We start from the raw sequence: 144,179 nt of genomic DNA on the forward strand, positions 1-144,179 counted from the left end.
CCTGAAATACACGCGCCCAGGCTATTCGCATGTCGAACTTCCCGCGCACCCCTGAAATACACGTACCCTGCTGAAATCGCGTGTAAAACTACCCGCGCACCACTGAAATACACGCGCCTAGGCTATTCGCGTGTGGAACTTCCTGCGCACCCCTGAAATACACGTACCCTGGCTAATCGCGTGTATAACTTCACACGTACCCCTGATATGCACGTTACGCGCTTTGCGTTCCTTGTTTGGCAGCCCTGTAAACTGGTCCAGGGTTAGCGCAGCCCTTTGCGATGATTTAGCGATTTTGATGGCTTTTCCTTGCGCGAGGGCGTTCTTGGGGGCGTTACTGGCGCTGCTGCAGGGTCGCTGCGATACTCTGCGCCACGGCTGGTTTGGGAGCCTAAAATCCATGAATACGCTGTGCGCGGAAATCGGTTTTAGCGCACGTGTCTGGCACAGACAATCGCACACGGACACTCTGCGCCAGCCGCTTGCGACACTTTTCTGCGAAATTCTATGAATTACCCTGTTTGTCTGTTCATAGTAGAGAAAGAGAATGGTGGCCGCTGGACTGAAGGGTGGCACTCTGCCCTGATTAGAGTTCTAGCAATACAATGAGCAGAATGTATTTGCTAGGTAAAGAAATCAGATGAATGTCCAGAAGCTTTTTTGAAAGATTGTTCTCAATTCTGTGAAATTAAAGGCATTCATGGGAAATAAGTTCCAATATGGTTACAGTATCGCCAGTTTTAGGTTTGGGTCTATGTATATCATGATTTCTGTAGGAGGAGACTAAAGTAGTTTATGTTTTAAGAACATGTATTTTGATAATCCTTCGAGGCTGAGAGCCTACTGACCAAACTCCCAAACTCAGTATGAGGCTACCTTCGATCAAACACGTTCTACCTACCCTCCTCTCCCAATACAAGCAGTTTCCTTTATCCAGCGAGAGGGTGGAAAAAGAGCTAAAGGGCTCCCTACAGCCAGTTTAATAAAAAAAAAAAGAAACAACATGCTCGCCTTGGAAACAAGACGATACGAGCAACACAGGTTCGATCCCCGGGTCCGCACATAGAAAACTCTGGGTATTAAGCGCGTTATAAATAACATATCATTTACTAATATCCCTGTCAGAATTCCAACACATACGTAATAATAAATCTTCTGTTTTAAATAGTGCCACTATCACTGGTAATCCAGCTTCAGAGTGCTTGGTTGTGGATATCACGTATTAACGTCAATATCATCCACAATGAGGTACTCAATTTAGTGATCTGGTGGTGTAAGGTGAATGGCTTAGTTGACTCAATCAGGGTATTTACCCATAGCGGAGGGCATCAACCCAAGAAGAGTGAGTTCCCCTTGAGCTATCATGCTAGAAACATGTGGTTTACATACAGAGTTTTGATAATCTCTTCAGTCCTGGCTATAAGGGATGAAGTTACGTAATTAGCAGATTAAAATGTGTTCTCTTTTTTCAGACAGCTGTAATCTGCCAGTAAAGTAACGGATCAGTATGAAAATTCAAATGCTGACAATCCAATGCCCATGTTTTGTCACATAGTAATTCCTACTGTGGGCACACTTGTTTCTTAAAATATGATGAAAAAGACCATCTATGTCAGTTTTTGTAATTCCTCACATTTTTTGTGCATGACGCTGCATTATTATACAGTGTATGAATTCTTTTTATAACACATTATAAATTCATGAACGAAAGTGCCATAATGCAATTGTTAGGAGATATTTATGAGGCAACCATTAATGCAGGGAATCCTTTCCTTCCCCAATCAAAAATACACACCAATATTCCTTTTAAATTCAGTCTAGCCCTGTCTGTGATTAATATAGTACCACGCAGATCAATCACCCCTTAACAATAGGTAAGCAAAGAACCAGGCAGCATCAAGAAAGAATATAGTTTTATTAATGAATATGAAAACACAAATCACATCACCTCACTCCATGGCCCAAATGATTTTCTTTCCTAATAATTATTTTTCTTTTTACACACATTGAAAACACTAGTTGGTTCAGGATAGCACATATCTCAGACTCTTCAAACCCACAACATGTACAGTCAAATCCCTTTACATTGGGTTCACCTTTAATACAATGTAGCATCTTTAAACATGACACAATTGTAAGCCTGGCACGCTACTTAGTATGAAGTTTCATTTAAATAATATTCAAAAAGTTTCTATAGGCAAAAACAACTTCACACATGCAGCGTTTTGTATTTGTGTTATCTCCCTGTGCATTTGGCAATGCGAGCACTTTTGGAGCACAACAGACTTTTAAGTACAAAACACTTTTGATTTATATGTGGAAATCTTTCTTCCTTCGCCATGGTGCAATTTCCAACCTCTCTTCTATCAGGAGTCACTTTCTCACTCTATGTAGAGCGTGTGCTTTTCAATCAGGGACTTCACTTTATTTAATTGTGCAAGACACTTTTCTGCTCCCGCACAAAACCCTGATATTCAGATTACTTTCAGCAACCCTCTGCTTTAAGGCATAGTCTGAGAAATGATGAACAGTTGAGAATTTTGTTTTCTATCCACTCCATCCTTTAGGGAATTCTGGGGTTGGCAATCAGAAAAAAGAGTCCCCAATTTCTATACAGCCCATAATTTTATTCACACTGGAAGAAATGCTGTTGAGTTCGAATTTAAACAAAATCCCCTGTGTTAGTTGGCTACAGGGGAATTCATCCAATTATTATTTAGTACAGTTGCTAAGGATTTAATTTAGTCTGCCCACCAAATCAATAAAGGGCAAAATTACATCACACAGATCTCCACAGGATTTGGTTTGGTTGAGCAAATTACTCACATGAAATATCTCTGGGTTTCATCTCATAGGGTCATGTCCTCAAGCTGTCTAGGTATTCAGAGGAAACATCAGGACTAGGTTAGAGGCCTCTACAGGTCCAGTCAAGAATGGCCTCCAGCATTAAACCCTTTTTTATTTGCCCCTCTTTTTTTATAGATCCCTGCTTCTGTCTCTGTTCCTGGTTAACTCCAATTCATGTCTCCCATGCAATGTTATTTTTCCAGCAATTTGGCAGTAGTCCCACTCAGATGACATCAGGCAGTCCCCCTGATTCCCATTGTGCGACATCTTATACCCCATGAAGATACGCTCAATTATTAAAATTAAGAATTGTCAGCATATTGGCTCTTACTTGGGATTGAATGACTTAACCCCTTAACCCAGGCTAGCCCCTTCACTTTAGATAGGTCCCTTCAGTTACCAAGCCCAAATGTTGGGAGTGATGAGGCCATCCCCATGAAGTTGCATTTTTATACATTTCAATTTTTCCCTAAAATCTCTAACATGGCAAATATGTTTACTTTACAGTTAAGCGTAACAATATATACATGCCTGAAATGGTCTGCCCAATGCCGGACCTTGAGAAATTAGTCCCATGACTGCACGAGGTTGCACGTTCTTACGATGGTTTTTCATAATTTCCTCAAACATAATAAAAGCTAGGGTCATAATATTGATGTTTTGGCATTTATTAAATATACAATTAAATACTTCACTAAGCTACTATGTTCCACAATCTCTGTTTTGTGACATTTTCTGGGAAGGCGTAATAACATTTCAGGTTGAAACGCCTGTTCCCAAGGTCAAATTGTTATGAAAGTAGAATCAACAGGTAGGCCATTTTATAAGCTTTACCATGATATTTGTCTGATCATTGTGCACATTATGGTTCCTGAGAAAATTAACAAAGTATGACCCCCTAATGTAAATCTATTACAATCTCTAAGAATATGTGCATATTTTGACTTTAATTCCACATTAGGTGTTGTTTCCACACTGTGCATAAGATCTGGACATATGCTTTCTTTGCTGGGTTTGCCTACAATGTATCCATCAATATTATTTAAGGTCTAAATGATCATCTGCAGCTTATCTTTGAGAGCAAGCCCCAACTCCCCATAAAATTCCTCTTGCTCACTACTGTGGCTTCAAAAGATGTTTTAGATAAATAGAAGATAGAGGGAAGTTCACTGTTTGAGTTTTCTGAACAGAAACTGAAGGCATTTCTCCTGAACAGAAACCGATAGCTTTGCATGTTAACATTTCTTTTAGACATAAGGCCTTTTAATACCTGACCTCGAATCATATGCAGATTTATCCTGCACTATGATATCAATGTTCACCGTTAAATTATACTTTATATTAAACTGGCACAGGCACTGGAGTTGCACTGGTAAATAGTTCCTTTCACTCCGGGATACAAATGACTTTATTTTTCCATTGTAAGTGATTTCAATCCGGAACACACCTAAGTCAACACCTAGCATGTAATGCACAACTGAAATCCTTATTTATTTTTGTCTAAAAGTTCTTTTATTCTGAACAATGTACCACGCATATAACGCCCTTCTCCTGGGGGCCCCTCAGTCACACTGAACCAGGAATCAGGCTGGTTTGCAAAGTTAAAATATTTATTTATGTATTTACAATTTAATCACGCTATGTGCTTATGTGTACACAATGATCACCAATGGGGTGATGTAACAATAAATAATCTCTTTAATACACAAGGAGTAATAGTGAGCAAACCAATTCTGCACAGAAATAATACTTTTGTGTGTGTGTGCAGATCAGATAGCACTGTGGTTAAAGGTTCCCCCTGCACAGCCCTCAGCCCCCAATAGGCAATGTAAAAAGATAGGAGGAGAGAGCAGGTATTCAGGAATGGCAGAATTCAAACAAAATAACAATCCCACTTCCCCCAGCAAACACTAGAGAAAACAGAATTGACTGTCTAGCTGTCTGAATGGCTTTTAAAGTTGTCTTGAGAATGGATTGGGCAAAAACACTAAATATGGTTTAAATTGCTGAAATTGTGATAATCCTTAGGGGAGCCGCTTTGGATAGTTGCACACAAACACTATCAATGATTTAATACCAAGAGACAATTTGAAATCTTAAAATTAAGGTCGGGGCAATAAAAAGCTGTTTTACACGTGTCAGAATTTCCCAAAAATGAAATTTGTGGCAAATTTTTCACTGCGCGATAATCGCGATAACAGGAAAACTGTAAGGATTTGGGATGCGGTTTTAGATGCAATTTAAATTTGTGGATGTTAGCTACAAGAAAGGGAAACGGGAACGCGCTTTTAAAATGACAAAAAGGATTTATTGCACTAGAGGATAACTATGAAGACAACAAATACCACACAGGAACACAGCCACTTGATCAGGGTGACTGCCTGCAGTGGTCCCATCTTCTTCAGATGAGAAAAGATCAGCGCAATGATAGTTTTAACAAAACTAGCACAGTAGGAAGATAGGAGGGATTGGATAGAGAGTTCAGGCAATTCAAAGTACTCCTAACAATGCAGATTTTGAAGACAAGATAGGATGGATTTAAGATAGAGATTAACTAGACAAGGTACATATGCTAGTGACACAGTTCTATCTATAGATACTCACTAGATATGTTTTAAACGGGAACCTGGTTCTGGAACAGGCAGCTGTGCACATTCGGCTGGACTGGGTCTGCAATCAGCAGGGCGCTCTGGTCACGGCACCGGACTGGATTGGATCTGCAAGGCACTCTGGTTAAAGCACGGCATAGGATTGGATGGGATCTGCCCTTTTTGGTTGTGATGATAATTATTTCAGCAGGCAAGCAGTACAGCCCAGCCCAGCTGTATTTTAGTTACCCTTAGGTTTGTGGGGTTGGTTCAAGTTCTGGAAATTGAGGCCTAGCTGAAAGTGGTTCAGCTATGCAATGGGTTCTGCTTTACCAAGTTTCTGGAGTCTGGAGCAAGGAAGTTGGAAAGTGCTGCAGCAGGGTGCTCTGCCAGCATTCCGATAGTGGGTGAATCTGTCTGTCTTTTTCTGCCCTCTGCTATCTCTATTTATGCTATGATGAAGGCGGCGTATGTGCTGGTTTATCCTAAACTTGCCCCTTTGACAGGGATTGATCAGAATTTCCTCTCACTCTGAGCAGAACCATTGCTGTACTCCTTTCGCAAATCCCTAAAAACCACTCTATTCAACTAACAGCCTCCCTCCCTCACCTACACTAGCTCGCATATGTCTGATACAAATTTTGTCCTGTAATGAAAATTGCTTTGTAACCATCTTCCTTCCACTGTAACCAGATTATGTCTTCATGTAACAGCGCCACGATGCCCCCGGGCTGATGTGTGCTTTAAATAAATTTGAATAAATAAATAAATAAATAGGAGGAGAAAAACAGGGTGTCACCTTTGTGGTGTGGGTTTATGAGGCTTAGAGTCCACCCCTAGCCTCTTGAACACAAAATCTACTTTTAACACAATACATATTTACATATATGCAACCTCTATAACAACCACATATATATATTACATATTTTGTACAGCAGCTACTCCTCCAAACCCCATAGCTGTGGGATCTTGTGTCTGCTTTTCCCAGAATGTCACCCTTTTCATCAGGAACACAATGTCCCATTTATCAGCAAATTTCTACAAGTGGGTGCGTATAACGTGGGCATAAGTGTATACAGTATCATACTTCTAGCAGAAATAGATTTGGTGTAAATTCACACTTTCTGCCATTTCCCTCCAAATTATATGACACGATTCTGCCGTCTCTTGAAATGTGCAGCCAAAAATTAGATTTACAATTCTGTTATTTTTGTGTTTTTGACAACTAAATGTGGCAAGTTATAGGTATTTAAACAAAATGTTCTTTGTGAATGTTTAGCCACAGATGGTTGTTTGTCTCCGCCTCCTTCTGTCTCCCTGCAGTTCAGGAGCAGTCTCCTCCCTGTTCTCTTGGCAGAGGCAATTTTAAGATGGTCCTCACACCTAGCCTTTCTAGCTTTGCAGCTGTTCATTTTTTCCTTCCCCACTGCAGACCAGGTTCTTCCCACACCCTATAATTATCACTTAGGTGTGATTTCCTGGTGGGGGAGCTGGAGGGGCAGGCATCGCCTCTGTGAGGAAAGCTATTATTCCGGTTTGATAGCTTTAGCCAGCTTTATATTAATTGTTAATTCTGTTGCATTTTCCCTTAGCATACAACAAACCTGTGGGATCAAATCACAGGTAAATACTTCTTCAAGATTTGAAACCATGGAATCAAAACAATTACAAGATGGGTTACTTTCAATAACAGGCCTCTTAGCTTGCAAACATTTGATTTTAGTTTATACATGTTTAAAGTTTTAATTCTGCAGGCACCTGACAGCTGTCATTCAGGCGGCCGAGGGTGCTGCACCCAGATTTTGACAGATCCACTTTGCTGTGGAAATCCCTTGATACTTTCAGCTTTTCAGGACCTTGTATGTTCACAATGATTACTTATACTAAGAAAATTGTAGCACCCAGCAAGAATTCTGGATGTTTGAGGGTGTTTTGTACCGGCATTCTGCAGTTTCAGCAACCAATAAAAAAGGATTCAAAACAAGATTTTGGGTTTCACCTAGCAAAGCACTGCCTTTCCTTCTGTACTCCATTTTCACATATTGTAGAGCCCAGTGACATTTTTCAGGAGTGAGATCTCTGTTCCACCACTGAAAACATGCATGGCAGATTGGGCAGCCATCTTTGTATGTTTTGCAAAGCGCGATTTACAGAGGTTTTGGCGCACACAAGGGTTTTACGGCCATTTTGATGTTTATGGCACCATCAGAACACAGTGATGCTGCATGGCAGAGCAACAAGTGGGTTGAATCATCCCACAGAGCCCCCCTCATGACTCGAGGTTGACCGCCTGTCAAGGGGAAGTCAGGAGACTGGGATGTTCTTTCTTTATTTGGTCCTGGTGGAGAAATTAGGTTTGCTTCTCCCATCAATACTGGATCGACATGCTCTCCTCGCTGGTTCTGGATGGGAGTATGGAGCAATACTCCGGGCCCCCTGGGTCTTTCCTCACGATCCACGAGTGGTCCTCCTTGGTACTTCGAATCCTTGGTTTCAGTGCTATGAGACAGAACAGAGCATGGTTATGCAAATTTTCCCCACTACTATTCATGTAGTGGGGCAGATGCATACATTGAATACAATTTACAATATTCCCTGCCTGTAATTCCTAATGATTTTAACAGGTGGAATAGTTTTAACAGTTGAAATTTTTATAGGGATCCGGAATATCCCCCTCTGTCTACAATTTCAAAAGCACCCCGCCAACTAGGGAGGAATTTGCGCTGTTGGGCTTGGTTCCTTTGCAAATTGTACAAGTAGACCCGGTCTCCTACTTGGTATTCTTTTTTAGTTGTCTTAAGATCATAGTGGGTCTTCATACTGTCTGCAGATATTTCTAGATTCCGCTGAGCATAGGCAAAAGCATGTTGAAGGTATTTTCACAGATTCTCAACATACTTATGAGTTGTGGAGGCATTTATCAAGGTCTGCTCTTGGGTTCTGTAGAGCAGATTCTGGGGTAGCACTATCCTTCGTCCAGTCATCAGCTCAAATGGAGACATTTTTGTTGCAGAAGAAGGGGTAGATCTGATGGCCATCAGGACAAGAAGTAATCGAATGTCCCAACTTGGCCCAGAATCTGCCACAACTTTTTTAATATGCTTACAATAGTCTTGTTGTATCTCTCAATTCCACCACTACAGGCTAGGCGGTAGGCAATGTGTAGTTTCCTTTTGACCCCAAGTATCTCCCACATCTTTGTCATCACTTCACTAGTGAAGTGGCTACCTCGATTGACTCAATCCTTTGGGGTAGTCCAAAACGCGAGACGATGTGTTTGATCATCAGGGCAGTGGCTTTTTCTGCCTTGCAATTTGGGGCCGGGAGACATTCCACCCATTTAGTGAACAAGCATGTCACGGTCAACATGTACTTGTTCCCCCTAGAGGGGTGAATCACAGGTCCGATGAAATTGCTTGTAAATCTGACCAAGGCAGTGTCATTCCCCTCTTTTGGAGGGGAGCATGGTGTTTGAGTGATGTTGGCTGAAATTGTGGACACACAAGACACCCCCTCAAGTATTGGTCGAGGTCCTGCCCCATGTGTGGGCATTATGCAACCTCTCGCAAGATTTCTAATGTTGTATGAAACCCCTGATGGCCAGCTGTGGCAGCATCATGGGCATGACTTAGCATCAGGCTTCGGAATGAGGTTGGGACCACCCACTGGTCATGGCCAACTATGGATCTCCTCACCAACAAACCGTCTTGGATTGGGAACATTTTTGGACATTTCATCAACACTCTGATCTCCTCTTTCACAATGTAATTGGTGTCCGTCAATGTGTTGATAAAACTTACCAATTATTGGATCCCCTTTTTGAGTCATAATCAAATCGCATCTGGGGTCTCCTTACTCCATTGTGCAGTTGAGAGTTCATTGTGAGCATTTGTCTGGGACCTAGTGATAGCAGTGACCAGGATTTCCCCCAACAGGGACCCGATCTCAAGTAGATTCCCATGGATGGCTCTGGTTTTGGCCAGCTGTTCAGCTAGGTCATTTCCAGTTTTGTCTGGTCCCTCTACTTTAGAATGACCCTTGATCTTTTTTCCAGTAGATGGTCATCCCATTCGAGGTGACCAGATCATCAATATTTTGTATTAATTTGCCATGTTTCAATGGTTTGTTATTAGCACATAGCATGCCTCTGGTTTTCCAATTAACCAGGTGCTCCATGACCCCGTTCCGTACATAATCTGAATCAGTGATTATGACCAGTTTGTGGAGTTGGTGTTGGACAGCAGTGAGAATGTTTGATGCACAGACATCAGTTCCGCCGCTTGACTACTTCGGGGACCGATTTGTACCCAGCGGAGGGTTCTGGGGCTTCATTCACCAATGCATTCCCTAAGCTGGCCACAAGTTCGTTTTCCCCGTTGTTGTCAACATGGTAGGAGCACCCATCCACATAGACGGTGGGCATTCCCTCACACTGGTCTTCTTCATAGACTTTGTGTGGGGAATTAAGGTATGGCTCCATGTTGTCCTTGATTTTAAGACTTTCGTCCTCGAGACAGTTTTCTCTGGCACAATCATGCAAGTCAGCCAGACCTTGTGTGAGGGAACTCTTCTTGTTTTGGCCATATCTGACCTCCACAGGAAAGCCTTGCATTGACAGAATCCAGGAAGTAATTTGGGAATTACTCACATTTCCGGCCCGGATTCTGTCACTTTGAAGATATTGCAAAGGTTGGTGGGGAGTCTCCACTATGATGTGTTCCCTCTGGATAAATGGGCGGTAATTCTTCAATGCCCACACAGTCACCCGGAGTGCCTTCTCACAATCGTTGAATATTTCCTCCACAGAGGATAAAGTCTTACTCGCATAAGAGATTAATTTATTGACCTTGTCATGCTTTTGACATAATACTGCAGTCAAGCATGTATTTGAGAACCCTGTCTCCAAGAAGAACTTCTTGTTTTTGACAGGGTAAGCTAGGCAAGGTGCTTGTGAGAGGCTTCTTTCAAGTTGTCTTACTGCCATGGCTTGTTCTGGACCCCACTCCCACTTCACACCCCCCTTCAAGAGATGGATCAGGGGTCTTGTGATCTCTGCGTAATCCTCAATGAACTTTCTGCTGTAATTAGTTAGTCCAAGGAGGCTCCTTAGTTTCCGCAGAGTTGTGGGGTCTTTTATTTTCTGGAGTGCTTCCACTTTCTTTTCCTGGGGACAGAGACCCTGAGGAGTTAGGTCATGCCCCAAGAAATTGACACGGGTTCTGCACCACTGTGCCTTTTGAAAGGAGAGTTTTGCTATGGTAGCCCTGTGATGCTGAAAATGCATTGGAGGGACAGGGCCTCCCTTTCCTTGTCCTGTAGTCCTTTTTCATTGTGTTCTGTATTGTTTTCTGCCCAGGAGTCCATGTGGGACTCCTGGCAGTGCAGCTCTTCCTGTTTTGGATTTGGCTTACAGACCCATGGGAAACCCTATGGCACCCATGGGTGTGGGTACAACTCTGTGCCCCTAGTGTATGTTTTTGTGCACCTGTTGGAGGCCCACAGAGCAGGGTATGGGCTGGTGGCAGCTCCATGCTGAATTTGACAGGTGCTCTGAGAATCTTCCATTTTGGGATAGCCAAGCCCTAGCATTGGAATCAGTTGATTCCTGATAGAAAACAAGATGGGCCCTGTGGTCTCTTGCTTTCTATTGCCTGTTACCATGTTTTCCCAAAGTCCTGGGAAGCCCTGACTCTGTCCCTTCCCCCTGACTGGCTGTTGGGTGGAAGTTCCATATATGGTGTTGTTGTAAAGTCCAGTCCAGACTGCTTGGAGCCTTCCCAGTGACTGCATGTTGTGGGTACACCCTGTGGGTGGGACCTGGGTGAATGGAGTGTGTGACCAATATGCACTTCTTGTTGTGGCTGTCTGGTTTCTGCTATGAGACACAAAGACTGAGACAGCCCTGCCCGAAACTGGCCTGAATGCAGTGTTTAGTGTTGAATGGCTGGGTACTTGTCCCAATCCACATTCCTTGTTGTGAGTGTCTGAGAGGAAGGAGGATGGCCTGAATGCACTGTGTGCCTGATTGGCTGACTGACTGCATGAATGCCCTTCTGTATGATTGGCTGCTGAGTGTGACCCAGCAGTGTGGATGAGAGACAAAATAGTATATCTGGGGACCTCTAACCACTGCAAATTCTTCAGAAGCTGTGTCTACACTTGAAGAGTAACGGGAACTGCTGATCCTCGACGCCCAGCTCGAAGAAGAAGACTTGCTGTTGCATTTGCTTCGACCTGATCTGAAAGCTGCTGAATTCGTCGAAGACTGATCCGAGAGAGGACCTGGTAAAGCGCCCTCTTCCTGTGCTCCGAGGGACCATCGAGCACCACTGACCTTCACCGAAGCTCCCTGGAAGTCAGACCCTCGGAAGGCTGCCGACCAGAGACAGGGACCGCTGAGGAGAACGAATTGAAGCACCCGGACTTCGCCGCTATCGAAGTCCATTGCCGTCGACCAGGGTTCGCAGGTTTGTGTAACCGCTGGAGGCCCGTCAAAGTCGTGTTGCCCCAGAAGAGGGGACCGCTGGACGCTGTGCCGTTGACGACCGGAGACGCCTTTTGCCAAAGAATATTTGAATTGAAGGGCTCCCTTATCTGCAACGTTGACCGATTTGTCCTGCCGGAGAAAGTCAAGGGCGCCGACGCGCCGAGGAGAATCCGCCGGTGGGTTTCCTGCCACCCAGAGACTACAAAGACTTCGACGACTCGATGCCCTTGTCGGGCCACAGTTCTTCAGAAACTCTCTGCGGTCCTGAACAATCAATTGCCGAGGTGACTCGCACACCTCATCCTCGCAGGACGTCGCCGACGAGCACCGCCTGGATCGATGCCGTGGCCTCAGCACCTCTGAACTTTCCCTCGACGCTGTCGACACCAAGTTCATCTTCTTCGACGCCTCTCGATGATACGTGGCTCCGGCTTTAAAGGGAGTCACTCAAGAAGGATCCGTTGACGCTTCTTCGAAGACCTCTACTCCACCAGGTACATTGGGGGGGTAAAAACATTATAGGAGAGACAAGACTATTGAGCAATATATGAACTGGGCTTGTGCTATATATCTTTATTTTACAGGTTGCCCAGGTGGGGGGATCTCCACACAGAACTGTGTCTAGGTAGCTGGGCCAGTAGTCTGCCAATTGTGTCAACCATCTTGCTTTCCTACCTATCTCTATTGCTGGTTTCCTTGTATTGATCTGTGTGACATTCTAACAGTATAGTTGATGCACCTTAATTAAATCTGATAATATTGGTGGTACCACTTTAGAATTGTATATATTTACTATTGTGGATTTCTGAGTACAAAGTGCGTTATTGTGATAGTGTACATACCTTTGAATATTAATTATATAAAGACTGTGTTTTCATTAATACAGTGTGTGGACATTCCTTTGTGGGGGCTTGGGGACTAAACTGTACTTAAGAACCAGCCTGCATCACCTCCTGAGTAGCTAGGCCTTGATTGCTCGTCTATTGCTACCAAAATAGAAAATCTTGGCTGGGGTCCTCTGTGCCTCTCCTCTACCATATAGAGAGCAGGAGTACAGACCCCCCCTCCATTCTTTACACTGGTGGTAGCGGTGGGATGCTTATGGTTTTAAGAATCAGTGTATAAACGTGCCACTTACAAAATATCTGCACTTTATTAAATTAAGGTTTGGTTGTGTACAAAATAACTGCATTACAAGCAATGGAGTCTATTGCAAATGGTAAATTGACTAGGATGAGCTTAGAGGCTCTCCAGAGTGCTTGTGAAGCCAGGGAGTTAGACTTTGTGGATTAGTCTAGGGCTGATCTGATAGCTGCCCTGGTGGACTATCATACTGATGGTGAAACTCTTGATGAGGGGGGAATGCAACCAATGAGGACTCTACCCTGGGGTTTCTGCTGAATCTGCTTCTGGGAATGCCACCATTCCTGCTGCCTCTGTTCCAAACCCCAGCACTGCTCTTCAGGGGGAAGCCCTGAAGATTGAACTTTTAAAATTGGAGCTACAACGGGAACAGTTAGCCTTTCAATACAAAAAGTTGGCAACAAAAGCTGAGTTAAAGAAAGAGGAGTTGGCACAGCAAGTGATACTCAAAGATAGGAACACTCAGCACCAAAGAATCCAGCTAGAGAAAGCTAGTGTGGAGACTTCAGCTAAACCAGTTGAGAGTGGCAGGTCCCCAGCCACCAAGCTTATGAAAGATTTGGTTGGTGTGTTTGTGGAGGGTTCTGATATCCTCCAATGGATTGAAGCATTTGAAATGGCTTTTGCAATTCATGATGTTGACAAAAGAGATTGGGCTAAGTGTTTGTTAAGCAGAGTGCCTCAAACTGGGTATGACTGTATCCTGAAGCTGAGTGTGGAAGACAGGGGTCAGTATGAGTGTATGAAATCTGCTTTGATTGCCAGGTTTGGCAAGACACCTACCCAATACCTTAAAAGGTTCAGGGAATTTAAGAAAAGAGAGAATGTGTCTTGGGTTGACTTTGAGAGTGCTGCGCACATGAACATGATGGGGTGGATTGATGGTTACAAGGTGAAAACATTTGTTGCATTGTCCCACCTGTTGTTTTTTGAGCAATTTTTGGGAAGCCTGTTCACCAGAGCAGCATCAGTATGTTGCTGACCAGAACATTTTGGATCCCTTTAAGCTGGCTAGGTTGGCTGACAAGTGGGTCTCCCACCGGGTGTCCCCTAAGGACTCCAGTGGGAAGGACAAGGACAAAAAAAGGGGGCCTCTCAGAAAGCTGAGGAGTCTCAAAAGCAGTCACAGTCGGGTAAACCTAAACCCTCCTCTCCTAAGACCCAAAAATCTAGTGGAGATAAGACATCTGTGGGTGGGAATAAGAGTAGTGGTCCACCTGCTGCAAAGCAGGCTACCAGTGGTTCCAGTACCGTACCCCGCAATCCAGGCAATTGTTAGGATTGTGGGCTCTGGATCACCAGAGGGGTGACTCCAAGTGTAAAGGTAAGGCACTTGGGGTACAGGCTGTCAGCCTGACCTACCCTTACCCCATGTCTGAGGTGGTGGCCACTGTCCTCCCCTCCTCTACAGGGATCACATTTGGGGCTCCTGTAGGGATTTCCTTAGTGTCCCTTGGGGCCTGGGACCAGTACGCAGAAGTACTGGCGACTATCCCACAGAACAACCGTAGGTTTTTGAGAAGTGTCCTTCTGAATGGCCAGCCTTCTACTGGTTTGAGAGACACTGGGGCAAGCATGACAGTGGTGGACAGGACCCTGCTCAAGCCAGAGGACTATGTAGGTGCTCCTCTGAGAACCACTAGGTTAGCTGATGGGCCTCCCAAATTATCGCCTGTACCCTTAGTCACACTCATAATTGGAGACAAGACAGCAAAGCTTCCTGTCCTGGTTTAGGACAATGTCCCTGCTAACATTCTGTTAGGTAATCATCTAGTAGAGTTGGGGTTGATCTTGGATGGTCTTCCCATGACTGCTGCTGCAGTCACTAGATCACAGGTGACACAGGGTCTGGCTGTAAGTCAGTTACCCGAGCCAAAGGCGAGGCCTAAGGCAAGACGAAGGAAGAACAAGAAGGCCACCTCTGTACAGGGGACTCCTTCTCTTCCTGCTGTTCCTACAGCACCCATTGGGATCCATGCTCCGGACGGGCTGAATCCAGTGGTAAACCCTGTCTCAACTCCTGGGGGAGAAGAGCCAGAAGACTCCACTGTGGGCGAGGTTCGCAACCCGGAGGATCATCCCGATCTTCAATGCTTGTTAGCTGAAGAGGGACCCCCCCGGGCAGACTTCTGTAAGGGGCAGAGAGAGTGCCACTCTCTTGAGGGTCTGAGGAAACGGGCCCTGTCTCAGGCACATGGAGAAGTGCCTAGGACCTTCCGGATATATTGGGAGGCTGAGCTCCTTGTTAGTGAACCCATTAAGCCTGAACCTGGTGCACTCAAGAGGTTGGTGGTACCCCAGGTTTACAGGCCCTTCCTAATGCAGTTGGCACATGAGGTGCCCTTAGCTGGTCATCTTGGTACCAAGAAGACTAAGCAGGGGCTCTCTGTCCATTTCTACTGGCCTCGGATGGGAGTAGAAGTGGAGTCCCACTGCAGGACCTGGCCAACTTGTCAGTTGTCTGGCAAGACTGGAGGCAGTGTCATTGCCCCACTGCAGCCATTGCCAGTGGTTAGCACACCATTTGAGAGGGTGAGCATCGACATTGTCGGTCCCCTGGACCCTCCCAATTCAGGAGGACATCGGTTCATCCTGGTCTTGGAAGATCATGCCACCAGGTACCCTGAGGCTATACCCCTTTGGACTGTAACTGCCAAAGTGGTTGCCAGGGCTCTCCTGGGCATTTTCTCCCATGTTGGATTCCCTACGGAGGTTGTCTCTGACAGAGGATCCAACTTCATGTCTAGTTACATGAAAACCATGTGGAAAGAGTGCGGAGTAACCTACAAGTTCTCCACCTCTTACCATCTCCAGACCAATGGTCTGGTTGAGAGATTTAATAAAACTCTCAAGGGCATGATAGGTGCTTTGGAAGAGCCCCTAAGGAGGAAATGGTATCTCCTCCTGCCATGACTGCTGTTTGCTTACAAAGAGGTACCTCAAGAGGGTGATGGTTTCAGTCCCTTTGAGTTACTCTTTGTACATCCCGTGAGGGGACCCCTTGCCTTGATCAGAGAATGTTTGGAAGCCGACCCTCCAGGTCCCGCCAAGCAAGTGGGGGACTATGTGTTAGGCCTCAGACAGAGGATGGCGCTGATGATGGGTCAAGCAACAGCAAATCTCAAGGCCAGCCAGGAATTGAACAAGTACTGGCATGACCTTAAAGCATCGCAAGTGGATTGGACTCCGGGACAGGAGGTCCTCGTGATGGAGCCCACCAAGCCTCGGGCATTGGCAGATAAATGGACTGGACCCTTCAGGAAAATCTCCAAGATGGGCAAGCTCAATTATCTGGTTGACATAGGAATCCCAGGGGTAGCCCCTCAGGTATTCCATGTTAATAGGCTCAAGCCTTTCCACAGGCGAGCAGAAGTTTCACGTCTCTCGCTAACTTCAGAGCAAGAAGAGGATGAGATTGAGCCCCTTCCTGATTTGCTGCATAGCAACCCTCAGGATGGCTCAGTGGAGGGAGTACATCTCTCTCCAGATTTGACAACAGAGCAGCAAAGGGCCTGCAGGGCTTTGTTCCAGCAGTATGCCTCTCTGTTTTCCCTGACACCAGGCCTTACACCGTGGTGTAGGCACGAAATTGACACTGGTGACAGTGTTCCTGTCAATAGCAGGAGCTACCGTATGTCAGATACTGTTAAGAACCACATCCAGACTGAGGTCGCCAAGATGTTGGATCTGGGTGTTATTGAACCCTCAACCAGTCCCTGGTCCAGTCCAGTGGTCCTTGTCCCCAAAGCAAGTTCCTAGGCAGGTACCAAGGATTGGAGGTTCTGTGCGGACTACAGAGGAGTCAATGCTGTCACCAAAACTGACGTGCACTCATTGCCCAGGGCTGATGAGCTCGTGGACACCATATGTGCTGCCAAATTTGTGAGCACCTTTGACCTTACCTCAGGCTATTGGCAAATAGCTCTGATGGACCATGCCAAGGAAAAGACGGTGTTCTCAACACCTGAGGGACTCTACCAGTTTAGGGCCATGCCTTTTGGGTTGAAGAATGCCCCTGCCACCTTCCAGAGATTGGTCAACCATGCGCTCAGTGGGCTGGAAGCCTTTTGTGTGGCTTATTTAGATGACATTGCTGTCTACAGTTCCACATGGGAAGAGCATCTGATACATCTGGATAAGGTGTTGCAGGCCTTGAAAAGGACTAACCTCACTATCAAGGCCATCAAGTGTCAGATAGCTCAGGGGAAAGTCACATATCTTGGTCATGAGGTAGGAGGGAGTCAAATCCAACCTCTCCCCAGTAAGGTACAGGATGTACAGGACTGGGAGACTCTCACTACTCAAAGCCAGGTGAGAGTCTTTTTGGGCCTCACTGGGTATTATCGCAATTTCATAGCTGCACCGCTGACAGCTCTGACTTCATCCAAACAACCTAGGAAGGTTAATTGGACTGAAGACTGTCAGAGGGCCTTTGATGGCTTGAAAGAAAGTCTGTGTAGGGCACCTGTGTTGTGTGTAACTGACTACAGCTGCCCCTTTATCGTCCAGACGGATGCCTGCAACACCGGAATTGGAGCTGTCTTGACCCAGTTAGATGACAAAGGGAGAGAACATGCTATCATCTTCATCAGTAGACAACTCAAGGGTAGAGAACTTAGGTGGGCTACTGTTGAGAAGGCATGTTTCAGTATAGTTTGGAGCCTTAGGCGTTTTAGGCCCTAGCTTACGGGGTCTACCTTCAAGGTCCAAACAGATCATGAGACCCTGAAGTGGCTTATGCAGATGAAGGGTGAGAACCGAAACTGCTCAGGTGGTCCATTAGCCTGCAAGGGCTAGACTCACCATAGAGCACAGACCAGGCAAGAGTCACGATAATGCAGATGGCCTTTCCAGAAGGTATGTTGACCGTCTGGATGAGGGTATCTATCTCGTAACCTCAGTCTGGGGGGGGGACTGTGATACTGGAAATGCATTTGGAGGGACAGGGCCTCCCTGTCCTTGTCCTGTAGTCCTTGTTCATTGTATTCTGTATTGTTTTCTGCCCAGGAGCCTGGCAGTGCAGCTCTTCCTGTTTTTGGTTTGGTGTACAGAGCCATGGGATACTCTTACGGCACCCATGGGTGGGCGTACAACCCTGTGCCCCTAGTGCATGTTTGTGGGCACCTGTGGGTGGCCCACAGAGCAGGGTATGGGCTGGTGGCAGCTCCATGCTGAATTTGACAGGTGCTCTGAGTATCCTCCATTTTGGGATACCCAGGCTCTGCCATTGGAATCAGTTGATTCCTGATAGAAAACAAGATGGCCCCTGTGGCCCCTTGCTTTCTACTGCCTGTTACCTTGTTTTCCAAAAGTCCTGGGAAGCCCTGACTCTGTCCCTTCCCCCTGGCTGGCTGTTGGGTGGAAGTTCCATATATGGTGTTGTTGTGAAGTCCAGTCCAGACTGGCTGGAGCCTTCCCAATGACTGTATGCTGTGAGTACACCCTGTGGGTGGGACCTGGGTGAATGGAGTGTGTGACCAATATGCACTTTTTGTTGTGGCTGTCTGGTTTCTGGTATGAGAGACAAAGACTGAGACAGCCCTGCCCAAAACTGGCCTGAATGCAGTGTGTAGTGTTGAATGACTGGGTACTTGTCCCAATCCACATTCCTTGTTGTGAGTGTCTGAGAGGGAGGAGGATGGCCTGAATGCACTGTGTGCCTGATTGGCTGACTGACTGCATGAATGCCCTTCTGTATGATTGGCTGCTGAGTGTGACCCAGCAGTGTGGATGAGAGACAGAATAGTATATCTGGGGACCTCTCACCACTGGAAATTGTTCAGAAGCTGTGTCTACACTTGAAGAGTAACTGGAACTGCTGATCCTCGACGCCCAGCTGGAAGAAGAAGACTTGCTGTTGCATTTGCTTCGATCTGATCTGAAAGCTGCCGAATTCGTCGAAGACTGATCCGAGAGAGGACCTGATCCGAGAGAGGGACCATCGAGCACCGCTGACCTTCACCGAAGCTCCCTGGAAGTCAGACTCTCGGAAGGCTGCCGACCGGAGATGGGGACCGCTGAGGAGAACGCGGGACTTCGCCGCTGTTGAAGTCCATTGCCGTCGACCAGGGTTCGCAGGTTTGTGTAACTGCTGAAGGCCCGTCAAAGTCGTGTTGCCCCAGAAGAGGGGACCGCTTGACACCGTGCCGCTGACGACCGGAGCCGCCTGCTCCTTTGCCTAAGAACATTTGAATCGAAGGACTCCCTTGTCTGCAACGTAGACCGCTTTGTACTGCCGGAGAAAGTCAAGGCTGCCGGCGCACCTAGGAGAATCCGCCGATGGGTTTCCGGCCACCCAGAGACCACAAAGACTTCGACGACTCGACGCCCTTGTCGGGCCACAGTTCTTCAGAAACTCTTTGCGGTCCTGAACAATCAATCGCCGAGGTGCCCCGCACACCACATCTTCGCATGACGTCACCAACGAGCACCGCCTGGATCGACGCCGGGGCCTCAGCACCTCCGAACTTTCCCTCGCCGCCGTCAACACCAAATTCATCTTTTTCGACGGCTCTCGACGATCCCTGGCTCCTGCTTTAATGGGAGTCACTCATGAAGGATCCGTTGGCGCTTCTTCGAAGAACTGTACTCCACCAGGTACATTGGGGGGGTAAAAACATTATGGGAGAGAACAAGACTATTGAGCAATATATGGAAAGGGCTTGTGCTATATATCTTTATTTTACAGGTTGCCCAGGTGGGGGGATCTCCACACAGAACTGTGTCTAGGTAGCTGGGCCAGTAGTCTGCCAATTGTGTCAACCATCTTGCTTTCCTTCCTATCTCTATTGCTGGTTTCCTTGTTATTGATCTGTGTGACATTCTAACAGTATAGTTGATGTACTTTAATGAGATCTGATTATATTGTTGGTACCACTTTAGAATTGTATATATTTACCATTGTGGATTTCTGAGTACAAAGTGCGTAATTGTGATAGTGTACATACCTTTGAATATTAATTTTTATAAAGACTGTGATTTCAGTAATACAGTGTGTGGACATTCCTTTGTGGGGGCTTGGGGACTACACTGTACTTAAGAACTAGCCTGCATCACCTCCTGAGAAGCTAGGCCTTGATTGCTCGTCCATTGCTACCACAATAGAGAATCTTGACTGGGGTTCTCTGTGCCTCTCCTCTACCATATAGAGAGCAGGAGTACAGACCCCCCCTCCAGTCTTTACAAGCCCTCAACTGTGTCAGGACATAACGGATCCCCACTATGTGTTCCTCCACAGTTGAGCTTTTGACTAAAACATCATCTACATAGGCCAGGTTACCCCTCTCGCCCAGGTCGGGCATGGCCTTATGTAGAAAGATGTTAAATTCATTACCGGAGTTGATGTATCCGAAGGGAGTCCGGTGTACTGCTGCACCCCGAAGGTAAAGGCCAGCTTGTATTGGTCCTCCCTACTGATAGTTACAGTCCAATACCCATTGGTCAGGTCAATTGCAGTGAATAGTTTAGTCAATGCGGGTATTTGTCAACATTGGGTTTTTCCAATGCTGACTACGTCTCGTGTCTTATGCTCTCCCAACACTAGGGGTCTGAGTTCCAGTTACAAACCTAGCTTATCCATATACACTAACAAAGGACTTTGTTTTATTCCCTGTGGGGACCTCTCCATGATGGCAAAGTAGTTTGTTTCTCTCTCCCGTGGGCTGCTGGGTAAAATCTTTTTTAAAACACACGTGATTCCCTGCAATGGGCTCTAGGGACTGTCTTCACTCCACCTCCGAAGACCAACCATTTCGGAGCTAACTCCCAGCTGATCGCGGGACGTGCCAGACACGCGTTTGATTCACGTGAGTGCAGGTAAGCACTAATACGCGGTACAGTTCTTCTTGGAGACGTTTGTTCATTTTCGTACGGTTCTACTCGGCATGAGCCACTGAAGTTTTGTGAATTAGCTTCCCGTTGTCATTTGGCACACCAGATTGTCCAGTTCTGCCTTTCTAACCCCGTTTTTACTTTTTATTTTTTCTCTGTAGCGGATGGCTCTGTCTATTCCTCTCTAACCCGGATGGAGAGTAGTGAAAAGTACTACGTTCTGAATCCATTTCCTGCCTAGACTATATCGACTTTGCCCTGGTGTCAATTGCCTTACCTGATGGTAAGAGACACTTTTGAGTCTTCTTTTTTTGTGTTCTCTTCACGGCTGCTCTGAGCCTCCATGGTACTAAGGGTTCTGTTTAGTGTGTACAGTCACAATCCTCTGGGAATCTTTTTAACCCCATTCTGGGGGATACTTGTGTGATCCCTTTTTTAATCTAATCCTGATACCATTTGTAAGTTGACATATGTGTGGTCTAGATGTGAACACAGACTCATTTCTGACAGTTAGCTGATGTGGGCTCTAAAAGAGTAGGTTTTGATATGATGTGTATGTATCTCCACAGAATTTGAATCTGCAAAGGGTGCATTTGGAACACTGTCCAGCTTTTCCCCTATCCTACTTCTACCCTAAAGGCTAGGTATAAGATGTATTTGTTTCTCTAACTACCAAGCCCATTCAGATTTATTCTGTCTTCTCTGTATAAAACATGTAGATTTACAGAGTGTTTTTAAATGTTTTTCAGCGGCACCTTTTTTTGGGTTAAGCACTTTAGAATAATGAAGTGCTGCAGTGCATGCTAATAAGAAAGTGACAGATCAAAATACTTCCTCCTGAAGAAAGTTCTCAAGAAATTACATGAACTGAAACATGTCGAGGCATACTACCAGTGATTAGATCTACTGGTCTATGTATTTGGGTCGTCATTGACCGATATTTCTCCTCTCCTGAATATACTAGATTAATGTGTTAATAGGAGCTGTGTACCTAGTCCATTGAACGACTAGAGATGAATTGTTACAATTTAATTGTGAGCATTTAGCTTGGTGTCACTTGCACTTTATTTTTTACTTTGTTTTAATATGTGTATGTTTTTTATGATGTTGTTTTAGTAATAAAATGTGTATTTTGTGATAATATTTAGCTTGCTGCTGATTACTTCTCTACCTTGTGCTTTTGTATTTTGTCAATTGCAGTGAATACCTTTGACCCCTGGATCTGGGCCAGCCCTTGGTCAATGTAGGGAAGAGGCCATCGGGAAGTATGGACCCGTTTGTTGAGCTCCCTTAGGTCAGCACAAAGTCTCCACTGGCCATTAGGTTACAAAATCCCCAGCACCGGATTATTGAAGGTGCTGTGGACTGGACGAATTATCCCACGGGACTCAAGGTTCTTAATTATTTCAGTAAGGGACTCCATTGATGCGAGAGGCAAGCAAGATTGCTTCACAAACACTGGAGTCATGCCAGGGTCCAGGGGAATTGTTGTTGTGTGGATGTCGGTGCGACCACAGTCATATGAGTCCAATGCAAAGAGATCTTGAAAACTAAGAAAACTTGTTTCAATGTCTGCTTTTGCTCCAGAGTCTCGCAGGCATCAGCTAGGTTGACTCTCTCTTCAACCATCTGCCTGAAGCCTGGAAGGACTTCCGGTTTTGCTATCTAGCTGGGTGGAGAAGTCCCTGGTCAAAGTGCTGATTTGGACTGATGGCTTCAGGTGGGGCAGGCAGTCCTTGTGGACTTGAAATATCACCTCATCCCTACTGAAGTCACAGGTCACATTTCCTTACCATAAGTGCAGGAAGAGTACACCAGGAAATTCCCCCAATGCCAGGTGAAGATCCTCTCTGGTGTAGTCTCATCATCACTATCACTGTCAAAACAGTCCTTGGGGATTGGTCCTAACAGTTCATTACCTAAATCTATGGAAAAATGTTGGTCATCAACAGCCATTCCAATAATGGTATCTGCGCCCAGGGTGATACTCTTTAGGTCTCTGTTATCCACCTCCATTGGAATGGTGTTGTGTTCTATGTTGACTAGTGGTGTTGGGTTTACCCCCAACCCTTGCTGTTGGAAATGAGCATTGAGATGGACATAGGCGTCAGGAGTTTTCAGTTTCTGTCCTCTTTTAATTTTTACCTCCAGTGAGAATTGTCGGGTCCGTTCTGGGATGGTGACTTCCTCTCCAATATGAATTTCAACTGCATATGGCAGCAGTTGTGGTGACCGAAATGCTTTCTCTGGGTCATCAAAGTCCATGGGATTACCGGATAATCGGGACCAGACTTTGAAGTTTATTAAATCCAAACTAATGGCAAAGCGATTCAGAATGTCGCTGCCTAAGTAAAATGCAGCAGGGACATCTCGCACGACCCAACAATTATGAACTATGCTCTTGTTGCCTATGGAAATTTTGAGCATACACCTGCTAGGCAGGAGATGTTTAGAATTGGGTGTTTCCAGGTCCATTTCCCATTTGTCTAACAGTTTAAAAGTGGGAATGGCTGGGTCTTTTGGGAGTTGGCGGAACATGGCCTCGCTGATGAAGCTCTTACCGTTGTTCACACATACTCGGGCGAGAACAGAGTCCTTCCCCTCATTTAACTGAATAGGGATGAACAACTCCTCTCCAATTTTCTGAATATCAGCCAAGCTTTGAGCTGATTGCTCATCTTTTTGGACTTTAGGAATGGGATTTTCTGATTGGGAATTTGTGTAGAATTTCAGAGTGTTTCCGTCCAGTGTGGAATGCCACCTTAGACTGGAAGGAAGGTTGATTTTCAGAAAAAGAGAGGACTCCCCATCACCAGTTTGCTGTCCTACTGCAATAACTGTCACGTCTGGGATTTGAATATTCTGGAAGTGAAATTCCAGTTGGGCAGGTTTTTGTTCAAACATGTGGCATGTGCCATTTAAACTAACATAGTTGACACTATGTTTCAATTTTATTGGTCAGCTAGTCTGGGTCCAGTGGACCTTGTTTACACAATCTATGAGTTGAGACAACCTACGCAGGATCTCAGTCCCTAGTAAACAAGATGTGCCCCGTGGAGTCACACTTATGACCGGGAGCTTCACCTTGTGTCGCCCAGTTTTAATGTCCAAATCCCCAGACCCCTCGACAGGAATTTCCTTCCCTTTGAAGTTCTCAAGTTGTACAGGAAGAAGGGTGAGAGGAATTTGGTATTTCTCCCCCTTCCCGAATTCAGTTGGTCAAAGGCCCTTTTTGACAGAAGGGTAGCTTGAGATCCAGTGTCCACCAGTGCCAAAATTGCACATTGACCCTGTATTTGGACCGGGGCGTAAAATCTTCCCTCCTTTTCCTCAAAGGGGCAAAGACAATGCAAATTTTTTGGCCAACTGGTGGGTTACTTTCCTTGCTTTGGATACTGACAGAGAGGTGATTTGGGCTGGGTTTTGTTTGTGATATAGGGAACCTGTAAGAAAGAGGCAACAGCTAGATATGGGGGAAGTTTTGGGCGCTCCTGGTTCTGATTCCGGGCTGCCCCCCCTTTTTGGAGGCAGTCACCAGTATGGGTTTGAACCAGTGGATTTTTGTGCTGGTCATTCTGGGTACTGATGATGGGCGGTTTTAACTTGGTCCCCACATCTACCCAGTCTGAAGATCCTTTTCCCAGAATCCGCTGAGGACCCCTCTCCTTCAAACTGGAAGATTTGCACCTCCTCCACAAAATGGGTCTTCTTAGGCTCTTTATTTCTCCTACCCACCCTCTGCTCCTTGGGTAGCAGACTTTCGGGGCAGGAGATTTAGTTTCCGGTTCCTGGGTTTCCAGGGGTTTTTCACAAGTGGGGAAGGAAGCTTCCTCTAAGGCTTTACACCCTCCCTTCCCCTTGTGCCTCCACCCTGGGAACCGGTGGGTTGTTGGGGTTCTTCCCCCGTCATTGTTCTGGAGCACCAGAGCCTGGATTTGAGGAATTGTGAGCCGCCATGCTCATCTGAGGTTCCTGTTGAGCCCTCAGCATGCGACCCAGATCATGTGCCATGTTCTGGACCTGGCGCTCTAGTTGGGACACCCGCTCTGGCTGGTATGGGGTCCTCAGATCTTCCTGAGGTTGATCCCGGGAAGGGTAACTATCCCTTCTCGCAAAATACCCATGGTTAGGAAAGTTTGAGTACCCCTTAAGCCTTGGCCGCCCCTCTCCCGGTTTGGGCTGTCTGGGCTCAGGAAAGTGGGGAAAGAAGGATGGGTTGTTTTGGGGGTTGAAGTTTGGCGGGTACCGGGGAAAGACATTTTGTCCGGTATTTGGGGAATTACTGCCCTCCTGGGGAAAGTGAGGAGGGAAGTTTCCTGTGTTTCCTGCTCTCTGGTTGGATCCCCCCCTCTTGGGCTGGAGGGGTCCACACATAGCCCAGGATGGGTCTATTTCCCTTGTAGCGTGGGCTGATGTAGTCAGGGGAGTTAGGGGTCCCATTTGTGGGGATACCACCCTGGCTCCCTGTTTGGGATTGGCCTGAGGGCCTTCTGGGTTTGGGGTTGGTCGGGTTCTGTGAAGGAATTTTTTTAGGTCCCCCCATCTCCAGATCTAAAATGGGGGCAACCTTCACCTCCGCCGCCTTAGCAGCAGCAGAGGTGTTGGTTGGTTTGGGGCTCTTGCTCATAGTTTTATTTTCCAACGGCTTCTGTACTTCATAGATAAGCGTGGCTTGTTCAATAACCTAGTCTAGTGATCTTTTCTAATGAAAGTCCCTCACTAGCTGTGTCATAATATACTTAGGGAAAGCATGAAAGAAGTTGTTCACAAATTCCTTACTGTCAGTGTGCACCCTTCTAGTGGTCTGCGCGTTTTAATTCCTGCAATGGTTCTGATCCTCCAGCCCCGCAAAGAAGCTGGATTACTCAGGAGAAAACGTCGTCTTTACATACTGATAATTCAAGGTGCTCTCAAACTGAATATTTGGCATTTTTGTGGTAGGGCGTGATGCCGCTCCTAATAGCTTTTATTTGTTTCAGGGCACTTTGAGTAAAGCCCTCTTAACTTTGTTAGCCTTTTTAGTTCTTGTCACCCTGGTCCACTCATCCTCTGACTCAGAGGCACTGCTACCAGAGGTGGCTGTCTGGTCTTTTAGACGCTCCCGGATTCTGCGAGCTTGGGAATGGCTGGCAGAATGTGGGGGCCTGACTCTTCCTTGCTCCCAGGATTGGTTGAGTACCCCCCACCCCCACTGTCCTAGCTAGGAAGAGGTTTTTAGTATGCTTTTAGTGGGCCTAATCTCATGGAATTCCCCACCAAATTTCACTGCCTGATCTCTTGATGAGTTACATTTCTGAGGATCCATTTCTCTGATTCTCCCCTCACTGGAGTCTCCCTGTTCAGAGAAGATAGCCCTAGCACTTGGGAACCTTTACATAGATGCCCATCCATCCATTTCTGGGAGGCGCTGACCTATTAGCCTCATATTCCCCATTGGGTTGAAGACTACCATCCCAATGGCCCTTGGTTCATGTGAGCCATGGGGGTGGCAGAGTCCATGGAATTTAAGAGATTAAAGTCTCTGGTGGCAGGGTTCCTGAGGTTATGCTCAGGGGTTTCCCTCTCCCATCTGACCTCATCTCTCTCAGCCCCTACTCCCAGATGGTATGCAAGAATAGGACCCTTTTGTTCTTCTATTAAGGCCTTTCTGGTCTCTATTAGATGTTCCTGCATGGCTATTTGTCTATGGAGCCTGTCATTTTTCTTACAGATAGCCTCATTGTCTCTCTGTGCTTCCTGTCTGATTTGGGAGTATTTGGCCAATTTTTGCTGCAGGCGGCTCACCTCCTGAGTCTTGGCCTTACTGGCCTGGTCATTCATGTGGAGCAAGTAACTACAAAAGGAGTCGCTGGGTGGTCGCCTCCTGTTCTTTACCAAAATCGTATCATCACACAAATAACAGGAGGATGATTGTTAACAAATTATTCCTATGGCTAGATCCCTAGCAATAATCTTGTTAGCCCTGTGTTTCTGAACCTCTTGTAGAGTTGGTGCCAGCCCTAGTTTTTGCTGGTGTGCCGACTACAAATGGTATATAGAGGTCTTGGCCCTTTCCTCTATCACTACTTTCCTAATCTTATTAAAAGTGAGCGCACACTACTTGGGGGTCGGTATGTGGCTCCTCTGTTCCCAGGGGTATTGCCAGCCTATGTCTACAGATGTGGTTCTTTGAGTAAATTTACAGACTACGCAATTGCCGCAAGGGGTGTGTCCCTGCGGTCTTGGTGCATTCCATAGTGTAGTTGTCTCATTTGGATTTGTCACATCTTTATATGTGTGTATCAAAGAGTCACTTAGATTTCTTCTCCTTCTTATTGCAAATAAGGGGGCCGGTAAGTGATTCCCTTCTCAGTTTTTCTGCAATGGTTTAGTACGGAGTTGGACAGCACTATAAGAAAATAACGGGCACACTATGATCAGGGATGTCCAGTTAAAGAAATGCTGGATGCATCCTAATGCTTGAAATATTGATTTATTGAAATGGTGCAAATAATAGACTAAACACGCTGAACCCTGTTAGCAACACACACGAAGATGAGCAGAATCCACTGTAGAATAGATCTCGGTGGTTAAATTAGGGCAATACTGTTAATAATGGTGTAGTTTCTCAAAAAACACCAGATTAACTGAATTGTTTAATCCACAGGAACTAACTCCAGGGAAACATGAAGACGAAACATGGAACCAGATTCTGTCCCTCTATTTAAAGAAATGATGAAGAACAAACAGGTGAAAAATCTGTCAATGTGGCCTGAGATGTCCTTTATGTAATTAAGTACAAACACTGGATATTAGTATCCACTACTCATTGAATTATTACTTTATAGACTCCTGCAAGAGAGATCTCCGACTGAATCCTCTTAAGTATCTCTAAGGAAAAAGAAAAAGAGTAGACGGCTCCGCAAAAACACAGGTAATTCAGAATATTTCTGGATTCCATAGAGACTGTCCATCTCAGAAGTACATGAAAGACTGATGCCTGTTCCACTTTGTCTTTCTTGTTTTTACCTTTTAGGTCTCAGGGATTGCACCCATAAGCCCTCTGGATACCTGAAAATATCCTCATAATCTGTAAAGATTTCAAGATCACATATAGAATACCCAAACTAGAAGTATTCGTCCTCAAGAAAGCGGCCATTAAAGGATACCGCTGAAACCGGTTGACTATCATTCAAGTGGTACTGGCATGATAAACCAGACCTCGATACCCCATATATATATATATATAAAGGGGCTCGTAGACAAGAAAAGCCTATCATTGCTACTGACCTCTATCCCCCCACTTGGCGAAGAGAGAACTAGCTAACTTTTAACCATATTCTTTGTTTTTTTAATTATTTGTTTTTTTGTTATAAGACACACAATATGGAGGCGGCAATAATAAAAGAAAACATACCGACCCCCAAGTAGTGTGCACTCACTTTTAATAAGAATAGGAAAGTAGTGAGAGAGGAAAGGGCCAGGACCTCCATATAGCATTCATGTGGAGCTCCTTCACAATTAATTTATTATTTTCCACCTTTATCTCATCAATCTGATTTTCCAGGGCGATTATCTGCCCTGCGCAGGCCCTATTATAATTTAATTGTTGTTCCAGCTTTTGTTGGCTCTGTAGTAGAGAATCCAACCTTTCTTGGCACTCTTTTTGCAGTGTCGGTAATTTGGTGTCTTGCTCTGCCCTCTCTTGCTGCAGGAGATCCAGATCTTCTTTTATTTTTGTCAGGTACTGTCTGGTTTCACTCTCTGATTCTTGGCTCTTTTGTAGTCTTTGCTCTGCAGAGTCCAGATCAGTTTGGGTCTTCTCTAGGTATTGTACTTGCCTTTTTTCCAGGTCTAGGTTTTTGGCATATTTTTCCTGTGTTACTCCAATGTGGAGGTACAGGTACGCCGCTATTTTGGCAATTTTACATTGCTCTTGTTTTACCCTTTGGGCCATATACAGTTCACTAAGTGCCTGGTGTAAGGGACCCTGGTCCTGCCATGAATCTAATTCTTTGGCGGTGATTTGTTGTTTGATTTCCTGCAGCCAAACATTCTCATCCTGCTCAATCCATTCACCCCTGACAAACAATTTGTGCAGTGGGTGTTCTTTTACCATATTAAATGCCACTGGGGTCGCCATTCCGGAAGTATTAATTTCCTTGTGACTTATCTCAGGGTTACTTTTACCTTTGCAAAACAAGCCCAACTCCTTTGAGTATATCTATTGAAGCGAGTTTTTACAGTGTAGCACAGTGTGGTAGCCCAACAGGGTGTATGTACCCCATCAGTTAGCACGCTGTGTTAGACTGTCACAAGTGGTATGTCTAATTCAGGATCTCGTGACGAGCCCTCAAGCTGTAAGTGATTTCAATCCGGCACACACCTAAGTCAACGCCTAACATGTAATGCACAACTGAAATCTTTATTTATTTTTGTCTAAAAGTTCTTTTATTCTGAACGATGTACCACTCATATCAGGCCCTTCTCCTGGAGCCCCCCCGGTCACACTGAACCAGGAATCAGGCTGGTTTGCAAAGTTAAAATATTTATTTATGTATTTACAATTTAATCACGCTATGTTTTAATGTGTACACAATGATCACCAACGGGATGATGTAACAATAAACAATCTCTTTAATACACAAGGAATAATAGTGAGCAAAACAATTCCACACAGAAATAATACTTCTGTGTGTGTGTGCAGAACAGATAGCACTGTGGTTAAAGGTTCCCCCTGCACACCCTCCAACCCCCCAATAGGCAATGTAAAAAGATAGGAGGAGAGAGCAGGTATTAGGGAATGGCAGAATTCAAACAAAATAACAATCCCACTTTCCCCCAGCAAACACAAGCGAAAACAGAATTGACTGTCAAGCTGTCTGAATGGCTTTTAAAGTTGTCTTAAGAATGGATTGGTCAAAAACACTAAATATGGTTTAAATTGCTGAAATTGTTGAAGTTCTTATGGGAGCCCCTTTGGATAGTTGCACACAAACACTAGCAATGATTTAATACCAAGAAACAATTTAAAATCTTAAAATTAAGGTTGGGAGCAATCAAAAGCTGTTTTACACGTGTCAGAATTTCCCAAAAAGAAATTTGCGGCAAACTTTTTACTACGCGATAATCGCGATACCAGGTAAACTGTAAGGATTTGGGATGTGGTTTTAGATGTGGTTTAAAGCTGCGGATGTTAGCTACAAGCAGAAGTTGGAATGTTGTTTCTAGCATGAAAACCGAGGAAGTTAGGGACGTTTTATTGGAGGTCGTTTTTTCGAGATAGGTGCAAGAATGGGAAAATGGGAATGCACTTTTAAAATGACAAAAAGGATTACTTACACTAGAGGATAACTATGAAGACAACGAATACCACACAGGAACACAGCCACTTGATCAGGGCGACTGCCTGCAGTGGTCCCGCCTTCTTCAGATGAGAAAAGATCAGCGCAGAGATAGTTTTAACAAAACTAGCACAGGAGGAAGATAGGAGGGATTGGATAGAGAGTTCAGGCAATTCAAACATACTCCTAACAATGCAGGTTCTGAAGACAAGATAGGATGGATTTAAGATAGGGTTTACCTATGCTAACCTATGCTAGTGACCTATGCTAGTGACACAGTTCTATCCATAGTAATTCACTAGATATATTTTAAACGGAACCGTCAGGATTCTGGCACATTAAGATGCTGGTCATGGAAGGGAACCTGGTTCTGGGACAGACAGCTGGGCACATCGGACTGGACTGGGTTTGCAATCAGCAGGGAACTCTGGTCACCGCACGGCACCGGACTGGATTGGATCTTCAAGGCACTCTGCTCACAGCATGGCACAGGATTGGATGGGATCTGCCCTTTTTGGTTCTGATGATAATTATTTCAGCAGGCAAGCAGTACAGCGCAGCCCGGCTGTATTTTAGTTCGCCTTAGGTTTGTGTGGTTGGTTCTGGTTCTGGAAATTGAGGCCTAGCTGAAAGTGGTTTGGCTATGCAATGGGTTCTGCTTTGCCAAGTTTCTGGAGTCTGGAGCAAGTAAGATGAAAAGTTCTGCAGCAGGGTGCTCCGCCAGCATTCAGATAGTGGGTGAATCTGTTTGTCTTTTTCTGCCCTCTGCTGCATCTATTTATGCTATGATGAAGGGGGTGTGTGTGCTGGTTTATCCTAAGCTCGCACCTTTGACAGGGATTGGTCAGAATCTCCTCTCTGCCTTGATAGGAGGAGAAAAACAGGGCATCACCTTTATGGTGTGGGTTTATGAGGCTTAGAGTCCACCCCTAGCCTCTTGAACACAAAATCTACTTTTGACACAATACATATTTACACATATGCAACCTCTATAACAACCACATATATAGATCACATTGTTGTAACGCTCACCTGGCTCCCACAGAGGCGCTGACCTGGTCTGGATTGCTGTGACCTCTTCAAGATTGATGCGCAGGATTCGAAACATCGACTGAACTGGACCTCCAAATCTGGCTTGTCTGGCCTGTAGGAAAATCTTTCTGTAGGTGGAGAAAGGGGATTAACTGACGGCAGAGTATTGTGATTGCTTCCCACCTCCCCTTTGCTCTTCTCTGACCACCACCGAAATCCCCAATCAAGGCTCACCTTAATGTTTGAATGGATGAGCTCTCCATCCTGCTTCTGGTGCAGGGGCGCGTATTTGACCAGTTACTTCACTGGTTTCGGAAGGCGAAATGCCGTAAGTATGCAGTTTAAAAAGTTCCAGAGTAGAGTCTTCTATTTGTTTGCTTTTCTTAACCTGCGATCTGTCCTTATTTTCAGGTGCAGAGTGGAAGTGATGCTTCGAGAGATATTGCCGGAGATAAACTCAGGTGAGTTTGTGATAAAATGATCCCTTTAAATATCTTTGAATCCCTCTAGTAATGTCTTTCTTTTTTCCCCTTAGGGGCCGGGGTGCGGTACCAGGCCAAGAAGTGGCACTGACCCGAAATGAGGAGTGGTTCCGTCAAATATGGTCAGGTAAGTCTTGTGACGGAAAATCAGGCTTTCCTCATTTGTTCCTCCTGCTCACCTTTTGTCTCTTCTTCTCCCCTGCAGGTGCAGAGATGTGGCGGAATGCCCAGAATGTCGCGGTGGATAGTGAAGAGCCCACGAGGCAGGTGAGTGATGCGCGGCGCTGCAACAAGTAGCGCAATGCTTTTAAAGAATGTCTATCTTCAGGATCGCTGGCGTGATGGTTCCGGACACAGGTAGGAAATTAGATTAAGTTCTTGGTTTTCACCTTTTCTCTTCCCTTCCTTCCTTTCAGGTATCCCAAGATCGAGGCGGGCGTGGCTGGAGGCAAGATGCAGGAGCAGGCACGGTGAGCGTTCAGCTGCTAGATGCAGAGCAACGCGAAGCACGTGTGGCAGTCCGGGCGTGGTTTAAACAGCCTTGGAAGAAGTTCCAGGTAAGTATTCTTCCACGGTCCCCACCCAAGTAAAATAGTTCCTTTGATAAAATAGTGCCTCCTAAGCCTCATTTGGCTTGAGGCTTCATGCAGCATGGTCTGCGTCAGGTAAGTGCACCAAACACCCTCTTTTAGGAGCCTGGCGCCTATGGCGCCAGGACTGATATCCAACATGAAACTGGCGCCAAAGGCGCCAGTACAAAGTCCAAAGAGCCCCTATTAGGGGCCGCTGAGCTTTTACCCGAGGGCATGATGCCTGCTCCCGGTGGTGCTGGGCCTGTCCTGGTGCTCCGGGGGTAGGCATCATGACAATCGTTTTTTACAGCAGCTACTCCTCCAAACCCCGTAGCTGTGGGATATTGTGTCTGCTTTTCCCAGAATTTCGCCCTTTTCATCAGGAACACAATATCCCATTTATCAGCAAATTTCTACAAGTGTGCGCATATAACGTGGGCATAAGTGTATACAGTTTCATACTTCTAGCAGAAATACATTTGGTGTAAAATCACATTTTCTGCCGTTTCCCTCCAAATTATATGACATGATTTTGCCCCCTCTTGAAATGTGCAGCCAAAAATTAGATTTACTATTCTGTTTTTTGTGTGTTTTTGACAATTTGAAGTAGCAAGTTTTCTCCCTGCAGTTCAGGAGCAGTCTCCTCCCTGTTCTCTTGGCAGAGGCCATTTTATGACGGTCCTCACACCTAGCCTTTCCTGCTTTGCAGCTGTTCATTGTTTCCTTCCACAGTGCAGACCAGGTTCTTCCCACACCCTATAATTATCACTTAGATGTGATTTCCTGGTGGAAGGAGGGGGAGGCCTTGCCTCTGTGAGGAAAACTGTAATTTCAGTTTGGTAGCTTTAGCCAACTTATTTTAATTGTTAATTCTCTTGCATTTTTCCTTAGCTCTTACTGTGATGTCATCTTTGATGTCCTGGTGTTAGTGTTGGCAGTGCACGGTGGTAGCGCAAGTTATGGTTGCTTAGCTTACCATAACTGGCGAATTTCAGGGGTTTTTAGATTTTACTTGTAACCATAACGTCCTTTTAACAATGTTTTTTTACTTGCTCCAGACTCCAAGTTTCTGGAGTCTGGAGCAAGTAAGATGAAAAGTTCTGCAGCAGGGTGCTCCGCCAGCATTCAGATAGTGGGTGAATCTGTTTGTCTTTTTCTGCCCTCTGCTGCATCTATTTATGCTATGATGAAGGGGGTGTGTGTGCTTTTTTATCCTAAGCTCGCCCCTATGACAGGGATTGGTCAGAATCTCCTCTCTGCCTTGATAGGAGGAGAAAAACAGGGCATCATCTTTATGGTGTGGGTTTATGAGGCTTAGAGTCCACCCCTAGCCTCTTGAACACAAAATCTACTTTTGACACAATACATATTTACACATATGCAACCTCTATAACAACCACATATATAGATCACATCGTTTTGTACAGCAGCTACTCCTCCAAACCCCGTAGCTGTGGGATATTGTGTCTGCTTTTCCCAGAATTTCACCCTTTTCATCAGGAACACAATGTCCCATTTGTTTGTTTGTTTGTTTGTTTATTTATTTGGTAATGCGCTCCGAGCCCGTGGGCATCTAGGCGCAGCAGTACAAGAGGACTCGAAACTTAGTTACAAAGCCTGACACAGGCTAACACAGCAAAACAGTGGTCACTTACAGTGGGTGATACAATGCATATAAAATAACAAGGGTTAGGCGCATAAGAGTAACATATTAGCAGGTTGTATTGTTTCCGCTAGGGTGAGGGTCGTTGCATATCATTGTTGTGCAGCCATTTGAGAGCGTAGGATCTGAATCTTGTGTAGGGTAAAGGGCATCTAAGGTCAGATGGGAGTGTGTTCCATGATTGTGCGGCTCTAACTGGGAAGCTAGCACCGCCCGCTGTGGTAAGTTTGAATCTGGGGACTTCCAGTAGGAAGGTGTTGGCAGATCTCGTCGGTCGATTAGAGGGTCTCCAGTTGATTCTTTCCGCTAGGTAGGGGGGTGCTTGATTGTTGAGGCATTTAGAAGTGAGGGAAATAGTTTTAAGTAGGATTCTGTCCTTTATCTTTAGCCAATGGGCTTCTGTCCGGTGTTTGGAGATATGTTCTCTGCGTGGGATGTTCAGAGCTGCTCTAAGAGCGTTATTTTGTAATCTCTGGAGTTTGTCAGTGACCGACTTGTTGGCACCTGAGTATAAGGCGTTACAGTAGTCCAGTCTGGACATGACAAGGGCATTGGCCAAGGTGAGGCAACTGGCACTGGACAGGAAGGGTCTGGCGGCCCGGATGAGTTTGCACGTGTAGGTGGTTGAGGAGGCAAGGGAGTTTACTTGCTTTTTGAGGGTAAGAGCTGAGTCAAGGTAAAAACCCAGCGTTTTAACCTCGCGCATAACCTTGATAGTGTTGTTATCAATGTTAAATGAGGTATAGTCCGGGGTGAGTTTGGATAGTTTGTGGTCTGAACCGAGGAGCAGGATTTCAGTTTTATCGTTGTTCAGGCAGAGGCCATCCTCATCCATGCTTGAATGAGGATGTAAATTTTGTTCACCAGAGCCAAGTCCAATTCATAGTTGCCCGAAAGGGGTATGAGGATCTGGGTGTCATCTGCGTAATTAGTGTAGGTGACGCCCAGTCTGTCCAACTTGTCGAACAATGGCTTGGTGAAGATATTGTACATAGTGGGTGAGACACAGGAGCCCTGTGGGACTCCACATGTGATTTGGATAGGGTCAGCACAAGTGGAGGGGGAGAACACTCTCATAGTCCGGTTGGCTAGAAAGGATTGGACCCATGCTATGGCGTCACCTGTGAAGTTGGCAGCCAGCTTGAGGTGGTTGCATAAGACTGCATGGTCCACCAGATCAAAAGCTGCTGACAAGTCCAATAAGAGTAGCAACGCTGTTTTCCCATTGTCCTTGAATTCCTCCATTTTGGTTTTAAGATCTAGCAGGGCTGTTTCCGTGCCATGGAGGGGGCGGAAGCCCGATTGGCGCGAGCCTAGTAGATGATTAGCTTCTAGGTACTCTTGAATTTGGAGATAGGCTACTCTGTCGATAATTTTTAGTAGGAAGGGTACCGTGGTGATAGGCCTATAGTTAGTCGGGATAGATGGATCGAGGGTTTGTTTTTTGAGAAGGGGGAGGACCCATGATTCTTTTAAGTTAGCTGGCACTGTGTTGGATTTGAAGGATGAGTTGATAAGCTTCGAGATGAAAGGGGCTAAGTCTCTGGCAGCGTCCTTTATTATTTGAGCTGGGCAGCTGTCGCCCTTACAGTTAGAAGGCTTCAGTGAGAGGATAACCTTTTCAGTGTCTATGATGGAGATGTGTTTAAAGCTGAAAGGGGGGATAGTGATAGGTTCAGTTACTGGAGGCACTTGTTGATCAGTAGGAGAGAGGGTGTCTTTTTTATTCATTATTTTAAGTTGGAGGGTGGAGATTTTGTTAGATAGGGCATTCTGTATATTAGTGCACCATATCTTGTCCTTAGGGACCGTGTCAGATGGTTGGATAGGGGATTCCATTTCCCGGAGGATGGCAAATAGTTCCTTAGTATTCGATTTGGCATTGGTAATTCTGTCATTGAATACGTTTTTTTTGGTGTTGATAATTTCAGACTTGTAATGTTTTGTAGCTTGGGTTAGCTTGGCTTTGTTGTCGTTGGTGGGCGAATTGCGCCAGATAGTTTGGAGTTTTCGTTTCTGCTTTCTAAGGTCCTTAAGCTGGGGGGTGAACCAGGCGTTAAGGTGGGCTTCTTGCTTAGCTTTGCGTGGTTTTGCAGGTGCAATGGTGTCTAGTGCGTGAGACATAGCTTTGTTAAAGGTGTCTACTAGTGTGTCTGTGTCGGTGTTGTCCTTCAGACCGTTAATAGTGGGCAGGAGGAGGGGGATAAGTTTTTCTGTAGTAATATCTTTTTTACTTCTGGTAGGGAGTGGTGGTGCCATTTTGATAGTTTTGGGGCTGGGGAGGTCAAGTGTGGCAGTGAAGTTTATTAGAAAGTGGTCGGTCCATAGTTGAGGTGTGATGGCAGTGATGACTATGTTGCAGTTGAGTTCTGAGACCCAATCAAGGGTTCTGCCTTTAGCATGTGTTGGGGAGAGAACTTTATGGGTAAGGCCTTGGTCATTTAAGATAGATGTTATAGAAAGGGCATTTTTATTGCCTGGCTCATTGAAACCGATGTTGAAGTCGCCCATCAGCAGCGTTTGTGAGTGTTTTTGGGTATTGTTCGCTATGAGGGTAGTGAGGTCATCTTCAAAGCTTCCCAGGGGACCTGGGGGCCTGTAGATCAGGTGAATGGCTAGCGTGCGGTTGTTGGAGAGTTGCATTTTTGCTGAGAGTACTTCGCAGGAAGCACAGGGGTGTGAGGTGGTAAGTCGGATAGGCAAGGTGGTTTTTGCGATGATCGCTAGGCCACCGCCTTTGGCATTGGGTCTGTCTACTCTGTGGATCTGGTAGTTGTCAGGTATGGCTAGCATCAATGAGGGTCCTGCTGCCTCATGGAGCCAGGTTTCAGTTACGGCAAGGAAGTCAATGCTACTGTTGTTTAGTATGTCAGCAATTTCAATTGCATGAGCTACCATGGATCTGGCATTGATAAGGGATCCAGTGAGAGTTAGGGTGTTATTGGGAATCGGATGACTTGCAGGTGTATCTGTATGCTTATTTTGACTCCGGCGTTTCTTTTGGTGGAAGTAAGTAGGAGTTGGGGTTGGAGTTAAAGGTGTCGTAGCTAAGGTTTGCTTTTTCATGTGTATCTGTATGGATGGGAATCTAGCAGTATTGTTGGTGCTGTTTCTTTTAGGTTCGTATATGCAGGGTAGCCTTGCCCTGAGTCTCTGGTTTCTATCTATGGGTGGGCGAGAGCTGAGGGAAGCAAGCAAGGTCATAATTGTAGCTAGGAGGGTCAGGGAGGTCAGGTTTCTGCACATGGTAGTAGGAGTGGTCCGCTAATGCGATTTGCTTCCCTTGTTTCACTAAGATGTCTGGCTAGGGTGACGCAAATTGTAGTGCAGGTGGCTAGTTGAAGCTAGGGCTGCGCCTAACGATAAAGGGCATGATATTCACGAGACACAGTATGGGCTAGAGTGCATGGTCTGTTGATGAAGAAAGGGCACTACAAATCAAGGTAGCCCGTTGACGACCATAAGGCACAACACAGTTAAAGTGGTCCGTTAGCGACCATAGGGCACAACACAGTTAAAGTGGTCCGTTAGCGACCATAGGGCACAACACAGTTAAAGTGGTCCGTTAGCGACCATAGAGCACAACACAGTTAAAGTGGTCCGTTAGCGACCATAAGGCACAACACGGTTAAAGTGGTCCGTAGCGACCATAAGGCACAACACAGTTAAAGTAGTCCGTTAGCGACTACAAGGCACAACACACTGAGGTGAGCCATGAACACCTGGGTATGAGTAGCAACCAAAAAACTAGGCTCTAAGTAAGTATGCACAGGTATAGTAGTTATCGTGGGTGTAGATCAGGCAAGCATGAATCGATACATTAACAATGCAATGGGACGCTAATTAAATGCATAGGTTCAGGGGTACCCAGATTCGAATTTAGCAAGAGGGTAGGCGTAGTGCAAGGACATCTAAATGCGAACTGGCACAGTTAGGCAGCTAGCAACAGAGCAACACAGTTTACTAGGCACAGTATAAGGTCATCTAGATACAAGATGGCATTAGTCAGATATTACAGTTTGAGTCAGGGAATGAAATGCAAGGTATCCGAGTGGCACGTTATAGGCAGGGACAGCATAGGCATGTGCAGCCGTGTAGGGTGGCAGCGTTAATTAGAGAGGTGCGTAAGTAGTGCACTGTGAATTAGATGCTTCAAGTCAACAGAAGGTGGTATGTGTGTGGCAGCGCTAGCTTACCTGGAGCAGAACAGGCAGAAGTTCCTGGCCCCCGGCTCCAAACAGGCACACAACAGGCCTTAGTATGGCCTTCGATTGGCCGTCGATCCGCCTGCCGGCGGTTCCTACAGGTGAAATCGAGATGCAGCCTCGATTTCGTGCCGCGATGCGCCCAGCATGGGCAAGTCAGGCACTTTGTGGGGACAGGGTCAGGCAGGCCCTGTTCCGATGGCACGCTCGCTCCGTGCCTGGATCCTCGTTCCTCGTCTGGGTCCTCTGCTGGGCTGGGGGGCTGGGAGGGCTCCTGCCCTCACCCTCTAGGTGGTTGTTGGGAGTGGGGGACCTGGGGCACACAACAGGCCTTAGTATGGCCTTCGATTGGCCGTCGATCCGCCTGCCGGCGGTTCCTACAGGTGATATCGAGATGCAGCCTCGATTTCGTGCCGCGATGCGCCCGGCATGGGCAAGTCAGGCACTTTGTGGGGACAGGGTCAGGCAGGCCCTGTTCCGATGGCACGCTCGCTCCGTACCTGGATCCTCGTTCCTCGTCTGGGTCCTCTGCTGGGCTGGGGGGCTGGGAGGGCTCCTGCCCTCACCCTCTAGGTGGTTGTTGGGAGTGGGGGACCTGGGGCACACAACAGGCCTTAGTATGGCCTTCGATTGGCCGTCGATCCGCCTGCCGGCGGTTCCTACAGGTGAAATCGAGATGCAGCCTCGATTTCGTGCCGCGATGCGCCCGGCATGGGCAAGTCAGGCACTTTGTGGGGACAGGATCAGGCAGGCCCTGTTCCGATGGCACGCTCGCTCCGTGCCTGGATCCTCGTTCCTCGTCTGGGTCCTCTGCTGGGCTGGGGGGCTGGGAGGGCTCCTGCCCTCACCCTCTGGGTGGTTGTTGCATTTATCAGCAAATTTCTACAAGTGTGCGCATATAACGTGGGCATAAGTGTATACAGTATCATACTTCTAGCAGAAATACATTTGGTGTAAAATCACATTTCCTGCCGTTTCGCTCCAAATTATAAGACACGATTTTGCCCCCTCTTGAAATGTGCAGCCAAAAATTAGATTTACAATTCTGTTTTTTGTGTGTTGTTGACAATTTGAAGTGGCAAGTTATAGGTATTTAAACAAAATGTTCTTTGTGAATGTTTAGCCACAGATGGTTGTTTGTATCCACCTCCTTCTGTCTCCCTGCAGTTCAGGAGCAGTCTCCTCCCTGTTCTCTTGGCAGAGGCCATTTTACGACGGTCCTCACACCTAGCCTTTCCTGCTTTGCAGCTGTTCATTGCTTCCTTGCACAGTGGAGACCAGGTTCTTCCCACACCCTATAATTATCACTTAGATGTGATTTCCTGGTGGAAGGAGGGGGAGGGCTTGCCTCTGTGAGGAAAGCTGTAATTTCAGTTTGGTAGCTTTAGCCAACTTATTTTAATTGTTAATTCTCTTGCATTTTTCCTTAGCTCTTACTGTGATGTCATCTTTGATGTCCTGGTGTTAGTGTTGGCAGTGCACGGTGGTAGCGTGAATTATGGTTGCTTAGCTTACCATAACTGGAAAATTTCAGGGGTTTTTCGATTTTACTTGTAACCATAACGTCCTTTTAACAAAGTTTTTTCATTGAATTTCATAGGTTTGTATTAGTGCAACTTAACCATAACATCTCTTTAACAAAGTTTTTTCATTGAATTTCAAAGGTTTTTATTAGTGCAAATTAACCATAACATCCTCTTAACCAAGTTTTTTCATTGAATTTCATAGGTTTTCATGAGTGCAACTTAACCATAACGTAACAAAGTTTTTTCATTGAATTTCATGGGGTTTTACTAGTGCATGCTATTTTCCTACAACTAAAATCATGCTTAACCAATATAGCGATATTTGTGTCCAATTTACAAAGTGTCACCTTAAAGCTCTGACATTTCCCACCTTCTAGAATAATTTTTAACACTTCTATACACTTTTTGCAACTATTTCAGCTAGTTTTGCATCCGTAGACATCTACGAACATCTGACTTCATAGTGGACCTTCCGGACAATGCCACATGACCATACGCTGGCGCGCAGTATGATAACATGTCCGAGAGCCCAATCCACACTTCACGATAAGATCTCTGCTTCGCGGACAGTTCAGAACTGCATTTTATACTGATCTAGGAACTTTCAAGTTCAGAATTTCCATTGCACAGCTCCAACACCTATTCCTACTCATTATCCATTAACAATCTAGTACACAGTACATACTTTTAGCAAAACTGCTGTTTATCTTAAAATGGCATCAGCTAACGTCATCCCTCTTCCCCAAGAGCCAGCATCACTGCTGTAATCAAGGAGCATGCGAAACACTGCCCCCTACCTTAGAAATAACACACATGCAACATTTTCCCTTGTCCACCTACCCCTCGATATTAGTGTTTGGTTCCTTTTCCCTCATTTCCCTCCCCACCTTTCATTCTCAGATCTCCTGCCAAAAAAAATACATCCAAAAACAACAAAAGACATATTCCTTTAGGAACCACCTTTCACAGTAAAAGAATTAGAACTGAAAAAACATGTATAGACTCCATCTACTTTATAATTCTCAGTAAAGTACATAGACTCAATAAGATTTTCCAACATTTCCATTTGCATTTTGTGTTATGCTAATGGGAATATTGTGGCGTTCATCCTCCGTTCCAGGGACTGAAACGGTGGATACTGGCCAAGCAGCCCAAGTTATCAGCCCAAGCAAAGCGAATGTGGATAACGAGGTCGCTGGACCATTATCCCCAAATTCCAGCCCCTGAAATGGGGGATGAAGGCCATTAGCACCGTAGGTTCCCAAAGCGGGAACCCGAGGTGCTAAAAAAGAGGATTTTTCTTCCTACACCTGGACGTCTGCTGCATCCCTGTGTAGGAAGGAAAATCCTTTTCCAAGATGGCCACCATGGAAAGGGAAGGTGAGGGTTCCATACAGAGCCCCTCTATGCAAAAAGAGAACCCTATGACCATATTACCACGAGCATATTTTTCTTCCCTTTCAGATCTATCCTAATTTCGAATAACTTTTCCACAAAGCCAGTCCCAGGTGGCCATGGCCACTTTAATCCCATGTTTTGTCCATTGTGATCATGGCCAGTAGCCAGATTGTCCGGATCATGACCTTATTTCATGACCCGGACAATCTGGCAACTGCCCATGGCCACAAGCTACCCCTCAGTCACTAAAGGTATACCGCTATTTTTTGTAGCTACATTATGACACTTGTGAAATAATAAAACACTGGCACATTTGCAAAACCATGCTTGTAGGTCCTTGCCAATGATCCTTACGCAAGTTTGCTGGAAATCCACCCATGTTTAATTTTTTCAAAAGTGTCAAATGTATGCACATACAATTGTCATATAACCTAGCCCCCACTTGACAAAATCCATTCAGACTTTACGAAAACATCTAAATCTAGATCTATAATCTTTTTGCAAACCTTTATGTATATTTGTCAAATGGCACCACATTTATAAGCCTATACAATATTTTGAGACCCCCCTTCTCATTTTGCTCCTTCTTGACAGAATCCCACCAAATGTCGCAAAAACATGTATATCTTGATCTATTATCAGTTTGCCAAACGAAGTGTAGATTCCTCAAATGGCACCTCATTTATAAGACTTTATATTATTTTGGGACCCCCCTCTAATTTTGTCCCCTCTTCACAAAATCCCACCAAACTTTGGAAAAATATTAAAATCTAAATGTATTATCAGTTTCCCAGATTAAGTGTAGATTCGTCAAATGGCACCTCATTTATAAGCCTATACATTATTTTGGGACCCCCCTCTAATTTTACCCCCTCATGACAGAATCCCACCAAACATTACATACTCACTCAGAATCAGTTCAGAAATATACATGCAATATTTCATGCAGTTCCATTAACTGGTGCCAAAGTTATAAGCCATCCAAGAACTTAATTTCACCAACCATGTAATGCTGAGGTGTTTGCGAACTTCTCAGGACTGTTCGTGAACATCCGAACGGTTCGCAGACTTTTGCGGCAAAAAACACCTGTTTTTTTGCTTCTTGTAGCCAAATCCCGTCCCATCCTCATCACCCCTCACCTCCCCAGAGATTATTTGATAAGTTTGACAAGTGCAATGTTGTGTTTTTTAACATGTTTTTACCGCGATGTTCCCGGACACCGCCATATGTCCACGAATCCAAGATGGCAGGTGTTTCCAAAAATCTGACGCACTTCCCGCTCTTCACCATCCAATCAGCGAACACGTCGCATGTCCACAGACATGACGCAAGCCGATTAGTCAATATGGACACTGTCCGTGTACCGAACAGTGAAGTCTGTCCGCGGAGCGGACATAGATATCACTAATTTTGTGTGACCTAAATTTTGGTCATTTTTTTAAAAACTACCGGATTTTCACTAAATTTACAAAAGCATGCTTTCGGGACTAAGCCGCTGCTCCTGCCGCAAATTTGGTGAAAATCTGTCCAGCCGTTTGGGCTGTAGGCATGAGCAAAGTTTTTTCCCCATTCAGTCTATGGCAAAAAAAGACATTTTGGGTCCCCCCCTATAACTTTGACCTCCCTGGACCAAAGCTCACCAAACTTTGCAAACAAATTCAGAGTGGGCCATATACTTTTTTTGCAAGGTTTGGTGAGGATTAGTCCAGGTTAGAGCGAAGTTATAAGCCGGCCAAAAAGTGCTCTTCCTATCAGATTAGCAACTTAACCATAACTACACAGCCACTACCGTGGCTCTGTAATATACCTCTATCCATCCTGTCGCTATATATATATATATATATGTATATATATATATATATATATATGTATGTCACTATGTACGTCCTCACTGTCCTGCTTACGTGCCTGGTCTCAGGCGCTTATACTGATAGCCACCATATCACACCACTACGCCTATTCTCTACTATACACCATCATTCAACCAGCACACAGCTATACCCCTCATAATTCGGCCTACCTGTTCACATTCGAACACGACTCCATGATCACCTCATCACCCGAATAAAAATACAGCTAGCTGAAGCACATTCCGGCTTAGGCATTCCCCAGGCCTAACGCAGCCAGAACCCAGTCTGGGTGTCCACCCACCAGACTGAGCACATCCAACTGATTTTGTCATGCTTGCGCCATGGGCGCATCCATTTACGCTCTATATGGACTATTTGCTTATCATTTATTAACAACAGACTTCAACAAACTACGTATACCACAATGCACCTGGCTACAAATATCGATTCCTGGCTGTTCCTATCTGTCATCAAAGGAACTACACCCCCCAGAAGCCTTAGGGACTTGCCCTGCTTCCACCAGCCTAGGAACAGAAAGGGAGGTGGCCGATTGCCTGCAGGTGCGCTTAGCCAGGTGCTACCAATTAGCCTGCCTCTGTGCCTGGCTAGGCACTATATAAGGCTGCTGTCTGCAGTGGCTCAGCCTCTTGCATTGAGAGTCCTTCCTCCACCTTTCGCGTCTGTCTTCGGATCCTTGTATGCTGTTTACCCTCACTCCTGCTTGGACCCTGCCTTGCAGCTTGTTACACCCCGCTGCCTACAGCCCTAGCCTTTTGGGCTCCCTGCCTTGTTGCTTGCTCCACCCTGCTGCCTCCAGCCATAGCCTTCCAGGCTCCCTGCCTCTCAGCCCTGCTCCTCTGGGCTCTCCACACTGCAGCTGATCACGCTCTGCTTCCTTCCAGTCTCCGCCCTTGCCCTGCCGGGCTCTTCACATTGCAGCGGATCTCGCTCTGCTGCCTTCCAGCCTTCGCCCTTGCCCTGCCGGGCTCTTCACATTGCAGAGGATCTCGCTCTGCTGCCTTCCAGACTTCGCCCTTGCCCTGCCGGGCTCTCCACATTGCAGCGGATCACGCTCTGCTGCCTTCCAGCCTTCGCCCTTGCCCTGCCGGGCTCTCCACATTGCAGCCGATCACGTTCTGCTGCCTTCCAGCCTCCGCCCTTGCCCTGCCGGGCTCTCCACATTGCAGCTGATAACGCTCTGCTGCTTTCCAGCCTCAGCCCTTGTCTTCTGGGCTCCCTGCTCTGCAGCCTGCCTCACTCCGGCTGCCTTAGCCCTTGTCCTCTGGGCTCCCTGCTCTACAGCCTGCCTCTCTCCGGCTGCCTTTGCCCTTGTCCTCTGGGCTCCCTGCTCTACAGCCTACCTTTCTCCAGCTGCCTACAGCCCTTGTCCTCTGGGCTTCCTACTTGCAGCTTATCACGCTCCGCTGCCTACCCCCTACCTTTTTCCCGCTGGGTCCTCGGCCTAGCAGCCCTCTACAGTCCTCTGCAACCTTCTACGTTCAGCGGCCCTGCCCCACAGGGTTCACTCCTTACTGCCCGGCCCTTCTGGGATCCTTGCCGTGCAGTCTGCTTTACTCTGTTGCCCTAAGCCCTTTTCCTCTGGGATTTCTACCTTACAGTCCCACTCCTGTGGGCTTACTCATTGCCTTCCTGCTCCTCTGAGCTCTCTTCCTACCCTTCTGTCCTCTGCCATCCTATCCTGTTACTCGACTTTCCCTTCATATCCTTCTGCTAGTTTGCTATCATCTCCTTTCCTGGATTTGTCTGTTGTATCTTCTCTTGTACTATTTGTAGACCCTTTTGTACAGAGCTTGTCTGCTGGTTCCCATTAGTCAACCTCTGCCCCTTCCCTTGTCTCGTTTCTACATCACAGACACCCATAGCTGCTGTTCCAAGTCATGAGCAAATAGCGTGGGCCTCTGTTATAGCAAACTGTGCAGAAGGCTAGAGTATTTCCAAGGTTCGTGGAATACTCTTTTCCTATATCTGCATACACCCCAAGAGGGTATTCATTCTGTATCCTTTCCCTTGCTACTCTTGCCTACTCTTCGCTCCCTTTCCTTTCCGCTGTGTGTGTTCCTATCTGTCCACTTTATTTGGCACAACCACCCAAACCTTTTCTGGGTGTCCTGTGCCGCTCTTAATAGAGTGCCATCTTTGACAGAATGCAAGAGCCAAAAATTTCTTATTCCATTGGCCGGAAGGGCACACACAGACCAAAGATGCTTTCCTTTCGAGTTAAGAAACCTTTGCATAAACCTATGGTTTCCCTAAGGACAGCAAACAAGAAACTTAGTCTAAAGGACAGTCTCGCCTTAGAAAACAAAGATTTACAAGCACGGTACTATGCTCACTGGCTAGCTGACCCTTCTTCCATGTACAATTATTATGACATTTGTGACTATGATCCGCAGTCCTTATCTGTTGCAGAGCTACAGCAAGATAATGAATTCTTACAGATCTTGTTAGACCAAACAGTGGAAAACTCTCCTGCGTCTTCTGACAAGCCTTCTAACACCGCAACAGCTAAGGACATATCACTCATTGTGAGAGAATCTAAACCAGAATACGCTGTTGCCAGTGTGATATGCGCAAGATCAGCTTGGCAAGCTCCCCAGAATGCTGGAAAACCTTATTCGACAGGACAAGGCAGTCATTATCCTGAGGTTTGTGCATCTGGTTCTGGGTACAAAAGACCTATACTTCCACAGTATCTACTAACCACAATAACCCTAAGGTCAGTCTTCCAATTGCTACAACCAAATATTCTGCCACACCAGCTTCTGAAGCTTTACATCAAACTAATGATACTTACCTGCTACACAAACAACTCCTACGACTTAAACGAAAGACCGAAGACCTCTATGATGACTTTGTTTATTTGTATCATAAGAATCTTATGAAGGGACACAAGTCACCAGACCTTCTGACACTATGTCCAACACCTGACATCTTATCTTTTGAGATCGACATGATAAGGCCTGGAATTGCCATACAGAAAAGTATACAGACTTTTACCAAGCAGATGGAAGACCTACATATAGCATATGTATCCCTTCTAGAGATTGACACAGCTCTTTCACCTTCCAGTCGCAGAAACTCAGGTTGTTGTACTGACAGAAAAGAATTAACTCCTCCGGTGGGTCAAATCACGCACACAGCCATTACACCACAAAACAAGGATGGTTCCACCCTCACTCTTGCCTTTCGTCCAGTACTCACACTTACAACTTCTTCTGAAATGACAATGGCAGCTGAAGAGACTGGCACAGTTCACACCGAGCATACTGAAGTGGCAAGCGGGGCTTGCCCAAGTGTGGCGGTGCTATCAGACAACACTCTCGAGCAATTAACATCTTCCGTTTCTTCGATACCCCTTGAATCGCCAGTGGTTGTGGTACCCGATCTACCAGTAGTTGCAACACCTGAACTGTCTGTAGCTGCTACAGCACCCGAACCTCCAACTGCAATTCATGATCTTCCTGCTGCGGTGGTTCTTAAACTCCCTGTCACATTTGAAACTCCTGAAGTCCCTGCTGCAAATCTTGAGGTTGCTATAGCCACTGTGACTCCTGAACTCTCTGCGGCTAACCCTAACGTTGTCATTGCGGCTCCGGATGTCTTGGAAATCCTTTCTAAAGCTACCAGCTCTGCTGTACCTATGGCTCCACTTTCCAGCATCATACTGTTGCCCGTCAGAGTGGAGCCTGCAGCAGTTTTTCGCAGTCCCTCTCTTCATGCACACACAGTTGGCGTTTGTGATCCAAGGACTTCGTCTTTTCTGATTTCAACATCTAAAGTTCAGAACATCGGTACTGTCTCCGTCATTCAAGACTCTCACCTTGTAACCCGTTTCTGGTGCTTGATGATGTGCTTTTTCGGATTAAGACTCTGGTACGATGGGACAGACATTCTTCCTCTAGGTCGGTCTTCAGGGAGCCTGGAGAGGGGCCTGGAGAGGGGCATACTGTCATGCTTGCGCCATGGGCGCATCCATTTACGCTCTATATGGACTATTTGCTTATCATTTATTAACAACAGACTCCAACACACTACGTATACCACAATGCACCTGGCTACAAATATCGATTCCTGGCTGTTCCTATCTGTCATCAAAGGAACTACACCCCCCAGAAGCCTTAGGGACTTGCCCTGCTTCCACCAGCCTAGGAACAGAAAGGGAGGTGGCCGATTGCCTGCAGGTGCGCTTAGCCAGGTGCTACCAATTAGCCTGCCTCTGTGCTGGGCTAGGCAGTATATAAGGCTGCTGTCTGCAGTGGCTCAGCCTCTTGCATTGAGAGTCCTTCCTCCACCTTTCGCGTCTGTCTTCGGATCCTTGTATGCTGTTTACCCTCACTCCTGCTTGGACCCTGCCTTGCAGCTTGTTACACCCCGCTGCCTACAGCCCTAGCCTTTTGGGCTCCCTGCCTTGTTGCTTGCTCCACCCTGCTGCCTCCAGCCATAGCCTTCCAGGCTCCCTGCCTCTCAGCCCTGCTCCTCTGGGCTCTCCACACTGCAGCTGATCACGCTCTGCTGCCTTCCAGTCTCCGCCCTTGCCCTGCCGGGCTCTTCACATTGCAGCGGATCTCGCTCTGCTGCCTTCCAGCCTTCGCCCTTGCCCTGCCGGGCTCTTCACATTGCAGCGGATCTCGCTCTGCTGCCTTCCAGCCTTCGCCCTTGCCCTGCCGGGCTCTCCACATTGCAGCGGATCACGCTCTGCTGCCTTCCAGCCTTCGCCCTTGCCCTGCCGGGCTCTCCACATTGCAGCCGATCACGTTCTGCTGCCTTCCAGCCTCCGCCCTTGCCCTGCCGGGCTCTCCACATTGCAGCTGATGACGCTCTGCTGCTTTCCAGCCTCAGCCCTTGTCTTCTGGGCTCCCTGCTCTACAGCCTGCCTCTCTCCGGCTGCCTTTGCCCTTGTCCTCTGGGCTCCCTGCTCTACAGCCTACCTTTCTCCAGCTGCCTACAGCCCTTGTCCTCTGGGCTTCCTACTTGCAGCTTATCACGCTCCGCTGCCTACCCCCTACCTTTTTCCCGCTGGGTCCTCGGCCTATGCAGCCCTCTACAGTCCTCTGCAACCTTCTACGTTCAGCGGCCCTGCCCCACAGGGTTCACTCCTTACTGCCCGGCCCTTCTGGGATCCTTGCCATGCAGTCTGCTTTACTCTGTTGCCCTAAGCCCTTTTCCTCTGGGATTTCTACCTTACAGTCCCACTCCTGTGGGCTTACTCATTGCCTTCCTGCTCCTCTGAGCTCTCTTCCTACCCTTCTGTCCTCTGCCATCCTTTCCTGTTACTCGACTTTCCCTTCATATCCTTCTGCTAGTTTGCTATCATCTCCTTTCCTGGATTTGTCTGTTGTATCTTCTCTTGTACTGTTTGTAGACCCTTTTGTACAGAGCTTGTCTGCTGGTTCCCATCAGTCAACCTCTGCCCCTTCCCTTGTCTCGTTTCTACATCACAGACACCCATAGCTGCTGTTCCAAGTCATGAGCAAATAGCGTGGGCCTCTGTTATAGCAAACTGTGCAGAAGGCTAGAGTATTTCCAAGGTTCGTGGAATACTCTTTTCCTATATCTGCATACACCCCAAAGGGTATTCATTCTGTATCCTTTCCCTTGCTACTCTTGCCTACTCTTCGCTCCCTTTCCTTTCCGCTGTGTGTGTTCCTATCTGTCCATTTTATTTGGCACAACCACCCAAACCTTTTCTGGGTGTCCTGTGCCGCTCTTAATAGAGTGCCATCTTTGACAGATTTCCTCAGCACCACACCCATCGCAAAGAAGCAGCTATCATCCAACAAACTACACCAGCTGCACACATATCTGGTGCTCCAACGCACCATAAGACTCTCTGTCTCTCTCTCTCTAGTGACTAGAACTACAGTCCCCGAGGGTGTTCAACCTACCAGCGCTTTGAGATCATACCAATGATACATAAGGCGCTATATCAATGCCAAGTAACATAACATAACATATCGTGATTACTGCACATTGGGAAATTGCAAATCCAAAAATATCCAATCACAAATCCTGCTGCGCAGTGATCACATAGATCCCGCTCGTTGCCATCCCGCATACCGTCCCTTACCCCTGCCCCCTACTTACCTACTTTTTTGGCAGCACACACAAACATGTGCCACCTGTGGGATGTATTTACCCATGCATCCGAGCCCTACCTCAAAACTGTGCAGTACTGACATGGAAAACATCATGATGGCCAGAGCTTCCCAGAAAATGCACAGGGAAATGCATGAAGAATAGGCTGCCACTCATTTTTGCCGATGTTGTGGGCACAGAAGGACACTGCCTAAAACCACCATTGGACTACCCACACAGTAGTCTGAAACCATTGGGAATGGCAATGCTGATTGCCAAAAGCAAACCCATAACTGTGGAGAATTCATTTTCTTAAATCCCAAAAAGGGGTGCAGTACCAGTACTCACCACTATCCAAAAGCCGGCGTTTTAAAACCACCAGATTTTGTAGAAAACTGAATAAATGAACCCAAAGCAAGCCAAAGAAAGACTTACTGAGAGGTGGATCCAATGTAAAGTTATATTCTGAAGTGACTTGAAGGTTTATAACAAGACTGGCTGAGCTGTGGATTTCAGCAGTTTAAGTAAATTTGGACTGAAAGACACTAAAAAAATCTAAATGTTTAAATTGACTGAGTGACCTACTTTTGAGTGTCACATAGGTTGCAATTGTTTAAATGTCATAGTTTTAAACTTAGAATCAGCCTTCTAGCTGCATATGTGAAAATGTTTAGTTTTATTTGAATGCAGAAACTGGGGAACAGAAATGACATGTAGCTAAAAACTGGCTTACAGAGATTCCAATTTGCCTGGCAAATACCCCCATCAGGAGTGAAACTTGAGTCACAGCTGTGTTCCCAGGCCTAGCTGCCCTTTTGCTGCTCACACCAAAAGGGATATGACACTTCCCTGATTGAATTACCTGTGCTCTGCAGGAAATTGAACAAAGCCCTATCTTGACTCAGGCAAATGTTTTATGGCGGGAGTCGTGAATGGAGATTTCTCCTGGAAGCACAGGGGAGGGGCACTGCCTGTGAGAGCAAGCTGGCTTGGCAGAACTGGAAAAACCAGAAATTCAACCTTGTGCTGGAGGAAAACCACACCCCTTTGGGGCCAGAACATAACTCTAAAAAGATGAATAACTCATAGAGCGGACATGTGAAAATTGTATAAATGACACCATAATTCTTGTGATTTTTCTGCCCACATTTTAAGAGGTTTTTAGAACCGGTGGCATGTTCAGGGGGGTTTTAGCGGAAAAGAGGATATTACTCAAAATGTGTGCATGTGAAAAATCTGACACTTCATCAACTAATGTCCATACTCCTTGCGCACATGTGAGTAAATTTGGGTTAATGTCCGAAATTGCGAAACCAGTTAAAAAGTGAAATATGTGCCATTTTTGAATGCAAACCCCCAGGAAGAGCAGATTTGGACAGGGTATACCTCCTGTGATATGTGAAGGGTGCATGTAATTTTAAACAAATGTGTACCTGTGCAAATATGTTTTTTTGAGCAAATATAGATTGTGTGTAAAGTTGACAGGGGAGTTTTTTCAAGAGATCATAAATGGCTGACATCACTCTGACACAACTTAGCTCCCCCAATCAGGGGAGAAATGAAAGCTTGGCCAATGATAAGTGGAGAGGGGCTGGCTAGTGATGCTGCTCACACACACCCATTTTAAAAACACATAAAAGCAGAGAGACAGGACAGATAGGGACCTTCAAATCCATTTGCTGCGGGACGCTCTGCTGGAAAATCCATACTTTACCTCCATCAACTTCAGAGACCCAGACCAGACCAGCAGAGTAGAGCTGACCTGTTAGCAGAACCAGAGAGAGCTGACTCAGATCACTGTGAAGTGCAGAGACCAGAGTCCAAAACCTGACCAGATCCGTGGGAAGGCATATTTCTAAATATATTGTGAGTACATAGCAAGACTGTGCAGAACCAATCTCTTAGTTAACATAATATAATCCAAGCTATTTTAATCTAAGTAGAACTGCCTCCTAACTGTCACCTGTCATTTGTAAAGCTGTCACTTGTCATTTTCTATTTGCAAGCTGCACTTGTCTTTTTGAACTTTAAAATTTCAAATCTGAAAAACGACCTTTATTTAATCGCTCATATCTCCGTGACCGTTTGTGCTAGAGACTTGCAGTAACTTTCATCTGAAAGCTTAGTATCTTAGCTTATATTCGCACCAAGAACCACATTCCTACCCCTTATAGTTTTACCGCAATCGCGGAACACGCATTCGCGAATTTTGCCGCGATTTGCAAATTTCTTCATGTGTAAAAATCTGCTGCTGCTTGCCTTCCATTTGCCAGAAATTCGTTTAACCTGCTAATCATCCCTGAATTATTGCTAGTGTGAGCCTGGACTAATATTAACTTGATTTCACTCACCCTGAACCTCTAGAGGGAATTAAAAGCATTTTAGCATATTTTTTTTTCTTCATTTCCAGCACATTTAAAAGCATTTGGGCCTGTGTTTTCAACTTCCGTAGTCTAAGTTGCTGGGGTGAACTGAATTACATTTGAATTGCATTTCTGAGAATTGTGTGCCTTCCTTCCACTTCCTTGCATTGCATAAAAGGGGGGGGTGAATTGTCCAAGAAAGTGATTACATTGTCTTTTGCTGAAATCCTATCAAGTTATTTTCTGTACTGCATTTCATTCCACATTGCATCCATTGGAAACCATAAAAGTATTGTTGCTATCTTATCCATTTCATGTCAACTCCTTAGTGATTATCAAGAAGTGTGCTAGTGCCAGATTCTCCGTTGTTAATCTTTATCATATCAGATTAAGTGTGATATTCAATTATTAATTTATTATAAAGTGTGATAGATATATATTGCTTTACTTCTCAAATAAACCTTTTAATTTGCAAACTACTTCTTGGCTCAGTGGGGTCAGGGGGATTCTGAGAGAGGGGTGTTATATAGGGGTAGTCATCCAGAACGCATGAACTGGACATAAAGATATATCAATAAGGGTTTTCATTCAGTATTCTAGACTAGGCGTTGACTTAGCTGTAGTGTTGAATTGAATCCTCTTACAAATTGGGGGCTCGTAGCCGGGATTCTGGGTTAGAATACCACTTGTGCAGCTTAATACAGTGTGCTAACTGACGGGATACATACATCCAGTCGGATCACCACGCTGCATTACGCTGTGAAGCATTCCTCAAAAGGGACACTCCAAGAAAAGTTCTGTTCTGCAAAAATAAAATACTAACTTCTGTAAGTCAGGACAGAGACCAATCTCTAGAATGACGACCTTAGTAGACATGAAAATAGCCAGAGAGCACCTCTTACATAAACTATTTGTGAGAGGTGAATGGACTGAACAGGGCCAGGATGCCTGGTTGCAGGCCATCACGCAACAGGTCACGGAAACAGGGTCAGACCTATGGAGAGATCAGGGTCCATTACATGTGGCCCTGAGTGAACTATATATGGCTCCTAAAGCCAAAGATGAACACGATAAGATTGCCAGGATAGCAGCATACCTGTACCTATATATGAGAGACATGCAGGATAAATGCACTGAAAGCCAAGATCTGGCAAATAGGCAACAGATGGCAGTAGAGAAGGCCCAATCTGATCTGGACTCTTCTGAGCAAAGGCTGCACAGAAGCCAGGAGTCAGAAAATAAGACCAGACAGTACATCACTAAAATAAAGGAGGATATGGATGTGCTGCAAAAGGAAAAGTCAGAACAGGATACCAGATTTCTGGCCTTGCAGAAGGAACACCAAGAAGGTTTGGACTCCCTACTGCAAAGCCAGAAAAAGCTGGAGCAACAACTGGACTTCAACAGGGTATGTGCTGAGCAGGTAGTCACCCTGCAAGGCCACCTAGATAGGGAAAAGGCAGAAAGCAATAAACTGATTCTGAAAGACCTGGATACCCAGGCAGAGTTTGATGAAGAGCGCCGGAAAGCTGGTGCCCTTCAAAGGCAGAGGGACGACCTGGCAGCACAGATGCAGGCTCTCAGTCAGGAAAGAGACACTTTAGGCCAGGAAGTCTGCCACTTAAAAAAGGAAATTGAAGAAAATCACCTGGCCCTCCAGGGGCTGGGTGACCTCCAAAAAGAAAACCAGAACTTGGTAGAGCACACCAGAAGGGTGGAAGATGCTCTGGCAAGAAAGGAGCAGGCCGGTAGGGATGGGACTCAGGAGGTAAACCTCCTGCAGCAAAGACTGGCCCAGTTCTCCAGGACCAACCAGGAAGCACAGAGGGAAAATGAGGCCCTCTGTCAACACAATGATAGGCTCCAACAACAGGTAGCGATGCAGGAGAGACTGATAGAGTCTAGTAAGGCCTTGACTGAGGAACTGAAAGCACAAATGCAGGCTCTTGCATTGCAACAGGGAGCAGGGGCGGATAGAGATGAGGTCCGCTGGGAAAGAGAGACTCCTGACCATAACCTCAGGAGCCCTAACACCAGGGGCCTTCATCTCTCCCAGTCCCTGGACTCTACCACCCCCATGTCCCCTGGCGCACATGAGCACAGGGCCACAGGGATGGCAGATTACTATCCAGCTAAAAGTATGGGGCTCATAGGCCAGTACCACTCAGGAATGGAGGGGTGGGCATCCGGGTATGGGCACCCAAGTACAGTACAGTTCAGTGGGGAACCCCAGGAGAGTAGGCCCATTAAGGGCATCCTGAAAACCTCTGCCCAGTTAGGTCAGTGGAGGGGGTACCCATCAAATCCTGGCAGCAAGGAGGAATCTGAAGACTCCTCTGAACTGCGCAGGACACAGGAGACCAGGTCCCCACATTCTGCCAGCCATTCCCAGGCTTGCAGAATCCGGGAAAACCTGGAAGAGCAGACAGGAACCTCTGGGAGCAGTGCCTCTGAGTCAGAGGATGAATGGACAAGGGTTACCCGAACCAAAAAGGCCAATAAGGCAAAAAGGGCCTTGCTTAAGGACCCCTTAAAGCAGATTAAGGCGATCAGGAGCGTCATCACGCCTTACCATAAGAACGCTAAGTATTCTGTTTGGGAGCACTTAGAGTTGTTTGAGCAAATGATGGAGACTTTCCATTTGAAGGACAGCCAAAGCTGTATTCAATATGTAAAGTGGACCTTCTCCCCGGAATACTCCAGTTTCTTTGCGGGGCTGGTGGACCAAAATCATTTAAGATGGTCCACCTATAAGGCGGCCATCTTGAAACATTTTTCCATTCATAGAAATCCTCAAGAGGCTCGCAAGGCAGCCTACAATTTGCAATGTGGGGAGGATCAGGCCCCACAAGAATTTGTGCAAGAACTGAAACGTGCTTTTGCGCAGACCACCAGAAGGGTGCGCACAGACAGTAGAGAATTCATAAATAAATTTTTTCATGCCTTGCCCAAATACATAATGACCCAGCTCGTGAGGGATTTTCACGAGAAAAGATCTTTAGACTGGGTCCTTGAACAGGCTACCCGGATCTATGAGGTGCAGAAACCGGTAGATAGCAAAAATAATGCTCAGAAAAACCCCAAAGCCAACAGCACCCCTGCTGCTGCCAAGGTGGCAGAGGTAAAGGTCACCCCCGTTTTAGAGTTGGAGATGGGGGGGCCTAAAAACCTACCTGCACCTAATAATGCTAGGCCCAGAAGGTCCTTGGGCCAGTCACAGACAGGGAGCCAGGGAGGCAGCCCCACAAATGGGGTCCCTCGCTCTCCTGATTATGTAAGTCCCCGTTACAAGGGAAATCGACCCATCCTGGGTTATGTGTGGACTCCTCCAGCCCAAGGGGGGGGGTCCAGCCAAGCACCTAACCCAGGGAACTTCCCTCCCAACTTCCCACAGGAGGGCAGAAATTCTCCAAATCCTGGGCAGAACTTTTTCCCCAGGTATCCACCCAATTTCCAACCCCAAAATCATCCATCCTTCTTTCCCCAATTCCCTGAGCCCAGACAACCTAATCCGGGAGAGGGGAGGCCAAGGGTGGAGGGGTACCCAAATCTTCCCAATCCGGGGTATTACCAGAGAAGGGACAGCTACCCTTCCCGGGATCAGCCCAGGGGAGAAAACAGGGCCCCGTATCAGCCTGAGCGGGTGTCCCAGTTAGAGCGCCAGGTTCAAAACATGGCGCGGGATCTGGGTCACATACTGAGGGCTCAGCAGAACCCTCAGATGGGCGTGCCGGCGCAGAACGCACCCAACTCTGGACCTGGTGCTCCAGAACAATGACGGGGGCAGCACCCCGATAACTCACCGGTTCCCAGGGAGGAGGCACAAAGGGAAGGGGGGTGTAAAGCCTTGGAGGAAGCTTCCTTCCTCACTTGTAAACAGCCCCTGGAAACCCAGGAACCGGAAACAAAATCTCCTGCCCCTGAAAGTCTGTCTCCTAAGGAGCAGAGGGGGGGTAGGAGAAACAAAAGACCCAAACAGACTCAGTTTGAGGAGGAGGTACAGATCTTCCAATTTGAGGGATAGGGATCCTCAGAGGATCCTGGGAAAAGGATCTTCTCCTTCAGAGAGGGGGGAACTCCTCCCAAAGAAAAATGGGTCACTAGGGATGCAAATCCAGACTGGGGAGATGTGGAGACTGAGCTACCGCCGCCCACCATCTCATCCCAGAACCAACAGCAAGAAAATCCCCTGGTTCAAACCCATCCTGGTGACTGCCTCCAAAAAGGGGGGGGCGGCCCAGAACCGGAGCCAGGGGAACCCACAATGGTTCTGATCTCCAGTTGCCAACTTTTTCTTTCAGATTCCCAAGGCTCTCCACAGAATTCTGCCCAAATCTCTTCGCTAGCGATGTCCAAACCAGAAAGTTAGCCCACCAGTTGTCCAAAAATGTGCATTATCTGTGCCCCCTTGAGGAGAAGGAGGGAAGATACTATGCCCCGGTACAAGTACAGGGGCAGGGTACAATTTCAGCGCTGGTGGACACGGGATCTCAAGCTACCCTTCTGTCCAGAAGGGCCTTTGACGAACTGAATGCAGGAAGGGGAGAGAATTACCAAATTCCTCTCACCTCTCTTCCTGGACAACTGCAGAACTTTGACGGGAAGGAAATTCCCGTTGAGGGGACTGCAGACTTGGACATTAAGATCGGGCGACACAAGTTGAAACACCCGGTCATAATTGTGACTCCAGAGGGCACCCCTTGTTTACTAGGGAATGACCTCCTGGAAAGGTTGTCACCCCTAATAGATTGTGTAAACAAGGTCCTCTGGACCCAGACTAGCCGACCCATAAAATTAAAATAGAGTGTCAACCATGTTAGTTTAAACGGCACCTGCCACATGGTTGAACAAAAATCTGACCAAGTAGAATTTCACTTCCAGAATAGCCAAATTCCAGACGTGACAGTAATAGCAGTAGGACAACAGACCGGTGATGGGGGGTCCTCTCTATTTCTGAAAATCAACCTTCCTTCCAGTCTAAAGTGGTACTCCATGCTGGAAGGAAACACTCTGAGATTCTATACTAATCCACAATCAGAAACTCCCACTCCTATAGTCCAGAAAGATGTGAAATCAGCTCAGAGCCTGGCTGAGATTCAGCAAATTGGAGAGCAGTTGTTCATCCCTGTCCAGTTAAATGATGGGAAGGACTCTGTTCTCGCTCGAGTGTGTGTGAACAACGGTAAGAGCTTCATCAGCGAAGCCATGTTCCGCCAACTCCCAAAAGATCCAGCCATTCCCACATTCAAACTGATAGATAAATGGGAAATGGACCTGGAAGCACCCAATTCCAAACATCTCCTGCCAAGCAGGTGTATGCTCAAAATCTCCATTGGCAACAAGAGCATAGTCCATAATTGTTGGGTCGTGCGAGACGTCACTGCCGCCTTTTACTTAGGCAGTGACATTCTCAATCGCTTTGCCATTAGTTTGGACCTAATAAACTTCAAAGCTTGGTCCCGATTAGCGGATAATCCCATGGGCTTTGATGATCCAGAAAAAGCATTTAGGTCAGCTCAATTGCTACCTTATGCAGTTGAAATTCAGATCAAAGAGGAAGTCACCATCCCAGAAAGGACCCGACAATTCTCCCTGGAAGTGAAAGTTAAAAGAGGACAATACTTGCAAAACCCTGATGCTTATATACATCTAAATGCTTCTCTCCAACAGCAAGGGTTGGGGGTAAACCCAACTCCATTAGTCAACATAGAACATGACACCATTCCAATAGAGGTGGATAACAGCGACTTAAAGAGTATTACTCTAGCCGCAGGCACCATTATTGGAATGGCGGTTGATGACCGACATTTTTCCATCGACTTAGTAAATGAACTGTTAGGACCAATCCCCAAGGACTGTTTTGACAGTGACAGTGAGGACAATGCAACACCAGACAGGATTTTTACCCGGCATGGGGGGAACTTCCTGGTGTACACTTCCTGCCCCTATGGTAAGGAAGATGTGACTTGTGACTTCAGGAGGGATGAGGTGATTTTCCAGGTCCATGAGGGCTGCCTTTCCCACCTGAAGCCTCCGGTCCAAATCAGCACTCTGACCAGGGACTTCTCCACCCAGCTGGAGGAGGCCGCTGAAATAGCCAAACCAGAAGTCTTTCCAGGCTTCAGGCAGTTGGTGGAAGAGAGAGTCAACCTAGCTGATGCCTGTGTGACTCTGGAACAAAAGCAAAAGTTGAAACAAGTTTTCTTGGATTTCCAAGATCTCTTTGCGGTAGACTCATATGACTGTGGCCGCACCGACATACACACAACAACAATCCCCACGGACCCTGGCATGACTCCTGTGTTTGTGAAGCAATATCGCTTGCCTCTCGCATCAATGGAGTCGCTTACTGAAATAATTAAGAACCTTGAGTCCCGGGGAATAATCCGTCCAGTCCACAGCACTTTCAATAATCCGGTGCTGGGAATATTGAAGCCGAACGGCCAGTGGAGACTCTGTGCTGACCTTAGGGAGCTCAACAAACGGGTCCATACTTCCCGATGGCCTCTGCCCTACATTGACCAAGGGCTGGCCCAGATCCAGGGGTCACAGGTATTCACTGCAATAGACCTGACCAATGGGTACTGGACCGTGCCTGTCAGTAGGGAGGACCAATACAAACTGGCTTTTACCTTTGGGGGCCAGCAGTACACATGGACCCGGACTCCTTTCGGATACCTCAACTCCGGCAATGAATTCAACATTTTCCTACATAAGGCCACGCCCGACCTGGGTGCGAGGGGTAACCTGGCTTATGTAGATGATGTCCTCATCCAAAGTTCATCTGTGGAGGAACACATAGCGGAGATCCGTTATGTTCTGACACAGTTGAGGGCCGCCGGAGCAAAACTTTCCTTTCAGAAAGCACAGTGGTGTAGAACCCGTGTTAATTTCTTGGGGCATGAGATTACTCCTCAGGGTCTCTGTCCCCAGGAAAAGAAAGTGGAAGCACTTCAGAAACTGAAAGACCCCACAACTCTGCGGGAACTAAGGAGCCTCCTTGGACTGACTAATTACAGCAGAAAGTTAATTGAGGGCTACGCAGAGATCACCAGACCCCTGATTCATCTCCTGAAAGGGGGGGTCAAGTGGGAATGGGGTCCAGAACAAGCCGAGGCAGTAAGACAACTCAAGAGAAGCCTCTCACGAGCGCCTTGCCTAGCATACCCTGTCAGAAACAAGGAGTTCTTCCTGGAGACAGGGTTCTCTAATACGTGCTTGACGGCAGTATTATACCAAAAGCATGACAAGGTCACTAAAGTAATCTCCTATGCGAGCAAAACTTTATCCTCTGTGGAGGAAAAATTCAACGATTGTGAGAAGGCACTCCTGGCAACGGTGTGGGCATTGAAGAATTACCGCCCGTTTATCCAGGGGGAACACATCATAGTGGAGACTCCACACCAGCCTCTGCAATATCTCCAAAGTGACAGAATCCGGGCCGGAAATGTGAGTAATTCCCGAATTACTTCCTGGATTCTGTCAATGCAAGGCTTTCCTGTGGAGGTCAGATATGGCCAAAACAAGAAGAGTCCCCTCGCGCAAGGTCTGGCTGACTTGCATGATTGTGCCAGAGAAAACTGTCTCGAGGACGAAAGTCTAAAAATCAAGGACAACACGGAGGCATACCTTAATTCCCCACACAAAGTCTTTGAAGAAGACAAGTGTGAGGGAATGCCCACTGTCTATGTGGATGGATGCTCGTACCATGTTGACAACAACGGGGAGAAAGAACTGGTGGCCGGCGTAGGGAATGCATGGGTGAATGAGTCCCCAGAACCCTCCGCTGGATACAAAATTGGTCCCCGAAGTAGTCAGGTGGCAGAATTGATGGCTGTGCATCAGGCCATCCTCACTGCTGTCCAGCATCAACTCCACGAACTGGTCATAATCACAGATTCGGATTATGTACGGAACGGGTTCGTGGAGCACCTGGTTAATTGGAAAACCAGAGGCATGTTATGTGCTAACAACAAACCCTTGAAAAATGGGAAGTTGATCCAAAACATTGATGATCTGGTCACCTCGAATGAGATGACCATCTATTGGAAAAAGATCAAGGGTCATTCCAAAGTAGAGGGACCAGACAAAACTGGAAATGACTTAGCTGATCAGCTGGCCAAAACCGGGGCCATCCAAGGGGATCTAATTGAGATTGAGTCCCTGTTGGGGGAAATCCAGGTCACTGCTATCACTAGGTCCCAGACAAATGCTCACAACGACCTTTCAATTGCACAATGGAGTAAGGAGACCCCTGATGCTGATTTGATTACAGCTCAGAAGGGGGATCCAGTTATTGGTAAGTTTTACCAACACCTTGAGGACCCTGAGAACTTTCCCCTGACGGATACCGATTACATTGGGAAAGAGGACCTAAGAGTGTTGATGAAATGTCCAAAAATGTTCCGAATCCAAGACGGTTTGTTGGTAAGGAAATCCAAAGCTGGCCACGATCAGTGGGTGGTTCCTACCTCATTCCGAAGCCTGATGTTAAGTCACGCCCATGATGCGGCCACCGCCGGTCATAGGGGGTTTCACACAACATTGGAAATCTTAAGAGAGGTTGCATACTGGCCACACATGGGGCAGGACCTTGACCAATACTTGAAGGGGTGTCTTGTGTGTGCACAATTTCAGCCATCATCCCTCACGCACCGCGCGCCTCTCCAAAAGCGGGGGATGACACTGCCATGGTCAGATTTACAAATCGACTTTGTAGGCCCCGTGATTCGCTCTGCTAGGGGGAATAAGTACATGTTGACTGTCACATGCTTGTTCACCAAGTGGGTGGAATGTCTCCCAGCCCCAAATTGCAAGGCAGAAACCGCAGCTGCCTTGATGATTAACCACATCTTTTCCCGTTTTGGTCTACCTCAAAGGATTGAGTCAGACAGAGGTAGCCACTTCACCAGTGAAGTAATGACAAAGATGTGGGAGATACTGGGGGGTCAAGAGAAATCTGCATATTGCTTATAGACCAGCTTCTTCTGGGGCAGTAGAGAGATATAACCGGACAATTGTGAGCATATTAAAGAAGTTTGTGGCAGATTCTGGGCCAAGTTGGGATATCCGATTACCTCTGGTCCTAATGGCCATCAGATCTACCCCTTCATCTGCAACCAAAATGTCACCATTTGAGTTGATGACTGGACGCAAGATGGTGCTTCCTCAGCATTTGCTCTACAGGACCCAAGAGCAGACACTAATAAATGCCTCCAAAACTCATGAGTATGTGGAGAATTTAAGGAAACACCTTCAACATGCTTTTGCTTACGCTCAGCGGAATCTAGAAAGATCGGCTGATAGCATGAAGACCCATTATGACCTGAAAACTTCCAGGAAGGAATATCAGGTGGGAGACCGGGTCTATCTATACAACTTCCAAAGAAACCAGGCAAAACAGCGGAAATTCTTGCCTACATGGAAGGGACCCTTTGAGATCATCGACAAAATCTCCCCTGTGGCCTACAAAATCCACATCCCCAAAGGTCCTTTGGCAGCGGGGGAAGACAAGTGGGTCCACATAAACCAGTTGAAATGTTGCCATCCCAGGCACACTTTGCAACAACTGGAGGAATCCTCTGGAATCCTAGCGGGTACTGTCTCAGACTAATTCAGTTCCAATCCTAAAACATACCACATCTAGTCTCTAAAATATTGTGATTTGCATGAAACTTTCGCTTAGTTATACTGTTTTTTTTTTTCAAAATAAGAATGTAATGTTTCATTATGATGAAATGCATATGCTGCCCCACTATCTCAACAGTGGTAGAAAAAAACGTCTATGAATAGGTATTGCCGCTCTTCCTTTGTCGTCCTAGGAGAAAGAAAACCTGGAGACAGGACAAGGACGACGATCCGGAGACCGGGAGCAGAGACGCAATGGGCCGGGGTACCGCCCAATATTCCCATCAGGGCCGGCGAGGAGAACCGATCGACCAGTACCGGATGGAGGAAAAGATGCTGAACTGTGCCATCTATTGGAAGAAGATGAGGAAACATCCCAGATCTTGCGGGTTCCCACCAGTGAAGGATCAGATGGCCACCGCAAGAAGGGGGGCTTGTGGGATGTATTTACCCATGCATCCGAGCCCTACCTCAAAACTGTGCAGTACTGACATGGAAAACATCATGATGGCCAGAGCTTCCCAGAAAATGCACAGGGAAATGCATGAAGAATAGGCTGCCACTCATTTTTGCCGATGTTGTGGGCACAGAAGGACACTGCCTAAAACCACCATTGGACTACCCACACAGTAGTCTGAAACCATTGGGAATGGCAATGCTGATTGCCAAAAGCAAACCCATAACTGTGGAGAATTCATTTTCTTAAATCCCAAAAAGGGGTGCAGTACCAGTACTCACCACTATCCAAAAGCCGGCGTTTTAAAACCACCAGATTTTGTAGAAAACTGAATAAATGAACCCAAAGCAAGCCAAAGAAAGACTTACTGAGAGGTGGAGCCAATGTAAAGTTATATTCTGAAGTGACTTGAAGGTTTATAACAAGACTGACTGAGCTGTGGATTTCAGCAGTTTAAGTAAATTTGGACTGAAAGACACTAAAAAAATCTAAATGTTTAAATTGACTGAGTGACCTACTTTTGAGTGTCACATAGGTTGCAATTGTTTAAATGTCATAGTTTTAAACTTAGAATCAGTCTTCTAGCTGCATATGTGAAAATGTTTAGTTTTATTTGAATGCAGAAACTGGGGAACAGAAATGACATGTAGCTAAAAACTGGCTTACAGAGATTCCAATTTGCCTGGCAACTACCCCCATCAGGAGTGAAACTTGAGTCACAGCTGTGTTCCCAGGCCTAGCTGCCCTTTTGCGGCTCACACCAAAAGGGATATGACACTTCCCTGATTGAATTACCTGGGCTCTGCAGGAAATTGAACAAAGCCCTGTCTTGACTCAGGCAAATGTTTTATGGCGGGAGTCGTGAATGGAGATTTCTCCTGGAAGCACAGGGGAGGGGCACTGCCTGTGAGAGCAAGCTGGCTTGGCAGAACTGGAAAAACCAGAAATTCAACCTTGTGCTAGAGGAAAACCACACCCCTTTGGGGCCAGAACATAACTCTAAAAAGATGAATAACTCATAGAGCGGACATGTGAAAATTGTATAAATGACACCATAATTCTTGTGATTTTTCTGCCCACATTTTAAGAGGTTTTTAGAACCGGTGGCATGTTCAGGGGGGTTTTAGCGGAAAAGAGGATATTACTCAAAATGTGTGCATGTGAAAAATCTGACACTTCATCAACTAATGTCCATACTCCTTGCGCACATGTGAGTAAATTTGGGTTAATGTCCGAAATTGCGAAACCAGTTAAAAAGTGAAATATGTGCCATTTTTGAATGCAAGCCCCCAGGAAGAGCAGATTTGGACAGGGTATACCTACTGTGATATGTGAAGGGTGCATGTAATTTTAAACAAATGTGTACCTGTGCAAATATGTTTTTTTGAGCAAATATAGATTGTGTGTAAAGTTGACAGGGGAGTTTTTTCAAGAGATCATAAATGGCTGACATCACTCTGACACAACTTAGCTCCCCCAATCAGGGGAGAAATGAAAGCTTGGCCAATGATAAGTGGAGAGGGGCTGGCTAGTGATGCTGCTCACACACACCCATTTTAAAAACACATAAAAGCAGAGAGACAGGACAGATAGGGACCTTCAAATCCATTTGCTGCGGGACGCTCTGCTGGAAAATCCATACTTTACCTCCATCAACTTCAGAGACCCAGACCAGACCAGCAGAGTAGAGCTGACCTGTTAGCAGAACCAGAGAGAGCTGACCCAGATCACTGTGAAGTGCAGAGACCAGAGTCCAAAACCTGACCAGATCCGTGGGAAGGCATATTTCTAAATATATTGTGAGTACATAGCAAGACTGTGCAGAACCAATCTCTTAGTTAACATAATATAATCCAAGCTATTTTAATCTAAGTAGAACTGCCTCCTAACTGTCACCTGTCATTTGTAAAGCTGTCACTTGTCATTTTCTATTTGCAAGCTGCACTTGTCTTTTTGAACTTTAAAATTTCAAATCTGAAAAACGACCTTTATTTAATCGCTCATATCTCCGTGACCGTTTGTGCTAGAGACTTGCAGTAACTTTCATCTGAAAGCTTAGTATCTTAGCTTATATTCGCACCAAGAACCACATTCCTACCCCTTATAGTTTTACCGCAATCGCGGAACACGCATTCGCGAATTTTGCCGCGATTTGCAAATTTCTTCATGTGTAAAAATCTGCTGCTGCTTGCCTTCCATTTGCCAGAAATTCGTTTAACCTGCTAATCATCCCTGAATCATTGCTAGTGTGAGCCTGGACTAATATTAACTTGATTTCACTCACCCTGAACCTCTAGAGGGAATTAAAAGCATTTTAGCATATTTTTTTTTCTTCATTTCCAGCACATTTAAAAGCATTTGGGCCTGTGTTTTCAACTTCCGTAGTCTAAGTTGCTGGGGTGAACTGAATTACATTTGAATTGCATTTCTGAGAATTGTGTGCCTTCCTTCCACTTCCTTGCATTGCATAAAAGGGGGGGGGTGAATTGTCCAAGAAAGTGATTACATTGTCTTTTGCTGAAATCCTATCAAGTTATTTTCTGTACTGCATTTCATTCCACATTGCATCCATTGGAAACCATAAAAGTATTGTTGCTATCTTATCCATTTCATGTCAACTCCTTAGTGATTATCAAGAAGTGTGCTAGTGCCAGATTCTCCGTTGTTAATCTTTATCATATCAGATTAAGTGTGATATTCAATTATTAATTTATTATAAAGTGTGATAGATATATATTGCTTTACTTCTCAAATAAACCTTTTAATTTGCAAACTACTTCTTGGCTCAGTGGGGTCAGGGGGATTCTGAGAGAGGGGTGTTATATAGGGGTAGTCATCCAGAACGCATGAACTGGACATAAAGATATATCAATAAGGGTTTTCATTCAGTATTCTAGACTAGGCGTTGACTTAGCTGTAGTGTTGAATTGAATCCTCTTACACACCGAAACTCCTCTGTCCCTGCGGCATCAGTAATGTGGGTTGGAGCTGATGTTGCAGGATCCGCTTTACTCTTCTCTTCATTTATTTTTCTTTCCATATTGTCCCTCGCTTCCAATGGCATGGAAGCGGAGGACATCCTCTTAACCCTCGAAGCACATTATCACGAACATGGGGAATAGGGGACACCCCCGCAACGCCTGCTCCCTATGTTCGTCATTATGGACTTCGGTTTTCTGTTGCAAGCCGAATGCACAGTAATTGCAAATTCAGCTTTTTTTCTCCATATTTTCGGGGAACACCGTATTTTTTCAAAACCTGCAGCTCGGAATTTATAATGGGGAATCCATTGCATATATTCACTTATGAACTACAAACCCCCGAATTAAACAAATAATACTGGACTAAACTAGCATCAAAGAAAAGAGAAAAGCACCTCGCAACTCCATTCCATCTTTATTAGAGTGTCTGCTGCAGCACTCTAATACAAGAATATCATTTAAAGTAAATAAAAAGAGACTGAGTGAAATCAATTACACTTAGACAAGCGTGACACCCTGCTGGGGTACTGGTTAAACAGAATTTCATCAACATTTTGAAGTGGGGACTTCAGGCTCCATAAGTATTTAATTGGCTAAGCCACTGGGGTGGACCTCAAACGTACACATATCTCTCCCATGGATTATAGACACTCAGAGGAGTGGGTTATCAGAAAGTCCTGAGACCCTTGGGCAAAGTGGACACACTTCCCAACCCCTACTTAGTGTCCGCCTGGTTATCTGGCCGGGTTTAGGAGAATTGGCTAGGAACAGAGCAGAATTGTTTTTAACATGGCCCTTGTTCGTATCTATCATGAGCTGTGGATACTGTTTTGGTCATTTTATACAGTGTATTTTCATGCTGATCACAGAGGTTTTCATTCTAAGGTTTATATTCGAGTTGTTGCTATAATTTATATAAGATGTGCGTCCTCCCCATAATTAAGGATATAAGCTACAATTAGCTAATAGTTATTTACCCACTCTGTTATTAGTGTTAATTGCAGTATTCCTTGGATTCGAATGGTCTCTCTTAGCACAGACCCACTATTAAAAACAAGGAATTGTAGAAACATACAATTGCTATACTCTTTGCTCTCCCTTCACTGTGAAGTCGACAGGGTCCCAGGTTTTGCCCAAGCTTCTACCTGGACAGTGGTTTCATTTTGCTGCTGGCAAGGACAGCTTTGTAATGTTTTATTAGCACATGGAGATCGTTATTGACCTCTTAGTGAATCAGAAAGCTCATATTGAAGTCAATAACTACTGACATTGACTGCCTTCTGAACATTCTGACAACAAAAGCAGGCATGGAAACAACAATGCAATTTCCTAGCAAAACTTTGTTTCAGCAAGGTACTTCCTCTCTTCGAGGAACCTTGTTTGTTGCAACATCCTGTTTAACACACCAAAGAGAAAGCTAAAACATTGCAAAGACATTCACTTGCTTATAGAGAAAATCTATACTTTTATATTATACTTAATGCAGGCTCATGTTAAACTTGAGCCAGTTTAACCAAGCTTGCAATTAAATTGCTTGCCTTATGAAGATAACCTTGCCATTTACATATTGCAAAATAAAACATTGAATTGACTTTGTTTATTTACTTTACTCACTAACAAACTAACGTTTTTTATTCCACCACGAAAACTCCAACACATACTTTGCAAATACCATCATCTGCTGATTGCCTCATAGACCTCGTGGGAGGGGGGTGTTCATTATCGCTTGGGATAGTGACCCTTCTCCAACTTATGGTCCTCGACTTGACTTCAGGCCATAACTTTTGTGACAGGTCATTATCCAGCGATAATGACCCCTGCCTCCGTCTTTAAGCTGTACTATGTTTTGTTACACAATATTTTCACTGCACCCATCACTACCCTAGTGGTCATATGGTGCCTGAGCCTTGCCCCGAAGGTAGAGTATTGTGGCCTTGTCAGGGTATCGCCATACATCAGTATGTGGATAGTAGGAAGAGAGTTAGGGGCTAAGCGATAGGAAATGCAAGAGTAGCCAATAGATTTACAAACTACAGGTAACAGGTAGGATGCAGGGGAGGTAGCATGGCTGAGGTAGTCGAGATGTATGTTTCTTAACCGTGATTAATTATCAGTAATCATGAGAGAATATGGCAGGAATTTTAAGCTCTGCTTAACTCAAATGCTTTTATTGTCTTGGCAGTATCTAGACTTAATGTAGTTGGTCTATGGTCGCGTGATGGGCTGAAGTTGGCCCTTGTAGTGTCTTTCCATTTATGGAAAATCTTGTAATCAGGCAATTTTTGGTTTACATTTATTTTTTAAAACAGCTTTGCTCAGGGACGTCATTTAGGGGTCACCAGGTTACCCTTTCTACCCGTGTTCTCCCTTGCTACCCCTAAAAAAAGAAAGTTACACTTTTTTTTATTATTAAATTGAGGCTCCTGGGCTGTGGCCAGCAGCATGTGGCTCTTTGTTTCTGGAGTGGCTAGTTTTCTGATAGCTATAGCTGTTAAGATAGCTCAGTGGGTTGAGCGATTGCTGCTGCAATGTGTGTGTGATCTGCAGGTTGCAGGTTTGACTCCCGGCAAGATCAACACAGTCTTTCATCCTGCTGAGGTTGATAAAGGAGTAGCAACACAGGTTGGTTAATATTGTATGTATATTTGTTCTATATGAAGCACTTAAGCGTAAGTGCTATATAATAACACATCATTATCGTTTGGCCTCGATCGTCTACTTGCATTCACAGTAATTGGTAATATGGGCCTATCCGCACTGATAGTAATGATACATATGGTGATCCACTCTTGTATAAATGCATATCACTTTACAGTGATATAGTAACCATATTTTTGTAGTGTACTTAGAAATAATTCTATGTGATGCCACTTCCTGTTTTGTCAAGAGCTGAAAGGTCGTGTTCCACCCCTTCCCGTGATGTCACTTTGGGGTGGGGTCAAATTACATCACTTCCTGAGATGTCATCAGAGGTCAAGGGCCTTGTGATGTCACTTCCGCTACCACTGGCATTTTGGTGAAATGACGTCCTTGGCTCTGCTTTTAAATGGACGTTTTCTGTAAATTCTCCCAGTAATGTTTGAGAATATCCAATATGGATTACATTTGAATTCACATTAGAGTAACTTAATATGCACAGCAGGATATTAGAATGCATTCTTTCGTGGCTAGCATACTGGGAGTTGAGACACTTCTAGTTTTATCGTTGGCAGTCACCAGACTTGCATATCTGCCTTTAATTAGGAACACACACGGCTCGATTAATCCCATGATTAAACTGCAGGAGGAGGAGAAACGGTGCAATGGCCCAGACTGTGGATGCAGCCTGTGGATCTGTTCATAGTGTTAATGCGATTGGAATTCTGATGACCTTTGAGTTTAGGAGGCTGCAGACTGCACCGTTCTCAGATTGCTAATGAAACTGCTCTTTATGAGGCCAGAGCGCTCCCGGAGAGCAGAGCAGAGAGCGGGCCTTGTAAGTCCTTGCATCAAGTAACCTGGTGTCTACATGTTGGTGAGAGCATGTGAATGCTCGCCGGATGGTTAGTAGCAGAATAGGTTGCCTTCGTGTGCTTGCTCAATGCCACCGTGCTGACACCCAATGCAAGGTTCTATGCTGAGGGGTTTCCAGTGTAGGATAGTGGGGGTGGGCTGGGGTGGGGCTTGAGGGGGGCTAAATGCGTATCTGGGAAATCGGATTCTCCCAATGAGTGGTCAAAGAAAGTAGAAAGACCTAACTACTCATGTTAATGGGCTTCCATTCACGCTGCAAAACACCCACTACATCTACATGTAGAGCACTTGCGGATCATGAATTTGTACAATGAAGGGGTACCAATGATTTTCATGAACTCCACCGAGTGCATGTCAACTAAACCTGTAAGGTTTTGGCCAGTGGTTCCCCGTACATATTTATTGAAATAATGCAATCATGCATTTCACAGCAAACATTTTAGAAAAAATATGGGTTACAACGTAGAATTTGCACAGCAGGGGACAGATGACACAGTCCAATAGATGCCCGCCAGGTCACCAACAGTGCAAAGGCAGGGACGTCTTCATGGGAGGGCAAAAGGGGTACGTGCCCTGTGCCGCCATCCTGGGGGAGCCCACATGGCTGTCTGATTGAAGGCAATGTCAATTTGTTTTGCAAAACTAAAATAACACATACCAGGATGTGTTATGTTGTGTTGCTGGGATACCAAACCTGCTGCCAGGCTGTTGCTGACACGTACACTTTGCTTGGATCAATTATTCCTATAATGCTTTTTGTGTTCACTCTAGTACACACAGTGTGGGGGATATATATAGATCACGTGCATACCGACATTTGAAATGTATATAGATACATTTGAGTGCTATGAAGTCTCAGAAGATAGCTCAGTTTGGTAAGTACTCGTTACAGAGATTTGTGTTCATATTCCAGTTCACACTACGAAATTTCAGCAAGGTAGACTCAGCCTTTCCGATTTCTGTGGTTGCTAGTAACATTTACTGTGTGCTGCACAGCAACGTAACTGTGATTTGTGTACTTTCCAAGTAATTTCTTAAAACAAAAAGTTATTTAGTTCATGAAATTGAAACATTCACAAATCATTGCACCTGGCTCTATGATGAAAACTGGGAAACAATGTGGTCAAGTGTAGACATTGCAGATTGGGCTCAAATCTGAGCTTCACCTCTCAACCAACATGTGCCTTCCAGGGCAACACATTTAATCTGAAAATTGTCAGTCCCTAAGGGTCATTTAGTTCTGAGGGCATGCTCTTAAAAAACATTTCCCTCATGTCTTAACTGGCTACAGTGTTGCATTGTACATAAGAATCATGACCACTGGTATATTGCACATCACAAAGTAATTTTGTTTTTTCGCTGACAAATGGCAATGCCACTTGAAAACCATAGCTTCTGATTTATAACGACAATCTATGCAATCGGTCTACATGCTTGAGCACTTTTACATTTAGTGAGACTGCTAATCTGAGTCATCTCTCTATGCTGGGTAATGGGTGCCGTTTTCATTCGGCTACCTTTTCGTGCACTGCATCTGAACTCTACGTCTCTTGTGACTGCTATTGCTAAATTGTGTCCTGTACCTATGCTTAAATACATGTACCCTCGCTGTGGACTGAACAGGTTGCCCTTCATATGCTCCTTGTTCATTTTTCTGATTCCAACAAGTCTGAAGAGGTTAATGGGACTGGTAGGGAGCACCCATGCATATTTTCATTGTGGCATGACAGAATATTAAGCTCTAGGTTGTGTTCACAAACAGGGGCACGAGGGGGCGCAACCAGAGATGAAGGATCCCACACTTAATTTGGATCGAATGGGGGTCTCAAAGGATTCTGTGCAGCAGACCCCAACATTTCTTAAGATGGCCCTGTAAACAGGAACATTTTGTAACGTGTGTTGATTCCGTCTGTCCCCAATATAAAATCAGGAGGCCTCGCCCCCAATACATGCCAGCATTCCACCACTTGCAAGCATGTTATCCCCTAACCAGACCTATCCTGGTCTCATGCCTTTTGTGTCCAGAGAAAGTATTGAGGCTGGCATTCACAATACATGGCAGCATCTCCCCAGAAAAAAAACATTTTACTGTTGCCAGTGCCCAAATAAGAGCTGTTCTCAACAATATGTGCTTGTGTTGCCCACCTTCAGTACTGGTCTTATTTACCCTTCCTAGTGTTCTTCTGCAGACTATCCCAGAAATCTGCTGCATGCATGAACAGGTCTCCCCTGTTTGCAGCCACATGCTCGAGCACTTGTCAAGATTCCAAGGTTTAAAATATTAACACTGGAGGGCGACTCCTCTGCCTACTGAAGCCCCTGCGAATGGAAACAAAATACCCCTTCAAAATAAGGGTGCTCAGGCTCTACTGTGGAGTGCCTAACAACTACTTCCCAAAACATGTACTAGGTAGATGTGGCAGGTAAAACATGTATTAAGAGCAAGCAAATCACCAGCTGGCACCAGTTTCAAGGAATTACTTCTTTCAAGTATCCCAGACGCCTCCCACTCGCATTCCCTTTGAAGTGCAGCCTCTTCATCTTCTGTTGTCACTAGTGTATTGTCCACTAGGTATTACCAAATTGACCTTTTACAATTGACCTTTTGCAAAATTGACCTAATTATCGTGGTCCTAATTGACCTTCTGCACAATTGAGCTTTATATTATTTTAGTTATTTTATATAATATTGTGTTGGTTTTGGATTATAAATAATATAAGGGGATTGGGCGGGTGGTTGTAGGGTTTTTTGGATTGGGTGCGGGATGCGGGGGGATTCCCCCCCACATACATGACCTAATTGACCTTCTAAATTAGCTCAATTCTTCCGAGGTCAATTGTGAAAAGGTCAATTAGTATACAACCGTCCATTATTGTGTACCTGAAGGCCTGGTGTTTATCACCGGTGTGTGCTCAGACTGATGTTGGTCTTTGTGCCACTTGAATTCCCCAATAGTATTTTTAATTGATCGATAATGTGTCCCACTGCACAGGTTCATATAGCATAACAGGTGTATTTGTAGAGCGCAAGTTCACACTCAGCAGGGCATCTTGGTGCTATTGACAGATAACAGATGTTTATTGTTAGCCAACTTAATTTATCGACCTCAGAAGTATGAGGCCCGAGTGGAACTGCTGGGATTTGAACCTGTGACCATGTGACACAGGCCCCTGTAGTGGATGAATTAGTGCACTAAACCACAGACCACGCTTAGCTATATATGTAGCTTGCAGTTTTCCAAACACCTCTTATAGATCCAAGATGAAGTATCCTATCATCCGTGCGGGGTGACGTGTTGCAGAAAAGGCCATGGCAGACATGATTTATGTTGATGTCACAAATATACGGGACCTCACAAGGACCTGTACTCAATATTTATGGCAGAAACAGTTACTTTCCTGCTCACAGGGAAGCACAAATAGGATAAATATGTGAACCTAAACAATATAAATGCCTGTGACTAAATGATGCCTTCCCCGCAGGAGTACAAGGATGAGTAGTGGCTAAACTGCCTACTCAGTCCTTACACTTCTACAACACAAGAGCGATCCCAATCATGAAGGTGTGGTAATGTGGGCCGAGAGCAGGCTGCACTCTTAAGAGGGGTGTGCCTGTGAAACGGTACCCATGCAAACAGCAAAGTACAACAGTCCAAAATAAAGCACTGTTGAATCAAGGTTCTGAAAATATACACATATATATTACACAGCCCGCAGTAGCAGGCGTGTACTTATGGTTAAGTTGCTAAACTCATAGGAAGATCACTTTTTCGGCAGCTTACAACTTCGCTTCCCCTGGAGGAATCCTCACCAAAATTTGCAAAAAAAAAAGCATATGGCTGGCTTTGAATGTTTTCCCCAAGTTGGGTGAGGTTTCGTGCAAGGGGGAAAAGTTATAGGGGGGTCCCAAAATTATTTTATTTCCCATAGACTGAATGGGGAAAAACTTTGCGTACGGCTACAGCCCGAACGGCTGGACGAAATGTCGCCAAATTTGCGGCTGGAGCGGGAGCTTGGGTCAGAAAGAGTGCTTTTGTGTGTTTGGTACAAATCCGACCAGTACTATTGTTGCAAATTACTGAAATGTATGTCCCAAAAAATTAGTGATATCTAGGTCCGCTCTGCGGACCCATTTCCCTGTTCTCTCCGCGGACCAAAGTGTCATTGGCCTGCAGTATGCTGTGATGTCGGCGAACTTTGGACACGCCAGAGATTGGCTGGAGGGAAGCGTGCTGTGCGTCAACGTTTTTGGGAAACGCTGCCATGGTGTATCGGAGGGCAGTGCGACGGCGGAAGGGTCTGGAAAATGTACCGTACACCATGTGTTGGTGGCAGGAAGGGAGGGCACGTTTGGGGCAGTGAGAAGTGGTTCATGTGACATATGTAGGTAGTTGGAAGAAGACGGAGCAGTGCCTGCAGTTTTTGCGTGTACTGCGTCACATTTCAGGTACCTAGACAGGCAAATACTTTGTGTGGTGATTGGAGGCAGGTGTTATAAACTGTTTGCGGCAACCTCTTTCCATGGTGAGTGGTTGTAGAGCAGTTGTACAAGGGCAATGAAGTGCACATGACATAGGTTGGATGGGAGCACCGGTGGCTGTGCTATGCAGATGGAATGCAGTATTTGGGCACATGGTGGCATGCATGGGTGCAGGAAGTTGCATTGAGTCTGTTGAAGGATTAGACTATTGGGTGCATGGGCGAAGGCCGTAGAGCATAGGGCATGCACTAAAGAGCGTATGGCTTTAGCTTACCCACCGCAGTACCGCAAGTATGGGTCTGCATCCAGTACAGGGGGATGCTTGCATAGTGCAGTGTGTGCACATTAGTCGCAGTAGGGCAGTGTTGCAAACTGATTGTGGGTAGTTTGGCAGTGACACGATAGTTTGGGAATGGAAGTGGAGATGGCCATAGTATGTGAATAAAGGTGCAGCGTGGTGCAGGAGAGAGTGTTTTCAATCTACATTATGGTAACTGGTGCAATTTGTTGCTGCATAGTTACATGGCGGTGCGCAGGTTTGGTAGGAGTGCTGGTGGTAGTGCTGTGTATGTGGATAGTCGTAGTTGTTGACATGGTGAAATGGATGGTGCCATTATGTAGCAGGGAGAGTATTGTAGGCCTAGACTGTTGGATGCATGGCTGGAGTCCGTAGGCCTTAGGCCATGCAGTCAAGAAGCTAGGACTTTAGTACACACACAGCAGTACTGCATTTTGGATTCTGTAGCACTTACAGGGTGGTGACCTGTAAATAATGGGTGTGTAGCAAATTTCAGACGCAATAGAGCAGGAGAAGTTAGCTGCCATGCGTGCATGTTTGGTTCTGCAGATGATGACACAGTTACCACATGGTAAAGTTTTGGATGTGTACTTGGCGATGGTGCTGTGAAAAGTAATGCAGTGTGGGCGCTGGGTGCTGGGTTTGCATACTCTTAGTATGGAAGAGGATATGGTAGAAGTGCACCTTGATTGTGCTCGGTTAATATGGTGTGTGCTGAATGGTTGAAGTAGGGTCATTGTTGCGAAACAGTTGTGGTTAGGTTGGTAGTGACAAATTACTTTGTGAATGGGTGTGGATAGCGGTAGTGGAGGCTGTGGTATGTTTGCGGATTCTGTTCACAGGGACCTGTTTTTGTGAATGGGTGCAATGCACAGGTTCAGTATGTGATTGGTGGATGCGTATGTAGGTTGGATAGGAGTGCTGTTGGCATCAGAGTGTATGTGGATTGGCGTAGATGGTGATATGGTGAAATGCATGGTGCCATAACGTTGCAGTGTGTGTGTTCAAGGGCCAGCCTATTGGGTGCAATAGAAAAGCAGAAGTGAGCTGCCAAGCGTGCATGTTTGGTTTCGCAGGTGAGGACACAGTTACCACATGGTAAAGTTTTGGATGTGTACTTGGCGATGGTGCTGTGAAAAGTAATGCAGTGTGGGCACTGGGTGCTGGGTTTGCATACTGTTAGTATGGAAGAGGATATGGTAGAAGTGCACCTTGATTGTGCTTGGTTACTATGGTGTGTGCTGAATTGTTGAAGTAGGGTCATTGTTGTGAAACAGTTGCAGTTAGGTTGGTAGTGACACAGTACTTTGTGAATGAGTGTGGGTAGGGGTGGTGGAGTCTGTGGTATGTTTGTGGATTCTGTTCATAAGGACCTGTTTTTGTGAATGGGTGCAATGCACAGGTTCAGTATGTGATTGGTGGATGCGTGTGCAGGTTGGGTAGGAGTGCTGGTGGCAGCGGAGTGTATGTGGATTGGCGTAGATGGTGATATGGTGAAATGCTTGGTGCCATAACGTTGCAGTGCATGTGTTCAATGCCTAGTCTATTGGGTGCAATAGAAAAGCAGAAGTGACCTGCCATGCGTGCATGTTTTGTTTCGGAGGTGAGGGCACTGTTACAAGATGGTACCATTTTTGAGGTGTACGCAGGTGCGGACAATGTTACACGATGGTAATGTTTTTTATGTGTACTTGGCGATGGTGAGATGAAAAGTCACAGAGTGTGGGCACTGGGTGCTGGGTTTACATACTGTCAGTATGCAAGAGGATATGGTGGAAGTGCACCTTAAATGTGCTTGGTTACTATGCTGTATGCTGATTTGTTGAAGTAGGGCCAATGTTGTGAAAAGGTTGTGGGTAGGTTGGTAGTGACACAATACTTTGTGAAAAGGTTGTGGGTAGGGGACGTAGGGGTGGTGGAGGCTCTGGTATGTTTGTGGATTGTCCTGATAGCGTCCTGTTTTTGTGAATGGGTGCAATGCAGAGGTTCAGTATGTGATTGGTGGATGCTTGTGCAGGGTGGGTAGGAGTGCCGGTGGCAGTGGTGTGTATGTGGATTGGCGTAGTTGGTGATATGTTCACATGCATGGTGGCATTAGGTTGCCATGCCTGTGTTTACGGCCTAGCCTATTGGGTGCATGGCCGAAGGCCGTAGGCCATAGGCCATGCATTGAAGAGGCTAGGACTTGAGAAAACCCACACCACTAATGCAATTTTGACTGTGTATCTGGTACAGGGTGGTGACCTGTAAAGAATGGTTGTGGAGTGCATTTCAGATGCCATAGAGCAGCAGAAGTGAGCTGACAGGTGTTTATGTTTGGTTCCACAAGTTTGGTCGCTGGTAGAACATGGAAAAGTTTTGGATGTGTGATTGGAGATGGTGCAATGAAAAGCCACGCAGTGTTGGCACTGGGTGCAGTGTGTGCATACTGGCAGTATGGCAGAAGGTATGGTTGAAGTGTACCTTGTATGGGTTCTTTAATATGCTGTGTGCAGATTTGTTGAAGTAGGGCCAATGTTTTGGAAATGTTGTGCTGAGGTTGGTAGTGACATACAACTTTGTGAATGGCAGTGGTTAGGGTTGGTGCAGGCTGTGGTATGTTTGTGGATACTGCTAATTGCAACCTGTTTTCATGAATGGGTATTCTATGTTGTGAGGGAGTTGGGTTGAAGTGCTGCTACGTATGTTACATTTGTGCACAATGTTAACTGCCCACATGGTCGCATGCATGGAATCATAGTGTTGTGGTGGGTGTGGGCAAGGGTGGAATGCTGTGTGCATGGTGAAAGGTGTGCTGGGTGTGCCGCAGGATCATTATGGATGCTGAAATAGGGCATCCTGTTGGAAAGGTTTCTGGTGCAGGGGCTTTGGGAGTAAAGGGAATGTGCTCTCAGATTCTTTAGCTGGAAATATGGAGTTGTGTACAGAAATGATAGCGTGCAATGGCGAGTTTTAGTATGTGATTGGTGCAGGCGTTTTTTTAATTTTATAGTCGCCAATAGGCGGCACTAAGGGAGTGTTGGAAAATTTGAGTGCAAAGGGAAGAAGTGTTGTGTCTGTTTTACTGGGGCGTGGCCCTAGCTGTAGCTGGGAAAGCGCACATGCCACCTCATGGCCTTCTGAGCATGGTTCCTTCGCAAATGGCAGTGTGGGGATTCTCCAATGAGGATTCGAGAGTGTGGTTCATCGGAAGGGGCAGTGACATATTTAACCAAAGTTGGATGCAGTGAGTTTGGCAGAGATGGAGAGACAGCGAATGCTTATAGTCGGTGATACCTTTGTGCACGATCTGCACAGGTATGCCGTGGAAGGAGGCTTTGATACCGACTTTCAGTTGGAAGGAGTGCAGGCTTTTTGGGCCACAGTTTATGAGTGGGGATTCGGGAGCATGGATATCCTTTGCAAAACTGTGGCTTCTGTCGGTACTGTAGATGTGGTGGTCGTGCATTTTGCAGGACTGCATGTGGCTCACATGTCATGCTCACGTTTGCTCGCTTACTTAAAGAAGTTGATGAGAGCTGTGATGCAGATATTTCCTACTGCAAAGGTGATTTTCTCATCGATGACACCAAGAGGGCAATGGGAGAATGCCGGTGTAATTTTTCCACAAGCAGAGGTCGGGAGATGTTGGATAAAGAGAAGCATGTGCGACTTTATGTGCAGTGCTGGGATGTCTGAACCGACTATGAAAGTATTAATAAACAGACAGATTTCCAGTGGTTTCAAGGGAATGGCATTTTTTTTACCTCCATTGGCAATGCTGTTGTGTTTGCCACTCTGCACGAAGCGCTGCAAATAATTCTGTAGAAATGTCAGATAAGCATTCATCTTACGTCAAGAAAAATGTCAGGAGGAGAAGCAAACAGACAGTGAGCAAAAGAGAGAAAAATACAAGAAAAATAAATGTATGAATGCAAGTACATAACAAAAACACGACAAAAAGAAATATAAGTGTTTTTAGAGACAATCCTAAAGACACCATCCCGACCCCTGTTTCACATTCCTCCCCCACATCCTCCCCCACACCCTCTGAACCTCCTCCCGCTCCAGTTTCTTGCACGGTAATACAGCGGATTCCGCGGGACTTTGAGGATTAGACGTGGCACATGCAGCTCTTTTTAGGATGGTAGCTATGGCATTTGTCATGTGGAGGCCAAGCGATTGGGCAATGTGGTTGCTTGTTGTGGTGTGTACATAAACACTGTGAAAGCAGGTCTGTTTTTACCGATAACTGTAGGAGGCTATGGTGAAAGCGTGCCAGGTAAGGGGCATGTATCCTGTTTGTATGCATGCACTGGATGCACTAGCTTAACGTTGCTAATATACATTCCCTGCTGCTTTTGTGGGAACACTTTTCCAAAATTTGTAGGATATGTATTACAGTGGAAAGACCATATTGTGAAGTATACAAGGTACATTGCAGGCATCATGTTGTTATGAATGCAGTGTGTGCATCATATGATATGATGTCTTATGGTATTTTGTGACATTTGTTTCGCGCCTACATACAAGTGTGTGTAGGTCCGCTGAAGAAAGGGAGGTGGAACGGAGGCCACACAGAGACGTTGATTCCTCTAGGCCAGCTGCCATTGAGAGTCCGCAAGTGAATGGGAAGGGGGAGGCCAAAGTGCAGTACATGGGAACAATAAAAAATAGAAACACAGGCAACTACGGCTGGTGCTGGCAAGTGCGAGGATAAGTGTAGACATGAAGTGGTGGCTGGACTGTTAGGGTTATAGAAAACAGTCCCCAAGTGCGGGAGTTGGTAGAAAGCCAGTGCAGGGGTAGAACTGTAGGAAGGGAGGTGGCCTGGGGCACAGATTATAGGGTGGGTGGGAAAGTAGTGCACAATACTTTTTAGCCAAGAAGTGAGTAGGGGGGGAGGAAGGGAAAAAGAAGAAGCACATGGAAAGCTTTTCAGGTGTTTTCAGAACCTACAATGCTTCTCCTCAAGGTCCAGGGAGACAGAGAACGTGTTCCACAGGGAGGCCCCAGCAGAAGAAACACAACTACCACCATCTGGTTGCATGTAGAAGCAACTGACCCTGAGGGAGAATGAGGCGGATGAGGGAAGAGCTGGAGCAAGCAGATATTTAGGAAGTGACAGTGTAAGGTATTGTGGTCCCAGGGACCAGAAGGCCTTCTGCATAATGCACAGGGCTTTTATTTTATTGTTCGCAGCCACTGTGAGCTATTGCAGACATTTTAATGCAGCACAGATACGACCCCTGCTGTTCCGGCCAAGGACAAGTTGCACCCTCTTCTTATGGATGAATTGTTGAGTGCACATAGTGGAAGGTGGCAGATTTAAAATGAGCCTATGGCAACAGTGCAGCGTACAAAGCACCACACACGTGCAGACACTGACCTTTTAGAAAGTGACTGTAGGTTGCTAAGACACATGTAGTGGTGACTTTAGCGCCTTTTTTTTTTACGAGTTACGTAATAAGTGGGTTAGTGGGGAACAATTTTTGTAGCATTGTCGGAAGGAAAGGACAGAGTTCCTGTTTTGCTAATAAAGTGTATGCTATGGGTAAACGTTCCAAGCACATACCAACAAAATGCTACTTTATGGTAGGAGATGGGAGGAACATCAGTATGATTTTTAAACACGTTGTGGACACATAGAGGCAGATATCGTATGTGGAAGCACTTACAACAGAGTTGTGAACATACTGCAAAAACACTGTTCATGCCTTTCTTTGTGGTGATGGGTGTTTAAGTAGATGAATGTGCACTTTCACTGAAGTTTCCACTGCTCATGATTTTCCAATAGCAGCACACATGCAGCTGATTTTGGTAATGGTACACATGAAGTCTTGTGAAGAACTGACATTGTAAGATGCTGAAGTCGTGGAGGGCATTGGTGGATGCGTGTGTGAGTACTTAGCAATACCTAATAAGGGCATGGTGGGAAGAGGATAGTGGAAAGGGAAGAATGACTGTTCATGATTTACTGGGCACAGCCCTTACGATACTTTGCATGGCGCACATGCTACATTATGCGCTTTTGAACAAGCTTTTGAACAAGCTGGCCAAGCTGGCCAATGGAAATACGATTGTTGGAATTGTCCAATCAGGTTGTTAGAGTGTGCATCACAGGAAAGGGCGGCCATATTTTCTTTCTTTACTCTGCATGGTGAGGCTGGCAGAGATGGCCAGACGCACAGTTTTCATAGTGGGTGATTGCTGTGTGCTAGATCTGCTCCAGTATGCCTTAAGAGGCCTTAATGGCAATTTGAATTTGGAGGAAGTGTAGGCTTTGTGGTGCGGTCTCCGTGTCCGTACTTTCGACCATTTGCTTGCAGAAGGTCGATGTGTGGCCACTTTAGGTACTGTACACGTTGTGGTATTGCACTATGGAGCATATCTTGTGCAAGTGTGTACCGGCAACTCAAAAAAGATGATGAAGTTACCAATAGAACAAAGTGAACAAAGTTTGAAAACAACAAGGAAAAATAACCCGTATTATTCCTTCTTTTGAGTGCTTAATGATAAATACAGACATGAATAGAAAAAATTTAAAGAAATTGAAAAAATGTGGAGAACTTGTAAAAATGTTGTTTTGATGTCAACAACCAAAATAATCATATCTTTTGGCGTATGTTAATTTCTTTGATAATATCCCTATGGTATTCAACCAGTACCGATGGTGTGATTTATTGAGCACCTTCTTCAGGACTTGCTACTTCCAAAATTGGGAGAGCAGGATGATTCTGATAATGGTCAGGTGTCTCATTATTGGGTCATTTTCTGTATGGACCGATTTCAGCTGATTTAATTTATTAAGTAGCCCTTTTCAGAACCAGCTACTTCCAAGATAGAGAGAGCAAAGTGATTTGAATGAGGGTTTGGTGACTCCTGACTGGATCACTCTCAGAGTGACATCTTTATGTCTATAGGGGAGGCAAGAAAGAGAAGAAACCTTTTCTCTCTTAGTAATAATGTTTAGAAAGAGTTATTTAGCTGACATGAATTCAAACTTGTGAAATAATTTTTTGTCTGCACCCCTATCCACGTAATATCACTGATCATGTTTGCTTTTACTGTGCATCAAGGGTAAAGCAAAAATGATGTGTTATTAAGGGGTTAGACTGGTCTATATTCAATGTAGCCAGCCTAGCCACGAAATACCATGTATCATGTTTGCTTTACCATTGGAATCTGCCCATCAGGGTAAAACAAACATGTTTGTTCCGGTTAGTTCTGGTATAAATATCCTTCTTCATGCCTTCTCTCTCCTCTTGATACTTGGTTACTAGCTATCATTTAAACAGGAACGTAGCCTATCATTGCTGCTATCCGCCTTTTTGCACATGTATTGAAACTTGACATGTATATGTTTTAAACTGGCACGTTTTATTTATATTTTAATTTTGTTCCCTATTCATATCCTTTTAAACTGTGCTCCGCCTTATTTTAGTAATTGAGCGATTTGAATCAGCATTTTTATTTTGCTCCACGCTCGTCTAGGACTTCATATCCCATCAGTATTGTAGTTCCCCTGCAGTTCATAGTCCGCCTCCAGGTGCAACTGTGCCGGCGCGACTAAACTGGTTGGTTCCAGTTTGTGTCTGGTGTGTCGTGTGTGCCGGTCTCTTTTCCCTGACTCCAAGATTGCAGTTACTCTCCCCCGGTAAGCCCTGGTGGTGGTGTTCTATATCCAGCTTTTCAATGTCTTGTGCTGAGCAAATTATGAATAAAAAAATGAAAACAGGAAAGTTAGATTGTGTAATGATAACCTACAGTCCTCCTACCAGTATGTACCACAGCCCCCTATTGCTACCGTACCTGATTGTCGTTTTTTAAGTTTACAATCTGACTGTAGTACTGAGGTTTTGGACAAAGTTCATCCCTGTTCCACTGACCAGCTTCCCATGATGGATACTACTGTTAGCCCTTTACACACCTCATGCATCAAGCGGGTGAAACTCCGTAATTCCATCAATGCTGAGGTAGATGAGTGTTCTCAATTTCTGCCAATTACTACTCCACCCACGGATCCTGTTGTGCTGCTCCTTTAATTCATGCTGCACTTCTCAATATCCGCTCTCTTCAACTCCATGGAGTGAAGATTGCTGAGCTCCTTTTGCCCACCAGTCCTGTTTTTCTTGCAATCACAGAGTCTTGGCTGGATGAAGCCATACAATCGGAAGCTCTACTTGCTGTCCCCAACAACGATTCCCTTCTTCGTGCTGACCGTATCAGCTGCCGAGGTGTTGGAGGAGCCTGTTTTTAAAAAAACTCTCTTTAGTTTCACTTAATTTCTCACGAATCACCTGCTGATTGTGAATCCCTTTTGGTGAAAATAAAAATATCACACAATACGTCACTCACCTTTATTGTCATGTATAGACCCCTCAGGGCCCTCCGCTTTTTCAAGGAGCAGTTTCCAAACCTACTAAACAATGTCACTAAGTCCCAGACACCTGTACTGGTGGTGGGTGATTTTGATAATTGGTTTGACGCTCCCCCCGACGCTGCCACTGTATCACTAATTTGTGCTTTGGATACTATAGGCTTCTCCCAAATGGTGTCTACCCCAACTCATGTTGCTGGGCATACCATTGACTGGCTTTTGGTACATCATTTTACGCTTACTAATCTGATTGTATCTCCTTGTATATTGTCTGACCACTCATTGTTGTCATTCCATATTATTCACAAGCTAGCACATCACATTACAAATATCCCTGAGGTGGTTACTAATCAGATAGCACCTTTAAAAGATCGGTCCATAAATAGTGAATCCATTAATAAAGGCTGATTTGATGACACTATAATTCAACTCAGGTTAAAGAAATGTTGCTGGCTCAAGAACCCCTCCTCCTCTAATCTGGCCAATTTTAAAATGTTGGTCAAGCAATACAAGGAAGTTATTATCACTGATAAATCCTCCTTGTACAATGACAGGATTATGCATACATAATCTAGTTTTAAGGAACTTTTTGCTATGCTAAATGAATTCTTCAAGGGTAAATCATGCTCTGTGCAGGTCCCAGTGAAAGATCAAGATTGCTTTCAAACCATTCATGACTTCTTTTTTAATAAGGTTAATTTGCATCAAATTAGTATTCAGTCCACCAGGGACGTATGTTCTTGTAGGGACATGTCTAATTCTGGCAGTGTGGAACCGAATTCCTCTACAACTACCACTTCCATTTTTTCTTTTGTCCCTTGTTCTGAATCAACTATCCTGCAAGCGATCTCCTGCATGAAGCCTACTTCGTACCAGGGCGATATCTGCCCCTCCAGTCTCTTTATTTAGTGCATGGATGTTCTTGGTCCCTAGGATATGAAATTCATTAACGTCGGTTTTGCTGAGGGGTTGGTTCCATCATTTTTTAAGGTGGCATTTGTCACTCCTCTCTTGAAATAGGAGAATCTTGATCCTTTCTCTGTGGATAACTATCATTCCGTCGCAAATGTCCCCTTTCTTTTAAAGGTTTTGGATAAGGTGGCCTATACCCAGTTTCAGAATTTTGACGAAGGGAATGCTATTTTCTTGGCTCACAAGTCAGGTTTCAGAATGGGGCCTAGTACTGAAACTGCTATGTTAGACCTCAAGGCAAATCTACTAAACAGTATTGATCTGGGGCAATCAGCAGTACTGATGTTGTTGGATCTGTGCTCTGCTTTTTATCTTGTAGATCACGCATTATTAGAGGATAGACTTCGCATCATAGTAGGATGCTCTTCCAAGGTGCCTCAATGGATCTCCTCTTTTATTGGCCCACGTAATGCCAGAGTGAGTGTTGGTGAGATTTTCTCGAAGCCCACTCTGATCATGTGTGGTGTCCCGCAGGGGTCATGTCTCTCCCCCTCCTTGTTTAACATTTATATCATTCCCTTTTTGAGACTTCTAGATAGCATGTGTGTCCAGTATGCTAATTATGCTGATGACACCGAGGTCCTCGTAAAACTGTCTGGTTCTTACCCACAGGACTTGGTGTATCTTAACTCCATCTATGCTGCAATCAATGCCTGGATCGCTATCAAGTCCCTTGCATTGAATACCAACAAGACAGAGCTCTTGATTGCTGCCTCTAGTTCAAAATTGTGGCTGTTCACAGTATAACGTGTCATCTTTCCAGGTTTCACAGAACTGAGCAGTGCGCGCCATCTCAGGTCTGTCAAAACGAGCTCATATCACTGCGTCGAGTCAGGACCGTCATTGGCTGCCCGTGAAGCTTAGAATAACTCATGAAATCCTCATGCTGACTCATAAATGTCTTCTTAATCTTTCTCACAAATAACTTGTGGATCGTCTCCTGCCTTATGCTCCATCTCACACTCTCAGTTCACTGAACCAAGTCAGAATCGTACAGCCTAGATTTAAATTTGCTAAGGCTGGTGGGTGTAGCTTTAATGTTCAGAGCCCAATTGCCTGGAATCTACTCCCATATAGCCTTAGAGCTATCTCGACAACAGTGGAGTTAAAAAAAAAGATTGAAGACATATCTCTTCAACCTACCCCTTGATTAATCGGCTCTGCCCCCCTCGTTTTAGCGATTGGTTTCCGGAACTCTTGTTCCACTTGAATTGTCTCTGTTTTTGTCTGTTTTGTTGTGTGTGTGCACTCTGAGGCCTCCAGACATGTGGCACAGTTTATATGATTGTTTTATTAATAAATAATAAATAAATAGGTGTTATTATGTAACTAGACTGGTCTACATTGGATTTAAAGTATCTTTATTCTGCATCAATTGTAAAGCAAAAAAGAATACTATGCTCAGCAGCCTCGAATGTATGGGGGCTGCTGGGGCTGGCAGGGACCCTCCACCTGTGCATTCATACATCAAACAAATCCTTGCATGCACACATGCATACAAACAAACAAACATACATAAATGCATACATACATCAAAAGACACCTTGCTTGCAGCCTCATCATATGCTATGCTGCCAGGGAGGACTGTATGGCCCTCCCCACCTTTTCCCAAATGTCAACACTGACTGACAGGTGAGGACTTCTCACTTGTCAGTGAGCGTGGCTGCACTTTTAGGGCAATGATGAGAGTTGGCGGGGCCAGACTTCTAATGCCTCACTGCCTCTCATGATTATGTGCCATGTTTGCTGGGGTGCCGAAAGGGCTCCACATATAAAATAAATTAATGCGCAGTGGGGGGAGGAACCCCTGCTCAGAGATAGACAGAACATTCCCTCATGCAAATACATCACACAGGTAGACTGTGCTGGCTGCCACTCATTCAAGATGGTGTTGCCGCCCCAACCATAGTCTCCAAATGCCACTGGCTGTGACCCAAGTTTGTCCATGTCCAATCCCTATAGCAATATGGCTCAATGAAACAGCTTGGGATTCTCTCCTTGAATGGCCATTAGCCACCTAAGAGGCCTCTGTTTGGATAGTAAGTGAAACCCAAACATTTTGGTTTTCAGCTTGTGTACTGCCAAAACTACAACAAAAGCCTCATTCTCAATTGTGGTCGTGTGAGCTCTTGCTTGGTCAAGTACCTACACAGATACCCTGATGGTTTTTCACCCACTCAGATTGCAGCTGCACTAACGCTGCACCAATTCCAAATTCACAGGCATCTGTCCGAAAGCTAAATTCCTGCCCATAATCCAGGATCTTTAGAACTGGGGCCTTGCACCATTCATCCACAATTGAGAGGTGACTCTCTTATGCAAACTATGAGGAGACATCATCGAAGGGAAGGAAATGTGTCCCATACCCTTTGATGAAAGGCTTGTAGAGACGAGTGAGATCCATGAATGCTCTAACCTGTGTCTGGTAGTGGGGATATCTAAAGCCACTGCTACCTAGACTGTGGACTGGTGAAACTGTTTCTTACTACCACCTACTTGGTGTCTTTAATCTGAAAAAGGGACGAGGCAGAGATGTCCTAAAGTGCTGTGACAAAGCAAAAACAAAAAGGTGATGGTAGGAAAGTTTTGAATGAATCCTAACCTCTGTCATTGCTCTGGGAAACCCTCCAGACCATCGTTCTTCACCTGACAAGCCATTACAGAAGGAGAAAGACCATATGCAAATCAGGCTTGGTCCCACCCCAAAAAGGGCAGTCCAGCTCGAACTGCTAGGTTGCATCCCTTCTGCACGAGACCACAAGCATCCCCAAATATGTTTCAGCCTTGTTGGGCCTTATCACTGAGGAGTAGCTTTGGGTCTCTAGGCCCAGCAGACACAGGTCCCACGTCTGTGCATATCCATCCCACTCGGGGTGACAAAGCAAAATCAAAGAGGTGATGGCTGGAAGGCTTAAAAAGGAATCTTAACCTCTGGCATTGCTCTGGGAAACCCTCCAGACCATCGTTCTTCACCTGCCAAGCCATTACAAAAGGGGAAATATCATATGCAAATCAGGCTTGGTTCCACCCCAAAAGGGGAAGTCCAGCCCAAACTGCTAGGTTGCTTCCCTTCTGCATGAGACCACAAGCATCCCCAAACATGTTTCGGCCTTGTTGGGCCTCATCATTGAGGAGTAGCTTTTGTTTCTAGGCCCAGCAGGCACGGGACACACGTCTGGCCATACCCGTCCCACTCGGGGTAACACAGCAAAAACAAAGTGGTGATGGCTGGAAGGTTTAGTATGCATCCCAACCTCTGGCATTGCTCTGGGCAAGCCTCCAGAGCATTGTTCTTCACCTGCCAAGCCATTACACAAGGGGAAAGACCATATGCATATCAGGATTGGTCCCACCCCAAAAGGGGCAGTCCAGCCCAAACTGCTAGGTCATATCCCTTCTGCACGAGACCACACGCATCCCCAAACATGTTTCAGCCTTGTTGGGCCTCATCAATGAGGAGTATCTTGGGTTGTTAGGCCCATCAGGCAAGGGACCATCATCTGGTCATACCCGTCCCACTCGGGGTGACAAAGCAAACACAAAGAGGTGATGGCTGCAAGGTTAAGAATGAATACTAACCTCTGGCATTGCTCTGGGCAACCTCCCAGACCATCGTTCTTCACCTGCCATGCCATTACAGAAGGGGAAGGACCAAATGCAAATCAGGCTTGTTCCCACCCCAAAAGGGGCAGACCAGCCCAAACCGTTAGGTCACATTCCTTCTGCACGAGGCCACAAGCATCCCCAAACATGTTTTGGCCTTATTGGGCTCATCAGTGAGGAGCAGCTTGGGTCTCTAGGCCCAGCAGGCATGGGACCCACGTCTGGGCATACCCGTCCCACTCGGGGTGACATAGCAAAAACAAAAAGGTGATGTTGTTAACAATCAAGTGGCATAAGAAACAAATAACCCATTGTTACCTGAAGCTGAGAGAGTGGCACAGAAGCTTCTGGGTAATTACTTGGGCTGATACCTGGTGGAAAAGTGGGAGCAAAGCTGGGTAAGGGGGAACAAATGCTTGTGAAGAAGACCTGTGATGTGAAAGACTGCTAAAGAAAGAACGGAGGTAGTCTGATGGGCAGTAGCAGGTTGTTCTATTGGAAGTTAAACAGACTGAAGAGGCAAAGAGGCTGTCCCTTTTAAGAAAGCTAGTAAAAGGACGAATGCCTACCTGAAGATGTTGAATGTCTGGTTAAAATGAACCTAATCATTCAACAGTACTGGAGTAGTGGTAGTAACACCTGAACTGTGCTGGCATATAAAGTTGTCAGCAGAGGTAACAATGAATTGGTTGAAGCAGTAATGTACTGTGGGACAAAGGTGACTGTGTTCATAGTACCAACAGTCGAAGCATGGTTGTTGACCAGCACAGAGAAAGCATCCTGACAAATATATCAAATATAAAGTTGTAACTGTTAGAAGTTATAAAGAATCGTGCATTGTCAACATTTGAGGAATATCACACTTTCTTTTCAACTGTGGCAAATTATCTTGCAGAAGAGACAATAATCACAACCAGGATTCCTATTGGCGCTCTTTGCTTTCTAGAAGTTGAAAGGGGATCTCTTCACCCAGGTACAAGGAATTGTTTCCAGGGGATTTTTCGTTGGTGATCTTTTGAATTTGAACTTTCAAGAGCTACTTCAAAAACTTTCTTTTCTTGTGTTGAGCATTTTGAAGTGACGTTGAACCCTTGGGAAGTGACAATACCCAGGACAGGATAGGGCCATTTAGATATTGGGCCTCATTAGGACCTTGGCGGAATTGGTTTAACGGCGCTGGTAAAGGTGCCGGCGCCGTTAAACCCATTCCGCCCTATTACGAGCTCCCCTTGCGGGACCCGCTGTGGACGTCTGGTCAGACCAGACGTCCTTTGCGGGTCCCGCTAGGAGACCAGGGAGCAAACAACGGGCCCGTTATCGACGGGCCCGTTGTTAGCTCCCTCCCCATTCCCATTGAGCACTATGGGAGCCCAAATGGGAATGGGGATGGCCCGGGTCCGGGTTCCCTGAATGGGGAAATACCGGGCCCTCCGAAGTCGGAATGGCCCGGTATTTCCCCATTCAGGGACCACAGACCCGAACCCGAGTTTGGAGGCAGCCATGCCCTTAAGAGCATGGCTGCCTCCAAACTCCTAATGAGGCCCATTGTGTTAATATTGTTTATTATATTGGGTTGCTATATAATTTCGTTTGTATATTGGTTGTTTAGTGTAAGGAACAGTTTACCCATGGGAGAGAATCCTCCCTTGGTCTTTAGACTAGATAGGGAATTCCTATATAGAGTAGGGCAAGCAAGGTATTTTCTCACTATATTTTCTTTAATAAAATGACATAGTTTGAGTAATCGACAATCAGCTGTCCACCCACATTACTGACCCCTCACAGTAGGCCACTACTCAACCCTCTATTCCTACAGAGAAGTAGTAATTTTGTCAAAGTAGCGTAGCAAACCAAAGTAGGGCAGAGCATAGACAAGATAGCATGGCACAACCACATAGAAAAACATGCCATAGATTAGCATAATAACCAAATAATACTGTAAACCAGCAAAACAGCAACACAAAAGTGCATTTCCCAAATAAGAGATTGGGGTGGTGGCTGCCCCCTCTGAAGACACACACACACATTGCTCAAGACTCCCCACTTCTACATGTAGTCTGCTGCTGCTTGGGGTGGGTGGGTCTATAAACAAATCCAAAAATTCAAGTCACCAACAGTACACAAGAATCTTTTGCAACATTGTTCATGTGCCCTTTTTCCACAATATATGCCAGCATTGCCTTTGATACCACTTTCATGAAGCTGCATTCACAATATAATGCCTAGCAACCACTCAACAGCCCATTGGCCCGCCGCCAATACTTCTTCGGAGAGGCACCTATCTACATACCAACACCTCGGACACACGGTTAAAGCCTGCCCTCGCTCTGTGACACCTCCACCTCCTACCCCCACCCACTCTCAGGCCGGTATCCCTGCTCCCTCTGCGCACACCCCCACTGAACCTGCAAGCAGCTCTACCCACTCACTGCACTACTTCTATACTCCACGCTCATGCAAACACCCACCATGCAACACCCTCAATCAACCAATATTCTAGCTGCCCTCCACCCCTTCCCCTCTGACATTCCCCCCACCTACTTCCTACCCTCTTTATTCCCCAATTGCAAAATCTCAGAAACCTGCTTTACACCCACCACAACATCACACCCAAGACCCACCAGCATCAGGAACTAACTCCTGGGCCTCTGCTCTAGGTACCCCAGCACCGCCAACAAGGCCCCACTGAATTCATCCAAGCCTTTCGACCCGCCTACAAACACATCCAAGCCAGCTTCACCCACACCAGATATGCCACACCCTAAGCTTGCCATACTTGAACCACATGGCACCACCCTAACTATAACTCAGACCCCCCACAACCTACAATGTGCCCTTATCAACGCCAGATCCATCCCTGCACATGCCACTGAAATTCACAAACTCCTAATCAACCTGGACCTCGATATCCTAGCTATCACCGAAACATAGCAACATAGCAACATAGCGCTGCAGGGCCTGATCTCACCCTTGCCATCCCACAGGGTTACTCCACTATCAGACAAGACCGCCCCACCTCGGTAGGAGGTGGTGTAGCACTCATCATGAAGGATCACCTAGAGGCCAGACAAATCACATCGAACCTTGGTGATAACACGGACTCCCTTTCAATAAAAATCGCCCTCTCCCCCAATTCCACCATCTCCACCAACCTTGTCTACCGCCCACCTGACCCACTACTGGAGTTCCAGGAGAACCTCTCACACCTCCTTGCAGACAACCTAAAAAACACCTCTAAAAACATCCTTTTAGATGATCTCAACCTTGGTTTCAACGATAAAAAGGACAAACCAGCTAAATCTCTTACACTGGCCCTAAAGGAATTAGGCTTTGACCAAAAAATAATCTCACCCACGTACAACAAAGGCTGCATCCTTGACTGGATAGCCGACCATAACTGTGAGGTCGACATCAGCTCAATCACCCCCACTCCCTGGTCAGACCATCATCTCATTCATTTCCTCATCCCCACCGCCACCTCCAAAGCCAAAAAGCCTAACCCTATTCCCTCAGCCTTGGCAAGATGTGGTAAAAACCTTACCAAAGATAAGATCACACCACACCTCAGCATCCTCATGACAGATCTCAAGTCCTCTAACCCATCAGTGCTAGCAGACATTTACAAACGCACCATAAGCTCCGCAATAGATATTATTGTCCCTCTACAGAACACAAAAGCTAAAACAGTGAAACACTCCAACACCTGGTTCTCCACTGAACTAAAAGAGCTCCGTTCCCAGAAACGAAAAGTGCTGAACATCTGGCAAAAGCTACCCTCCCCAGCCACGTTATCCTCCTACAAAAAAATCACCTCACAATACAAAAAAGCTATAGTTACAGCCAAGTCAGCGTCCTATAATGAAAGAATCACTAATGCTAGCTCCGAATCCAAAGAACTCTTCGCATTTTTCAAAGAACTCATCACACCAGCTGCCAAATCCCAAGATATTGTTGAAGACTAAACCTGGTGCAACACTATACGATCTGCCCTATTGAATAAAATAGAACTCCTACAAGAAAAAATAAAGGAGCATCGCAAGAACCTGTCACAGCACATTAAATCAACCACTAGCACAAACCACATGCCCACCACCAGCATTATGCCCCCATCTGCCAAAGCCCTCATAACGCCATTCAATTTCAGGGAAGTAACTGAACGGGAAGTCATTGAGACAATGAACAGGATTAAAGCATCCAACTGCAAAGGTGACCCCTGCCCAGCTAGTCTAATTAAAGACTGCACTGAAACACTTGCCCCATTTCTCAAGACCTTCATTAACGCCTCCTTCAACTCCAACACAGTTCCAGACAGCCAAAAAGAAGCCTGGGAACGCCCCTTCTAAAAAGAACCTACTCTCGACCCAGAAATTGCTAATAACTATAGGCCCATCACCACCGTGCCATTCTTGCTCAATATCCTGGACATGGTTGCCAACACGCAATTTCAGGAATATCTAGAAGCCAACCATATCCTAGGACACGGGACTGAGTCAGCCCTACTCGACCTAAAAATACAACTTGGGGACATCATGGACAAAGGCAAACCGGCACTTCTCCTCCTACTGGATTTGTCTGCAACCTTTGACCTTGTCATCCATGATATGTTAGGCATGCACCTAAAAAATGAAGCTCACTTCTCCCCAGAAGCCATCGCCTGGGTCGCCTTCTTTCTAAATGGAAGACTCATGAAAGTCTTCTCAGGTAGAGCATCTGCATCCCCTACCATCATTCACTGCAGCGTCCCTCAGGACTCTTGCACCGCCCCCACCCTCTACAATATATTCACTCTCCCGCTCTTCAATGATCTCGACTGTCGCAACATAGCGTACACCAATTACGCTGATGACACACAGGTACTACTCCCACTAACTGGTACCTATGAAGAAGATGCGACAGCCCTAACCAAAATCTACACAGCAATCCAAACACGGATGGCTGCCAATGGCCTCTGCCTAAACGGGGACAAAACAGAGATCCTCCTAGTAGGTACTAGCGAAACTCTCAATAAACTCCACCCGCAATATAAAACCTTCAACATCGACAACTCCACCATCGCAGTTTCCAAGACTGTCAAAACTTTAGGTGTTTACCTAGATGCCTCACTATCTATGTCCCACTATGTCAACGCCATAGCCTCCTCTGCAGCCCCCACCACCAAGGTGATCAACGCAGTCAAGCCCTTTCTCTCCACCAAAAACTGCCTATCCATCGCCAGAGCTACAGTAGGCACCAAATTGGATTACTGCAATGCCCTCTTCCTAGGTACCTCTGCCAAATATCTAAAAAAAACTCCAAGTCACGCAAAATAACGAATTACGAGCTGCACTGACCATCCCCAGAAGGGAACATATCTCTCTAGCTAGGAAAGAAGCCCATTGGCTACCGGTAAAGGAACGTATACTCTTTAAAGCCATGGCCATCGCACACAGATGTCTCTCCTCAGATGCTCCACCCTTCCTTTCTGAAAGAATCACCCTTAATTCCTCTAACAGACCCATCAGATCCCACCTCGCCAATCAGATCTTTGTACCAACATTCAAAAGAACCAAAGCGGGAGGATCCAGCTTCCAACACCTTGCACCCAAAAATTGGAATGCCTTGCCAACTACACTAAGGAACGAGAAATCATACACCACCTTCTGCAAAACCCTAAAAACCTTACTGTTCTGCTAATGTACAAAACTAGCCTGCATAGTCATGCTCTAGCACTGTAACCATAGCAAAAGCGCAATACTCTTATCTTTCTGTGACAACATTTCATTCTTGTCTCTACTACTGTATTCAAAGTATGTAACACTGTATATATTATGTTACTCTATCTGATACTTTATCATATTACCTATGTAAGTTCAAGCTTGCTGTAACAGCGCCACCATGCCCCAGGGCCACGTGTGCGCTTTACAAATGCAAATAAATAGAAAATATAAAATATATAGGTCAGCATTGCCACTATATACCATGTTCATGATGATGTGCCCAAAATGCATGCCTGCATTGCCACTGGATTTCACTTTTTCATGATACTCACACACAAGATATGCTAGCATTGCCACTGTACATTCCATTCATGGAGCTGTACCAATCTATGCCAACATTACCTCAGTAAAATACTTATATGAAGCTGAGCCTACACTATTTGCCAGCATTGCCCGATAGATGACATTCATGAAGGTGCACCAATATTTGCTATCAGTATCACAGTATGTCACTATCATGAAGCTGCATCCACAACAGATATGAGCATTGTCTCTGCATTGCACATATGTGATGTTGTGCCCACAATATATGCAACATTGCCACATTATGTCACTTTTATGATACCCGGCACACAATATTGGCTTCTGCTGCCACTGTAAATAGCTTTCTTACTGCTGCCCTCCCTCCATGCCAAACAAACACATGCACACATTGCATTTGAACACACAAACACACATAAACTGACACTAACAAACACATACATATAAGCATGCGCACAGATTCACTAATTTAAATTGACGTGCATGCGCGCAAACACTCTGCATGCATTACATACAAACACACATGCATGCAAACAAATATTCTTATTTTAAACCCACCACTAGGTCTTCTGCTGCTTGAGTTTTCTCTCAAGGTGAGACAGTGGAAATGGATATACCAGCAGGCATCACCCTGGAATGACTTGAACATGTGGGTTGATTGTCATGGGGATGCCAGGAATTTCAATTTGGTTGCAGAGCAATTTGGGTTCCAGAGCACAGTGAAAAGTAAATGCAGGAGGCAGTTGGCCACACTGGGCAATGAGGAGAGACCAAAGGGAGCATTCTCCCTACCTCGACATTCCCCACTGCTTCAGCCACTTTAACCCTCAGGCCCAGGTCAGGGTGGTACCCAAAACAAATGACTTGATGTGGGTCTGAAGGTAGGCACACTGGCTCACAGAGATCCTTCTGCTCTTGCAGATTTCTTGGTGGTCTTCTTGCCGGCAGAGCCAATGTAGGACAACAATCCTCTGAGGCTCAGGCTCAGCCTTCCAGAGAGCTCAACAACCGTCACAACTCCTGCTCCAGATCCAGGAATCCATCCGCTGATGGCCCATTGAATCCAGACTCTACACCAGTTTTTGATTTTGAGCACCCTCATCTTGCTGAAGTCCAACTTAATTAACCACAGCTTACCTTCAAGCTCTCCCAAAATAAGGCACAACCCAAGCGCTCCATGTTGGGCCCCCAATTCAGTCACAGACATTATCAATTTCATTTGTCAGCAGTAGCCAATGCATGAAAATAATTCACAAATGTCACCAACCACATCTTTACCAAGATCGTAACTATTATGTAATGGACATGCACATTGAATCAAGCAGCACATGGGCGCTGTGATCAAGAAACTCATGAACATTGAGGGAACCCAAGGGCATTGCAGACTACAAAAATCAAAGCATGTCGAATAGCTTTGCTGAACTGCCCTGCAAAAGCTTCCTTCAAGTCTCCAAAAACCACATTCAAGTCTCCAAAAACAGGTATAGAGACAGAGGCGTAGACAGGGTAGGGCCTGAGCGAGCAAGGCCCACCCAAAACCTGTAAATGCCCACTCAGCAGATCTTAATGTCACTGTGGTGGGTCCAACTGTATTAGCCTCAGGCCCTACTTGTTTGACAATCGTGGTTACGCCTCTGTATAGCGAAACTAATATATTGCCGTGTTACAGCACTCCTGACTGAGAACATGAGGGCAGTTGTTGGGGCCCACCTGAGGCTCGAGGCCCTTTTCATTTGAAAAGGTTAAAAGGCCCGGACACTGTCCCTGGTTACAAAAGCCTTTAGAAAAGTACCGATATTTAAATAGTATTACAAGTCTTTGATTCTCATCGATATGTGCCACTATGGACTTAGCTGTGCTGTGCTTGAAAACAGTTGCCCACATCGTTATTTCTGCCTTGCGCTGTGAGGTCTATAGCGTAAACTGAAACACCTCTTCTTAAAAATCCATCATGGTGCCAACATGGCACACCCATAGAGTGGCGCAACAACCATTGGGCAGACCAGGTTTTATCCCTCCCTCAAAATGTTTAGGCTATGTTGACTTGACCAGGCTGTCCTACAGAGCCATAGCCCAACAGAACATGATAGAGATAATAACCACAGTCTTTCCCAGCAATTACCAATGTTAAACATCTCATTGTTAGCACCTACATTTGTGTGCATGCATTTTTAGGCAATTGAAATCATGATGGCGTGTTAGTACTTTCATTACTTTCATGTGAGGAGAGTGAGTGCAGGGGTAATTGGGAGAGGGCACAGCTCATTCTCACAGCAGTCCTTCAGTGTCTGGTTTCAGGCGTGATGGAGAGAGGTAACTGCTTGTAACATTACCCATGTAGCAGAACAGTCTCATTAGAATGCGTAGAGACGTTAGATACCCCCACACAAGTAAATTTGCCAATCCCCCACAGTCTCTGAAGTTAGTGGCTCTCCCAACATTTGAAGGGTCAGCCTCCCACCCCTGAATTTGTATCCAAGGGGCACCACTCTACCCACAGAAACTCCAGCTCTCTCCTTGACATCTCTCTCCAAAATGCATCAAATATGTCCCTTCAAAAAGCAAAATAAATCAGGCGGTATCACAGCAATGAATAATTTGTTAGGCTAACTCTATATTTGTATCTGCTCGCTTCAGCACCACAGAGGTCGCTTCCGCAGGAAGCTGACTCCAAAGTCTGAGGAAGAGTCCGATGTGGGGCTAGCAGACGGAAATAGGAGGTAGCCTAATAAAGGTATCGCTAGCTGCCATGGCATTGCTGCATCTCTTCACAATGTGGTCAGCACTCCCTGTGTTTCCCCAGCATGTGATGATGTGGGCAGTGCTGGCTGGAAGACAAGCGTAGAGTGTTTGATCTGAAATCCCTTGTGATCCCTTTTGCTTGACATCAGTGAGAATAATCAGTGCAATTTCAGATATTTACAATTACATTTTTGACGTGTACAGGAGGGTGTGCATTTGTGTTTTTGCTGTGTGCTTGAAACGGAAGCGTGGATTTTCTGTGCGCAAACATTTGAACAGTGGCATGTGAGAAAAATGTAGTCAAGCCAAGCAGCAGTACGGATCATATCTCACACGAACATACAATATTTGCAGCTGTGGAGTGAGAAGAGGAATTTGTTTAAGCAGCAATTTTCGCATCATAATGTGATATTTCTAATGTTCCAGGTAAATTGAGTAAGCTAGAAAACTTCCCGACCGATGGAAGGGATTTCAATATCCTGATGAAAGTAAAAAGCCCAGCTCGCTCTATGGATCTCTGTGGATTGTGCTTGCCTATTGCAGGAAGAAACACCCTTTGTGAACCTGTGACACATTTCCATCTGCAAGGGGGAATATCCCAAAGATTTTGAAATTTTATGAGCTCTAGTAAATGGATTCTGACATGAAATTAACATCTGCCATATAGTGTCACTTGGAGACATTGTTCTGTGTTTAACAATCTAGCCTAGGTGGATGTGTACCCATTTTGGCCATTGGGTACATCATTGAACTTACCAGCATCCTTCTACAGGACACCCACTTTAATATGCTCCTTGACATGTGTAACTGGCATGTCAGCAGAATGTTTAGTTGCACTGGCCTGTATAGAAGTCAGGTTAGATTTTTGTGCAGTATAGTGGAAATACCTTTACAAAGTTTAAACACAGTTTTAAATTAAATAAATGTATGAACCCAGCTTCCTGTGGCAGTTTATACAAAATAAACATAAGCCTGCTCTAGGTTTCGACCTGGTGACTGTTGGGAGTACACAAATATATAGCCACAGGCAATGTATGTCATGTTATTGTCAGCTTTGTAGACAAAGACTCATTAATCATGGGGCCTGGGTGTATTACGCTGTCACTGTCTGGGCTTAATGTAACCCAAACAGCTGTGTTGTGACAAGGAAAGGAGGGCCTTGTTGATAGCACAAGGAAGGGTTTCATTTTCCTCCAGGGAACAGGTACACACCCTGGAATGGCCAGTGCAGTACAGAGGGCCATGCTGAGAAGTAAGAGGCGAGGTGGAGACTGCAGATGGATTGGCTAGTTCCTTGCAGATTTTGAAGAGTTCAGTCGGGTTGTTAAAGGCTCCAGAGATAGGAGCCTGGATGTGGGTCCTCTTCTTGGAGCGGATAGAGAGACGGTCTAGCCTTTGGAGTAGGAAGCAGGCCAGTTTGTCAGAGGATGAGCCTGAGGTCTGCCACTCCATTCAGCAACTGTGAACTTACATTTCAGAGCGGCTAAATTGAAGTCGAGCCAACTGTTATTCTTGGAGGCAGGTTTCATGTGGATCCTCATGACAGGGGCAAGAATGCCAAGAGTGTTGGTGATAGCAAGATACAGGTTTGCAAGGACAGAGTCGGTTTGAGAATCAAGAGGAGGGGAAGGAGGAGGTGTGAAGGTGGGGTTAAACGCAACAGCTGACACTCATTTCATTGGACGGATGACCATGAAGGAGGCTGTCAGCGCTGGTGGAGGTTTGGTCAGGGGGCCGAGAGGTCCCAGATGAGAGGAGAGTAGAGAGTGATCATTCCAGGGGATAGTCAGAGGGTTGGGGAGAGGGAGATCAGCAGGGATGAAGGTATCAAGAGTGTGTCCGGCAGAGTGGGTAGGGACGGAGGGGAGACTAGTGAGGGAGAGAGAGGTACAGAGATCATGGAATGGAGAAGGGGCAGAAACAGTGGAGTCAGGGTGGATGTTTAAGTCACCAAGAAGGAGGAGTGTAGAGGTCGAGGTCAGAAGAGAGAAGGTGAAGTCAGTCCATTCCGAAAGGAAGACAGACATAGCACTAGGGGGCATGTAGATAGTGGCAAGGGTGAGAGAGAGAGTCGGCGAGACACCAAGCCTGCAGACAAGACTATCAAAGGAGGAGTACGGCTAGGAGGGTATGTGAGAGGTAACCCCACTCATTTCACCACTAAAATTCAGGACATTCTGACCTCTCTCTCTTTTCCCCCTTCTCCCTTCCTCCCCCTGAACCCCTACCTCTCTTGGCCTCTCTTCTACTCCCTCCCACTCTCTCTGCCTTCTCACCTATCACAACGGGTGAGATCTCTAGAGTCGTCCGTTCTATGAAGGACTCATCCAAACTGGTGTCTCCCTGTTCTTCTAGAATCATTACGGACAACATCTCCTCCCTCGCTCTGACTCTTGCTGAATTCTGCAACAACATGCCTAGCATCTGGCTGTTTCCCCTCTTCTCACAAGCACTCCCTTGCACACCCCGTCCTAAAAAATCCTTCAGACGACTCCTCTTGCCTGGCCAACTACCACCCTGTCTCTACTACACCCTTCCTTGGGAAACTCTTGGAGAAGTTTGTCATCCCCCAACTGACCCAACACAGCTTGTTGGTTGTTTACATTACCATCAATTGGGATTCCAAGCATCCAGAGGCATGGAAACTGCTCTCCTGAACACCCGTAATGAGCTGCTTGGAAATCTTGACTCTAACTCGCCTGATGTTCTCATTCTCCTTGACCTCTTTTCCGCCTTTGATACTGTAAACCATTCTATCCTCATAAAGTGGCTCCAAGATACTCTTAAAATCTCAGATCAGGCACTGGTTTGGTGACCTCTTTCCCCACTGACTACCCTTCACCGGTGCTTGTGTGCTCGTTCTCCTGCTCCACCACTCTCTTTCTATGTGGTGTTTCCCAGGGCTCTATCCTCTCGCCTTGGCTTTTCAACATTTACCTTGAAGCTCTTGCTCACCTGATCTCTGTCTTCTCTCCTCTTCCCAGTGTTATGCAGATGACACACAACTCTTTTTCAACCTCCCCTTTTCCTCCTTCTCTTCTTCCGCTATCATCCCTGACTGCTTGTCTGCTATTCAGTCTTGGTGCACCTCCAATGATCTCTGTCTTAATGCCAGCAAGACGAGATCCTTCCTATCGGGGCACATGCTCCCCATTTCCGCCCTGCACTCTGGCCATCCTCTATGGGCTCACCACCATCTCCTTCCACTGAGGCCAGAAACCTTGGGGTCATTTTCGACTCCTCCCTTTCCTTTACTCCTCACATCTAGCACCTTGCCAAGAAGGCACACTTTCAACTTCACCTCCTTAGGGGCATTCTCCCTTTCCTCGCCTTCCCCCAGAAGTGCAATGCATCTAGAGCTCTGGTCCTCTCAAGGTTAGACTACTGTAACATCCTCTTCCTCAATCTGCCTCTTTCTTCACTCCTTACTCTTCAACTAATTCAGAATAGGGTTGCAAGACTTATCCATGGCCTTAAGCCCTGGGATCATATCTCTCCAGCCCTAAAATCCCTCCACTGGCTCCCGGTTGGTGCAAGGATCACATTTTAGACCATTTGCATCATCCACAAGGCTGTCTGGGGCCAGGCACCAAGCTACCTGCAACTCTAATACTATGCATCCAGATTCCTTCAATTTCTTTTTTGTTTTATTTGTTATAGCTGTGATTAATCAGCCTTTCATATGTTATATCTTACATCTTACAAAAGGAAAAATAGAAACAAAACATATAATTTTGCAGATCGTATGTACATCAGATTCATTATGTTTACATATCTGTTGATTAAAATGCATAAAACTACCAAAAGGGTGAAACATATTGCAATTGTGTTTTATCACTATCATAACAGCTTGCACACTGTGTTAATCAACCATTAATTTTGACTTCATTTTGGGTTTTATGGCAATGCTTCTGATAGGTGTAAGCATAGCATACATTTCACCATAGCTATATTCACCGAAATTCGGTGACAATCTAAAAGAGCTCTCCACAAATTTTCTGATGTTATTATACAGTAGTCCTGAAACATCTGATATAAAAATGTGGTCCTTAAAATACTTAAAAAGGACATACAGCAATCAAGTGTTTTATAGTCTCAGGCTGAGATGTGTTAAGACAAATTCTGCATACATTGGGCCTCATTCCGAGGTTGGTGCTAGTCATGGCGCTAGTCATGGCGCTATTAGCGCCATGACTAGCACCATTACCGGTACCGTGTCCGCCCTGGTTCAATGGGGACTTACTGGTCTAGTCCAACTTTTGCGGGACCGGTAAGTCCCCATTGAAAATGTCAATCCCCATTCCCATTTGAGCCCCCAGAGGGCTCAATGGGAATGGGGAGAGTGCTAATAACGGTACCATAAATTACGGTACCGTTATTAGCTCTGAAGTCCCTTTGTGGGTCCGGTCCTTGACGCCTGCTAAAACCAGGCATTAAGGAAGGACCCGCAAAGGGACCTCGGAATAGGGCCCAAAGGGATTACCGGCACCGGTGTCATTACCGGTGCCCGTTATCCCTTTGCGCCCGGGTCGTAATGAGGCCCATTGTTTTGGATACATTTGCGTGTATAAAGCACATCATTGGTATACCAAAGATTCATCCTTAAGCTTATATACAGGAACCTTATCTTAGGATCAGGGAATTTTATCATGTAGGGCTCTGGTCTATGGAACCTTTTTGACATGAAAGCATGATCTACAAACAGATGAAGTTTAGAATAATTTTCCAGTCTCCTACACAGTTTTTTTTTTCACTCTGTCCAGGTCAGTATTTAATAAGATGACAGAGATCCCCTTGGCTTCAAGGGATTCTTGGATTTTCTTTCCCCAATATTGCATCTTTTTGTGTTTAGTTGTCATTACATATTTTGACAAGGAGCTCATGATACAATGGAGTTTTTTTTAGACATGAGATATTTCCTATATAGTGAGAAGAGTTCCCATGTATAGATTTCATAGAGGGAAACGGTTCCAAGTTAATGTCGTATGACAGACATGGAAGTAGACTGAGGTAAGGATAGTACTGATCTCCAGTACAAACCCTCCATCCTTTGCCAATATATCTCTGTTTGTCAGGTTCTAGTTTCTGCCCTGTATGTAAGAATTGGTGCAACATTTTGTTTTAAGAAGGTAATAGCAGGCGAAATTGAACATTTCCCATATCTCACTGGAATAATGCAGGCGTGAGAATGGCAGTTTTCGTTTTGTGCTGTAAATCAAGATGATAAGGTTTGTCAGACAAATGATCACTGATGGGAAGACCTAGATACATATATTCTTGAACCACCTGTAATTGGATGTCTTGTAATAGTCACAACAAAGTTTTCTGTCCTTCTTTCTATTTGTATCAATAAACATAATCTTATATTTGGACTGGTTGATCTTAAGTAAGTTGGTTGTCACATATTTGCCCAACCGAGAGAGAAGGGCGCACAATCCCCTGGGAGTCTTGGCCAACAACAGAAGGTCGTCGGCATAAAACAACCAGAGGATTGCTTTTCCTCATAATTTTGGCGAGTCAGAAGTAATTTCAGCAAATTCATGACGCATATCTCCAATACAAAAATTAAAGAGCTTGGATGTTAGTAGTAGACATGTGTGCTTAAGACACCTAAATGTTTTAATAGGCTCTGACAAGTTACAATCAAGGGACAGCCTTATTTGTATAGTCCTCTGGGAACATAATTGATCAATCCAAAATAATAAATGGTCAGGGCACTAGATAGTTTTTTCATGAGGCGTTCTCTGCATACGGAGTCAAAAGCCGCCTGAAAGTCAATAAACAGCATATAAAAAAAAATGTTGTTGTTGCTGTTATTGTAATTTTATCGACTGTAAGATATGGAGATTAATTGCTGTTCCGAAGGCAAGGCATAAACCCTGTCTGGTTAGGATCTTGTAACTCAGTAGTAGCAATCCACTGGTTACATTCTGTGAGGATCAGTTTGGCAAATAGTTTACCAGGAACATCAAGTAGGGTAATCGGCCTAGAGTGCCAGGATCAGTCCGATCACCCTTCTTATAATTCAGGATCATGATGGACTTTCTCCACGAAAATGGTAACTGGTGATTTCTAATGGCCTGTGTAAAAATCACCATTAGTATTTTTGCCCATGCTATTGGATGTTGTTTAAGCATTTGGTTAGACAGGCCATCGTGGTTTTGGGGCCCTGGATGCACTAAGTTTAGGGATATGGTATAGTATATCATCGGTATCAAAATGGAGATGATTGTGACTTGTAAAGTAACAGTCAATGGCTTTACCGATAGCCGGGTAGTGGCATAAAGAGTCTTATAAAATTTGAGCCACTCTTCCTAAGGAACTGCATTTATTTGGGAAGTCAGTTACGAAAAAACATATGCTGTATTGAGCAGTTCCCATATCCTGGCATCATTTTTGGAGGCTAATGATTCTAACATATGTTCAGCATCTTGTTGGTAAGTTCTTGCCTAGTTTTTATCCAATTTTTATACTGGCATTTAAGAGATCGTACTCTTCCTATGTTAACAGTATCAGGTAATATTATCCCGATACATAATGTCGCCGGGAAAAGGTTGTGGCAACATTATATATGGTGGCCATATATATGGGGTCAAAGGGGGCAGGGGTTGCGGGGGTGTCCCCCACCGCCCTTGAGAAAAAAAAATGGCTAAAGGTTTTCAGGGTTCCAGGGGTGTCCCCCGCAGGTTCAATGTCATAATTTCCCTACAAAAAACAGGCACTTTTGGCAACTTTTCTTCCAGGCAACATTTTTGCATGGACATTATTACATGGAACCTATTTTACAGGTGCTAGGAAGGAAAAGGATTTTTCTTTTCTCAGATCGGTAGGCATCTTTCTTATCACCTACCTTTGGCTCAAAGGTATGTATTCTATTGCTACTAATTTTAGAGGTTATTTGTTTTCTAGTTTTGAAAATCTGCATAGCAGTGACATAGGAGTCTGCATCTGGGTTGGGGATTCATCGTTGAGTATTTGATGATTCATCAAGATCTTATTAAAGTTATCTAAAGAGTCAGATGTCCATCGAAATCTGTTTTCACCATTAGAAAGTATCATGTCGCGAGCAACAGATGGTAACAGAATTCTTCGTAGATTGAGCCATCACCATGAAAATGAGAGAAGTTCATGATCACTAGCAGTTTGAACTATCACTTGGAACTGGCATATGAGATCAAACAAGCTTCTGTCTGTATATGCATAATCAATCAAAGCAGCTTGTCACCCTCTATGCCAGGTGTTGGCTGGGGGAGTATCATTGCAAATGCACCCATTTAACATATAGAGCTGACGTTCTTTCATGAGTACATTCCAGAGTATAGCTACAGGTGAAAGTAGTTTTGGAGATTTTTAATGCACGTGATGTTAAGGTCTCCGACCAGGATAGAATGCTTGCAGGAGGGATCAGCAACTGTTAACAAACTCAAGTAGATATTCCAGATCCTTGATGAAATCATAGTCCTTGATTCCAGCATTGTCCCAGTGGCGTTTATCAGAGCGATGGAATGGTTACTGGCTTTCAATTTTACCAATTGTAACAAACTATTGGGGGACGCCCGAGCTTCTAATATTAAATTCGAGCTCATTTTGATCATGACCATTAGGCCTGTCTCTGGACATTCTCTGACCGGGACCATGGCTGGTATCAAGGATATAACATGCTAATCCCACACAGGCGATGTGGTATACCAGATCTCTTGTAAGGCTATAATGTCATATTCATCTAGAGAATTGGATCTTATATTGGTAAGATGTTTATATCCTCTGGTGTTCCAGAAAGCCAAAGAACAAGAACATGGTTTTATGGGTTGTTAATATGAATCTGAATTGTTCTTCTAATGATGATTGGGCATGTTTTATGTTTTTCTTGTTCATATTTTGCAATCGTCAGTTTTTATTTTGATAGTTATCCTCATTAGGTGTGTATTGTTTCGCAAAGTTTGCTATGTGTTGGTGGTCAAAGGGGGATTGATTGATCAGAAGAAAGCCCTTATTTTAAAACTCTGCATAGGCTTCCCACAATGCATTTCTTACTACGCCTGATTTCATCCATAATTTGACAACCGATAGATAGATCATGGTCGTGTAGAAATTCTATTTGATCAATATCATTAGAACAGAGTTCTTCTATATTCATAACAGATTGCCTGTTTAGATCATATACTGGGAATGGATGAGAATGACATTGGCATTGCAAAATTAGGTGAAACAGGTTTGAACTCTTATTTGACGGCCGGATATTTAGTTTTATATCTTTGCTTCTGGATGGTGAAGACAAAGGTAGTTGTTTTTTTATTATCTGGTTATATCTGTGCTCTGTTGATTACTTGCTTATCACTACAGAGAGAAGTCGTCTCATGTTGTGTTGGTTTAGAGTGAGAAAAAATAGCTGATGGGATTTCACAGTCTGCTCTTGCCTGTCTTCAAGTGTCAAAGATGTGTCAAGATTAGGATCTCTATGGTCAGTAGATTCTATTTTAATGTCATGATGTTCAAGTATAGAATCCATTGTTGCAGTCAAGGAAAATTTAGTTAACCCAGGTTTGTTTACTCAGATCAGAACAGCAGATCCCCTCTCCTGGGGGGCCTCACATGCAATGGTAATTATAATAGTCTTGGCTTGGTTGCTAGGAGAGTCTTGTATGTGTTTAAATGTGTTCTTTTTGTTTTCTTTAAACAGGGTTGGCGTGGCTGGCAACCTAATTTGGAAGTATCAATAATCTTATTGGATGAACAATTTTATAATTTTTCCATTTCCGCAGGGGCGGTATTTGATATTATTGCTATACTTTCTCTGATGGGTTGTATAGGGTTTGGTGGATGGTAGGGGATACCATCTGTGAGTAGCGGTTCCTCTACTCGGATATCTTCTGATGTTTCTGAACGAACTTCATCTAGCTAGTCAGACCTCTGGTGGCTGGCGGAAATAGTGGCATCTGTATGTTTCCCGTGCACCAATTGCAGTATTAGCCTATGTTGTATATTAAGTTTATTATCCATTGTCTCATACAGTTTAGTAAGCGAGAATAGGACCATGTTCATTGATCGTAAAGCCATATCCAGCCCTACTCTATAATCCATAGCTGCGGTGCTAGGAATGGCAGTGGAAGACAAAACTTCCGATGAGTTCTGCGCTGAAGCTGAGTACTTGGCTGGCGATTGGGATAAATCTCTTGTCAAAGGTTTGGGTCGAGATTTTGTGAGGGATTGGTTTGTATACCTTTGTATATATCTGAGAGCATTTGATATGTGGTTTTTGCAATTGTGAGATCAGCACCCGTTGTAATGGGAGTATCTGCATTAATTGCTCCACACTCTAGATTGGGGTTGTTATCATTGAGTGGTAAAAGTACAAATAGTATTTGAAGTGAAATCGCAGATTGGCCCGGGAAAGACGAGCTACCATGATGTCAATGCTACAGTAATAAAGCGCTGCTAGGGAGTCAGACGGCATATACGTCAAATCGACTCTCTCGTCATTTGAATCATTTGCCTGCGATCTATCCGAAGTCACGAGAGAGGACGACGGTGGCACAGGCACACTCAAGGATTCGACAGGTTTATGGTCGAAGTCCCAGAACTTTCGCATGTCAGATGTGATTGAACTTGAACGCACATTCAATGCAGCGTTACTGCTGCGTGAGAGATGAACAGTGCGTGACAAAGATTTGGGCCTAATTAGGCGTAAAGCATCAGAAGTTCGAGCAGTGATTTCCTTGACTGAGGGCATGTCGGATGTAAGGGTGTACAGCCTGGCATACAGAAATATTATTAAAGAAAAAGTCGGCCAACAGACAGAAATTCACTATGACTGGCTCACAGTCACACCGCAACAAAATACATAAACAAATGAAAACGAAAATGAAAACAGTACAAAACATGTGTATTATATATATAAGTGGTCACGCTCCTGCACCCAGCGTCCAGCTGACAGCCAACAGCACTCACCAAAAGCACTTTCCCAAAATGCATGCGTGCATGCGTGCAAAATGCGCGCTCCGGCTGGTAATATGGGATGACGGGAAGGGCGGCGGAAATCAGAGTTTGTAAATAGAGTCTGTGAAAGTCCTTGAAAAGTGTCCGTACCAAGCAGGTATTTCCTTCACAGATTTGAGCAACCAGGCACCATCAGCCCACAGCCCTTGCCAAAAGCACTTTCCAAAAAAATGCGTGCAAGCAAAATGCGCGCGTCTTCTGGTAATATGGGATTATGGAAAGGGGGTCAGAGCTTGCACGTAATTAGGTCAATTAGGTCAATTAGGTATTTCCTTCACAGATTGGAGCAGCACCTTATAAATATCCTATAAAGAAAATATGAACAGGGGCTTCAAAGACTACCCTATCATGTCCCTCAAATGATAGCTCCCACCATGTGCTGATTACTGCAGTCCATTTGAAGTAGGCAGACCTAGGTTGGGCATATTTAGAATTGCCCAAGCATGAGCTTCATTCCAGAGATGGTTCCCACCATCTTGGATTATGCTAGAGCTTGGAAATCTCCACCCCCCCTGCCCACTCCCTAAACTGAAGACAAGGCACTCTGGGTGTGACATCTCTGGGCAAAGGACACGTATTACATGATCCAGGATTGAACCATCAACAACTGGCATGCTGTGGTCCAATCTGCCATAGCATTTTTCCTATAAAAGGGGAGGCTTCCCCCTTAGTTGATTTACCTGCAACCAGGTTGGGAGTACACTCTGCTTCAATGTCCTCTGGCAGAGAGGTGAAGACCAGAGACTTCCAAGCAAGGGGCAAGCTCTTGTCCCTAACCATTGCACAGCACATTTCCTTTGAGAAATTGCTGCGCTGAACACTTCTTTACCTGCTGCCTGACCACTGGAAGTATCTGTTCTTGAAGAAGCTCTCTGGTGCCTTCCTGCCATAGAAGTGCAGAGCCGGGACTACCCTCTAACGTGAAGACCCTGGAGAGGGCTGTCCCGCACTCCAGAAGTAAAGGAATAGTACTGAGCCCTATTTCCCACCTAGAAACTCTTGGGAAATACATTGACAAGGACATCACCTGCCTGTTCCACGCAGTTAAGTGCAATGCGCCACTGCTGCTTGGACAAAGTTGACCAGCTCACCAACACAATGATAAATCACTGCCTCAGGAAGCTCCTAGAAGGCTGACCCCACAATGTTGACCCCAGAACAAGAACTAAAGGTGTTTGAAGTGGTCCTATCTTACTAGCCTGCCATAAAGATCCCATTTGACTTGTGGGACCCCACTATCTACCTTTTAAAAACAACTTCATTGAACACACCCAGAGAGCTCCTATATTATAAAGGTTGCATTACCTCTGTTTTACTTGACAGGAGTAGGTTATTAACGTTGTAATTTGTTGTGTGCACATTTCATTTTACAGAACTTTGAGAGTGCACTCATTTTATTTTGACCTTATTGAACTATTGTTGTTTGGAGTTCCTGCTCTGCCAGCAAGCACCCCTTCTGCAGAGTATAGCCTGCCCTTAGCCCACATCACCAAAAGAGGCAAAGGAGGTATAGCATTTCTGCTGTGCCCTGTTTCTTCTTTATGAGTGGGATCACTGCCTGCTGCGTAGTAGTGTGGGGTTGATTTGGCGGTATTGTCACTAATCATCCTTTAATTCTGGCAGCACACTAGTCATTTAATCAAAGAACCCCTTTCTGTTTTTTGTATGTTGACGCCCTTTGTCTTCACTATCGTCTTTTCACCACAAAATGCCAAAGAATTGAAAACCCTTTCTGAGGGCCCATTCTGATTCTATGTTTCTTTTAATCCCTTCACCTTAACTTTCCTCCTTTCAACCTATGAAAAAATAATCCCTCTGGAAAGAAACCAGTTGTAAGCTCTTGGTGATTGTTATTTTTCTGACTCCCTTTTTTTCCCACACTCAAAAAATAGAAAAAGAGTAATCCGCTGCGATACATTTATACTGGATATTCTTAAGAGAAATTCTTAGGGCACCATACAACTCTATGGACCAAGTGGGTCTCTTTCTGAGCATGTCATTTTGGGTGAGGATGAGGATCAGCAGTAGGAGATAGAACACAAGGTGGCAGAGATAGAGTTTCAGTAGGCAGCAGCAGGTGGAACAGGTGAAGGCGATAGACGGCCAGCGAACATGAGGGTGCTCTGATATGATATGATAGGTTATTTATAACGTGTTTAATACCCAGGGGTTTCTAAATGCAGACCCCCGGGATCAAACCTATGTTGCTCCATGTCGTCTAGCTTCCAAGGCGAGCACATTGCCGCTGAGCTATCCTCCCGAGACAAGCACAACTATCTATCTATACATTTCTTGTATATCACTACTCGCCCAAGGCCCTCAGGATGCTCACAAGACATAACAACAAGAAACAGAAATAAGAAAGGCAGATGCAGGAAGCCTATAAGGTGAACATTTAACATATGCCCTTATCGAACGGGAGTGTTCTTAGGAGTTTCTTGAATTTTGCAGTTGAAGAACATCTTCTAAGTTCAGGAGGGAGAGCGTTCCAAAGAGCAGGAGCCCACACTTCAAAACTAGAGCCACCTATTTTCTTAAGAAAAACATGTGGTTGTGGGGTGCATGTAAAGACCCCAAACAGAAGTCCCTTTCACATGAATAGCAAGATTTTAAACACTGAAACCAAAACGGCCTAGAATGTGTTTTTGTTTTTCAAGTAACATTAAAGAGCCATGTGGAAAGGTGCCTATCTGTCATTCGCAATGTATAAGCAGCATTGCAATTTACAAAAGAATTTCAAATCAAAGATCCCTGTCACATAGAAAACTGGATTTTTAAACCTTGAACAAAAAATAAAAACAGCATGCGCATGGGTGTGCAAATAAAAATAAAATTTAAAAAGTAAAACGGAAAAAAATATCACTGCTCACAGAAAAATTTCAGGAAAAAAAACATGATGTGTGGGTTGACAAAGAGCAATGTATATCATGTTTCACCCACAAAACTCCAGTGACATTTGAAGAGCCACTTTGCCTTCATGAAAAAATGGCAGCCCATGTAGACCCTTTTGCTGGCTGTGGGTAAAACTTCACAAGGGCATCTCCCACTTCCAGTCTTGATGTCACATCTCACATCTAATGACCAACCACAGTAAAAATGTCCTGCTAAAGGCGTCAAAATTCAGTGTTCTCCAGACCTGCTGGCTATGAAAGCAGGGACTTCAAGAAAAGTCACCCTTGGCTGGAGCACAACTGATAAGTGTGAGAATGGGGGAACCCACTTCAAAGAGCAAGCTTCCAACACAAAGGAGACTGATAAAGGTTCAGGCTGAACCAGTTAAACAAATGGCCGCAAGCAGGAGCAGGACCATTTTTCCCACATGAACATTGACAATTTATTTAAAAGGACTTCATTTAGGCCTTTTCTCATCCATCATTAGGTGGATGGATTTCATCTATGTACCATCTTTTAATGTAATTTCCATGCAAATTTGGGGATATAAAATTCATCTTCCTGTGACTCTGGGAACTGCAAGGGCCAGTTAAACTGGGTTTCTGACTGATCTGAACATATTCCAAATGTGAGAGTTGGTGAGCAGGGTTAAATTGAAATTAAGGATGTGCTTAATAATTTACAAATTCATAACTGTTGTGCTTGTTATGGAAATGTCAGAAAGGTGCAACATGGCCATGCTTCATGATACAGATTTAGTGCTTGGCTTATCTAATGCCCCATGATTAGCGGAGACTGAAAATATGTTAAGTATGGCAGTTGCTAGTAAAATTATGAAGTTGTGATACATAATTCATTTTTGGCAAAAAGTAGAAAGGAGAAGAAAGGGTGATGACGAATAAGAATTGACATATGTTGCTCCAATCCTGATTTGGAGGCTGGGTTTTGGGAGGATAGAGAAGGTTGACTGCCCAATTCTAGTGGTCTTGATTATTGCAGGATTACATCCCCAAAATTGTAAAATTGGTGGTGTCATCGCTGCTATATAAGGGGGACTGCACAAGGACAGACATACAGAAAAAGGAGAAAGACAGGAGGACAGAGAGAAGAGACAGACCATCAGCAAGGTTGCTGAAACTTACCATCCTACAGCTGTAAGGAGACAGCAGAGGAGATTGTTCATAGTGCATCTGGGTGGAGCTGTCTCTTTCTCGGAAGGCTTCAAAGCTGACTGGGTTCTATGGTGGAGAGCAGGAGGCCATCTTTTAGAGAGGAGTGACCAGACCCCTGCCCTATGTTATCAGAGTATCGAGCGATGCAACTGGCTTTCTTGAACCTTAAATAGAGGCTTTCTATGTATGTAGAACTGAGCCCTGGCAAACCAAAAGGTGGGGAGTCTGCTTTCCTCGAATCCCTTCCCTTTATAGTGGGCAGGAGGGCAAAACTGTGTAGAATCTTAGCCAAAAATACTAATTTAAATAATTCCCCATTTGGCAGAACACTGTGGGGTGAAATATGTTAACATTTGAAATTAACAGAGCTCACATTCCAGTGTGTGCTGAAAACTATAGCCTATAATTTAATTGGGAAATCATTGTTGTCAGCTTATATAAATCAAACCTTTTTAACCATCTTCCTCAACACAGGCCTTTCTGTAAGGGGAATCTGAAATCCAGAATTCCCCAAAGCATTCCATTTTTTCTGTCTGACTTCTCAACATAGACCAAAGCAAGGGGGGGTCTGAAAAACAAAGCAATACACCGCCTTGTGTTTATTTTAAACCAAAAGTGTGAGCAAAATTGTAATTGCTATATATATTTTTACCAATCTTGAAATCCTACTGCCACCCTTTTAAGCCTGCAGGAAAATCAAAATTGCACATTACATGAGTGTCTTTGTTATTGATCAGTGTAATTATTGTATGCAGTGAAATTTGAAGAAAGTAAGAATTGTGTCTGTGTTCTTTTTAACTCACTTTTGGGATTTATTTATGCTGAGAGATGTTGATTGTGTTGTGCCACAAATAAAGTGTTGTTTTTGACATTTTTGTGCTAATTCCTGTTACTACATTTCCGGTGCACCATCCTGGTTCTAGGCTCATTGTTAGCTCACGAGAGAGGGATCCAAGGGGCATGATATCTGTTTGAGATAGGGCTAAAGGGAAGAATCTTTTAAACTGTTTGTTGTGTCACCACTTCAGTGGGGAGGGAAGGAACTCCCCATGTTGAGGGTGGCTTCTCAATAAACCGTTACATGGTTGATATAATGAAACATTTTTGTTAGAGTGTAAAGTACGTCTAAAGGGAATTTTTCTTAACCCGCGAAGAGAGATATACTGGGGCTTCATCCGTCAGACATTTGTACACCATGACAGTACCTTTAAATTGAATTCTTTAACTAACCGGAAGCCAATGCAGTTTCCGGCGAGCCTCAGGCACTCAGGACTGATGTCCAATCTTGGATACTGCAGGTACTGCTCCATGTTGTGTTACCTGCAGTCTGTTTATGTTGGTTTGGGAGGTACCGACAAGAAGACTATTACAATAGTCTAACTTGGTATTTATAATAGCAGCTGCTATCAAGGCCCCATTGGTCTCTGGTATATAGGGACGAATCTGCCATAACATGTGAATAGGATAAGAGCAGCTGGAGGTAAGATGGGTGGGAGGGAAGCAGGAGGTGAAACATGAGGAGGTAGAATGTGAGGTGCAACAGCAGGGGGAAAATAAAGGCAGAGATGAAGCGCAGCAGGGTGGGTGGGGCATTGGGAGGCAGATGCAATGTGGAATGAGGTAAACATGTGGAAATAGGAGGTGGCTGAGAGGCAGCAGGATGTGAAACAGGAATGAGATACAGATTTGGAGGCGAAGTGGATATAGGGCAAGAAGAAGAGTGGCAAGAGGAGGCTGATGTGGGTGGCGCCCCCGATCTGTGATGGATGATGCAAGGATGCTAAAAAAAGGACCAATCACAGTGTACTTCCCCAAGGGTTTCTAGTCAGTGCTCCACTGAGTGTTACAGTAGGTCCCTCTGCTTGAGGGGATTTTACTGGCAATGTTGTGCGCTGATGCAAGCTCTTCTCTAAGGAAGAGCAGCATAGAAGAAAACGGAGTATTACAGATTGGAAACCATTGGAATACCTTATCACAATTGCTACTGGGACAACATTTAATAATCATGTTCTATCCTTTGCCAACATGGTAACCCCTCCCATTGGTGCCAACGAAGAATCTGCCAGCTTCTCATGTAATGCAGGTGATTTCCCAGCATGTTGTAGAGTACAGCAGTATGAAAAAGAAGCCCAACCACAGGCTGCGGCAAGGTTTGCAGGTAGTAGTCCTTGGGTGCCTCAGGTGGCTACTTGACCCTCTACTGTGGAAAGGTCATTGCCCGTTCAGGGAGACTGATGAATACATGTTACGTCTGGGCTTTATATTGAAGAACAGTGAGAACATTAATAGTTCTCATGTTTCTGGCTTTCTGGCTGGTGGCACTGCGGTAGAGGTGAGAACCCAAATAATGTTCACATTGGCACCTTGCCACCTTGTTAATAGGCAGTTCTCCCCTCTGCTACTGCGGTTCTAAAAAAGCAGGAACTAGGTGCTGGCGGATGAAAGAACACAACATAGTAGCAAAAACGCTAATGGTATCTATTTATGATAAAACAGTCACAATTCACCCAGAATAGCAGCCAGTTACTGGATCTATTTGTTTCACAACCACAAGCTCCTCCCAACAACCATGCCCTACTTTTCGGACTGTGCCTTCAAGCAGACAACAAGTCTTAATCATCAAAGCTGGAGTATTATCTATGGTTAGGAGAGGTTAATAGTTTAACGTGGGCCACTGCCTGACTTCCCAGTTAGATACAATAGTGTAGGAAGTACTGCCATCTCGCTTAGACTGTTCACTGGCAGGGTGACAGCTTATGTGTTTTATGGTATCTTTCACAAGTAGTACTGGCCAGCTGGACAACTTACTGAACTGGTAGTGTAGTGGAAAATCAACCCAACTCATGTGAGATGGGTCATGTAGATATGCACTCACCATCAGAGTTCCTGAATGACTGATGCATGTTCATTACCACCTATCTGAATTGAGAATTCTAATTTAGTGACAAGTGTATCCCATAAGCTTTTTGTTTCCAGGTTCTCACTATAGTCAGTATGTTCACAGAAGATGGTTCAGGACGAATAGACAACAAGAACAATCTACTCCCGTTAAGGAAGAAAATAATTGTTCTCTGATGGTGGTGTGTTAAGCACTGGGGTTATTACATGTTCTGCTCTTTGTGCAATTTCATTTCCACTCACTTAATCAGTGCAATTCTTAACCTCTGCCATCCTCATCCACCTCCTCCTTCTGCCCGTCTACTGGGTTCTCTTGGTTTTCCTGCATCTGACCCTGAAATCTGTGTATCTTCCATCAGCTATGTTGTATCCAACTGTATCTCATACACCAAGTTTCAGGGCCTCATTACGACTCTGGCGGTAGGGGGTTAACAGGGCCGGTAGAGCTGCCGGCCTCATTAACCCTCTACTGCCTAATTACGAGGTCTGCTCGCGGGACCCGCTAAGGACGCCTGGTAAAAGTTATAGAGTTATAGAGGGAACTTCAGTTACAGCACCTCACTGAGTGGTTCTGCTTCCTTGTTAACATTATTGGCGGCATCCTCAAACGTTTGTAGCACATAACAAACAACCAATGTCACTATCTTAACTTAAAGGATTAAAGGATTACCCTTCAAAAACTATGATGTGACTGTTAGATTAATCAGTGATGGCATACCATTGTTCACTTAGCTGAGAGAGTCAATTGCAGTCTCTCAGTGGTGTTATAGCAACTTGTGGTGAGCCTGTAATTGGTGCAGCACATTTCTTGCACTGTACACCCATCTGAAGTGTGAACTGACCCAAGGGCCACATCAACAATGTCCTTCTTGGCCTGGCAATTGATGAGGAAACATATCACAACAGGGTGAAGGGCATGCTCAAAATAAAGAACATGCCTGGTCTTCGATTCATTGGACAGCAAGTCAATTTGACCCACTGTTAACAGCAGCAATGTCCAGCTTTTGGTGTCATGGTCATATCCACTGCAGAACTATTTCCTCCACCTCCTCCCAAATGTCAACTCCACTGTGGCTTCTACCTTCACATCTTTGCATACACAAAGGGGCCTGGTGCTTGCCTATAGAATTACCTAGCAAACCAGACTCCTTTTGGCAGGCAGGAAAATGGAAGCTCGTTTAGTGTACAATCACCACCATGGTTAGAACTGTCTACTGGTTCATATAGCCATGCTGAAGAGGGCTTCCTGGCCCTCAGACTGATATAATGCCTGCCCAATTGCATAATGTGCTCCATGATACACTATGCTACTCCCTTTGACAAGAAAAGTAATGTAAATCATGAATTACCAGAAATCAGTGTTGTTTCGCAAAATAATAGGCCAAGTGGTCAATAGATAACATGATCAACAGGTTAGCGGTGAACAGACATACTCTGTCATGCTACCTTTAATATTCTTATCCATTCTGAAATGCTTCCATGATAAGTACTTACCAATAAACTGTAGTGTGACTGTGGGAAGCAGAGCTCGGGCTCAGCATCTGCAACAGTGGTGCATCAGCTTTGTATTCTGGGGTGGCAGCATGAGGAGGGCTGCTTTTGAGGTAGTGTCTGTTCAGCCCTCTCTTGAGCATTGAGCTGAATCATGTGTTACCAAAGTGTGCCTTAGGCTTCCCCTGCTAAACAATCTTCTTGCAGAGGGGACAGGTAGAGAGATGATATAGATCGTTCTCCTGGTTGAAAAAATACCATGCTTTGGAATAGTGTGGTGGGTAAAACAGGGCCTGCTATGTCCATCTGTCTGTGAAGGTGGTAGAAGGGTGGGGCTGTGGTCTTTGTACAACACACAGGTGTTCTGTAATTACTTGATCTTACAGACTGTGTTTGAAAGACACTGTAAACAGGTGGAGGAGCAACTTTTTCTTTTCCCGCCCTCAGTGGTTTCCAGAATTCCAGAATAATGTGTTGCTGCTGCTTGCCCTCAGATCAGCCCTAATCTAGTGCATTACCATCATCAGCATTGTCAGATTCATATTATGTGAGGTGTGGAGGAAACCATAACCTGCTCATATTCATCGTGCACTGTTTTTCCTGGTTCATCATGCTCCGCTCCACTGTGCACTGTTTCTCCTGGTTGAGCATGCACCTCTAGACCTGTGTGTTGCTTGTCTTATCTCATCATGCTCCTCTCCACTGCACGTTGTTTCACCTGGTTGAGCTTTCTTCTCTAGACCTGTGTGCTGCTTGTCTTATCTCATCATGCTCCTCTCCACTGCACATTGTTTCACCTGGTTGAGCATGTTCCTCTAGACCAGTGTGCTGCTTGTCTTATCTTATCATGCTCCTCTCAACTGCACGTTGTTTCACCTGGTTGAGCATTCTGCTCTAGACCTGTGTGCTGCTTGTCTTATCTCATCATGCTCCTCTCTGCTGTGCTTTGTTTCACCTGGTTGAGCATGCTCCTCTAGACCTGCGTGCTGCTTGTCTTATCTCATCATGCTCCTCTCTGCTGTGCTTTGTTTCACCTGGTTGAGCCTGCTCCTCTAGACCTGCATGCTGCTTGTCTTATCTCATCATGCTCCTCTCTGCTGTGCTCTGTTTCTCCTGGTTGAGCATGCTCCTCTAGACCTGCGTGCTGCTTGTCTTATCTCATCATGCTCCTCTCCACTGTGCTCTGTTTCTCCTGGTTGAGGATGCTCCCCTAGACCTGTGTGCTGCTTGTCTTATCTCATCATGCTCCTCTCCACTGTGCGCTGTTTCTCCTGGTTGAGCATGTTCCCCTAGACCTGTGTGCTGCTTGTTTTATCTCATCATGCTCTTCTCCACTGCACGTTGTTTCACCTGGTTGAGCATTCTGCTCTAGACCTGCGTGTTGCTTGTCTTATCTCATCATGCTCCTCTCCACTGTGCTCTGTTTCACCTGGTTGAGCATGTTCCTCTTGACCTGTGTGCTGCTTGTTTTATCTCATCATGCTCCTCTCCACTGCACGTTGTTTCACCTGGTTGAGCATTCTGCTCTAGACCTGTGTGCTGCTTGTCTTATCTCATCATGCTCCTGACCACTGCACGTTGTTTCACCTGGTTGAGCATGCTCATCTAGACTATGTGCTGCTTGTCTTCTCATCATGCTCCTCTCCACTGCACGTTGTTTCACCTGGTTAAGCATGCTCCTCTAGACCTGTGTGCTGCTTGTCTTATCTCATCATGCTCCTCTTCACTGCACGTTGTTTCACCTGGTTGAGCATGCTCCTCTAGACCTGTGTGCTGCTTGTATAATCTCATCATGCTCCTCTCTGCTGTGCTTTGTTTCACCTGGTTGAGCCTGCTCCTCTAGACCTGCGTGCTGCTTGTCTTATCTCATCATGCTCCTCTCCACTGTGCTCTGTTTCTCCTGGTTGAGCATGCTCCTCTAGACCTGTGTGCTGCTTGTCTTATCTCATCATGCTCCTCTCCACTGTGCGCTGTTTCTCCTGGTTAAGCATGCTCATCTAGTCTATGTGCTGCTTGTCATATCTCATCATGCTCCTCTCTGCTGTGCTTTGTTTCACGTGTTTGAGCATGCTCATCTAGACTATGTGCTGCTTGTCTTATCTCATCATGCTCCTCTCCACTGTGCACTGTTTCTCCTGGTTGAGCATGCTCCTCTAGACCTGTGTGCTGCTTGTCTTATCTCATCATGCTCCTCTCCACTGTGCGTTGTTTCTCCTGGTTGAGCATGCTCCTCTAGACCATGTGCTGCTTGTCATATCTCATCATGCTCCTCTCTGCTGTGCTTTGTTTCACCTTGTTGAGCATGCTCATCTAGACTATGTGCTGCTTGTCTTATCTCATCATGCTCCCCTCCACTGTGCACTGTTTCTCCTGGTTGAGCATTCTCCTCTAGACCTGTGTGCTGCTTGTCTTATCTCATCATGCTCCTCTCCACTGTGCGTTGTTTCTCCTGGTTGAGCATGCTCCTCTAGACCATGTGCTGCTTGTCATATCTCATCATGCTCCTCTCTGCTGTGCTTTGTTTCACCTGGTTGAGCATGCTCCTCTAGACCATGTGCTGCTTGTCTTATCTCATCATGCTCCTCTCTGCTGTGCTTTGTTTCAGCTGGTTGAGCATGCTCCTCTAGACCATGTGCTGCTTGTCATATCTCATCATGCTCCTCTCTGCTGTGCTTTGTTTCACCTGGTTGAGCATGCTTATCTAGACTATGTGCTGCTTGTCTTATCTCATCATGCTCCTCTCCACTGTGCACTGTTTCTCCTGGTTGAGCATGCTCCTCTAGACCTGTGTGCTGCTTGTCTTATCTCATCATGCTCCTCGCCACTGTGCGTTGTTTCACCTGGTTGAGCATGCTCCTCTAGACCATGTGCTGCTTGTCATATCTCATCATGCTCCTCTCTGCTGTGCTTTGTTTCACCTGGTTGAGCATGCTTATCTAGACTATGTGCTGCTTGTCTTATCTCATCATGCTCCTCTCCACTGTGCACTGTTTCTCCTGGTTGAGCATGCTCATCTAGAACATGTGCTGCTTGTCATTTCCCATCATGCTCCGCTTCAAACAACCTCCTAGCTCTGCCATCATAAGAGTATTTCCAAAAGTGAACCACGTACAATTTAATTATTCTATTTCACTCCAAATTACCCGACACATCAGCCTGCACCACCCACAAAGTTTGGGTATCCACCAAGGGCACAAAGGAGGGTATAAATCCAGTCTAACCCTGTGATGGATTTTGAAAATTACTCTAGAAAGGGACCACAAATGTCATTACATTTATCTTATCAGTGGTTCACTCTATTGGTTGTTCTCTCCCATGTTCCCAAATCTGACATTTCCACATGGCACCCAAAGACATTTTGTGAATTCACCACCAGCATAAGTGCCAACTGGGGCATTTCCCGCTACGAATATTGGATCACAACATGCGTGCAGGGACATTAAGATAAACCTCATCATCTCCTTCCTGTTATTTCCTCTTGAAAGGAGAGCCTCTCTTCACGACTGGGGCCGGGGTCTAAGCTGATGGTCTTCGTGCTCATCCAGTCACTGGCTTCAGTGGTTGTCCAATTCCTTTTGTCCTAGATCTCCTCTGCATCGAGAGATTGCCTCTTTGTTTTATGGGGCCATCTGTCCCATACCCATTCAGACCTATCAGCCTCTCTATGGAAGGAGCATCTGTAAGAGTGAAGGCAATTTCAATATTTATGCACATCCAGGGCTTCTTCAGCGCCGGGACGATAGCTCAGGGACAATGAGCTCGCCTTGGAAGCAAAACGACGTGAGCAACACAGGTTCGATCGCTGCGTCTGCGCTTAGAAACCGCTGGGTATTAATTGCGTTATAATAAACGATCATTATTTTATCATTATTCAATCCTTAGCATTTACGAGGGGGGAGGAGGATCATCTCTGTGGGACTGGGTGCATTAGCATCACCACGCCCATTCATACCTTTGAAATAAGTGTTAACAATCCATTCTATCAAAGAAATGTGTCTGCAATTTAAAATACCCTACAGTAAATGTATTGTTTCTGTGTCTCCCACATTCCATGGCCCCTTTAGGAAAGCAATGCATCTGCAGAATGGGAGTTGATTTTCCCCCCATTACTTTTCAATCATTCCCATTTAACAAGAGTATGCTTTCTAGTCAGCATGCATGTTTGATGATGTTTGATGTGAGTGTAGGTCGGAGCAGGAGGACCGGAGATTGTGGGGAGGTGGTAGAGACAGAGGATGAAGGTGTGTTGCAGAGGTGCCGGCAGAAATAATTTTTAGGAAAATGCTCATGTTAGGGAGGAATGCTTTCATATAGTGGCACAGCTGACATGAAAGGGCAAACAATATTATTGGGCACTGAAATTCCTGTGTGTTTTTAAAATGTGCAATACTGGCCTAATAGGGGCACAATGAACATGGTTGTGTTTTGACTGTGCATTTTTGGCATTATTGGACAGAATGAACATGGGTATGTTCTTGCAGTGGTACTACTACTTCGTTTCTATGTTCATTGATCCTCTTTTATTTATTTTTTTCACAGCATTTTTTCCACAAATGTTGACCTGAAAAAATGCATTGATTTAAAAAAATGTATTTGGTGCGTCCCAAACCCTCTATCTCCTAGTATTTATTCTCTAATCATCACCCCACCCTACCCTTTATATGCCATATCCCCCATATTTTCTGATGATTTTTTGGGGCAAACCATGTTCAGTGAAAAATGCAGCAACAAGGAATGTTCGATGAATGAACGTCGTACCTACTAATTCATATATTGGCACATTCTTCACTCTATATGACATTCTATGCCACGTTCAACATGCATCTCCGGCACCAATAAATCCTTCAGCCAGACCCTCTGTGGCAAAGCCCGTGCAGGCCAAGGGCGCAGTGTTGTGTGCCGCAGCTCCGCAGATCACGCTGCCAGATTTTGCTCTACACGACATTCTATGCCACATTCGGTGTGCATTTCCGCCACCAATAAAACCTTTGCACAAGACCCTCTGCAGCAAAGCCCGCACAGGCCAAGCATGCAGTGTTGTGCGCAACAGGTGTTAGGCGCCACACAAATGGAGCAGCAGAACTCTCCCGCTATTCCTTTCACCTCTCTAACTCAGCAGAACCCCATCACGGCGGACCAGTAACGCCTCTGTACAGACTAGAGGACCAGTTCCACACCTGAAACGCCCGCCCAACGATCCCCAAGGACGACCGCCCCTGATTCACATTTAAGCGCCCCTGGTGTCTCACCCCTCAGCACCTTGATGCTCCTCCCATGATCCATAGGCCACCATCACCATGCTCCCCTCGATCCGTATGAGGAACAGCCTCCTCAGGTTGCGCTCTAGACTCTTTGCATGTGGGGCTCACCTGGCATCGCAATCACTCGGCACAATGCAAAAACTCAGTCCAGGCCCTTCACAACCCAAATTCCCTGACTCGGCCACTGTTACGCACCCCCCGATCTATATGAGGAACAGCCTCCTCAGACTGCGCACCAGACTCTTTGCATGCAAAACTCGCCTTGCATTGCAATTACTCGGCCTAACGCAAACACTCAGTCCAGGCCCTTCTCAACCGGAATTCCATGACTCGGCAACTGTTACACACACCCCGATCTCTATGAGGAACATCCTCCTGAGGCTGCGCACCAGACTCTTTACATGCGCACAACTCCCCGCATTGCAGTCAATCGGCCCACTGCAAATCCACAGACCAGATCCCACGCTACCGGAAACCCCTATCACAACCATCGCCTCGCCCCCTCCGACTTTCACGAGGAAAGAATTCCTCAGATTTCACACCCAATTCATCCCACACTTGCCCCTCCACGCTGCCCATCCACTGTGAAATCCACAAACATGCAAGCCCGCCAGTCCCGACTGCAAAGCCATCAACTGCGCGCTCATTAATGCAAGATCAGTCCCAGGCCATGCAGTAGATATCCTTGACCTCATAACATTTAACAACCTTGACCTGCTTGCCATCACAGAAACGTGGCTCCATCCCGCTGCTTGCCCAGCCCTCTCCATTGCCACCCCCCCTGGTTTCACCACATTAAGATGTGATAGATCTGCAAGAATAGGAAGTGGAGTCGCCCTCGTCTTTAAAAACACCCTCACTATCTGAGTCACGCAAACTAATGTCATCCCCAATTGTGAATCCCTACTGACCAAGATCTCCATGTCCCCTACCGACTCCGTCACACTCCTCCTTATCTATCGCCAACCTGGCCCCATCCCCACCTTCAAGACAACCTAATGCAGAGTATATTTGCCTCCATTAAATCCAAGTCCAAAATCATAATCCTTGGGGTCCTCAACCTAGGCCTCAACGACCCAGCTGACACCTTGGCCTCCAGCGTATCCTTGGCACTTAACCAGGCCGGCTTTGCAAAACGCTCTCTCGAGCCCACCCATAACCAAGGTAGCACCTTATTTTGGTTAAGCGGCCTCAACTGTAACATCCCCACCTCCGTCACCTGTCCCTGCCCGTGGTCGGACCACTGCATCATAGCTTTCGAAATTCCCATTCAGAACGCCCCAGACCAGCTCACCCTGCCAAACCTGAAAGCATGGCCCGGTGCACCAAAAACCTCTACCCAACTAACCTTGCACTGCTACTTGCCACCCTGGTGCATCCACCACCATCATTAACAGACCATGCAGCGCGTGTTGACCTCTACATACTCACTGTCACAAAAGCAGTCAAAATGTTTGCCCCCCTAAAACTCAGAAAAGCCAAACCGTCTCTAAAATAAAATGTCTGGTTCACTCCTGAGCTCCTTGAAATCCATACCAATAAGTGTGCCGCCCAGGTAGCCTGGATAAAAGAACCCTCCACTGCCTCCAAAGCCCTTTTCTCCTCCCTTGCCAAAAACGACAAAAAGGAAATTCATGCTGCCAAACCAACAGTTACAATTCTAGAATTAGCAATGCTTCATCAAACTCCCGAGAACTGTTCGCCATTCCCCGAGAACTAGAATCTCCCTCTCTCCCAAGCCTGGTTGATCATGCTCATCTAGACTATGTGCTGCTTATCTTATCTCATCATGCTAGGTAGTAGACAGTACCTGGTGTGAAAAAGTCCAAGACACCCTAACTGCTAAAATCAACACCATGAAAGAATAAATTGCTGCCAAACAATTTACCATGCTCACCAAACTACCAACCCCCACAGTACTGATCCCATCATGATCTGACTCCAGCACCCCATTCAGCTTGCACCTCATCTCAGACATGTACGCCTCCAGGATCCTCAAGAGACTCAAACCATCATGCTGTAAATGCGACTCCTGTCCAGCGCCTATCATCAAAGACTGTACCGAGGCACTCATACCCCTCTTCACAGCCATTATCAATGCATCCTTCTCCACCAACTCAGTGCCAACTTCCCTGAAGGAAGCATGGGTCCTACCACTACTCAAAAAACCTTCCGTAGACCCATCCATCCTGACAAACTACTGCACCATTAGCACAGTTCCTTACCTCCTGAAGATCCTGGATTGTGTCACCTACACCTAGGACCAATAACATCTGGAGGAAAACCATATTCTGGGCACTCGCCAATCAGTTTCCGCCCAAGCATGGAACTGAAACTGCCCTACTAGATCTGAAAATACAAATCGTTGCCATCAAAGACACTGGCAAACTGGCCCTCCTGATGATTATAGACCTCTCTGCAGCATTAAATTTGGTCGACCATCAAATCCTATGCTCTCAACTCACTGCAACAGCTAACTTCTCGACATCAGCCTCCGACTGGGTGAGATCCTTTTTAGCCGACAGATCCTCCTGTGTCTTCATGAACGACTTCTCTGCCAAAGTCACTCCTGTCACTTGTGGAGTCCCCAAAGGTTCATGTCTCTCCCCCACTCTCTATAACATGCACACTAAACCCCTCTTTGACCACCTTGACCTTCTAGGCATCTCATACACAAACTATGGTGATGATTTGCAGCTCCTTATCCCACTCTCTGGATACTACGCCCAGTACTCAGCAACCATGAACACCATCTATGAGCTCATTCAAAACTGGATGGCCACCCACCAACTTTGTCTCAACAACGAAAAAACTGAAATCCTCATTGTTGGCTCAATATCAACACTATGTAACATTGACCCAGCCTACAAAGAATTCACCATAGATGGTAACAGCATCACCAGCTCCACGACTGCCAAAACCCTCAGGGTTTACCTGGATGCAAACCTCAACTTCTCACGTGAACTCAATCACATCAGCGGCAGCCTGCAGAGCCAAACTGCTTCATGACAGCAGGCCATTCCTTTCATCTCCTAACTGCTTTCCAATAAAAATAATTCTCACACAAAGTGTTGTCCCAACCAGAAAGTTATTTTTTGTATCGAACTTAATCAGCATTATTCCAGCAAAGGCATGGTAGTATTGGAAATTTATTCGACACCTGTCTAGTTTGACCCAGTGTCTTGTCGATTTTTGATCAAGAAAATTACAAACCGTACATTTTTTCTGATGACCAAAGAAAAAATTGATTATTTACTTGCTCAGTAATACATTATCAAAAATATTAAACCAGAACAAACAAATGACAATTACATAGATATCCAGTTTGTTATTAGCAACATCAACCCCAGACACACGTTTCCTCATCAATAGGGTGGATATGTTCCTCTCTAAGAATAGTGAGCAGGGGGTCCGCGTCTGGATTCCCCTAGTAACTTAGGGTGATCCCCAAAGTTACTTAAATAGGCATAAACAAGGGGGTGTCCTGGGAGTCTCTCTGCCAGACATTAGTCCTTGTTTGTGAGAGCCTTACCCAGAGTCTTTAGCTCACTATCTTTCATAGAGGACAAATATCCCAAACATATCAGGCATTGTCTTGCCCAGGGGCATTTTTGCAGCTGATAAAGCCACTGAAGACCTTTTTCAGTTTTGTAGAAAATTGAAATTAAAGAAATATGTTGCACACATAGAAATGCTGAAACAACCACCTAGCCAAACTGCACCATCAGATTTGACAGTTGAACATGTGGAACACACGGTTGACCTATTGAACTTACCGGACCCAAATGTTTCATATACATTGGAATCTTTCACACAAGAACAAGAAATTACTATGGGTCTTTCAGAAACAACTCTCCTTAAACACATGTCAAAATTTCTACCTATTTTAGCAGCTGATAACGCAATTGATATGTTCTTTAAAGCCACACAATCTGACCTACGGTATATTTATCTACAAGGAACCAAGAAAAAGATTCACTCTAAAAAATTGGCATTAAAGGAATTACAGGCAGACAAAGAACATTATAGTTAAAACAGTAGACAAAGGAGGACATACTGCACTGAAGATTATATAAAGATAGCAATGGAACACCTTGAAGACACCAATTCTTACGAGCAACTCCAACAAAACTGAACTCCACAACTACAAGAAGAGTGGAAAATAATGAGTCAAAACTGGAGAGATAAGGGATTACTAACGGACAAAGAACACCTGTACATGAGTATACCCTTCCCAACCATCTCCACAATTTATTTGTACCAAAAATTCACCAAGAATTTACAGATCTACCACCATGCCGGCCCATCATTAACAACATTGGATCTTTTACCAAAAGAATGTCAGAATACATAGATCAACAATTACAACCATTAGCAACCTCATTATTCTCCTATATTAGAGACACAAAACATATCTTTCAACAGTGGGAAACCATACATTGGGAATCAAATTACTGGCTAGTTACCATGGATGTTTCAGCATTATATACCAGCATTCTCCACAATAAAGGACTACAAACAACTGACTACTTTCTGAAAACAAGATCGATATCCTACTGTGAACAAAACATTATGATTCTAGAGATGTTATACTTTACTTTAAGCAACAATATTTTAATTTTCAATAAGCAACTTTACAAACAGACCCAAGGAACTGCCATGGGTGCCAAGTTTGCCCCACCATATGCCAACCTTTACATGGGGCATTACGAACCTGAGGACGCATGGCGGCACCCAGCATTCACAAAACACAACAATGTGATTTTCTAGGGGTGATATATTGATGACATTATTATGATTTGGAATGGCATCCTACCACAATTACAGGATTACTTTATTAACAAATATAATTTGAAACTTACTACACAACACAGTCAATCACAAATTAATTTCTTGGACCTCAACCTCTACATACATTCAAGCAAACATGATCTCTACCTTTTATATAAAACCAACCTCGGTCAACAGTATATCATACGCAACCAGCATGTTATTCAAAACATACCTTATTGAGAAATACTGAGAGTAAAGAGAAACTGTACCACCAATGAAGAATTCAAGAAACATGTATCTAACACCATGCAAAATTTCAGACAACGAGGATGCAGTCAGAATCATTTAAACAAAAGTTATCATAAAACCTTTACCAAGACAAGAAAACATACATAAACCTGAAACAGCCAGTCATCAAAAAATACGATTTTTCACAACCTACAGTAAAAACACCAATATCATCAAAAATATACTTGTGAAAAACTGGAACATACTGAAAGTGGACTCCGATCTCCAAAACATATTGGATGACCACCCCGATATTACCTTTTGTAAAACAAAAAATGTGAAAGATAAGTTAAGTCCATCTCACTTCCAGCACGAAAAATCACAACCAGTGACGCCAAAATCAATGTGGCTACAACCACCACCACAAGGCAACTACAAATGTGGACAAGGCCAAATCTTCAAATATTCAGAAAATGTCAAAACCACCATCCAAATGCCTAATGGAACACAAGCAGCAATTGAGCAATTGATCAATTACAATAGCAAATATGTGATTTATGCTATAAAATGTGTATGCAATCAATACTACTTAGGGAGTACCATCAGGGCATTAAAAACAAGGATTGGAGAACACATTAGAGCTATAATCAAACAAGATTTAAGATCGCCACTTGCTTCACACTTTCAAGAAAAACATAATCAGGAACAACTTTCTCAATTAACATTTTTTGGGATAGAAATGTTATCCCTACCACCAAGAGGTGGGACCCTATAAAAGATGCGGAGAAAACGTGAAGCGAATTTGATTTGCACTATGGATACGTGCCACTCTGGTCTAAACACAGACCAGGAGCTATACCACATTTTATGAAGGATACCATTATTATTTTAATTTTATTTCTCATAATTCTATTTTACTTAACCTGACTGTCTCTTCTTTTTCTCCAATAAATTATTTAAAAAAATTATTTTAGAACTAAAATATGTATTAAGAACATCCTATCAATTTATGTAACAAATATCTGTGACTACAGGTTCTGTCAAAGTGACCAATTTCAGCTTCTCCTTTATAAACCAAACCTTTATAAACCAAAACCGAGACAAACCAAGTCTTTAAAAAAAAAAGGAAATGACAAATTTATTTAGAAATCAGACCTTATTCTTAAACATACGAAGGAATAACTGAGATGCAACAATCTACGAGGTTTGCCATCCCGAGCCAAAATAGCGATTACTTGTAAACAACGTGTGACGTCATCACGCACGTTTACGTAATGATGTCACAGTGTAGTATAAATAGCGGACATTTTGTCAAAGACAACATTGTGGCAATCGTACCATCGGGACAGAGTGATTGAAGATTAAGCAATCCCTTTTCTAGGTAAGCTTTCCCTCACTATATTTAATCTGATAACGAGCAAGGTCCTTAGAAATCTATGGGCATCATTACGAGTTTGGAGGTAGCCATGCCCTTAATAAGGGCCCGTTGTTAGCATGCTGGGCAACTCGCGGGCCCCACAAAGGACAACTGGTAAAACCAGGCATCCAGAGCGGTTCCCGCGAGCAGACCTCGTAATAAGGCGGTAAGGGTTTAACGGCGCCGGCACCTTTACCGGCGCCATTAATGCCTTACCGCCAGGGTCCTAATGAGGCCCTATGAGCATTACTCACTTTAGGTTTTCACTATATGTTTCCAATTTAGGGCAACTATATGACCCGACGTACCATCCACAATACCATCAAATTGGAGCAACAAGCCCATCTAACTCTCTATACACAGCCACTTAATTGTAAGTAAAAGTATTCTCTTATATTTGGGCCCTTAATATATATTGCTCAGAAACAATAACATTTTGACCATACTCTTGTTTTGTCTTGGTTTTTCAGGACTATAAGATAACTTTGTATAAAAAATGTGACAACATACAGAGAAGAGAACGTTTGATAAAACAGAGCAAAAGATTTATTTTCATTTTCTATATCTAAAATTGCACCTATTAAAGACTGCTAGACAAAATTAGAGGGGAAACACGTGTCGGGGAGCAGGCAACCATGTTAAATGATGCAACAAATAATTAGCAGAGCCCAAAACAAGGTCAAATGAAGTAAGGCAAACTTTGCCATATCCTTTTTTGAATGAAGTGAAGTGGAACCATATTCCTTTTTTCCCTCTTGAATGAAGATAATTCAAGTGTTTACATATTTACTATTGTGACATCATCAATACAAATACAATATTCAAGCAAACTTCTAAGACAATTATGCTTTTCTTTTTCTTCTTTTTTGAAGTGTCAATGTAACTACTCAGGTGAACGCGCCGTTTTGGACATTTTCAAACACTGAGCTATTTCAAAGCCCTGGCCAGCCTCAGGGCAAACAGCCAGAGTTAGCAGCGCACCTCTTGTGCTCTTTACTCTGAACTCCAAAATAAAAAATGATATAACCATAACTTAAGGAGAGCATCCCAAACTTATGATGTTGTCATTAGAGTGAAGAGTTCATTTAAGGGGCAGTTTTTTAATATGATCTTGTAGGTACCTGGGGGCAGGGCCAGCAAGGCACTTATAGACCAAACAATGGGCCTTAAACCTGATCCTTTGAGCCACTGGGAGTCAATGTAGCTTCCTACATGCCTTAGTGATGTGGCCTCTGCGCCGTATCCCGCAGACAGTCCTGACTGCCGCGTTTTGCAATGTTTGCAATTTCTTTATGTTTTCAAGGTGGTACCTGTCAATACTCCATTGCAGTAATCCAACCTCGAATTGATAGTTGCTGTGGCTATTATAGCCCATTTTTCTTCTGAACGATAGGGTCTGATCTGCCATAGAAAATTAATTGTATCAGTGCAGCCAGCGCTTATACACGCAACAGTCGAAATGAAGATTGGAATCAAAAATTACTCCCAAGGTCTTAACTTGGCTAGAGACCTCGACAGTAGCCCCTCCAACTTTAAAGGCACTGTAGTGATGGTAGAGGGACTTGAGCTTTGCCACACTGCCCACGATCAGAATCTTGTCATTGAGGGCTAAAAAATTATCAGTCATCCATGCCTTAATGGCATAAAAAACTTTGGAAACCAGATCAGCATCTTCTTCATATGAGCCTGTAAGTTCCAGGACTATCTGTGTGTTGTCACCAAAATGTGCATAGCTGACTCCCATACTATCCAAGAAATCGAAAAATAACTTGGAGTTGATGTTGTATAGTAATGAAGACAGACTAGAACCCTGAGGCACTCCGCAATCAAGAACGGCCTCCTCTGATTTACAGTCTCCATGCGCAACCCTGGCCCTCCTAGGTCCCAAAAAGGAGCTGAACCAATCAACGGCAGACTTTGAGCATCTGCCCACTTCTATGAGCCTATCTGCGAACCTCCCGAGATCAACAAGATTGAAGGCTGCGGATAGGCCCAACAACAGTAGCATAGCCACTCTGCCTTGGTCCACTATCCCAGCAAGCATAGATTTGATGTCTATGAGCGCAGTCTCCGTGCCATGGTTTTTTCAAAAACCAGATTGTCTACAGGACAAAACGCCTTTTTCCTCAACAAATGTGTTGTATGGTGAGCAGGCAATTGTGTCCATCATTTTCAGCATAAAGGACACATTAGCTATCGGGCGATAGTTTAAGGGGTCCTCCGGATTGAGCCCCTCTTTTTTTAAAAGTGGGGTGATCCAAACCTCCTTAATGCCTTCAGGAACAGCGACTTCCAAGAAGGAGTGGTTTACAATGGATGTAATAGGAGATGCTATGCTCAGGAAGAATTCCTTAAACATGGTTGCGGGGAATATATCTCCCTTAAAATCGGTAGGCTTTCATTTTTCCACAGTTGACAATACATCCTCAACTGTATCCTGCCTGAAGGAGAAAGCCCCTTCCTCATAGGTCTTGTTGCCTCTATCAGTCTGATTTTGTGCAACAGAGAAGGTATCATTTGTATGGTACTTAATAGGGTAGGATGCTGCAGTCTTTTTTTTTTTATTTTAATGATTTTTATTGTTAAAATATTGATTAAGGATGCTGCAGTCTTTTGATGTTGCCTGACCTTGAGTGTAAAACAGTCATGGATTCTTTGACACCATGCATTGTTTACCTTTAGCAGGAGTTCCTGAACTTTCCCTTTTAGTTCACCTAATATATTTAAGAGCTCTCTGGTGCTAAATCTGGCTCCCAAAATACAGTCCTCCAAAGTTTATTTTTTGACTAGTAGGATAATAGTCTTATACTGTTTTGCTGCCTCTTTCTAGAGGGCCAAGATGTTTTTATTGGAAGATTTCCGCCAGCTTCTTTAGGCAGCCCGTTTGGTGTGTCGAGCTGCTAAGATATCTGCAGCTAAGGCTTGCACTTGGGTGTGTGTCTGTCCTACCGTAGCTGGCTTTAAGTGCTGCTAGCCTGTCATAGGCCTGCTTAAAGATGCTACGCAATTGAGATGTATAGGAGTCCAGCGAGCTGGATTCATCAATTGCTGAGACTAGAGGCAAACATATAAGAGTAAATGCCTCTTGGGTGACTGTGCTAGTGCATATACGCATAGTGGATTTAATGCATACACTAGCTTTCTTTACCATGAGATCTGGTGTCAAAAGCGAAAAAGAGATCAAATAGTGGTCAGACCAGCGACAGGTTTTGACCTTTACCGGTGAAGTCATCTGAATTCTAGACAGAATCCAGTCTAGCATGTTCCCCCCTTGATGGGTGGCCGTGCTAACACACTGCTTAAAGCCTAGGTTCACCATGAGACTCAACAAGGAGGATGCCTCCAGGTCAGTGGTATTGTTAGCCCATAGATAAAAATCTCCTGCCACTATACATGGAATTAAGGGTTTGATAAGAGGACCCAGAAATGTCAACAGTTGCTCACGGAAATCTGGCAGGGCAGTTGGGGGCCGATACAGAATGAACATGCTGATGGTAGAAGAAGAAGAATTAAAAGGAAGATTAATTAACAGACCCTTACACGCATTTAGTATTTTTATACCTGAAGTATAGAAATTCAAGGAATCTTTATAAATAATGGCAACACCCCTCCCTTCTGTCCCTTCCGATCTGTGTGTATGGCTTTGTACCCCGCTGGAGTAGCAAGTTGGAGAGAATATTGATTGGTGTCATATAACCAAGTCTCAGTAAGGAGCATTATGTCCACCTACGTTGACACAATGTAGTCAGCTATCTCAGTGGCACGCCCTGCTAATGAACGAGTGTTCAACAGCGCTGTTTTCAGTGGAGTACAAGCCTACGGGTAGCGGTTCACGCTTGTAAAAGCCGATGATACCGAACTGCTAACCTCATCTATTTCATTGCTAACAGGCTGATCCGTGCCCAGCCCAGACCGGATAATTTCCCCTGTTAGGATGCTTGAGTGGGGGGTTTCCGTATTGGGCAAGGTGCCTATTATGGAGTCGTGTGCTTTTGCGTGAAATCTCAATTGTTGGTTATACTGAATATGCCTAATCAAATCGCTACAGGTCATAATTTGCTTGCAGGCAGAACAATATGAGGCTTATAAGACGTAAAAACTATACTGCCCACCTTAGCTGTGGTCGTGGGCTCCCTTCCACCTCCCTTCCACAAACCGGCACTAACCGGCCAGTTCGCGCCAGGCGCGTCCGCGCCTGTGTTTTAAATTTAAGCTACAGGAAGTCTGGAAGTTGAAGTTCCCAGGACTGCCACCACACGTGCAGAGTATTCTGCTTTCAATCTCGTGGAATCTACTTCAGGAGGATGGAATAGTGCACACACCAAGATTAGTGCATCCCCCTCTGTTTTGCCCCACCCCCTCCTCTATTTAATTTCTTCTCTATTGTAAAATGTAACTCGCATGCACCTCTTTTCAAGTAATGTAAACTGCAACCTTGCAACCCAAAGTTACTAATGTGCCTAACTAATGCACCCCCATGAAACTAGCGCAGAGATACCCAAGGGTTTTGGGCGCAGTAACAAATCCATACATAAATAAATAAATAAGCATGTCAATGGGGCTCATTTTCTAAACTCCAGAGTATACATGTAAGGCAGAAAAGAAATATGTTAGCCATGTGAACTTAATGTTTCCACTCCACAGTCGTTTACAGAAAATTGGAGGTGGAGAAGGAGCATGAAAGAAAATTAACATTTCCACTGTGACCTCATCCTCCAACTTCAAAGAGGCACATCCTTTCATGGCTGTATGAGATTGTCCTAAAGGAATGGACTCTCATGGAATATGTCTGTTTTTAGCACCTACTTGCAGCAGGTGGATTCCACAGGAATCCATTGTAAATGTCATCTGCAAAGCGTCGTTTGCAAGCAGCCTTTGAATGTTTCTTTTACAAAACGCAGAGTAAAATCTAATGTTTCCTTTTTTTTTCTGATTACTTGTTGCACTTAATTGTGTACAAAGTTGAAAATAGCATGCAGGCGACCCAGTAGTGTTCATCTGCGCAGTCCCCTGCCTGCAGTTTACACTTCGTCCCCAATGTCTTCTTAGAATGGCAATACGGGATTATTGGGGACATAGCAACATCAATGATTTTTAAAGTGGCCTTAATGGGCACAACGAACATGAATGAAATCTTACAGTGTAATAGTGGCATTACTTGGCACAACAGTCATGAGTGTCTTCTTGCAAAACAATGCTGGCATTATTTGGCAAAGTAGAAATAAGTGTGACTTTTACAGTGAAACTGCTACTAATTTTGGCACAGCAAACATTACATGTCTTCTTACAGTGGAAATACTGCATTATTGGGGGCACAGATATATGAGTGTGTTTTTTACGTGTAATATAGTCCTTATTGGGCAGAACAAACACAAATCTATTCTTACAATGTCATAATGGCATTATTAGGTGCAGTCAGCATAAGTGTTTTCTACAGTGGAACGACTTAAGCAATAGGCCCATAGCACGGGGGGCACCTGAAGTGGTAATGCACCCCCTGCGAAGGGCCTATTGCTATAAGTACCCCGGCCCATAAGATAGGGGTACTAAAAGTATGTTTCTTCTGTTCCCAAACGCTCTGGCGTTTCAGAATAGAAAAATAAAATGTAAAAAAATGGCCACCGGGGAAGGGAAAACAAAGTCCATTTTCCCTTTCCATGGTGGCCATTGAAAACAATTGAAAAAAGTTAACAAAAACATTTGAAAAAAAGTAAACAATAAAATGTGGCCGCCATGAAAACGGGAGAAGGGACTAGATGTAGTCCCTTCTCTCTTCCCATGGTGCCCATTAAAAAAGTAAACAAAACAATGGCTGCCATGGAAAGGAGAGAAGTGCCTTCTTCCTTTCCATGACGGTCTGTTGCAGATCGGCAGCGGACGCTCTGGGGACAGAAGTGTTCCCGGTGCGTCCGCTCCCGAAATGGACTTAAACAAAGGTAAGTGGAGATGGGGGGTGGGGAGGGAATTCTGTGGATGGGGGAGGAGTGAGGGGAGAGGGGAATTGGGACACCACTTACCTCATTCTCCAGCAGGGGAAGATGGCAGCCTCCAGCAGCGACGCTGCTCGGAGCGGGTGGGATTACCACTGGTAATGCCCCCATTCTGAGCCTCCTCATTGGCTGAGAGCCGGCGCCCCCCACCCCCCTGGCTGGGCACTAATACTGCATAGAGAGCGAAGCACGCTAATGCCTTATTACAGCAAAATACAGGATTATTAGGTACACCAACAAGTGTGTTTCTATAGTTCAATGGTGTTATACATGTCCACAGTAAGCATGCATGTGTTCTTACAGTGGACAGTTTCAGCACTGACATATATTGGCACTGCCTGAATGAAAATGTAATCTGACACTGGCAGAATATTGACATGTATTGGCATATATTGGCATATATTGTAGGCACAGGAATCATGAAGTCAGTTTTACACTGGCAATGCTGGCATGTATTGTGGGCAAAAACAACATCAAAATGTGTTGGACATCTTTCCTGTGTACTTTTGCTGACCTGGCATCTATTAGATGTGTTCATACGTTAACATACAGAACCGGGCGCAAATTGTTCGGCTTTTGAATTGCTACAGAAACGGAAAGAGTTGAGCATAAATGCACAGCCTTGCTGTATTATGATGAGCCATAGAGCCGGTGGAGAAACGACGAGATATACTGGGTTCAGAGCAGCTAGGAATTACTCCTAGGCGTGGGGGCACCTGCTAAACCCTGAAATGTGTCATTATTTTATTGCAACACTTATACATTGTTTGACGTTTTCCCCAACTTTTTTAAAAAAGTGGGTTGTGATATACGCCATTTTAACCCATTACTTTACTTTTCTTGGACGGAGAGCCGGCGCCCTCTAACGCCCCCACCAACCACCCTTGGTTGAGTGATGGCTGCCTTGCCCTGCACAGCCGTGCATGCTCATTTGGGGGGAAATGCATGCTCCTGGTGTGTAAAAACTCACGAGTCGCCACTGGCCATGACTGTGGTTACTTGCGGAGATAGTGGCATAGAGCCGTGATGGGCATAGATTCTGGATCCCCTGTCGTTACTCGGTGCAAACTCTTTCTGAGAAGAGAGGTCACGTTTATCAAGGGCTTCAAAATGGGAAGACTCTGACAGATTAGAGTTGATATTACATTAGAGAATGAACTTGAATTTCAGTCACTACTCGATTTTCTTTTGATCAGTTAGATTCATTTTGGGAATAAAGTGTTTTTCTTTTATGTGCACTTCGATTTGTTTTTTTTAGCTATTACTGCTGGTCCAAACGAAGGTGTATCGGCAAAATCCTCATTCGTGTGAAATGCTCCTCGTGTAATGGCTAAAATAATCACACATTTGGAGAGTTTCCGAAGGACCGGCAAAACTGCGACATATGCATCAGAGCGAAATAATTCAGTTGCGTAATCTTTTTTTTTTTTTTACAAGCCCGACCCTAATAAACATTGACCAGCCTCTTAAAAACGTAGGTGATAAAAGCGTTCGGACGGAATTATTAGCGTCCCAGTACAAACATTTGCAATGTTCCCGCAGTGTGTGTTCTGCACACACTGCGCTCGCTCCCCTCACATAAGCACAGGCCAGGCCTTGGTTAATGGTTTATGGGCTCCTGCACGAACAAGGCTTTCACGGCGAGTCCTTGGAAGGCCACTCTGTTTACATTCCCTATAATGAACCTTATCAGTCTGGATTGAAGATAAAATGCCACCGGGGCGAAGCACTAAGAGCCTTTAACATGTCTGACAGATTCTCCAGCAGATTAAAGTGTTACTGGTTACTGGCACTTTTGCACTAAGCTAGAAAACAACAGATGTTTAAGAAAAAGTACCTAAACTGTACCCACTCCACTGACAGTCCAAAGATGGGGGTACCAGAGTGATAACAACCACGTGTTGTTTAAGTGGTGTTTTACACCACAGTGCTGCGCCCAGAGCACTTTCAAAGCCAATTAGGTGCCGTCTCTGGTGCTTTTAATCATCTCAGCAACACGAAAAGCTGCAAAGGCGTCGGTAGGATTCGAACCTGCAATGACGCATTGCTGTCACCAGTGCGCACTTAACAAACGGAGCTGGGGGTGTGTTGGAGCAATTCTTAGGAACTTTCCCTAACTTGATGCCTGAATATCCACTGGGCACCCCAGCAGAAATGCAGGAAATCTGCCCATATTGCTGGGTCGCTTAGGAGCCACTCGACACACGTGTGTGTTTCTGTCTGATGCCAGATCCGGTAAACTAATGTGCCCAGAATCAGCCAAAATATCGGATTCGTTGGCCTGAGAATCAATCATCCGTTATTCGGCTGATTCAGTGTTTTGGTGAATAAGCACCCCATGTCTATGCTGGAATTAGATATGAATTCCCTTTGTGTCACTGCACTCTGGCTCACATTCGTGCTGCAGCTTCAGGAAGGTAATGTGTGAGCTGCGTGTAGTAAGTACATTTGCTGGTGTGCACACACAACTTCTATTCGAAAACTGGGCACAGAAGAACGTGTACAATTGTTATTACTCCAAATAAAGACAAAAAACGGAGTAACAAAGAACACGATCAAGTGACGACTTCAAAAAGATGTCTAACACTCGATGAGAGATGGGCGGCAGTTACAAGTAAAACCGCCAATTTCTTGAATCAACAGAGGGAGTTGCCCCATGATCCCAGGCCGTTGAATAGATCCTCTCATGCAGCAGAGACTCTGGAAGAAACGGGCCACAGACCGTTGCCCGAGCACACGCTGAGTAGCTTTCCAGAAGCCATACGACCAACATTTTCAGCAGATTGTACCCCGCCCCATGGCATTACTGCCCATTGCTAGCAAACAGACCAAGCTAAGCTTAGTTAAATTGAACTCTGGATTTGAAGTTGGATTTGAAGTTGATCTTGAGCGGAGTTGGGGGCTGAGTTCAGGAGCAGTCTGCCGCAGTCCCCACAGGATTCTGCAGCCTGCCGACGTCCTTTTGCGAAGTGTTGCTTTACAGCCCAACCCCACCGCGGAGCGGTGAGCGGAGTTGGGAGTTGAGTTCAGGAGCAGTCTGCCGCAGTCCGCTGCAGACTCGTAGCAAGACTTTAATGGAGCCCGAAGTGCGCCCCAGGGCGAAATCAGTCAGGAAACCAAGTACGGCTTGCGCCCACTGCACACTCCCCGCACAATCTAGCAAAACGAAGAGCGATTATGTGGAGGCGTGCCAAGAAAGCCTAAATATGTCAACCAAGCCTACAACAGAAATCGGGGCGATCCCGAGGACGACAAAATCTACTTACCGTATGCTGCAAGCAATGGAGAAACAAGCTCACACGCTCGCTGACTCTCCAAACCAAAGAGAAATAAGAAAAAGCGCAGGCAGCCTCACCGAGACCAGCGTGGACTTTTCGCCCGCAACACGGGCCGTGCTGTCAGATCACTCCCACGTGCCCGGGTCGGAGCCCGAGGGGTTTTCGGGACCCTTCGCAGGTGAGGACCGTGAACGAAGGACCGACGAGTCCGGAATACCGGCTAACGAGCCTTCCCTGCCCCTGCATGTAGCCGCGAGCAATCCACCACCCGCCACAATGGCGAGCGCCCTCAGTGCAGTTGCTGTCGGAGGACGGCTTCCGCCCGAGGCCGACTGGAACACCGGAGGCAAGGCGGGGGCAGGGCACAGCGCTGCGATCAAAGGACCTCTTTACCAATACAGAGACGAAAGTCCGGGGCCCGAAAAAGAAGACAGAGTACAGGAAGTACAAGGGACATTGCCCCCGCGAGTCAGGGGTGAAGAAATACTACTCATCGAGCCCCCCTCTCCAGTTAAACCTGCAGGAGGGCCAAAGAGCTGCAGCACCCAGAGTCCACGAGAAGAAACTTCCTCCTATGAAATTAATGGAAACATCGCAAACCCTGTCCTGAAACTGCATAGCACAGACAAACCTCGAACGGGCCAAACAACAAAAGCACTGTTTCACCGGCCGGAAAAAGTCAATGACCCCATTGCACAGCCTGTACAACTACTAGTCATCTCGCCCATGATGCAGACAAAGCTACCGACCAGGTCCAAGGAGGAGGCCACTAACCCATCCAACAACTGTGTGACCACAAGCGCGTCGATAGAAGAGATTTCTCAGAGTCATCTATTCAATCGGAACACTCCGCTAATAACTCTGAGGAAGAACAGTCAAAGTCAACATTAAAAGGTTCAAAGACAAAAAGAAAGCAAACAAAAACAAAAAAAGACGCTAAACTGACAAAAGCAAAAAAGCCAATACCAAAAAAAGGTTCGAGAAAGGGGGTGAATGAACCGAAGCCTACTCCTAACGAGTATGAACTGGTTAAAGTGATCAAAAGAAGGAGAAAGCCTAACAACACCTTACCAAACCCCTTTCTCTCATGCCCCTTAAAAGCCTTCTTTTCACAGCAATACAAAATAAAACTGACCACAGAACTTGAAGTGTCCGATGCGGAGATGCTGGAAATAGCACACGACCAGCACCCTTGTAATAAGCAGAAAATCACAGATTCGATCTGGACGCAAAAAACTTTACCAGCTAGACCCGATACTGCTCCCTCGGCAATGCTGGAAAATAACATCCAGGGCCAAAACAGTAACAAATTTGACATAATGGAAGACAACGCCCTGGCTCAGGGCAAAAGCCAATCAAACAATGAACTAGTGACAACAAAAATGAATGATAATCTAGAAACAATACAACCTCAACCTACAGCCCATCCAGTACCAGAAAAGACAGCAGAGAAAGCCCAAGCAACAGAAACCATTACCCAGCCTCCAAGCCCAAATAATGTCCCAGGTCAAAGCTTCCCAAAAAACGTTAATGAGCGAAGATATGAATGGACTAAACCACACCTGGCGATGTGCATTCTAAAGTTGCCGCCATCAACGACTCTGGACGGAGAGGCGTTCCAACATGGCCTCGAATTCCCAAAACAAAGAGCCACAAAACGGCAGACCACGACTTGAGTGTGTCGACGGAACATCCAAATCATGATCCAACGATAACACAAAAAAGGCCTGATATTACCTACTCCACGCCAAAAAATTGTCACCTCAGCGACATAGCAGCAGGAATGCAGAAAGCAAGTTCCAACGAGAAACCAGACATGATCACAATAATGTCAGCAATGTCAGTGGTATTAGCACCCTTCTGCAAATTATATGAGGCAATAAAAGAAGAGATTTGTGACAATACAGCAATCCTGACAAACATGACTACAAAAATTTCTCACGTCGATAGCTATCTAACGGAGATGGAAGACGTGATAAATGGGCAAGTACAAACACGAAACATAAGAATTGAAGAGTTGGAAAAAAAGATCACCAACTTGGAACGGCTGCTTGTCGCTCTGCCCAAGTCAAAAGCCACGCCGCTAACAACGCTTTCGGATCAGGACCAGCTGTCAAAAAAAATCAACACATCTAACATGAAAATCCCGCCAAAACAAAGCCAAGATAAAATGGTCCAAAACAAAAACAAAGACCATGAGAAAACAAGGGCGGAAACGACACACTCGGTATTTACACCCAAGGAACCGACAATACGCCAGAGCGAGAACAAAACGGAAGAAATCATTGTAATCAGCTCCCCAAGAACAACAGAAGAGTTCATGCTAGACAGAGTCCTAATGAACCTATCACAACATATGAATCACAACGTCTCAAGCAGCATAGAAGAAGACCTCACACCACCAAAAAAAAAACAAAGAGTCACCCAAAAGGGACGACCGCACTAAAGTTGTGAAAGAGAAGGCTCCCCTAGAATCAAACACCGGAGCACCACAAACAAAACAACACGCAAAGACGCCCAGGGAGAGGGAACAAAACATAGACAACGAACATGAAAAAACTACTCCACGGAAAACCAGATGGAGAAGCAGGACAGAGTTTCAAACACAAAAAACAAAGAAAACAACCTGCCTCTTCAAACTCGAACAACTAGAAAGGGACAAAGAGTACCTCATTCTAAACCGCTCCACCGTCATCCAGTTAATGAGGAAAACCAAATCCCTAAGAAACATCGGAACTGAAGATTTAAAGCGAGTAGAGCCCTACCACAGCGGAACCGTAGCTAAAACATACCTACACGTAAAAGCAGAAGCCATTGAAAATATCGATAACCAAGCTTTTAAAGAAATCGAGCAGATGGGTTTCTCTCTAACAGAATTAAAATCCTCAGACAAACAGAAAGAGGTGAGAGAAAAACCGGACACGAGACCACAAGAATGAATAAGGTCTGAAAACTCGCGACACGAAAGGCACTACATCCCCGATACGACGAGTCACCAAAGTAAAGAATCGACATACTCAAATTCATCCATACGATACGATCAGCAGAACTCCAAAGATAAAGAACCATCTGGAAACTAGGAAACACAAAGGATTAACAAAAACCGCTGGAAATAGCAAAAGACAGACATCCACGAAACATCTGGTCGTGTCTACTCAAAATAGAACAACTAGACCCTAAGAAAGACCACGCTCCACTCAACCGACCGACCATACTCCAGATAATGCACAGAGCCAAAACGCTAAGGCACCTGAAAACAGAAGATATCAAACTAGTAGAGCCATATCACAGCAACAAAAGAGCAAAAGTCTTTATCCACATAGAATGAGAGTGCTGGAAAAAAATCAATCAGCAAGCGTTCCAAGAATGAAAAGAGATGGGCCTTCTTTTGACAGAAATAAAAAAACAGGAAAGTCACAAAACCGAAATCTACCCGGCACCCAAGAAATCTCAGAAAATCAACCCAAGGAACATGACCAAACCCGAGGTAAAAGCCCGAGCAAGAACGAGCACCATCGCTACCCACGAGTAGAGACATCTGTGAAGCTCGACGAGATCAAACGCACAGAAAAATCTTTTGAATTGGGCAAACCACAAGGCCCCTGGAACTGGCTGAGATCAACGTGGAATGCTAAGAGCAGCAAATAGCAACGACCTGGGCCGGCCCTCACAAACAGCAACGCTTCACCATTTAAAGAGGAACGGCCCACCAACGAGCTTCTATGCCTGGGATCCTGGAACACCCGAGGCCACGCACACCTAACACAGCCAAAAATGTGTAAACCTCGGCAGCTTTGACATATTATGTTAACAAGAAATATGGCTGATGGCCAAACCTACAATAGATGGCTTCACAGTCCACATCTCTCCAGCAGTAAAGGGTCTGCTGGGCAGACCATCAGCAGGCCTTTTGAGGGCAATCAAAACAGGACTGGGCCTGGAAGAACCAAAAAAGTGGAAAGAAGCGTGGGAAATGTTGGTGACTCTGACTACCTGGCCCCAACGGGTCCCCGAACAGAACGGAGGTCACATTATCAGGCTAGCCATCATCAATTGTTACTGGAATCCTCAGCGGATGTCTACTGAAATGTTTTGCTCAAAGATGGGCAACACGATCGACAAGCTTTATGAGGACTTCGACGACATTGAAATCATCATCTGCGGAGAACTCAACGCAAGATGTAGTCACCTCCAACAGACAATTCAAGCCAGCAATAAGCACCAGACAACTTCAGACCCCACCAGGAAATGAGGAAAAGCTTGGCAGGAGCTAATTGCAGGAAGAAACATGCAAAACATCGACACCTTGTTCCCGTACCAAACAAACATCCCATCCTGGGAACGTGGAACGTCGAGCGCAACACTAGACCACATCTATATCTCGTCTGGTCTAATCAAATACATGACAAACTTTCAAGTTGTAAAAACCAGCAACAGCGACCACAACCTGTTAACTTGCTCCTGGCAGGTATTGAAAAGCAAAAAATCAATATACCCTTTCGAAACAGAAGTCAGCACCCAGAGATCACGACTAAGGCTAATGAAACACGACATCTTGAAAATCAGGCTCGAATGGGAAAAGAAAGTGTGGTCCAACATGAAAAACAACATAAAAGAAAGACCAGACTACCCACCGCTTCTACTACTCTACACCAAACCGTTGAAGAATAATAACAAAATAGTCCAACCGTCCCACGCTTTCAACAAAGAAGTGGTTGAACAAAGAAAAACGAGCCGCCGTCTGAAAAGAAGAGCAAAAAAATCTAACACCATAGAAGATTGGGAGATCTGGCACCAGGAGATGAAAAGGTATCGCAACTGGTTAAGACAACATAGGGCGCTGCAATATCAACATGACGCAGAGGACATGATGGAAAAACTTGCTTCTAAAAAATTGAGCGAATTCTGGTCTCTGATAAAAAAAAGTCAGCCCACACACAGAATGCGCAATTGTGTAACGCAGTCGATGAGAAAAAATGGATATCCTACTTAACGGCGGAATTTGAAGAGGTAAAAGATTCGCAACCCCAGGCACCAGGAAAAGAGAACAGAAGCTGGGTAAACCTAACTGATCAAGATGACATAGAAGCAAAAATCAAGAAACTAAAATCTTCCAGAGGTCCCGGCCCTGATGGCCTGACAAACATGACACTTAAGCAATTTCCCAAGCAGTGGTCAGGGATGATCAGCAAAATCTTTGCCGAATGCGAGAACAAACAACAAATCCCAGAGTCCTGGATGAAAGCAATAAGCGTGCCCATTTACAAAAAGGGTTGCCGCGAAGATCCGGCTAACTACAGGCCAATCGCTTTTCTCGATGTTATTGGCAAGATCTACGCTTCCCTTCTTTTGGACCACTTTAGAGCATGGGAAAAAAGCGGCCCATCGAAAGATAACCTTCAAACAGGTTTCCAAAATAATTGATCCACCTCGCTTAATATCATGATCATCAACATTTTAAAGGCAAAGGTGAAAGAAGGGGCGCCAAAGATCCACCTAGCGTTCATTGACCTATCCAAGGACTTTGACAAAATTGACCATACCATGCTGTGTACCAAAATAGAGACCTGGAAGTGCCCCAAATCAGTTCTGGACCCGATCAAAGCACTCCACTCAGAAAACACTGTAAGAGTGAAACTAAGTCAGCAAGGAACCCTCTCTGAAGCGATTAAGGTAAACCGTGGGGTCAAACAAGGTTGCCCCCTCGCACTAGCTCTTTCATCTCGTTCCTAGGTGACCTAAAACTCTCTGAAAATGAAGTCAGGTGCGTCCCGCCAAAAATCGGCAAAACATCTATACCGAGACTCTTATATGCAGATGATATCATATTAATCGATCAGACCAGAATCGGCCTACAGCGAAAACTAAACAATTTGGCTAAATACATTGCCCAAAACCACCTCGTAATCAATAAAAACAAAACCAAAGTCCTGACGATCTAGAAAGCGCCAAACAAGCAATCAAAACAACCAGCATGGTATCTGGAAAACGCAAAAATTGAAGCAGTAAAATCTATCAGATACCTTGGCGTCGACCTGGATAGCTCGAGTACATCTTTGACGATGCAAACAACGCTATGGGACAAAGCCAAAAGACTAACAGTACAAATGCGCCACATCGACAAAAATTTGGCAAGTTTTCCCTGATCCCGGCCATAAATTTCTACAAAGGCAAAGTCGTGCCAGCCTTGACCTATGGAATGGAAGTCTCACCCTGCATCCCACCCAAAATCTGGACCAGATTAGAAGGGCTTATCTGGAAGGCAGTTTTAGGAATTCCCAAATCAACATCTATGGCGGCAATCAGGAGAGAGCTAGGCCTAGTATCCTTCGAAGCCATGGTAGACCAAGCCGCTATGGGCTTCTTCAGGAAAACCATCCTAGATGAGCCTTTGCCTGCCTTTACCATCATCAAAGATGAGATCGACAACGCAAAATGCATAGCCCTGAAAAGATGGACGGAAAAGAGAAGAGAGAAACTCCAAGAAATAGCGTGTTCTGAAAAAGAGCTCAAAGAAAATATTGACAGAATCAAGGAAAAAATGGTAATGATGGACTGGATACGAACTCTCGAACTCGCTACAAATAACAAACTCCTCACACACCTTCCACCGACTTTCAACAAAGTAAAATCCCCGATTAAATACTGCAGAAAATTTCCCGACAAAAGAAAAAGAAAACTGCTCATGAAGGCAAGACTAAACTTTCTACCGACTCAAGAAATTTTAAGCATCAGAGGCGCCCTAGACAAAACAGAATGTCGCCTATGCAAAAACACGGAGAAAATTGAAACGCTGAAACACCTAATAATACAGTGTCATAACAACAAACAAAACAGAACAGCCCACCTGCTACCATTGATTGAAAACCCATGTATTTTCCAAGAAAATGAATTATGGAACAGATTAATATCAGGAGATTCTACTAGGTGGTCGGTGGCAATGGCAAACTTAATTGAGATAACCTTCAAACAGATATGTGACAGACCTCCGCCAACATAAATGGTCTCGCAAAACGGGTTCTACACTCAGTGACAAAGGCAGAGCATTGATGAAACCAGAAACGACACGAGGAACTTTAAATCTCGTCTTAAAATCACGAAAAGACGACAAGAGAGGTTTGAAATTCCAGTAAAGCACCGAAGCTTTCGATAAATTAATCAGGGATTCCCTGAATAAAAATAAATTGAAAATAAATAAATAAATAAATAAACGGGCCACAGTAAAATCAGTGAGCTAAAAGAGAGTAAAAATGTGGAGGCCACAGAGGACTGGAGAGAGGATAAGAGATTGCCTTCAATAACAGCAACTCAATCGGCCTAGAAGAGGCAAACAATAACCTCAAATTTTGCCTTCTGCTAAAAAGAACTCTCCAATCCGAAGATGGATTAATTCTGAACAGATATAATGTGCTACAACTATTAAATCATATCCCTCAATTGATATCTATATCATGGAGCCGGTAAGATAGCTCAGCGTGTTGAGCTCTCGCTGCTGCGATCTGAGTTTGATCTTCAGGTCGCAGGTTTGAATCACGGCAAGGCCAACTCAGCCTTTCATCCTTCCGAGGTCGATAAATGAGTACCAATTTCAGTTGGGTGATATTGTATGTAAATATGTGCTCTGTAAAGCGCTTTGGATTAAGGCGCTATATAAATAACACATCATTATCATCGAATAATATCAAAACTGTGAAACTATCAAATATAGAAACACAACGACTGATCGTGTACTACGTCACATCTATTCAAGAGCCATAAGGGGCATTGTTTGTTTGTTTATTTATTTATAATGAGCACCAGACCTGAGGGTATTAGGGCGCAGGAAGAAGAAGAGGATTGTTCAGCTAGGTTACATTGCTGTGCATTACAATACAATACATTATTAGACAAAAGAGTGTTGTACAGGTTAGGTTACATTGCTGTGCGTTGCAATACAATACATTAATAAACAGTGCCGCTGAGAGGTCGAGCAACAGAAGTAGTGCTGTATTAGCTTTGTCTCTCAGGGTGTCTATTTGTGCCTTATTGTGCATTATTGTAGCAAACATTCCTGACTTGAACTCCTTAGGCTTTGTCATAAAGGAACTCCGGGTAGATGCTCTATCCTTCAAAGCCAAACAAACAACACATTATCAGAAGGATAATTCTCGGCCCAAGGGAACTGATTGCACCAGCTTACAATCAAGGTTGAATACTAAACATAACACTCAGTCAAGATCTGTGGTCAAAGTGGACGAAGGAGTTCCTGATTTTGTCAGTCCTGAAGAACAGATGAGAGAAGTGAAAAGACAGATAAAAATCACGTTAGCATGTAGAGGTCTGTTGAAACATCGAGAAGGGAGGGAAATGTTGTAAGTGCTGAAAATGATAAAAAGAAACTGGAGTTGGATCGCAGGCAACCTAAACACACAAAGTAATAGATAATGCCAAAAACCCAATGAGAAATGATATCTACAGATGGGATCTTGGAAGACAAGAGGCTTTGTTCATCTATTCAATAATAGCCTGGGATGCATGGAAGCACTTGACATCATTTGCTTACAGGAAATCTGGCTGGCAGCCTTCCCATCTGCTGAAGAATTTGACATTGTGTTGAATCCCGCCATTAAGCAGGCAAAAGGTCGCCCTATGGCGAACTGATAGACTCTATACTGAACAATAAAAAGAGTGCTAACATCATACTTTGTGGAGACCTCAATATGGAATGTATAATGTTGCAAAATACCATGGAGCAAACAAGTGAAAAGATATATAAAAAACAGGATCAAATAAAGGCAGCCTGGGAAGAAGAGATGAAGAGATGGATGTTAGAGGTATGCTACTATTGAATGGGAATCTCAATGGTGACGCTCCACCAAAGCCCAATTGGAGAAGCGAAAACTCGAAATCAATTCTGGACTACTTCTATGTCTCTGAAAACTTGGCTGATAAAATAAATGAGCTAAATGTTATATCTATGCCACATAGTGACCATGATCTGGTAAAAATAAACCTACACGGTTTAAAGTTGAACATCAAAGATAAATGGAATCAAGTTACCAAGGTAATGCTAGGCAGAAACCGACTCAGGCTGGATGGTAAACAAATCACAACGTTAACAAAGATGCTACTTGGAAACATGAAAGACAAAATAACAGATCAGATACAATACCCTTCATTATTACAGATTTACACAGAAACAAAAAGGAAATGGAATTTAACCAACTTTAAGAGGAATCATGTTTATGACGCTGATATTGTTGCCAAAAAATGGGTGCTAAGAAAAATCATGAGAGCCCTCCAGAAAAACTGTGAGTGTGAGTGTAAGAAAGAGAAAAATATAGCCAAAGCAAGATATAAGAACTGTCTACGCTCCCACAAAAGTATCTTGCTGCAGAATGCAGAATGACGCAGATAAAATGCTGAAGAGCTTATCTCTGAAAAATTCAAGAGTGTTCTGGGAAGTCATTAATAACCTTGAAACTCTGCAAAAAGCAATTCAAAATAACATGGTGACAGAAGCACAATTGATAGACCACTGTAGGGTATTTTCTGTAGATTTGGGGCCTAGCGGTATTTTCTTACCACCAAAAATAAAAGTAATTTAGCAATAATCACTCCTTGCATTCAGATTGGGTTTGGTATTATAGTGGTATCGTGGCTATGCATTATTTCAGTACACAGATACATTTAGATGGTTTGCATTTTGTTGTGGTATAGTGATGAGCATAATTTCTTTGTTTTATTTGTGGCCCCAACATACAAAACCTGTTTCTTTTGTTTAGACTGTTCTTGTGATCTCTAGAGGCCTCAGGCTTCTACATTATTCAAGAACACCACATTTTCATATGACGTGCCACTTATGGCTGTTATCACTGATTTATCTACACGAGTGAGCTATGCTTCAATAAAGTATTCACAATAACATGTGGTATAATCACTAATTTATTTACATTAGTGAAACTATTTCCAGAGGCCTCTCTCTCTGCTGACTCATGTACGTCCAGCAGACTATCAGATTGTGTTCCACTCAGAAGTCACACACACATATACACTGAGTGGAACCACGCACACAGCTATTTATAATTACTCATAACATAACTTTTTCCACATGGGATGCTTGGCATATATTACCTAATAACCTCCCCTTTTATCATGTGATATGGACTAACTGCACCAGAGAAAAACAGAAGCAAATAGAAACCTTTACACATATTCTGATTTACATCAGTTTCATTTAAAAAATCATACATTTCCAGTTTTGCGAGAGAAACAATTGCAAAATACATGGCATTTTATTAGATTCTTTGCAACAATAAAAAGAACAGTGCATCAGTTGACTTGCATTT

This window comes from Ambystoma mexicanum, chromosome 2q (genome assembly GCF_040938575.1).
Source record: "Ambystoma mexicanum isolate Mex_15411 chromosome 2q, UKY_AmexF1_1, whole genome shotgun sequence".
Taxonomy (NCBI): domain Eukaryota; kingdom Metazoa; phylum Chordata; class Amphibia; order Caudata; family Ambystomatidae; genus Ambystoma; species Ambystoma mexicanum.